This window comes from Manis javanica, chromosome 5, assembly GCF_040802235.1.
Source record: "Manis javanica isolate MJ-LG chromosome 5, MJ_LKY, whole genome shotgun sequence".
In the NCBI taxonomy this organism is placed as follows: domain Eukaryota; kingdom Metazoa; phylum Chordata; class Mammalia; order Pholidota; family Manidae; genus Manis; species Manis javanica.
The window spans coordinates 117,145,459-117,287,638 of record NC_133160.1 but is presented as its reverse complement, the minus strand read 5'-3'; the positions used below and the strand labels follow the sequence as shown (position 1 = coordinate 117,287,638).

General features: G+C 37.3%; 4 protein-coding genes across 24 annotated transcripts in view; 2 read left to right on the top strand and 2 right to left on the bottom strand.

The window, feature by feature from the left end:
- Nucleotides 1-12,199: 12,199 nt before the first annotated feature.
- JCHAIN (joining chain of multimeric IgA and IgM) lies at nucleotides 12,200-20,590 on the bottom strand. Its single transcript, XM_017655651.2, has 4 exons — nucleotides 20,419-20,590; nucleotides 17,308-17,434; nucleotides 13,834-13,914; nucleotides 12,200-13,158 (listed from the first exon to the last, which is right to left on the bottom strand). Exons 1-4 carry the CDS (start codon nucleotides 20,480-20,482, stop codon nucleotides 12,954-12,956), a joined length of 477 nt encoding a protein of 158 aa, XP_017511140.1. The 5' UTR covers nucleotides 20,483-20,590; the 3' UTR covers nucleotides 12,200-12,953.
- Nucleotides 20,591-40,337: 19,747 nt separating this feature from the next.
- Nucleotides 40,338-42,097, top strand: UTP3 (UTP3 small subunit processome component). Its single transcript, XM_017655650.3, has one exon. The coding sequence runs from the start codon at nucleotides 40,615-40,617 to the stop codon at nucleotides 42,031-42,033; it is 1,419 nt and encodes a 472-aa protein (XP_017511139.2). The 5' UTR covers nucleotides 40,338-40,614; the 3' UTR covers nucleotides 42,034-42,097.
- A 6,603-nt stretch (nucleotides 42,098-48,700) lies between these two features.
- RUFY3 (RUN and FYVE domain containing 3) lies at nucleotides 48,701-120,654 on the top strand. 19 transcript variants are annotated; one of them, XM_073237485.1, is made up of 21 exons: nucleotides 61,062-61,210; nucleotides 63,421-63,547; nucleotides 79,418-79,471; nucleotides 92,398-92,571; nucleotides 93,382-93,499; nucleotides 94,315-94,416; nucleotides 98,011-98,134; nucleotides 99,153-99,214; nucleotides 100,399-100,464; nucleotides 101,699-101,768; nucleotides 104,413-104,505; nucleotides 105,811-105,894; nucleotides 107,438-107,605; nucleotides 108,160-108,257; nucleotides 112,339-112,458; nucleotides 113,521-113,620; nucleotides 115,299-115,366; nucleotides 116,126-116,182; nucleotides 117,758-117,785; nucleotides 118,545-118,613; nucleotides 120,285-120,654. In XM_073237485.1, exons 1-21 carry the CDS (start codon nucleotides 61,154-61,156, stop codon nucleotides 120,426-120,428), a joined length of 1,983 nt encoding a protein of 660 aa, XP_073093586.1. In that variant the 5' UTR covers nucleotides 61,062-61,153; the 3' UTR covers nucleotides 120,429-120,654. The 19 variants fall into 19 exon arrangements, 18 of the variants coding, with proteins under 18 accessions (XP_036859271.1, XP_036859278.1, XP_036859267.1 ...); XM_037003372.2 differs by lacking the exons at nucleotides 61,062-61,210; nucleotides 63,421-63,547 and adding an exon at nucleotides 48,703-49,266; XM_073237487.1 differs by lacking the exon at nucleotides 79,418-79,471 and having other exon boundaries at nucleotides 61,065-61,210.
- Nucleotides 120,655-132,567: 11,913 nt separating this feature from the next.
- The window catches only part of GRSF1 (G-rich RNA sequence binding factor 1), a 63,388-nt gene continuing 53,775 nt past the window's right edge, over nucleotides 132,568-142,180 (bottom strand). For all 3 annotated transcript variants that reach the window (XM_073237492.1, XM_073237490.1, XM_073237491.1), the window contains exons 7-10: nucleotides 141,806-141,927; nucleotides 134,139-134,274; nucleotides 133,705-133,780; nucleotides 132,568-132,771 (exon numbers count right to left, since the gene is read on the bottom strand). In XM_073237492.1, the coding sequence (XP_073093593.1) occupies nucleotides 133,731-133,780; nucleotides 134,139-134,274; nucleotides 141,806-141,927 (308 nt within the window). In that variant the 3' untranslated portion in view covers nucleotides 132,568-132,771; nucleotides 133,705-133,730. The remainder of the gene's footprint in view (nucleotides 132,772-133,704; nucleotides 133,781-134,138; nucleotides 134,275-141,805; nucleotides 141,928-142,180) is intronic.

Genomic DNA, 142,180 nt, shown 5'->3' with positions numbered 1-142,180 from the left:
CAAACTCCACGCTGGCAGAGGAAAATGTTTCCCATACAAAAGGGGAAAGCTGAGCTGTGATTCAGCACAGACATAATCATGAAGTCACTGAGGCTGCCCTCCGTGCCCCATTGTCTCCTGGGTCAAATTATGTCCTTCCCTGGGTCAAGGTCATCTGCTGTCTTAGGGCCCTTCCATCTGCCTGAGCACCCAGCACCCGCCATATCTGTGCTTCATCAGGACAGTAATTTTCTCCGGGCTTATCAAATAGCCAGGCCTTGTTCCCTGCTACACTGCACAAAACAGGTATTTGCTGTGATTAATCTGGTAGAATGATTCTTTTTCAAGTGTTGGCTAATATGTAGTCCTCTCAAATTACCCATCACGCCCTTACAGAGTGAGTCTAATCATGGCATACTTACAGAAGGATAATGGTAGGGATTTGTTTCTGTAGAACCTTGTCAGTCCTTCAGCTGTTAAACCACACTGGCAGCTGCCTGCTTTACCTAGGATTCAGGCTGTTTGGGACAGTGGTGCATGCTACACAAGCATTTCTCAAGCTTTAATGTGTGCATGAATCTTGTTAAAACACAGATTTTGATTACATTATCTGGAAGGGGCCTGCAATCTGTATTATGAACATGCTTTCAGCTGACAATGAATCAGCTAGTTGGTAGACCAAAGTTGGAATGAAGTAGTAGCCTATCTCCTGTAAATGTGGAACAACTGCACACTCACCAGGGAAGGGACAGAAAGGTCTTGACCACTGAAAAACCTGAACATCACCAATACGAGGGGATGTGTATAAATGAAGCATGTAAGTAAAAGGTTCAATAGAGAACACAGAGAAAGAGAAGCAGGTCAATCCAGTCTTTATTCCTGCATTTATTTTATGCTTCTTCCTGTTTCTGCCTAGTTTATGTAGTTCTAGAAAGTTTTACCCAATCCATGAAGGCCCTATTCCATTAATTTCTCCTCCAAAATTACTCAAGCCCTATCATGCCCAGCTTCCCTAAAGACTCACAGCAAATTGTCTTTTTTATTTAATCACACATTTTCCTATATCACATGCTGTTATTTTCTCTTACGTTGGTTCTGCCTATACAAGAGGAGAGAAAACTCCTAAAAAGTAAGGCTCAGTCATATTTTTATTATAGTGTATCCCTCGTAGCAACTGGCACTGTGCTGGGCATAGAGTGAATGTTTAATAAACATCACTTTCTCTTTAAATACATTTTGTAAATGGGTGGAAATTTAGTATTTCCCAAAATTTAATAATTGATTACAAATAAAAATTAATGATTAATAGTATTTCTAATAATAAAATGCACACTTATTGTATAAAATTTGACAAATACTGAAAAGTAACAACAAATTAAATAAAACATAATCCCTAATATAAATCTAGTATTAATATTTGCCACCTATTTCCTATGTGTGTTTGGGTGGGGGTTCTTAAAGTAATTCCTTCATGAAATATCCTACATTTCCCTGTTCACATTATATAAGCAATTTCTGTAAAATTAAAAATAATTAAAATCTCATTTTTGTTGTCTGTTCAAATACTTGAAGTATACTGTAATATCAATCCCTTTAATGCTATACACAGTTTCTTATGAATTTTCAGTATCATAAATAATGTAATGATAAACATCTTTATGCCTCTTGGTCCATATTTCTGATTATTTCCTCAGAAGTGGAATTACTGAATCCTACAATAGCTATACTAAGTGATATATATATACATTACAGCAATATACATATATTACATACATTACAGTGATAGACACACATTATATTACATGTATCCTCATTTTTATAAAAATCTGTAAGATGTTTTTACTCCCATTTTCAACCTTGGATTGAATGAACTTGCCCTTAGTGACTGTCTGTATTCCAACCTAGGCCATGGATTTGGTCACTCTACTATACTGCCACCCAAACCAAGATCTGGAAAGTCCATTAGAGGGTAATTTTCCTATCCCACTACTTCCAGGCTAGAGAGTCTGTGCATGTCCGGTCATGAGAGCGTATACATCTGTGGGTTTGTGACTGCAGAAGTGTAATTACGGTTCACACTGAATATCAAGTTATATAAGACCATTAAAAATGACATTTGTCTTAAAGTGAAAATTGAACACTTGCTTGGGTCTACTGGTTTCTAAGGGACTGACACAAAGAAGTTTTACTCTTAGTGTTAGTTAATGTAATTTTTCTCTGCTAGTGCTGAATGTGCTCACATAAGTAAATGGATAATTTGTCAAGAACAATCCAGAAGAAAAACCTTCTCACCAATAAGACCCACTTCTACCTGTCTTTTCAAAATATCACACATTTAGTTCAAATTAAAAAGGGAGGACAAGAATTCAAGATGGTGGCATGAGAGGTGGACAGAGAAGTTCTCCCAAAACCATATATAATATGAAAATATAGTTAATACAACTAATCCCAAAAAAGGCAATGGGAAAGAAGGCTGTGCCAGACTGCATACACCAGGAGAACAGAGCGGACCTCATGAAACAGTGTAACCTACCAAAGTCTTGATCCAGCAGGACCCAAGCCCTTCCCCCACCCCAGCTCACTGGCTGGAGGAAGAGAAACAGAGCAGGGAGGGGGTGGAAGCCTAAGACTGCTGAACACACAGCCCTGGAGATCCGCTTTGGGAGCATAAACCTACATTGCATGGTGCTCTGGAGATCAGTGGGGTTGGAAAGCTAAAACAGGTGGAATACTTGGAGAGACTGACATTCCAGCCATTCGTGGAGGACAGGGATCCACATCAGCTGCTCTGAGACAAAGGAAAGGTGGGTGGTCTTTGAGGCTTCCTAGCAGCAAGATGGCTGCTGAAGGGGCAGGGTATGCATGGAGATTGCTACGTGGGAGAATGGATAGGCGGACAAGTTTCACTGGGTGCATTCTGCTCAGCAGGTTGGGAACTTTCAGGAGCTTAAGGTGCTCCATCCCGCTGGCTGGCTACCCAGCTCTGAGGCTCCCCACTGTTATACACAGCCTCCTGCACCTTCCTCCTGACCTGCCAGCACCAGCTCACAAACTGGCAGTCCCTGCCCTGCTGTCAGGCCAGCCAGAGGGAGGCAACACCTGTGGGAGCTACAGAAGCAAAGGACAGAGGCTTACATCTGTGTGTTGGCCCACTGGTTTTAACAATGGAGACAGGAACTGCAGCTGGGAAGCAGGAAACAGCTCTTTCCTCCCCACAGGCACCAGTGCCATTCCCCTGCAACTCCAAGACACTCCAGGGGCTGAGCAACTCCAGAGTTTCTGGGCATTACAGAGCTTCTGGGCATTACAGGGTGCTACACACAAACCTGGTTCAGACAAAAATCTCAGAAACACCAGATAAAGGGCCAAATGAAACAGAACTCACCAATCTTCCAGAAAGAGAGCTCAAAATAAAAATCATAAACATGCTCATGGAGGTGCAGAAAAATATTCAAGACCTCAGGGATGAATTTAGGAAGGGGATTCAATCATTAAGAAATTCCATATCTGAAATGAAACATACAATGGAGGGATTTAAAAGAAGATTAGATATAGTAGAAGAGATGGTAAATGGAATAGAAATTAGAGAAGAGGAATACAAAGAAGCTGAGGCACAGAGAAAAAAAGGATCTATAAGAATGAAAGAATATTGAGAGAAGTGTGTGACTTCCACTCCAATCCAAATGGAACAATATTCATATTGTAGGGGTACCAGAAGAAGAAGAGAGAGAAAAAGGGATGGGAAGTGTCTTTGAGAAAGTAATTGCTGAAAACTTTCCCAATATTGGGAAGGAGATAGTTTCTCAGGCCGTGGAGGTGCACAGATCTCCCAACACAAGGAACCAAAGGGAGACAACATCAGGACATATAATAATTAAAATGCAAAGATCAAGGATAAGGACAGACTTCTAAAAGCACCTAGAGAGAGATAAAAGATCACATACAAAGGAAAACCCATCAGGCTATCATCAGACTTCTCAACAGAAACCTTACAGGCCAGAAGAGAGTGGCATGATATATTTAGTGCAATGAAGCAGAAGGGCCTTAAACCAAGAATACTCTACCTGGAAGGATTATCATTTAAATTTGAAGGAGGGATTAAACAATTTTCAGAAAACAAAAGCTGAGAGAATTTACCTTCCATAAACTACCTCTACAGTGCATTTTGGAGGGACTGCTATAGATGGAAGTGTTTCTAAGGCTAAATAGCTGTCACTGGGGGAAATAAAACCACAGCAAAGAAAGTAGGACAATTAATTACTAAACAGATGCAAAATCAAATCACCTACCCACAAGAAAATCAAGGGATAGACAAAGAGGACAGAATATGATATATAATATATAAAGAATGGAGGAGGAAGAAAAAGGAGGGGAAAAAAAGAACCTTCAGGTTGTGTTTATAATAGCATAATAAGTGAGTTAAATTAAACTGTTAGATAGTAAGGGAATTACCCTTGGACCCTTGGTAACCATGAATCTAAAGCCTTCAATGGCAATAAGTACATACCTATCGATAATCACCCCAAATGTAAATAGTCTGAATGCATCAATCAAAGGAAATAGAGTCACTGAATGGATAAAAAAACAAGACCAGTCTGTATACTGCCTATAAGAGACTCACTTCAAACCCAAAAGCATATACAAACTGAAAGTAAAGAGATGGAAAAAGATACTTCATGCAACTAATAGGGAGAAAAAAGCAAGAGTTGCAGTACTTGTATAAGACAAAACAGACTTCAAAACAAAGAAAGTAACAGGAGACAAAGAAGAATATTACATAATGGTAAAGGGATCAGTCCAGCAGGAGGATATAACTATTATAAATATCTATGCACACAACACAGGATCACCTACATAGATGAAACAAATACTAACAGAATTAAAGGGAAAAATAAATTGCAATGCATTCATTTTAGGAGACTTCAACAATCCACTCACTCCAAAGGACAGATCAACCAGACAGAAAATAAGTAATGAGACAGAGGCACAGAACAATGTGTTAGAACAGATGGACTTAACGGACATCTACAGACACTCCATCCAGAAGCAACAGAATACATATTCTTCTCAAGTGTACATGGAACATTTTCAAGAATAGATGATATACTAGGTCACAAAAAAGAGCCTCAGTAAATTAAAAAAGATTGAAATTGTACCAACCAGGTTCTCAGACCACAAAGGTATGAAACTAGAAATAAATTACAAAAAGAAAACAAAAAAGTCCACAAACACACAGAGGCTTAATAACATGCTCATAAATAATCAATGGATCAATGACCAAATAACAGAGATCAAGCAATATACAGAGACAAATGACAACAATAATTCAACACTGCAAAATCTGTGGGACGCAGTGAAAGCCATGCTAAGAAGGAACTATATTGCAATACAGGCCTACCTTAGGAAAGAAGAACAATCCCACATGAAGAGTCTAAACTCACAATTAACAAAACTAGAAAAAAAAGAACAAATGAGGCACAAAGTCAGTAGAAGGAGGGACATACTAAAGATTAGAGCAGAAATAAATAAAATTGAGAAGAATAAAACAATAAAGAGAATCAATGAAAGCAGGAGCTGGTTCTCTGAGAAAATAAACAAAATAGATAAACCCCTAGCCAAACTTATCAAGGAAAAAAGATAGTCTACCCACATAAACAGAATCAGAAATGAGAAAGGAAAAATCACTACCGACACCACCAAAATACAAAGAATTATAAGAGAATACTATGAAAAATTGTATGCTAATAAACTGGAAAACCTAGAAGAAATAGACAACTTTCTAGACAAATACAACTTTCCAAGGCTGATCCAGGAAGAAACAGAAAATCTGAATAGACCAATTATCAGCAAGGAAATTGAAATGGTAATAAAAAAAACTACCTAAGAACAAAACTCCTGAACCAGATGGTTTCACTGATGAATTTCATCAAACATTTAGTGAAGACCTAATATACCCATCCTATTAAAGTTTTCCAAAAAGTAGAAGAGCAGGGAATACTCCCAAACTCATTCTACAAGGCAGCATCACCCTAATACCAAAGCCAGGCAGACACCACAAAAAAAGAAAATTACAGACCAATATCCCTGATGAACATAGATGCAAAAATACTCAACAAAATATTAGCAAACTGAATTCAAAAATACATCAAGAAGATCATCCATTATGATCAAGTAAGATCTATTTCAGGGATGGAAGGGTGGTACAACATTCAAAATTCCATCAACATCATCCACCTCATCAATAAAAAGAAGGACAAAAACCACATTATCATCTCCATTGATGCTGAAAAAGCATTCAACAAAATTCAACATCCATTCATGATAAAAACTCTCAACAAAATGGGTATAGAGGGCAAGTACCTCAACATAATAAAGGCCATATATGACAAACCCACAGCCAACATTATATTTAACAGTGAAAAGCTGAAAGCTTTTCCTTTAAGATTGGGAACAAGACAAAGATTCCCACTCTCCCCACTTTAATTCTGGAGGTCCCCATATAGTTCTGGAGGTCCTAGCCACAGAACTCAGACAACACAAAGAAATAAAGACATTCAGATTGGCAAGGAAGAACTTAAACTGTCCCTGTTTGCAGATGACATGTTATTGTACATAAAAATCCACTCCAAAACTACTAGATCTAATATCTGAATTCAGCAAAGTTGCAGGATACAAAATTAATATACAAATTAATATGCAGATATCTGTTGTATTCCTATACACTAATGATGACCTAACAGAGAAATCAGGAAAACAATTTCATTCACAACTGCATCAAAAAGAATAAAATACCTAGGAATAAACCTAACCAAGGAAGTAAAAGACCTATACCCTGAAAAATACAAGACACTCATGAGAGAAATTAAAGAAGATACCAATACATGGAAACACATCCCATGCTCATGGGTAGGAAGAATTAATAATGTCAAAATGGCCATCCTGCCAAAAGCAATCTACAGATTCAATGCAATTCCTATCAAAATACCAAAAGCATTCTTCAATGAACTAGAGCAAATAGTTCTAAAATTCATACGGAACCACCAAAGACCCTGAATAGCCAAAGCAATTCCAAGAAGGAAGAATAAAGTAGGGGGATCTGGCTCCTCAACTTCAAGCTCTACTACAAAGCCACCGTAATCAAGACAATTTGGTACTGGCAGAAGAACACACCTATAGACCAATGGAACAGACTAGAGAGCCCAGATATAAACCCAACCATATATGGTCAATTAATATATGATAAAGGAGCCATGGATATACAATGGGGAAATGACAGCCTTTTCAACAGCTGGTGTTGGCAAAACTGGACAGCTACATACAAGAGAATGAAACTAGATTATTGTTAACCCCATACACAAAAGTAAACTCAAATGGATCAAAGACCTGAATGTAAGTCATGAAACCATAAAACTCTTAGAATATAACACAGGCAAAAATCTCTTGGATATAAACATGAGCAACTTTTTCCTGAAGGCATCTCCTTGGGCAAGGAGAGCAAAATAAAAAATGAACAAAGGGGACTACATCATGCTAAAAAGCTTCTGTACAGCAAAGGAGACCATCAGCAGAACAAAAATGCATCCTACAGTATAGGAGAACAGATTTGTAAATGACATATCTGACAAGGGGTTAACATCCAAAATATATAAAGAACTCACATGCCTCAACACCCTAAAAGCAAATAACCCTATTAAAAAACGGGCAGACAATTTGAACAGATACTTCTGCAAAGAAGAAATTCAGATGGCCAACAGGCACATGAAAAGATGCTCCACATCACTAATTATCAGAGAAATGCAAATCAAAACCACAATGAGATATCACCTCACACCAGTTAGGATGGCCAACATAGAAAAAAGACTAGGGAAAACAAATGCTGGGGAGGATGTGGAGAAAGGGGAACCCTCCTACACTGTTGGTGGGAATGTAAACTAGTTCAACCATTGTAGAAAGCAGTATGGGTTCCTCAAAAAACTCAAAATGGAAATACCATTTGACCCAAGAATTCCACTCCCAGGAATTTATCCTAAGAATGTAGGATCCCAGTTTCAAAAAGACATATGCACCCCTATGTTTATCGCAGCACTATTTACAATAGTCAAGAAATGGAAGCAATCTAAGTGTCCATCAGTAAATGAATGGGTAAAGAAGATGAACATATACACAGTGGAATATTATTCAGACATAAGAAGAAAACAAATCCTATCATTTGCAGCAACATGGATGGAGCTAGAGGGTATTATGCTCAGTGAAATAAGCCGGGCAGAGAAAGACAAGTACCAATGATTTCACTCATCTGTGGAGCATAAGAACAAAGAAAAAACTGAAGGGACAAAACAGCAGCAGACTCACAGAACCCAAGAATGGACTAACAGTTACCAAAGGGAAACGGACTGGGGAGGGTGGATGGGAAGGGAAGGAGAAGGGGAGTGAGGGGCATTATGATTAGCACACATAACGTAGGTGGGGGCACAGGGAAGACAGTGTAACACTGAGAAGACAAGTAGTGATTCTATAGCACCTTACTAGGCTGATGGACAGTGACTGTAATGGGGTATGTGGTGGGGACTAGTAACCATAATGTTGCTCATGTAATTGTACATTAGTGGTACCAAAATAAAAAGATTGAAAAAAAAAGGGGAGGACAAAAAGTACAAAAAAAATTGACTTGTGACAAGTCAGTGAATTGGTCACATTAACCTTAAAATGCCACATGAACTGTTATGAAGTGTTATAGTGGGCATAAGTGATTGTCAAAGAGGCTCTATTAATTTTTAAGGCTATAGCAGTGATTCAGCCATTTACTAGATTAGTGAACCAGTCAAATTAATTACCCAGTAAGTGGGTTTTCTCATTTACAATGCAAAAGATATACCTACAAAGTCATTGTGATGATTAAATGAGATGACACAGGTGAGTCACTTGGCACGTGAAGAATGATCAATAACATCATTATCATCATCAAGTCAGATACCTCATAAGCCACTACTTTAATACTGCAGAAGCAGAATCCAAGCTGAGGTTAAAACTGCAAGAAATTTTTGGGGAAAAACCCCTATAAGAGAAATGGGGTGGGAGCCCAAGAAGGCTGGAAACGACATCAGACCCTGATGCAGGTCTGACCCACGTGGAGGAAAGGGGGTAGGAAGAAAGGTTGGGTGGGTAATACTAATGGTGGTGCAAGCTAAGAAATTTCCAGTAAAGCTGATGGGGAGTATTCAAGTCAGTCACCCGTCAGAGGAGTCCTGTGTCTCCTAGGAACTGACCTTCGTTTTGTTTTTGTTTTTATTTTCTCCCATTCATTTTTTTATTAAGGTATTATTGATTTACACTCTTATGAAGGTTTCACATGAAAAAACAATGTGGTTAATACATTCACCCATATTATCAAGTCCCCACCCACACCCCGGTCACTTCCCATCAGTGTAGTAAGATGCCACAGAGTCACTATTTGCCTTCTCTGTGCTACACTGTCTTCTCCTTGATCCCCCCCATACCATGTGTGCCAATCATAATACCCCTCAATTCCCTTCTGCCTCCCTCCCCAGCCAGCCTCCCCTTTGGTAACAGCTAGTCCCTTCTTGGAGTCTGTGAGTCTGCTGCTGTTTTGTTCCTTCAGTTTTGCTTAGTTGTTATACTCCACAAATGAGGGAAACCATTTGGTACTTCTCTGTCTCTGCCTGGCTTATTTCACTGAGCATAATATCCTCCAGCTCCATCCATGTTGTTGCAAATGGTAGGATTTGTTTCTTTCTTATTGGCCTGTCTTTGTATCCTTGCACACTCCATCATCATTGGCTGGGAGCAGCTCATGGACTTCACACAAACACAGTGATGGATACCAGAGTCCTAGGTCAAACAGAGTCCCAGAAAAAAAACAAGAGACTTCTTTTACAGCCACTTTGTCTACTTTGATTCTGTAGTGTTTCCCTGCTAAACCTCCCCCTAATCAAGCAAATTACAAATGAAACAACAGGAAGGTTTTAATCTTTCTTCAGTAACTAGTTTAAGAGCCACTCTAACTGAGTGAAAAAAATGGCATCTCTGCCTTAATATTGTGTCTGTCTCCTTTGCTGCCTTAGTCTTTGGATCAAAAAGCTTCTGTCAGCCCTGCAGCCCTGCATGTATACTTGTTAATTATCAAAAGGGATTTTGATTATGATGTAAGACTGATGCAACCCGTCCTTTACCCAAAACTCTCCTCCCCAGAGGAGATAAAAAATTTTGAACAAAAATGATAACTGCATTGTCAAGGACTTATAGGAACATCATGGCCAGACTCATATCAACTGACTGGAGTCAACTAACCAAGGACAAGGTGGCCACAATCCTCCTCAGACCCTTGCTGACTTCCAGATGTCTGAGGTTGTCAACTTGCGACCTCAATCCCCTCCCACTCACCCCTTCCCTAATAAAGAAGCTTGAAATCAACCCTGAGTTAAGATGGTTCTTTTGTACATGAGTCCACCATCTTCTCAGTCTGCTGGCTTTCTGAATAAGTCACTTTTCTTGCCCAACACCTTGTCTCTTCACTTATTGGTATATAGTGAGGTGAGTGGCATGAGCTTGAACTTGGTAACACCACCATCTATTCTGGATTTATATCAGGGAGTTAATGCTTAGTAAAGCACTTAGATTGGTGCTAAGTTGTTATTAAATGATGGTGTTAGAGCTTAACTGAACTTCTGAAAGAAGTGAGAGCTACAGGATGATAAGCTTGCAGCGCTCTTCTAGCTGGCATTTAATGAGGCAATAGTGCTAGAATTGGGGGTCTTTCCTGCAAGAATCTTCAAGGTGTAAATAAAACTTTTTCTATTGTATGTGCAGAAAAACTAAGGTAAAGATGGGGAGAGACTAGAGGAACCTCTTCAGAAACAGTATCCCCCTACACAAGACCGATGTTTACATATAAATTTTCTCTACACAGTGATACTTTTTTAAAAAAGAATAGTATGGAATGTGCAAAAGCTCTTGCTCTCCAGGCAAAGCCAAAAAAGAAAATGCAAAAACCCCATCACAAGGAAAAAAAATTTTTTTCACCATTTGAGGTGATGGATGTTATCTAAATTTAGTGCAGCAACTGTTTCCTAGTAGATATATATGTCAAGTCATGGTGCTGTACACGTTAAAGTTACACAGTGTTGTATGTCAAACTGGGGGGGGACGTCTCCCATAAATTCTCATAACACTTTGGACCCTATCTCTTTGCCTTTATAAGATTATAATGAATGATTTGTGATTATTTATGTATATGTCTTTTCTCCTCAACTGAACATAAGAGAATTCATGTTTTGCTGCTCAGCAAATATTTATTGAACACTTCAATGTGCCAGACACTATGCTGGGTGTTTGGGATATATCACCAAGCAAAATAAAAATATGCCTGCCTTTGCAGAGTTTACACTTTGTTGGGAGAGACAAACCATAAACATGATAAATAAGTAAAGTATATCTTCTGCTAAATAGTGTGAAAAGTATGCAGGAGAAAACAAACCAAAATAAGTAAATGGGCTGCAAATTTAAGAAAATGGTCAGGATGAGCCTCATGGAGAAGATGACACCAGAGGCGAGTTCTAGGAAGAGTGGTGGTGATCATCTTGAAGGCACTTAGTACAGTTTAATCTCCAAAACATCTACCTTGCATGTGATGAATAGTCAATAAATATTTACTGATCAAATAAAATTCAAACACTTGGTTAAAAATCACATGCTGGAGTGAAGATTAGCCAAGAATGACATCTTCAGCAGATTAAAACTATGATCCCTACTGCAGCACCAGAGACTTACCCCTTTAAAAACACTGCAGAAACAGTATGAACACAGCGAAAGTTAATAAAAATCACTATTACCATTTTTTAAAAAGGAGAACACAGAACAATGCCTCTTCAAAAAACTGATTTTACTAATCAGCTTCCCATTATTTGAAACCCAGTCATTACTTTCCACAGTACCTTAGAAACGTGTGTCATTTGGCCTTAGCTGTCTGCCATAAAGTGTTATGTGCCATGAAAAATACTGTTTGTTGGAAGGGACCTTGTCTTTTTATTTAATCTTATATTTAAATGACAAAGCTACCTTAAACATGTATATGTACAAATTCAGTGATTAATGCATAATTACATCATGCTTACAAACTGTTCATCAGTAATAAATTATATTTTAACTTACAACAAAGTTAACATAAGCAAACTTTTTTCCAATAAATTATCTCACACAGATATATGCTTATGAATCTATTTAATTGCTCAAAGTGTGCTAGAGAATACATTTTTTGGAATACATATTTCATTAAATTTGTTACAAAATAGATGATTTCGAATGGGGATTTCATACATTATCCTGATTATCAAAAAAATATCTGTATCATCTGCTACCAAACCTGTTATGTCAAAATACATTTTTTAATTATGCATCTAATTATGTCACTTCCAGGTCATTGGTTTTGTAAATTAGAGATCCCATCTTAAATTATTTTTTATAAATATTTCCACATTTTCCAATTTTTACTTTTCTAATGAAGAAATAATATAATTGACCGATGTTTACATATAAATTTTCTCTACACAGTGATACTTTTTTAAAAAAGAATAGTATGGAATGTGCAAAAGCTCTTGCTCTCCAGGCAAAGCCAAAAAAGAAAATGCAAAATTTAATCATGTCTCCTGATTTTTACTCTTTGAGTTTTATTTTCTTCCTTTGTCTGTTTTTTAAGAGCTAGAAATTATATTTGTAAGGATGTATATCCCTTCAGGCAAGGATGATAAGTGAGAAACTTCAATTCTTAGAGTGTGAACATACAATTAAGAAGTAATTACTTATTAAAAATAACATTGTTAGTATTTCAATTATTTGGGGTCTGGGTTAGTTTTACATTATCAAAAAAACCAAATTAATTGGTAGTAAATATATTACGTTTCTGGGTCAAAAAGGAGAGTCTTTCTAGATAAGGAGTTGTGCAGTCAGCAATGACTAAATTAGTCAGGATAGCAGGAATCTGGGGTCAAAGCTGTTTCCACAACTTTGGTCTTACCACCATAGGTAAGTGGGACCCTATTTGTGTAGCACTTGTTTCTGTCATAAGTGTAGCAGGTTTCACTGTCTTCATCACAGATGTTGCTCTGGGAGGCAATAACTATTTGATTATCCAGCTCCACTTCTATAGGATCACATTTTTTACAGCTGAAAAAAAAATACATATGCATTAGACAATCCCCATCAAACAGTGTCTCAGAATCTGAGTTACTATACATTTCTATCAAAAATTAGTTCTTGCAGCTCTGAGCTGACAGCTGATAAAGGGTGACTCCTTTCAGATCTCAGATGCTACAATATAGAATGGGTTTATGGGATTTTTCAATTTCTGATAATTAGTTCAAAGTAAGCAATACAGTTAATGCTATGATAATATGATTGTTTTGTCTACACCATACAGCAACTTCTATTCTGTTAGGTTTATTCCCAACTGTATGCTAGGATTAAAAAAGTTTTTTATAATGACAAGGAAGGAAGGATTTTTTAAAATAAATTGTTTGATATTGGATTCTATAGTTTCCAAAGAAGCACCTGCATGTCAACATGCCTGAAATCCACTCATTGAACTTGTAAGAAAAATTGGCCCTTCCTGTCCTAAGGGCAATAATTTCTTCTTTAAAATAAATGTATGGCCAACTTTTATCTGTGATAAGTTTTATAGATTTATGATATCTAGTAATTAACATAGGAATTAATGTAATCAAAAGTTCAAATTGGTGAATGCTTGTACTCCAACATAGTCTCAAAAGCATTCTTACTAATAAGTTTAATTAAAAGTTATTAACTTCTGTATCTGTGTTAGTATGAAGGAAAATCTCTTACAGGTCAGACAAATGGTACACAAAATTGGTTCTCAGTGGTGAAGTGGGATCCGAGATATTCTCCCTGTTGTTCAGAGGAACACTAAAAGAAGGAAAAAAACAAATCAAAATAATGAAACTAGCAGATTTTGTTATTTTTAGTAATTGGCATATTGGTAGGGCAGTATTTACTATTTCATCAGGAGATTTAATACCTTTAGCACTCGATGATTGCTCAACAGTAAACTCATGGTAATTTGCAGTATTTTAAGCATTTCCCATTCAAAATAAACCTCACTGCAACTCCTCTGTCATTGATCTTTGCTTACTTGGTAAATTCCTGCTTTCACATTAAAAATCAGCCCAAGTTTTATTCAATGATGATCCCATCTCCACCCCTCAATAAACTCCTTCCTCTGTAATCTCATTAAAGTTCTTATATCTTTAGTAAGCATAACAAATGCCATATCATAGCTGCTTGTCTACAATGTAGTTGCTTCCCTGGAGTACATAAGTTCCTTGAGGCAAAATCATTTATGTATTCCCAGTGCATCAATAGACATGTGGCATGTGGGAATGCTCAACACTTGTGGAATGAATGGACAGATTATTATCCACATTTTTGAGATGCAGAAATTATAAATCAGGGACATTAGTGACCTAGCAAGTTCACACAGCTACTACAGTAAAGGTGTAACTGCAATCCCAATCTCTTGATTTAGTGATGTTCCATGAAAAATTAGATAACACTTGTCAACTAGTTCAGGTAATTTCATTAACTTTCATGTTTTTTCATCTATGTCATTATTTTCCTTCATATGCATCCCTCCCTAACAAAAGATATAAATAAAGAAAAACTTGTATTTCCTAACTCAGTATTTAGCAATATTATCCACATAGATACACAGGCCAAAAACTTGGAAACCATCCCTGAGTCCTTCTTCTCCATAATGACCTATGTCTAATCCATCTCACAGCTAAATAATTCTAAGTATCTGCATCTATGAAATCTACCACTTGCTTCAAGAACACCACCATTTCTCGCCTACATTTAGCAATATCCTCCTTCAGTCTTGACCCCTCCAGTACCTTAGCCACATTATTGCCTAAACGGCCTAACATACAAGCCTAATTTCCTTCTCTCCTTAAACCTAGTGTCTCCCCACAGATAAGAGGATATCCTTAAGATGGCACAGAAGGCATTTCATGATATGCATCTAACTCTCCAGCCTCACCTCTCACCAGGCCATTCTGATGACTAAAATCCAGCTATAAACAATTGCTTGCAGTTCCACACATTTACCATGCTTTTCTCTTCTCTAAGTCTTTAGCAATAACATTTCTAGCATTTACTAAGTATTTATAGTGTGCCTGGTACTATACTAAACATGCTACCTAATGATTTCATATAATCCTCACAGTAACCCTGTTTCCTTTTCCTGGAATGATCTGCCACACCTATTAACCATGTCATTCCTCACACACATTTACCAGTTAGCTCCCAGCCAGCCAGCCAACAGCCATCATCCACTTCCACATCCTTTCCTGCTTCCTACTGTCCCAACCCCCAGGATAGGACTGGATGCCCCTCATTAGCTCTACTACAGTATGCTATATTTATCCCTGTTGTAGCATTTATAACACTGTATTATAATTGCCTTTTTGTTTAAAGTTCCCTACTAAACTGTAAATTCTTTGATGGCATGGACTGTGTTTTATATAAATCGTTGTATCCCTTGCTCCAATTCTCAGTGGCATTTAGTTGCATTCAATAAATGCTTGTCAAATGAATGAATGAATGAATGGACCCATTCTTCATAAGATTGTAAAGGCTCCCATAATATCAGAAAATGGCTTTAGATAATGAGAAAGGTAAGGGAATAAACATGTATGAATATCTACTCTGGGCCCCACACTGTTCTAGATGCTTTTCTACATTATTGTATTTAATCCTCACAACCCTATAAAGTATACATATATATATACATAAACATATAATCATCCCTGTTCCACAGTTTAGGAAACAGGCTCATATTAGTTAGGTAATTTTCCCAAAGTCACAGCATTAGTAAGTGATGGAGTTGGAAATAATGCCATAATGACACAGTAATGGTACAAAACTTACAGAAGTGAGATCAGGGAAGCACCGATAGATATCAGACTAAATATCAATGTCATGGATGCCGTTCTTCCAAGTTACATGCTTGCCAAATTGCTCTGTGCCTAACAGAGGCCTCTGTGGAATGGAGTCTGTGTGGTTAAAGAAAACTTGCAGAGGAAGTGATATCTAAGCTAAGACATGCAGGCCTTGAGGAGGAGTTAACCAGGCTAAGAGGGATGGGAGAAAGAGTTCCTTAAGCAAAGGAACTAGCATACACAAAAAAAGAAGGGGAAGAAAACACTGTGCATGTGAGGACAGGAAGGTGCTATGAAGGGGCTGGATTTTCAAACAAAAGATGATTTTTTAAAAGTGTCAGTGGAAGACCTTGAGCCTTGAAAGTTTTACTGAGTGTTGCAGGTTAGGCCAATGTATGTGTAATGCATCTGGGTCACCACGTAGGGGACACTACCAAAAAGCTTTCAAGAAGGATAGTGACATCATGATAACTGGCACATAGGTTAGGTGAATAAATAAGAGCAAATAATTTTTGAAAATGTGCTAGAAATTATATAGTCTCTAAAAGGAATAGATCTCAATTTATCTTTATAATAACTCTGTTAGATACATACTAACTCCCCCCATTAAAGATGAAAAAGTTGAAGTTTAGATTGGATAAGTAACTTGCATATAAGAGCACACAGCTATTCAGTGACCCAGCCAGAATTTGAAACAAATTCTTCTCCCATCGATGAATGACACTGAATGCTATATTCTATTTCAATAAGAGGTACTTGACTGGGGAGAAACTATTCAAGGTTCACAAGGAAGACTTACTACTTACTGGATCCAATAGGAGTCTCATTTCTTAAATATTACTTGCATTTTTGCAATTAAGTCTCTCATAGCTTGCAACTACGGACTGAAATCCAGTCTACAAGTGAAGACTGAATCAAAGTAGTCAATTTGATCAGTCTACTTCATCTTTATATAGATAGTTGAGAATAGTACAAAATACTCTGTAGTCCCTGTTTTGTACAAAATAAGGGCTTTTAGTGTCATCTCAAGCTTCAGTCTGAACTAATCAAAGAGCAACTGAAAGCTCTGATTCGAACCAAAATAACTCCATATAAATAAGGCATGTTGATGACTAGATTGGAACGTTCAGTTATAATTTGATCTAGCTGACTGGTTTTACATCACCTGGAAACCTTGGTTCTTGCTCCCAATTTCTACAGATTGGCTCAAGCCCATTAACTAGATACAACTTCATGAAGGTGTTACACATCAAAAAGAGGAGTAAAGATATAGGTATTCCATTCAAACAATAGTTACTATCATAAAGTATCCCTGCTTACAACATGGGGGGAAAAAAAGAAAATATGAAATGCTACATACATAATTCTGATGTTTCTCTCCACTATATCTTGACTAGGATCTTCGGGAGAAGGGATGATTCTGGACGTGATCCGGGCGCACTTACATTTGTTATCAACAAGAACAGTCATTTCATCTTCATCTTGGGCTTGGAAGATCAAACATATTAAGAAAGGGCAACAAAAGTCTATTTATTTACTTCTATTGGGTTCGTTTATTTTTCCTGCAGAAAAGTTTTATGGTTGATCAGTTTCAGTTATCTCCATTTGTTCTCTTTCCTAATGTAAAATAGCTAAGTGCAATCTCACAGCATAGTTAAGGAAATCCAGATGTACTCCAAAAGGAACTTTCTCTTTTTTCCTCAGACGAGTCTATTGGAAACTCAGCTGAAAGTTTTCACCTACTGCTTTTAATAGAAACACAGCTCTCTGAATAAGGTGGCCTTGTAAAAATCAGTGCCAAATGCAAAAATGAGAGAAAAAAACAAAAATCTAGACTGGATTTCTCTCAGATCAAAGCAGATCATTCAAAAGTGAACCAAAAATAACATTAGTCTTTATAAACCCAGTTTGAAGTTTCTTTCCTGAAGTACATTTACATACTTTATCTTTTTTGCTTAGATTGCATTAACACTAGGAACAAGTATGTTTTCCCCAAGATAATCTTATCTTGTAAGGCTTTTAAATATTCTCTACTACAATTTTCATAAATTTATTTATAGTCTTCTTTTTCATAATAACAATCAGGTTATCATGGTATAATGATTCAATCAAATAAAATAATAAGTGCTATATTTATTAACATTTCTTGTAAGGATTATTTTTAAAGATATACACAAATTTATAGACGAAGTGTTATAAATTTGCAAAAATAATTCAGAAAATATTATTAGTTGCAACCTCTCTTTAATATAACATACCTGTGTACAGAAAAAATTAATAAATGAATGAGTACAAGGTGACCATTAAAGCCTTAACCCTAAGTTTCAACATTTATCATCTAAGCTGAATATTAGGCAAAGAGCTCTGGTAAGTGTTGCAAAGAATAAACAAGAGAAATTTCTTAATATCTGGGCTTAGATCAGTTGAGTAAATAACAGCTTTAATGGTGCTAATTAAATCATAATAATGATGTAAAACATCTTTTCTGTTATTATAATTTTAGCTAAGTGACCTTTAATATTTCCTCCCATCAGGCCTCAACTAAAAAATAAACATTTTTGGCACATAAATTCAAGTTATAAAAGCTAAATGATCAGGATAGATATTACTGTAACTGGAAGTCAATTATTCCAGTGATGATCCCAGAGCAGAGGACATAATTGTAAGACCTAATTTCAGTCTTAGTGATAACAGTCATTACAAAAACATTTTAAGACCATTGTTATTGTACCTACAACTGTTAGAAATACTTTATAAGGTATTATTGTGCTATTATTCTTAACTTCTTAATAAATCTTCTGATAGAAGTCTGCACAGTATTAAAGAAGAAACATTATGAAGTCAACTCAAGATAATGATATAATGCTTCTTAGCATTTTGAAAAGAGTGAGATGACTCAGACAGTGTCCTCTTCCCTACTCCTGATTCATGATTCTTAAATAAAATACAAATGAGCATGATGACTGATCAAAAATATAGACTGAATCAAGTATGTGATTTGATTATTAAGTCTTAAACAGAATATATCTACATTTTATTTATGGCATATAATTAATTTTCTTACCAGAAACCTAGGAAAAATGTATTTTCACTGTTACATGAAAATATTAGGCAGCCTAATAATATATACCAGAAAATATACAAATACTTTCAATTTACCAAGACTTATAAGATTCTAACATTCTAACAGGCAGTATTTTTCCTAATAAACCTGTACAGATCTGTGCCTTACTTTATTCCAAGAGCACCTGAGACATAATAGGTGCTCAGTAAATATTTGCCAAATTTAATTCTGTTCAACAAATAAGAAAATAGACTTAACAACACATGTTAGATATGAACATAATGAGTTTATGAAAAGGTGATTTTCTTACACAGGCAGATAGGATAGTAGTAGGAATGTGGATTACAAGATCAGAGGGCCTGGGTTCTATTGATCTACTGATCTGTCATCATCTACTGACCATGCTTGCTGTGTGGCCTTAGGTAAGTTATCTCACCTCTTAAAATCTCAATGGGCTCAACTATATGTCGGAAATGATAGTACCCACCTTCAAATGGTTATGGTGAGAATTAATGGAGTTGTATATGTAAATCAATTAACATAATGCCTAGAACATAGTATGTATTCAATAAATGGTAGCTCTTTCATTTATATTTTTTAACATATATGTTTATGGGTATATAAACTTCATAACCATATATATTTTTATATGTAAAAACCATATAGTGTCCTTATATTTTAAATATTATTAGAAATTTGCTATTCTTAGTGCTAAATTAGTATAAAAACACATGTAAAATAAATATTCTTAATTACATCATACTCTATCTTGATATAATAATAATAAGCTTAGTGTTAAAAATAATCAAGTGAAATTATATCATTTCTAATTCATTTGCCCTTCTAGATGAAAATAATTAAATGTATTTTATACTGAAATTGTATTCTATTTTCTATTATAGTCTGAAAGATTAATAAACAAAATAACCAAAGTCCAGCCATCAACTTATAGGCAACCTGTATAATATTAAACATTGTTAAAAGGTGACAATAAACCTGTAGGCTAACATCCAAGGAAGTTATTATAACTAATACCTATCTCTCTCGAGAAATAAAATCCCAATTCAATCTATATTGTACTTAGAATAATTTTTACTTCATTTCTCCAGAATGTGAATTCAAGATTCAGTATGGATATTCATAAGTATAGCTATCATAGTTATCCAGAAATATATTTTTTCTTATTCTGTAGGTTACTGTAGGCAAACAAATAAGAGAAAAAGAATAAAAAGAATCACAGCAAGTCTTGACTACATAATAATCATTGTCATATAAAGATCAGGGCATGTTAGAAAAAAATAGCCAGCTAGCTGGCCAACCAAAGCACAAACATAATGTTAAATCTTAAGAACAGATCTGTGTTATCATTTTCCTTTTATCTGGGTTCATTTTCAAAATACCACATACCTGTCACAAGAACAGCCTTAACAAAAATGGCGAAGACTCCCCAGAAAAGCAAATGGTTCTTCATCTTGAACCTCACTTCTTTTGAAAAAACAGAGCTCAAAAGTCAGGGTTAAGGTGTGTGATCTATAAGAAGTGTGCAAATGACGGTGGTTCTGCTTTCTTAAAATAACGCCCCAGACAGCTAACAAACTAAAAACAATCACAACTGCGGTTGAAGTCTGAAATTTAAATGCTGCACTGGAAAGAAATGGACAACTCAAACTTAGGTATTTTCTTCCAAAGTATCCCCCAAAAGCCATGCTTTGATGTAATCACGTTTTATTTTACATTTAGTCTATATAACGAAACCAGAAGACTAATAATAATTTCAAGGCAGGAGTCCATTAACAATGTTATATATGGATAAATATAACTTAGGTAATAAAGTTTTCAAATCAAATATATGATGTTTGTTGTTGCCTGGAACAATAAATGAAGGGAAGAAGAGGAAGAATGAATTAAGGTCCTTTAAGGTTCCAATTGTATCTTATGTCAACTTTTCTTCTAGACCTCCATTAACGAAGCTACCAGATTTAAATATATATATTATATATCAAAGATATATAAGATTCTGATTACTTTCACTATTTTATAAGCTCAGACATGGAATTGGAATTAGAAGCAGGTGGATACTAGATGTATCAGTTGCCACCTTTTAATATGACAGCATTAAAGCAGACCTTGTGCTTGTTCATCTATCTAGTCACACCTTTCAGAACTGTAAACCCAGAAAATGATTTTCATTTGAGATACCTCAACAGGAAAATCCATCACTGCAATATTTTTTCTAAATTTTTTCCATTAATTAATGTAAAAAACCCCACAAAAACAAATCCCTGAGCTTTCGGACAGGGTATCCCTCTACTCCTTGCCCCAACATGCTAGAATTTCCTGTCCTGTAGGCAGAGCTGTTTCCAAGAACATGTTGGTTACATTTATATGCAACATCAATTCTACGTTACTTTTGGTTCTCAGTTCTCTAATTTTTTTAAGAGTCTCCTAGAATTTTGAGAGGTACTAAAGAAATACTTCAGGATCCTAAGTAGGCAAGCAGATTTCATAGATGGCAGCCAAATGAAGGCTGCTAAAGGCTAGCACATAATTGCTCCCTTCAGCCAATTATATTGAATGTCCTGCAAGAACAAGGTATCAAGCACTAGAACACACAACATTGCTGTACTGTCCAAATTTACTCTCACTTTAATTTCTATCATAGGACTTAGAAACTATTTAGGGTTAAGAAAACATACTGAATTAACACAATTCTATTATATCTATAATTCAAGAATTATATCTATTAGAAAAAGAAACAGATCTGAAAGCACATTATTTTAGTGTATGATCAGGATGTCAAAACAAGTACAAACCACTTAGGAGCTCCTCATCTCTAACTGTAGTTTCTAAACAACTGATTTATTCTATCACTCCAGAAAGAGTAATTAGAAATCAGCTCTTTTTTTTTTAAGTGATTATTTCCTTGAAAATAACTCAATGCTAGACTGCCTCCCCAAAGCAAGTTGCATAAATCCTTGGGGGCAAATTAAATCTTCCCCAAAAACTTGTTTTTTATAAAAGCAAAGATTATTTTATTCATAATTACCAAGCTAAAGAAAAGCTCTAGATTTGGTGTTTCTATTCTTTCAGTCCAATAGTTTTGTATTTCTATTATATAAAATATTCATCTAAAAGAAATTATTTTAATAAAAATGTGGTGTAGAGATCCAAGTGGCACTTTTGCCACCAGAAGCAAGTTACCTATACATACAGCACGGGGTCAGGACCAGTGTTGCACCAAGTGTGGTCCAGAAATCATCTTCCCTAGAATCATTTAGAGTACTAGTCAAAATATGGATTTCCCATACACCCTGATACACCCAGTCAGAATTTCTGGTGCTGTGACCTTTAAATATGCATTTTTAAAAAGTCTTTCAATTGATTCTGATATACACTAAAACTTGAAAATTTGTAGACTTGAAGCCTGTGGGAAATGGGGAGGAAATAACTAGCAGCATTAACTATTTATGGAAGAACAAGAGGTTAAAAAAGGTAAATTTTTTTAAACAAATTAAAACAACTTATAAAGGATTAGGGTTAGGGTTAGGGTTAGATTAATTGTTTCACAATCTTTTTTGGCACTAATCAAATATTTGTAAATAACAGGTCCTGGTTTAATTTTTAAACCATTTCATCTCCAGTTTTACTTGTTTTCTTCCCCCTAAAAATGTGAATAGTAGAACTTTTTCCACACAAATGAGTTAAGTAACTGGGAGTTTGGTCACATATTTGAAATTCTTCCCCAAAATGGTTTATTTTTCTACATTTATATGTAAGATTCTTACATAATAAGATGTTCAGTGATAGACTCATTTGGGTGAAAGAGATCTTAAATTACCTTCTCACCTTCTTTATTCCCACTTAAGTTTTGTTTCGATTTCCTGTACAGCAGACAGTCTGATCAGCATCCGTTTAAATACCATCTGAAATGGGCCAATGCTTCATTTACTATGGACAGAGCTTATTATATTTGGACACTCAAATCATGACAAAGACTTCATTCTCTTGGGACACAGAGAGTACACTCTCCTTGTTTTCCTCCTATCTCATTGGTGACTCCTTCTCAGTCTCTTGCTGAACTTTCCTCTGAATATCTAGGCTTGATCCACAGCTTTCTCTTTTCTCTTATCCTCTCCCTAATTAATTTTATCTGATCCATGGCTTTGAATGGAGGACATGCTGTGACTCTCATATGTATAACTCTGTATCTTCCCTTGCCCTCTGAGCTCCAAATTCCTATATCCAACTTTCTATTTGATATCCCCACTTGGCTACCTCACAGGTAGCTAAAACTTAACTAGGGAAAACAGTACTCTTGATGACCAAAGCACTCCTATTCTAATCTTCAGTCTTCCTCATCTCAGTAAATGGTACCCCTATCTACCTGGTTGCCAAGTCAAAACTCTCTTTTATTCCTCTCGTTTCTCCTGCCCCACATTCAATTTACCACCATGTCCTGTTGGTTTTATTTCGTGAATATATCCCAAATTTATCTGATTCTTTCCATTTCGTTGCCATCCTAATCCAATCCTCCATTCTCCTTCCTGGACTACTACAATAACCTCAGTAATAAAAAGTGATTTTTCCTTTGCCCCAGCATTTGTAACTAGGGCTCCCAGCTGACAAATGAGAATGGGAAAGTACCTCAAATTCTAAAGAGTCAGACATTTCTTCCAAAGCTTAACAAGAGGCAACAGAACTCAATTTACTGCCACCAACTACCACCTGACCAACTCCTGAGTTCCCTCCTCCAGTCTTTACGGGACTTTGGAGGGAAAAAGAGGAATGACATCATATGAACTACTGGCCTTGTGAAAATAGTAGTGTTTATGGTAAGAGACTTTGCCCCCTTTATTCTTAGGAGAGGGAATAAAGGGTGCCCTTCTCTCCCCAAAGCCAAGTGAAAGAGAGACCCAAGAAAATACCTCAAAGAGATCAGGGACCATACAAGAAGGGGAATTTTAGGAGCAATATAGAAAATAGTTAATAGAAAGGAGTCTGAGTATGACTGCTTGAGTTTATTTCCCATTCCACCACTTACAAGCTGTGTGACATTGGACAAACCATACATAAATCATTTAACCTCTAAGTTTCAATTCCTCTACCAGTAAAATGGAGATAATAACAATACATATTTCATAGGATCTTTGTGAGATTTAACATGTATTATTATATATAAGGAAGTTAGAACAGATCTTGGCAAATGGTCAGCTATAAAAATACTAGTGATTTTTATTATCATCATCATAACCATTATAATCATCACCTTTATGTTGGCCACTCCTTGCTGAGTTGCAGCAAATGCAAACCCAACCTGGGGCTATGAATTGCAATGAAATTTGAGGAAAACATTCTTGGGTAGGCTTAACATTTCCCTTTGGGTTGTGGGCATGTAGGAACATTGAAACTGATATGTGTTCATGCTATATGATCCTAAGAAGGTATGAGCGAAAATATCCGACAAAGCAATAGTAGTGAAAACAGTATGGTATTGGCATAAAAACAGACACATAGACCAAAGGAACAGATTAAGAGGTCAGAAATAAATATGCACATTTATGGTCAACTAATATTGGACAAAGGAAACCAGAATACTCAATGGAAAAAGGATAGTCTCTTCAATAAATGATGTTAGGAAAACTGGATTTGCACATGCAAAAGAATGAAATTAGACCCCTATGTTATACCACTCACAAAATTTAACTTCAAATGGATTAAGGACTTAAACATACAACTGAAAGCATACAACTCCTAGAAGAAAACAGGGAAAAAGCTCCTTAACATTGGTTTTGGCAATGATCTTTTTGGATATGATACCAAAAACACAAGCAACAAAAGCAAAAATTAACAATTGGGACTACATCAAACTAAAAGGCCTCTGCACAGCAAAAGAAACAATCAACAAAATGAAGATGGAATTTACAGAATAGGAGAAAATATTTGCAAGCCATATATCTGATGAGGTCAATATATAAAATACATAAGAAACTCCTACAACTAAATAGCAAAAAAAAAAAAGTCTGATTTATAAATGGGCAGAGGACTTTTTTCCAAAAAGACATTTTTCCAAAGAAGGCATACAAATGGCCAACATGTACATGAAAAGTTGCTAACATCACTAATCACCAGAAAAATGCAAATGAAAGCCACCAGATACCACCTCACACCTGTTAGGATGGCCTGTGTCAAAAAGACAAGAGATAACAAATGCTGATGAGAAGATGGAGAACAGGGAAGTGTGGTGCACTGTTGGTGGGAATGGAAATTGGTGCAGTCACTATGGAAAACACCATGAAAATTCTTCAAAATATTAAAAACAGAACTACCATATGATGCAGCAATCCCACTTCTGGGTAATAGCAAAAGGAATATCCAAAGGAAATTAAATCACTACCTCAGAGAGATATCTTCTCTCCCATGTTCACTGCTGCATTATTCATAGTTGCCAAGAGATGGAAACAACTAAAGTGTCCATCGGCAGAAGGATAATGAAAATGTGAAAAATCTATCTTCTATATATATATATATATATATATATATATATATATATATATATATATATATACACACAGTGGAATATTTTTCAACCACAAAAAAAAGGAAATCCTGCCATTTGTGACAACATAGACCTTGAGAGCATTGTGCTAAGTGAAATAATTCAGACAGATAAAGACAAATACTGTATCATGTCATCTATATGTGGAATCCAAAAACAATGAACTGATAGCAACAGAGAGTAAAATGGTGATTTCCAGGGACTAAGGGGTGGGGAAATGGGGAAATTGTTGGTCAAAGGGTACAAACTTCTAGTTATAAGATGAATACCTTCTGGGGATCTAAATTACAGCATGGTGACTTTAGTTAATAATATTGTTGAAAGTAGAGCTTTAATGCTCTTGCCATAACCACAACTAAATGGAAATTATGTGAGGTGAAGGCTGTGTTAACTAACCTTATTGTGGTAACCATTTCAGAATACATGTGTGTATCAAATTACTGCATTGTACATCTAAACTTACACAATGATATATGACAATTATTTGTGGAAAAAGAAAAAGCATATATCGAGAGTTTTTCTGACTTGGGGGTGGTGGGAGGCAGAGGAAACATGGAAGAAGCTTTATTTTTAATAGCTTAAAGATGGAAGCAACCTAAATGTCCATAAACAAACTGGATGAACAAATTGCAGTATATCCATTACTCAGCAACAAAAGTTAATTAACCGTTGATACACACAACATAGACAAATCTCAAAATAATTATAATTATTCTGAGTGAAAGAAGCAAAACAACATATTAAAAGAGAGTATATACTGTGTGATTCCATATTTTTATATATATAATATTTAAATATATACAATAAAAATACATAACCATGTACCTTAAAATATTATTTTAAAATATTTCAAGTGTGATTATTTTTATATTAAATTTGTATTAAATCAAATATAAAATATGTAACATTTTAATATAAATAATTCTAAAAAATGCAAGCAAATCTATAGTGACAGAAAGCAGATCAGTGATTGCCTGGGAAGGCAGGGACAGGGAGAGAAGAAAGGGAGGGAAAGATTACAAAGGTACATGAGTAAACTTTTAGGAAAGATGATCTGTTCATTATCTTGATGGTGGTTATGAATTCATGAATGTATAGAAATGTCAAAACTTATATTGTACCATTTAAATGTGTACAGTTCAATGTATATCAATTATATCTCAATAACATTGCTGAAAAATTCCCATCTTCAGAATTCAGGGTTTTTCTTTAAGTTTTTAAATATGATATTAGGTTTCCCTTAAATTTCCTTTATCAAATTGAGAAACTTCCCTTCTGTTCCTAGTTTGCTGAATATTTTTTTAGAAATTCATATTTCATTTTTTCAAATACTCTGTATCTACTGAAATGACCATATGATTTTCCTTTCTTGGTTTGTTAATATGGTAATTTTAAATGTTAAATTAACCTTGAATTCGCAGGATAAACCCCTTACTCAGGATGTAACATCCTTTTTACCAACTGATGGATTCAACTTACTAAAATTTTGCTTAGACCTTCTGCTTTTATGTTCATAACAGATATTGATCTGAGATGTTCTTATCTTGTAATACCTTTGCCTGGTCTTGTTATCAGGATTTGCTGGCCCAATAGAATGAATTTAGACATATTTCCTCTGGTCTGATTTTCTGGAGGAGTTTATAAAAATTAGTAAGATTTTTTTTCTTAAAATGTTTGGCAGACTTGTCTAGCTTGGATTAACACATAGTCTACAGGCACACACCTGATCATCTACATTTGCTCTCTTACAACACTAAACTATGTTTTCTACCTTTATCTTGCATCTACCTACCACTTCAGCATTTTATTAAAAATAATAATAATAATAATAATAATAAAGGGAGAAATGTGGTATCCACATATAAATCAAGTATAAAAATCAAACGAATATTCATATTTGAACTGATTGTTTATAGTTCATAATGCGTGATCAAAACCGAAAGTTTCTGTGATGACTGCCCTTGTACTGTTCACCATGTAAGAACTTATTCACTATGTAAGAACTTGTTCACCATGTAAGAACTTGTTCGTCATGCTTCAGAAGATTGGAGACTGACGAGAATTAGGCTTGGGGTGGATTAATGATTGTGCATTGAGCATTGACTCCCCTATACAGAATTTTATTGTTGTTAACAACCATTTGATCAATAAATATGAGAGATGCCCTCTCAAAAAAATAAATGTTTGGCAGATTTCCCCAGGGAAGCCATGGCCTGCAAACCCAAGGCAATGAGCTGGGGCAACTGCAGAGGTCTCTTCATTCATTTCCCATCACTGTCTTTCATGCCCAACATCCAATGTCTTAAAAATTATTGTTTCATTAATTTTGTCAGGGTTTTTTAGTTGTTCAGGTGGGAGGATATTTTTGGTCACTGTTATACCATCTTTGCTTCTAATGGGATGTTGAGATATGTTTTTAGACTGAACTAGACTTTTGTTTTAACAAACTATGTTTTTAGAGCAATTCTAGGTTCACAACAAATAAACCAGATACTTAATAATGGAAAATTATCAAAATTAGTGAACTTCATAAAACATTGTCAAGGGACAGCAAAGTAAAATGTAATCATGGTAACTTGGAAGTAATGATTAGGAGAAAAAATGGTTTCATATTTATAACTCATTCAACTATTCACTGCTCCAAACTCTTCTCTACATCCAGTCTTACCCCCATAACTCAAGGTCCCTGCAGAGATCATCAGCAGAGAGTAACCTTTTCAAAAGGTAAATCAGATGTTATCTGACTTAAAATACTCTACAGGCTTCTCATTACACTTAGAATAAATTCAAACTCATTATCTTGCTTGATTTCCCACTGCTCTCCCTTTCATTCCCCGTTCTCCAGCTACTTCTGCTCAGGGCCTTTGTACTTTCAGGTCCCGCTGCATGAAACACTCTCCAGATTTTTGCATGAATGGTCCCTCATGATCAGTCAAGCCTCAAGTCAAATGTCACTGCTTCAGAGAGAATTTCCCCGGGTGCTAATGATTCTAACCAAGCACCAGTCAGTGTCACATTACCCTATTCTATTTTTTTCACAGTGTTTATCATTTGAAATTCTTACCTTATTTACTATCTGTTTCTGCTCCTTGAGGATGACATTTTCTTATTGCTCACTTCCAAGATGCAAGCAAAAGAATGCCTAAAATACATTGAAGAATTAAGGCTGAATGCAGAACATTTTCACAAGGAGCTGAGAACTAACTCTAATTTTAGGTCTTCTAAAATATTAAGTCTCTTTTGGACAGGCTCCCTATTTTCAAGGTTGCTTTTTAAAGAGTAGTATACCAATATATACACAATAGTCCAAGCATTACCTGACCCAGTACAAAACAGCAGAACTGTAAAATTTTTCAATATATGCCATTTAAGATACTATATTTCTTTTAGCAGCTATGTTACACTATTGGCTTCTACTAAGTGTACAGTCAACTAAGATCCCCTTTTACAAAATAAGTGTTTCTATAAAGTAATAGCTTCCCCACATTTAATACTTAAACAGTGGGATTTAGAAATGAAATTTAGCCTGGTCCCTACGTTTTACCTTGCTAAACTCAGACCAACATACAACCATCAATTTTTTTTAGTCCAGATTCTGAAAACATAGCATGTTAGTTGTTTCTCCAGCCTTACAGCATCTACAAACTTGAAACACATGCCATCAGAATCTTTAAGTCATTTTTTAAAATGTTCAATAGGATAGTATTAAAGATAGACTTCAATGGCATACATCTAAAGTCCCACCTGTAAGCCAACACCAATCCATTAATAAGCACAGTTTGGGTATAGTTGTTCATTTTAAGTTAACTTATACTATTATAAAGGCTCCAATTCTCCATTGTATCCATAAGGATAGCATGAATACTTATCATAAATAATTGATTGCTCTTTAGCTTCTATCTTTAATATCATATGTTTTCTCCCCTTGAAAATTTTCCGTAATGTAAAAGGATCCTTGATATCCTGGCATCTCACCACTTAAACACTTAAAGGAGATGATGATATTTTTTAATAGCCATCTTGGTTTTAAATCCAAGATAAAGCTGAACTCTCCTGTTTTCCTTTTACTTTTAATGGATTAAATTCTGTATTTAGTGTAATACTTCATTGTTTACATTTGTCCTTGAACTTTTTATGAAAAATAAGTTTTGGTAATGAATGGCATTTTCCAAATAAGCTCCGAAAACACAGCTTCTAAAATATATTACAGGGTCAGGAACACAGCCTTCACACCTTCTCCATATATACTGTATCTCTACCTTCTATGCTTGTGAGACACTAAACAATACAAAGCAACTTTTGAATCAACCCAGAAAAATAAACTGAGGAAAGATACTATTAGCACTGGAAGAAAGATCTTGTACCAAGAGAAGCTAACAGCAAAAATGATCTCCAAGAGAAGTGAGGCATTCAAAAGTGGGTAATTCTTTTTTATGTACATATAAACACAATAAAACTAACATGTCATTGCTACCAGTTTAAACATCTGGAAGGTCCCTAAACACCCTATAGTCCTTCAAAGTTCCACAACTCCATTGTACATAAAGTTACTCACAAAGATTATTAAAGAGGGAGTTCTTCTATGATCAAAGTGAGCTAAAGCCCTTGATCTGATTTGCAATCTATTCCTCCCCACAAAAATCCTGGCTGTGTTGCTAGGTCTTCCTAAAACTCCTGTAGAACACTCCTCTCCAGTTCCACAAGAGCAGACATAACTTACCACAAATCATTATCAACAAAAGTTTAAAGATAGGCATAATAATGTTAAGGAGTATACAAGCAATTACAACTGCATTTGTAAAGCTTTATTTCTTAAACTGAGTAGTAGTATATGGATGTTTGTTGTATTATCCTTTACAACTTGTATATATTTCATAATAATTGAAAACAGTTAAGAGTTATTATTTTTTAAAAGACTAAGTATCACTCCAAACAATGCATGCCTTTCCTCTCTCTTTCAGAATGTTAACTCTGGATCTATTTTGCAGATTAAGAATAAATACTGGCCCACATTTTGCATATTATTATAAGTTAAGCAAATTCTTAGGACTGAGTGCAGATTTAAGAATATTAAACCTATTTCCAAAATTAACTTCTAATGTTTAAAAGTATATATAATTACATTTTACACGATACTTTTGGCAAATAATTTTGTCACTTACATATTTTAGATATCAATTTCTAAAAACCAATATAAAAACCAATATAAAACACATGTTAACCTTTGAAGTAGTTAGGTAATATTCCATAATGTTGATACATGATGGTTTGCCAAAAAGTCTCTACTACCCCATTTCGGGTTACGCCACTTACTGTTATATCAAAAACTACTTTTCAACAAATGTATGCTGCAGACCTAAAATATGTCTGACACGTTATGCTCTTGATACTAAGGTACAGATGACCATGACCCACGAGGCCCTGCCTCCCCGGAGACCTTATCTAGCGGGGAATACAGATAAGAAAAACAGAATAAATAAAAGTGTCACAGGGTGTGATAAATGCGATGAAGGAAATAAATAAGGTAATGTGATAGAAAGCATGGGGGGTAAGGTTGAGGTAGTCTATTTTAGGAGACAGCCTTGGGAAACAAATGAGAAGGAGCCTGTACTAGCTTTCTATGCTGCTATAATAAATTACTACAAATTGAGTGGCTCAAAACAGCACAGATGTATTATCTCACAGTTCTGTAAGTCCAAAGACTGGGTAGGGTCACCTAATTCCTCTGCTCCAGTTTCCAAAAGTAGAAACAAGTGTGAGCCAGCCTGGCTCTTATCTTGAGGCTCTGGCAGAAAATCTGTTTCCACGTTTATTCAAGTTGTTGGCAGAATTTGGTCCCTTGAGCTTTTAGGGCTAAGGTCCCCAGTTCCTTGCCGGCTGTCAGGTGGAGGTTGTTCTCGGCTTCTACATGCTGACAGCATTCCCTGGCTAGTGGCCCCTTTGATCTTCAAAGTTAGCAACAGTAGGTCAAATTTTTCCCATGCTTCAAATCTCTCTAACCTCTGCTTTTGCCTCATCTTCTTGCTTCCAGCTAGGGAAGTTTCTCTGCTTTTAGGGACTTATGTGATTACACTGGATCCATCCAGATAATTGAGGATAATCTCCCCATTTTAAGGCTTACACCTTAATCACATCTGCAAACCTTCCATTGCTATGCAACAGGTAACATATTCGCAGGTTCTAGGCATTAGGGGATGCACATTTGAGTTCGGGAAGGGATATTATTATGCATCCAACAGAGTCAGACAGACTATCTTCCAAGAAGAAAGGAAACAGCAAGTAAAAGACACAAGAAGGGAAAGAGTTTGGCCTGTGCAGGACAAAGCAGAGAGGAAGGCCCCGGAGCTGTAGCCAAGGGAAGGGAAAACCACAATACATGACACCACCGACTTCTGTCTGAGAGTTACTTTTTTCCTATTTGAATTATACAACTATAGAATCTAGTTTGAATTTTAGAAGCATTGTCCTCCTAACTTCTAGTCCATTTCACCTCCCACAAAATCAAAAAACATTAATATTACTGATTTCATATCTATGTAGAGAAACTGCTTCTAATTGACATTTTTAAGATCCTGAACATTTTGGTTCTTGCCTACAGAAGTTCTTCAAATACTGATCTATGTCCAATCCCAGTAAAATTTGTATTTAGATATCAGGAAGCAAAAACTAAATTTAAAAAAGAACTCAAAATATAATGAAGAAATTTCATGGCCAAATTCTTTTTAAACATGAAAAAATTAAGACAAACAAAAAAACTGAATTCTTTTTTCCAACGGCTTTCCACGTAGACTTTTAGGGTAGTGTTTTGTGGTTAAATGTTTATAAGGAGAACTGCACCTGTGCTGTGGTCTGTTTTTAAATAAGCTCGCACCTGCAGTGGCTTTTCATAGAATTGCTATTTGGGATATTACATGCCAGTCATTTGACCATCATGCAGAACTCTTTCCTCACCACACTACCTTCTGGGCAGGTCCTAATTTAAAACAGCCTATTTCCAAAAATTCATTTAAAAAACAACAGTTTAGATTTCACAGTAATTTCTCTAGAGACACAATCATAAAGAAGATTTCCAGAAAATCCCTCAAACAACATGCTCCTTTCAGTGTAACACCCCCAGTGGTCTGGTCCCTCGCTGCTTTGAGAAAATCCTGCTCTCATCACTATGTCTGCTTTCCTTTCCCTATATATTATTTGCTAATTCCTGTTTCAGAATCTTTTTTTACTTTGTCATTTTCCTCATCACAAATTTCTTTTTCCTTCCTGCCAATCCTTGTCAGAAATCCTAAAATCTTTAAAATTACTTTTAGTAAATCTTCCCTGCTTAATGTCATCCCAAATCTGTTCACTCCATTACTCTGTTTCTTCATTGCTGATAAATTCATCTTATACCTCTTTATGTCATTTCATAAGAATTGGCATAGTATCACTTTTATGACTTTTCTTCACATGTGTATAATTTATTTCTTATACTAAATTAAGGCTTTCTGGATGCAGAGAGAGGCTCATAAAGACAAATAGCAACTGGCATCCAGAAAGAATACAAGGAAATATCAAAAGGTAACTATAATGACTCAGTTAGGAAAATGAGTGAGAATATGACATTTTTCTTGTTTTAACTCCTCTATTCAGAATCATTATGTATAAGTGCCATACTAAGTCTGTTTTCCCTAATATAAGATGAAAGGATAAATCCATGGTGGGGAACATCCAGTCCATTATTTTAAATATATCTGATGAATACTTTCAAGACAGTCAGAGTAATTCCTTTGTATACCTCTCAGAGTTTCAAATAAGTTGCTTTGGCCCAAAAGGTGTGTAATAGTTGATGATTTTCCAACTAACTTTGCAACATTAGAGTTATAAATGTATCTTATATTCTAACAATTTACAATACTTAAAACAACATAATACTTAACACTGCAAAGACATGTCTAAAAGAACACACTGCCTCATCCTATCTTCCTACTAAATAAAGAGCAAAAGCTCTGGAATCTAATTCCCTGGGTTCAAATGGGATGTTGGTTGGCTATTTAACCTCTCTTTCCCTCAATTTCATCTATAAAATGAGCATGAGTGTAGCATACCTCATAAGACTGATGAGAACTATTAACTGTAAAGCACCTAGAACATGGCTTTAACATATAAACACTCAATTATTTTAGTATTTATTATCATTTCTTTATGTTGAGAAAAGACAGCATCTTCTCCCAGACTGACATAAATGCTAAACTATTATGGTAGCAGAATAGTGACCCATTAAAGATGTCCACATGCTAATTCTCAGAACCTACAAGTATGTTACATTCCATGGCAAGGCAGGATGTAGGTTGCAGATGGAATTAAGGTCGTTACTCAGATGACCTTCAGATGGGGAAATTATCCTGGATTAATCCGTTGGGTCCAACATAATCACAAGGGTTCTTATAAGAGAAAGAGGAAGGCAGGAGAGTCAGTGAAGAGGTGAAAGAGGTTTGAACTGTTGGCTTTGAAGGTGAAGGAAAAAGCCACGAGCCAGGGAAGGCAGACAGAGCCTACAAGCTGGAAAAGCAAGTTTAATTATCCCTAGAACCTCCAGAAGGAATGAAGCCCTGGTGACACTTTTTATCCCAAAGAGACCATGTCAGACTTCTAACCTACAGAGATGTATGAATAATACACTTGTATCATAAGCCACTAATTTTGTGGTAGTTTATTACAGCATCAACAGAAAATTAATACAGCTATATTTTGGGCTCATAATTTCCTTGTATAATTAGGATGGCCACATATTTTTATTTAAAAGAATTTCCCGTTCAACTGAAATAAAGTTACCATTGTAGCAAATATGCATAGATGGTCTGTAACACTAATGCTACTTGCCTGGCCCTTAAGTCAAACAGTTACTCATTCCTTTATCTGTTCTTTCAGCAAATATCTATTGGCATCTACTCTACGTGGCAGGGATACCAGTGGAAGAGACAGGCAAGCCTTTGATCAGAAGGGTTTGCAGTCTTTTGGGTAATGATAACACAGATTTCCATGATGACAAAGCCCTGCCTCAAGAGCGTAGGCAGGGTCAAAGAAATTCCCCCAGAAGAAGTAATGTTTATGCTGAGACTGAAAGATGCATAGAAGTCAGGCACAAAAGGGACAAATATGATCAAGAGAATATAAGGTACATAATTTAGAGCTGAGAGAAAACATTACTATGAGAGGAAATGAAAGTTCAATTTGGCAATATGAGTCCAGAGACCATGTTTTAGATGTTTCAATGCACCTACCCTTATGCACTTATTACAGTTCTGTGCAAAATTAAGACATTTTACATGGATTTAAATTTGGCATTATTATATGATATGGCAAGAGAGTCGTGATTTTGTACAGATAAAGATATACTTGATTATTAAGTCATTCAGTTCAGTTCCTGAGCAACATGAAACAAGTTTTCAAGTATAATATCAGAATATTATCAGTGAATTACATTTATATGAAAGGAAACACTTAAGTAATGTACTCACCGTGTTTTAAGTACTGTATAACAGAACATTAGTTGTGGCAGTGATCATAGTGTTAAGTAATACTCTAATATGGCAATCATTGTAGACAAAAATAAGTTGAAAAACAATAATTTGCAGTGAATAAATGATTGCACCAAAATCAGTGAAGAAAAAAAAACCTATAAATATGTCCATAATTAATCAACAAAGGACCAACAAACCAATCTCTGAATATCCTTTAATTACACTTTATGATTATTTGCCTATAGTCTGAACACACCTACTACATTCATGCTTTCCCAGGCCTCAAAACAAAACTAGAGAGATGCAAGATGGCTGATGCCTCCTGATTCTCCTATTTTTCTGCCATTATATTGGGTGAAATTGGTACCATATTTCTGAGTAATCTTGGTCTATAAATTTGAATGTCCAAGCTTTTTCAATATACACTGAAGCATAAATGCATATGTCTCTGGACCCTACAAGTTTTTCATTACTGATAAAATATAGACTAGGAAACAGTATAATGAGTGAGGCAAATTTGGGTTTAATTACCAGTTATTTAACCTTGGACAAATTACTTCACATTTCTGAGCCTCATCTGTGAAATGAGGAAAATAATGGCATCCTTCTCATAGATATATTGTGAGAATTAAATAAGAAAATGTACTTAAAATACCTAACACAGTGACTGATACATAATTAGTATCTCCCAAAATATCAATGTTATTGGCAATAGCAAGTGGAGAAATCCCAAACAGGTATTAAAATTTTGAGCACGATACAAATGTGGATCAATCACACATGGAGGCTCTATTCAGATGTATTTTTTTTTGTCATTAGCAATTTTTGATGGCTTAGTTTCACATAAGTTTAGAGGTCTTAACTTGAATAGGTTTAAATTACATACTTAATTGAATATAGCTCATTTATTAATACAAACCTTTTAAATTTGACACAAAATAACAGATAACTATCATCAAAGATAAATACAACTGCAATAATGGCAGATAGCACATGTACCCCTTCTGGTCTACTAGTTCATGTATACTAACTACTAAGGTAAAAATAATACAAAGCCTTATTTTGTTTGGCTTTAGTTAAATATCAGATACAGACCCATGTTCTAATTGAAAGTGGAAGACCCCCAAATATCTTTCTCTAGTTCAGATTTTCTTCCAAGTTTCAGACCCAAATATCCTCCTGCCTAGTAGACATTAGAACTTGAACTTTTTCACAGACATGTCACATGCAGCATGTCCAGTGCTTACCTTCCCATTTCCTGCCAACCTCAGCCTCTTTCCGCCTGAATTTCCTACCTTAGTGGAGAGTACCATTATTCACTGGGTTGCAAGAAAACTTTAGAATCACTGTGACTCCTCACCCCTCACACTTAAATAGACACTAAGTCCTATTATACTGTCTCCTAAATAGCTCTTAATTTGTCTACTTTATATATCATTATTTCCAAGGCCCAAGTTTAGACACTAAAATTTACCTCCTAGATGACTGTAACAGCTTCCACTAACTTCCTACCTGTAATTATATCTCTTTCCATCAACTCCCTAATTTTACCCTGTTTAGAACCCTCCAATAGCTCCCCTTTCCTCTTAGCATAGAGTCCCAAGTTATCTCTCAATACCAAAAATAGATACAGATCAATGTCCCATTTGCAGACTGCTTATTAAATTCTTAGGTTGTTTTTAATAACATCTAATAGTTAAAATAATTCAATTTAACTCAATATTTGATTCATTTTTTCTCAGTACTTACTATGTATAAGTAACTGTATTAGATACTGGAAGGGTTACAGAGATAAATGTTGATATATCTGGCATAAAATATAAGACAAGCATATTAACAGTATTCACACAATGGAAAAACATAGAAGTTAAAATCCTAACACAGGAGGAGTTAAAGGGCTAACAGATGCTAATGGAAGGAAGCATATCAGAAAAATGGCCTGGAGAAGATATGATTTTAGCTGGACCTTGAAGGCCACCTAAGAACTGAGATGTGGGGGCAGCATAAGCAAAGGTCAAGAGAAAGAAATCTCAAAAAGAGAAAAAATAAATAAATTGGGGCCAAATAGAGGCAGCTCCTGAATATCAGACTAAGAGCTAAGGCCTTTATTCTATAGAGAATGAGGGCTGATGAGAAAAAAAATTCTATGTGAACTGTATTTCAAAAGACCTTCATCAAAACTATAAATATCATTGAATTAATAGTTAATATGCAAATAATTATACCTGCAAGGCTCCTCATGATAAAGAAAAATAAAAAGGGATTACATAGTATAGAAAATAATTGCACAGCATTTAGTTGGGTTAGAGTTTAGAAGGGAAAGCAATGACACTATTTCAGTAAATTCTTCATTTTGCAATTAAAGCTACCAATCCAAGTAATTTTTAATTAAATGCTTATAAGAGTTCATATATTTATCCTATATTTCAGTAGTTCTATATTTTACTTCCAAATCACTTGTAGGATTCTTGTGTCTTTAAATAGATACAGACCTTAGTTGCAAAAATAATCTATAACCTACTAGTTTCAGAGTAAGTGGTTTCCAACAGAAATGAAAGCAGATGGTAACTATACTTCATCTCTTCCATTTTCTCTGTTACTACCTAAAAATAATCCCTTCTTTTTTGCACCCAAAAGTAGCTCAAGGAGTTGCTGTGATTATATTAAATTATCTAAACATGTTGATAACTATTAACAAGAATATATTTTCCCATTATTACTCTCATATCAAATTATTTTTGCCATTACAACTTCTCTGACCATTAAAAAAAACTTCTAGTATCACAACCTAGTTTGGGATGCTGGTATAAAAGTAAATACGTTTTTAACTATTAGCATAAGTTAACAAAAGCATAAGTGTGTCATCTTTTACGTGTTACTTTTAAATTTTAAAAAAAACCTATGTTTATGACTAGAGAAGCACGAAAGACTCTGTAATCATTGTTAGAAGCTCCGATTTTGATATGCTGACACCGAAATGTACTCTAGTACCAACCTAGATTTTAGGGATTTTAAAAAGGCCTACATGAATCCAGACTTAATGGGGACTCATAGTTGTAGGGAGGGAAAGCAGTTAAGTATAGAGGTAATACGTGAAACATTAAAGGAATGTGAAAGAGGAGATTCTTTACTCTGACTGAGAAGGTCAGAAAAAGGCTTTTAAGGTGACATTTAAAATTAGTCTTAAAGGATGAATAAGGGTTTTCTAGAAACTGTAGAAGAAACATATGCAAAAGAAAGGAGGAAAGAGCACAACCTACATTGTATATCTGCGTATGTGTGTCTGTGTGCACTGTGTGTGCACAAGGCTACCTCACACGTGGTGGCAGTGAATGTGTGGTAAGATGGAAGGTTTAAGATATATGGAAAAGTCAAGTCATAAGGAATATGAACTTGATCCTATAGATGTTGGGGAGCTTTTAAAGGACTTCCAGTTAGGGACAGATATGGTCATTTTTTTGTCTGCTTATTTGTTTTCTTAATTGAGCTTTAGATGCAAACAGTTAATTATCTCCTCAGTTCCTGGCTCCTTATCATTATTGGTCCACAGAAAGTTTCTCTCCTATTCATTCTAATCTCCAAGTCTCTTCCCATTCTTTGCCCCTTGAAAGCAATTATTCTTTTGTATTTAATGTATAATATTTTGTTTACATGTTCTCAAAAAATGTATTTTTATGCATGCACTTCCAATTTATGTGAATAGTACTGTATTACATATCTTGCTTTTTACTTTTTTCCCTAAGCACATTGCTTTTAAGATCAATTCATGTTGCTATGTGGATACATAACCCAGTTTCCCACTACTGTGTAGTTAAGATGACCATCTAATTTATCATCCAGATCATGAGAGTAAAAGGGGGTACTATTAATAATTACACTGGAATAACAGGTTAAGCAGAAATGTACTACTGGGTTAACCAAGATGTTTGGTCACCCTATGCTCCTAGATTCCATGATTCTTATCCATGATATTTTATTGATCTATTGCTCAAGGATGGGCATACAGGTTGTCTCCAACTCCTGACAATCAAATAATAGCTTTTCAAACAGCCTCATACAGATCCCCTGTGTGAGAATTTCTTTGTTAGTCAAAAATATATCTGTAATGACTTGTAAATTTATGACATAAGTAATTGTGAGAATACTGAAACTATGAGCAAAGACACAGAGGGGGAAATTGCAAAGCAAGGTTTGGAGAATAGAGTAGTAGAGCACTTAAGTAACAAGGCATGGCAGTTGTAGGGGAGTAATGAAAGGTATGGCTGGAAAGATTGCTTTAAGGCAAAACTGTGAGGCCATGTACGTTGTAATCATTAGCTTGATACCAACTGACAGTCATTGAGTTTTTGAAGAAGGGTGTGGAATGATGGAAGTTGTATTCCAAGAAGATGTATCTGATGATGCTGAGCAAATGTACAGTGGAGACTGGAAACGAACAGACCTATTGAGAGAATATTTGAAAGCCGGTATAATACAATAGTTAGCTATAGTAGTCTGTATTCTGAAGCCAGTCTGGGTTCAAATCTAGTTCTACCATTTACTAGTTTTATTACCTCATTTAAGTTCTATGTGCCTCATTTTCCTAAATTAGAATTTTAATAATACCTTCTTCATAGGTTTGAATGTCGAGAGCTTATCACAGTACTTTCACATAAAAGCTGCTCTCAATGTTAGCTGCTATTATTACTATCACTGCAATAGCCCAGAAGAAATTAAGATCAATTTAAGCTAACCTAGTGGTAGAACACCTTCAACACCCAAAACTCACGCCCTGGAGAGAGCATTCTAATACCACCTTCCACAGGAAGAAAATCGCCCCTAAACTCTCATAATGAGGCAACGAAGGTGTTCTTTAAAGAAACCTGTTGGCCCTCGTGGAGCTTGTTAACTCCTGAGTCAGGCATCGCAGTATCGCACTACTAAAGACTCAAAATGATAAGTTATAGTTGCCACGGATAGAATGGTTACATGTCAAATGTCATTTAACATTTGCTCGTTTTCTCTACACCTGTTGGATGCGCCCCATACGCGTACGGTCCAACTCACTGGAACGCCCAGGAGCCTCTCCCAGGCCTAGAGGGAAAGCGCCCTCTACTGGCCTCGTGACCTCGCCGAGAGTTTCGTCACGACCCCCCACCCCCCACCCCCCGCCCTCTTAGCCACGTCCAGGATCGCGAGAGTAAGAACGGAAGTTTCCCTAAAGGGCTCTACGGAACGGAACTTCCAACACACATTGTTCCTACACGGAAAGATTTTCAATTCACCGGAATCTGTTGGCGTTAGAGGGCAAAGAGAGAAGGGAGGTGCTCTTAACGTAACTAAGCTTGAGGGACCTAGCGGAAGTCCTGGTTCACGCGCCGCTAGGAGAGCATTCGGAGGACCGGAAGGAGGCGGAAACTCCGGCAGCCGACCGGAGCGCCCGCAGGCTGGAGTGGAGGGAGATCGCGTGGCTGTTTAAGGAGGCGAGTCGCAGCTGTGCGTGGCTGATGTGCGAAGGTCTTAGGTGACCGAAGCCGGACGCTGGTGTATAACCGTGGACCGCGAGTCATGGTGGGGAGATCCCGGAGGCGTGGAGCGGCCAAGTGGGCAGCTGTGCGAGCCAAGGCAGGTCGCGGCCTTGCGGACGAAAATGAAGATGATTTCGAATTACCGCCCTCACCAGGTGACTCCAGCTACTACCAAGATAGGGTAGATGATTTCCATGAGGCCCGATCGCGGGCCGCCTTGGCGAAGGGCTGGAACGAAGTAGAAAGTGGGGAGGAGGCAGATGGCGATGAGGAAGAGGAGGTGCTAGCCCTAGATACTGCCGGTGAGGACGAAGACGGAGAGAGTGCGGGCGATGAGGCGGAGGAGGAGGAGGAGGACGGTGGGAGCTCCGTGCAGGGGGAAGCTGAGGCCACCTTGGATCCCAGCTTGTCATGGGGTCAGAAGAAAAAACTTTACTATGACACGGACTATGGTTCCAAGTCCCGAGGTCGGGAGAACCAACAAGAAGTGGAGGAGGAGGAAAAAGAGGAGGAGGAGGAGGCACAGCTTATTCAGCGGCGCCTAGCCCAAGCCCTGCAAGAGGACGATTTTGGGGTCACCTGGGTGGAAGCCTTTGCAAAACCAGTGCCTCAGGTAGGTGAGGCAGAGACACGGGTCGTGAAGGATTTGGCAAAAGTTTCAGTGAAAGAGAAGCTGAAAATGCTGCGAAAGGAATCACCAGAGCTCTTGGAGCTGATAGAAGACTTGAAAGTTAAGTTGACAGAGGTGAAAGATGAGCTGGAGCCTTTGCTACAGTTGGTGGAGCAAGGGATCATTCCACCTGGAAAAGGAAGCCAATACCTGAAGAACAAGTACAACCTCTATTTGAACTACTGCTCCAACATCAGTTTTTATTTGATACTGAAAGCTAAGAGAGTCCCTGCTCATGGACATCCTGTCATAGAAAGGCTTGTTACCTATCGAAATTTGATCAACAAGCTGTCACTTGTGGATCAGAAGCTGTCCTCTGAGATTCGTCATCTACTTAAACTTAAGGATGATGCTGGAAAGAAAGGACTGAAGCTAACAGTGAAATCCACCAAGGCCAAGCCAAAATCTGTTGGAGAGACTGCTGCTTCAGCTGTTACAGATCTCTCTGATGATGATTTTGATGAAGAAGCTGCACTGAAATATTATAAAGAAATGGAAGCCAGGCAAAAGTTGAAGAGAAAGAAAGAAGAAATTAGTACTGAAGAACAGGCTTTTGAATATCGAAGTGCAAAGCGAGCCATTACCAAGCAGATTGCTAAAAATAGAGGACTAACACCTAGGAGAAAGAAGATTGATCGTAATCCCAGAGTGAAACACAGGGAAAAGTTCAGAAGAGCGAAAATTCGGAGAAGAGGCCAGGTTCGGGAAGTTCGTAGAGAAGAGCAACGTTACAGTGGTGAACTATCTGGTATTCGTGCAGGAGTTAAAAAGAGCATTAAGCTTAAATGAAGTTTTTGCTTAGCTGAAGTTTTTTGGCAATAATACAGATCAATAAATTTTTATTTTTAACTGGTGAAGTGATTGTATTTATTACACCTAGCCTTAAATTTTAATTGTTGTCAACAGGGAGATTTGTTTGAGTTATTGATCAATTTTTTTGTCCTTAAATTTATAATGTCACTAAAAACTGGGAGCAATATGAAGGTGCTTAGGAAAAGAGATGGTGTTGAAAGAAGATCTCCAATATTCTGTCAAATAGTAGTCTAGGAAAATTGCACAGCTAGTTGTGGAGCAACATTCAAACTTAGAAAACTTTAATAATTTTTCATATAAAGAATGTTCCTTTTGGCATTCTTATTTGTAAGTCTAAAAAATAGTTCTGACATACTTCATTTACCTATGTATAATTCTTTAAAAAGATACTTGTTAATAAATAGGCTTAACGTTAACTTAAGAATTTTGCATATGCTATGTGATAAAAGCATGGGAATGTAGAGGAACTTGGGTAAAAGCGGGAAGAGATATGCCTTAGTTGCATTAATCGTGAATATTTTCTGATGATCCTTAATGTAGTAAATAAGGTAAAGTTTCATTTGCCCTTTTGTACTGGTAACTTGCAGTTTGTATACTCCATTTGCTGAAAATTGGTATGATTACTACAGGTAAGTGACAACTTCAAATGTTAACAAAGTTACATTTTTCTGTAGCTATTCCAATCTTTACAGTAGGAGAGAGGTTGAGATGATGAAATTAAATTGTTAGGATGATGCCAGAACAAGTGAACTAGTGAAAGAAACAGCAATAATGTCTTAACTATGTCACTGTTCATTAAACATGGTGGTAAATGCTAGAGACGCAGAGATGATCAATGGTTAATATTAGTTATTATATATGTATATATAAAATATATATTTATTTGAATATTCATATTATATTTCTTAAGCTCCCATGTTCCAGTTGTGCTTCACCTCATATCTTTACAATAACTTTGTGAGGTGGTACTGTTGTCTCTTAATCACTAAAGAGGATACCAAAATTCCCTGAGGTTAACCTTCAAAAATAAAGGACACATGCTTGGGATTTAGACCCAAGCCAGATTAATTTGAGCCTTCATTCCCGTAACCTCTGGCTTACAGCTGCTTCCTCAGAATAGCACACATGTCAAATTAGTTTATCTTTTGTTGTCTTATAAATAAAAAAGGTAAGTTGGAAATAAAATTAATTTATTGAATGCTTAGGTACTTTCGTAAGCACTTTATTTGTACTTATTTCCTTATTCCTCAGAACTCTTGCATGGTAAATTTTATTATCCATATTTAAAAGATGAGGAACCTTTGACAGAGAAGTTAAGTACCTTCCTCAAGGTCAAATAGTTATTAAGTAGCAGAGATTTAAATTCAGCCTTTCTGGTTTCAGAGCCCTATCCTGTACTTCCTTTTCTGTTAAGTAATAAAAGTACAGGTTTTGGAGTTAACTTACTAGGGTGGATTTGAGTTAATTTCTTAACCTCTGACATTTTCTTCCTCTGTGTGGTACAATTATATCTACCTTAGAGAGGTGATGTGACAATGGCTAAGAGCTATGAGATAATAGAAAATACATATATGTTGGTCTGTGCTCTCAGAGCTTCTAAAACCCTTGTAAATTCCTCCCTAGAGTACTAAGACCATCGTTTGTTCTAATGAGGGGACTCAGCGTGGGTGCCTGGAGAGCTGCTGGATAAGCGCTGGTCACCAGAAAGAACAAACCATGATTAGAAGCTTGGAATTTTGGCTTCAATCCCCATTCTCTAGAGAGGAAAGGGGCTGGAAATAAAGTTAATGACTGACTTTGCCTGTGTTAGGAAGTCTCCCTAAGGTCCCATAATACAGGATTTGGAGAGCTTCCAGATTGGTAAACATGTCCACACTGGGAGGGTGATGCGCACCAACTCCACAGGGACAGAGCCTTCTGCACTGGGACCCTCTCAGACCTTGCCCTGTGTAATTATTCATCTGAAAGTTCATCTGTATCCTTTATCATATCCTTTAAAAAAATGGCAAACAAATGTGCCCATGCATTGCCTGAGTCGCTCTAGCAAATGACTCAAACCTGAGGAGGCGGTGATGGGAACCTAAGCATCACTGCCGATTGGTAAGATGTACAGGTGCCAATCTGGACTAACTACAGATAGTGTCAAATTGAGTTAAGTTCTAGAACACCTAGCTGGTGTGAACTACTTGGTGGGGAAAAAACCCACACACACCTGGTGTCAGCTATGCTGTAATGGTTTTTTTCCAATTCAAGGACAGACTAGACTACCCAAATTCCTAACCCAGCTCTATCACTGACATTGGGCAATTATTTGATCTCTCTGTAACTCAGTTTTTTCCTCTAAACTGGGGCATCAGTAGTAGTACCTATGTCGTAGAGTTATGAGGACTGAGTGAATGTTTCTAAGGCATTAGAAACAGTAATCACCTAGTAAAGTGGTTATGGGAACACCTGGCATATAAGTGCTCAATGAATTGTAGCTAATAGTATTGTAATTTCTGTTTGTTGCAGGAACATAAAGAATAAAGTGTAGTAATGTCAAATATATGTCCTAAGTTAGGAAGAAGAGGGGAGCATTGCGTGAGCAAATGAAGGGATATAGAAAATCTGGGACAGGACAAAAAGGAAGAAAACGAAGTTAGAGAGGCTTAAGTATTTTATGTTCTGTGTCAAATCCCTGCCAGATGTATAAAATTATGGTGAGAAAAAAAATTCTTAAGAAAAATTTTACATTTAGGAAAGTGGAGAAATTGAGCCTGTTATATATTTCTCTGAATATATCAAATATTCTTTCAGAGAGCTCACAAGACTTGATTAATTCATCCTGGAATAGCTAGGATATAGATGGTGCTATGCTATCTTACAAATGTAAAAACTGACCTTGTCAGATGAGAACAGCAAAAGAAGTAACAATTTGCTGGATTTAATATTTACATCATCCAAATTTTATATTTAAACATTTAAAGATCACTGAGATGTGCCAGGTACTGTCCTAACATGAATAATAAATTGTGAACTATTCAATGTGATCATTTTTCACTGAGATTCACATTGTGAACTCTGCAGAATCTCATGGATAAAAGTTCCAGTGGAATAGATTACTGCTATTAGGCATCAGTACAAAGCAACAACCTGTTAGTTTTGTCCGCTTATAAGCTATGGGCAACTATTGAAAATAAAAAGTATAAAAATTAAAGTAGAAGAAAGTCTCAAGTTAGTGATTTAATGACTTACTCTGCCACTACCCAGCTGACTCGCTTTGGGCTAGCCAAAAATGTCAGCTTTGGAAGTGGACACATTGGTACAAAGAACAGGCACATTACAGTTACAACAATTAACTGCTTAGGATAGTACAGGACCTCACAAGAGGCGTGTACCTCTCTACATAAGGAGGGCAGAGAAACTTGTTTGAGTAGAATCTGTGTGAGTGTGGCAATATGAGGAATGCCAAACATGTTATAGCTAATTGAAAGTCAGCAAGGGTGAGGAAGATAATAATAGAAAGGTGGGGATGGGTTAGATCATGAAAGACCTCTGATTATATCCCAGAATAGGGAGAAGGCAACCAAGGTTTTTAAGAATCAGTGTGACATAATCAGACCAACCTTAAGAAAAGTAAATTACTCATTCTAGCTGGTATGAAATAATTGGAATTGAAATACATTAAAAAGGGAGGAAAACCAGCTAGGATTTTTTGCAATAATAGACAAGATGAAGAAGGATTGGACAAATTAAGGGACAGATTTGAGGGAAATTTAGAAGACAATTTGAAGAAGACTGCACAAGAATTGGAACAAACGGGTCATAGAAGTTCAGCAAAAGTGAACAACTAAAAGTTCAGCAATACTATTGAGATATTAAAACTACAGACAAAATATGAGCTCCTCTAGGGTTGGCTTCTTGAATCCTGCACAATATACACAAGGAACACAACTTCGCTGTTAGTATATCTTCATAAAAAAGTTATCAAACTATTACTCAAAATACTCTCGCGACGTTTGATTTTCTGTTTATAAGGTAACATTCACTATATATTACTTGCAAATACAGAAAAGTAGAAAAATGGAAAATCACATCCATATTTCTACCACCAAAAAAAAAACCGAACTGCTGTTGTCTGACCTAGACTAAGTATATTGCTTAAGATAAATATATTTCTTGAAGAGTGCATTGTACTCACTCTTCAAATAACTTTCTCCAAGTACCACAGAATGACAAAAAGTTCAAGAAAGCCATTATTTTGGAATCATAATAAGACTACATACTATACTAACAAAGAACAGCAACCCTTCCCAAGAGGTACCTTTAAGATTCCACAGCTCTAAGTTTATGTTGAAAGTACAATCCATGACATTGGTTTCTAACAAGTTTTGTAATATATTCTGTGTCTATCCTTAAGATCACCGAACGGTTTCAAAAACCATACAGAGATAACTAAAAATAAAATGCAGAAAAAGTTGAAAAGCACCTCTTGATTTATTTCACATGAAAATTAACAGTTTGATTCTTACAGGGGCTTGGATTTTGTTTTGCTAAAGCAGTAGGAAGATGCTTTATGCATTTTCAACACAGGGCAACATGTTTAGGCTTGTTCTTATAAATTGGCTTCTTTAAATGTGTGTAGAAGCTGAATCAACCCTTTATGTCACTAAAGTTCATGCAGAGCTGTGATTATTTTTGCTGATCCAATAGCTAAAAGCATTAAGAAACTAGGAACCTGGAGTACCATCCAGCTTTTTAAAAAATGCTCATAAATAGCTTTGCCTGTAATTTTAAAGGCCTCATTTTTCAGCTGATTTTCTGTATTCATTATACTGCCACTTAATTAATGACATAAAGCATAAATACTTTTTTAAAAGTAGAGAGGCACAAAAAAAGAACCATACATTGCAATTCCACACCACGTCAGTGTTCCTAGTATCTACAGATAATCTTGGGTAACTAGAGAGGAAAAAGCTGGCAATTTAGACTAAAGAGCATTTTATATTTCTTAACCTGGTGACTCCCTTGGCTAATCACTGGCCTTTCTCAAGAGCAGTGTGTGAGGATGTGGCTCTCTTCTGCTACAGTGGGACAAGCTTATATTCTCATCAGGATAATTCTTTACTAAAACTTCAAAACATCTCTATGAAGGACTGACAAGAATATAATGATACTTAGAAATTTCTGCATGCAAAAACAAGGTAAGAGATCCGGTTAAGGACGGATGTTAAAACCATGTAACACACTTGGAATCCATATATACATCTGGAAACCATGCAATACATCTGAAATGCTGAAGATATGATAAAAAATCTTTACTCTCAAGTTTGTCGTATTGTTGTAAATTATATGCTGTTTTGCCAAATGATAAAATATAGCTAGTAATAATTACCCTATGCCAGACACTGTTTTAAAGGCTTTATTTATAGTTCTTATTTAACCTCACAGCATCTCTATGAGTAAGTAATATAATCATTTTTACAGAAGAGGAAGCCAAGCTCAGAACACAAATAATTTGCACAAGAAGGCAATAGTGCTGGCATTAACAGGTCAGAGACATGCCGGGAACTGAAAAGCTACTAAGAATTTTTTTGACTACATTAAGTTACCTTCTTGTAAGCATCTCCTTTAAAAATACTTTTTAAAATACTTGGTGAAATGCAGTATTAGAAATATCATGGTAATTTCTTGTGATAATTTCAAGAGTGACTTTCAGAGAATAGTAACAATAAAAAGGTCTACTTTTCCTATCAGAGAAGTATAACTTCTCTACAGAGGGACAGACCAGAGAAAGGGAAAGCAGGTGGGCAAAATGTTACACAACAGTAATTTTAAGTTATGAGTCAACATGGATTCTATGCCAGCATTTTGCAACCCAAACACAACTAATGAGCTTGAAATACGGGGGGTACGTTCGTGGAATCCAGCGTGACTGGAAAAAATGTCTTCATTAGACTAAAAAGTGTTTAGGGAAATTACTGGATCAGTAATCACTGATTCAGCTGAATAGTTGAATAAAAAAAAAAAAGTAACAGGGGCCAATTACTAACGAGAAGCAGGCACTACGAAAGTGAAAACTGTCGACCAGTAAGTAATAAGACGCTAGTCATATAAATTCTAAGCTGTTTGGCTTAAAAAGCACTCATGCGCACCCGGAACACCGGAAAACCGGGGAGTTAAGGTCAAAGCAAGTACAAGATTTCTATACACGGCACATGACAGGGAACAAAAGAGCTGGTAGAAGGAAGGCACCCACCTCTGACTTCACACAAAAAAAGCTGATGAATCAAAACCGCGAATCAACGGTTAAAGTAGTAGTGTGTGAAAGGCAAACGGTACAGTTTAATACCCGCGGGGAGGGAGGTTCCTTTTTTAAATCAGCTTTCGCCTCTTCAATCCAGATCTTTGTGCCTCCGTGCTACCGTAAAGTTAGGCGGTTACACACCAAACACGCCGCGAGAGATTTCGCCAGGCCCCCCACTTTCCAAGCACTAGGGGGGGCACACACACCCTACCGCTCAAGGCGGCCGCGCCGGGGGCGGCCAAAACCAGGAGCCGGGCACCGCCTCCCCCGCAAGGGCGGGAGGCGGAAGGTAGGCAGGGGAAGAGCAGGACTCTGCCCCCTAGGGGAGCCGCCGCAGGCTGGGGGCCGGGCCGCGCCGGGAGGGGCGTGGAGAGGAGCCGGCCGGGAGGAGGCCGCGCCGTCGGGAGGGGCCTTCCCCCCCAAGCTGGCTCGCGCCCCGGCGGGGCGGGCAGAGGCCCGGCGGCAGAGCCCGGACGCCCGCTCGCAGCCCAGGAGAGAGGTGGCGGCGGTGGCGCGGACGGGACGAGGCGGCGGCTCCCCGCCCTGACTCTCCTCTCCCCCGCCCAGGCCCGGGCGCGAGTCGGAGGCGGCGGCTCGGGAAGGAGGCAGTATGGCTGAGACCTCGCCGCCGCCCACCGCCGGCGCGGAAAGTTGCAGTGAGGACCAGGCGAGGGGCGGGGAGCAGCGGCCGGAGGACGAGGCGGGGCCGCCTCTGGCCTCCCCAGCCGAGCAGTCGGAGCCGGGCTCGCCGGTGGCCGCCCCCTTCTTCCTGCTCTATCCGGGCGATGGAGGCGCCGGCTTTGCAGCGCGCCCGCCGTCGCAGCAGCGCACTTGGAGGACCCCGCCGTCGCCGGGCTCCCCGCTGCCTTTCCTGCTGCTGAGCTACCCCAGCGGCGGCGGCGGCGGCGGCGGCAGCAAGCACCGTGAGTGGCGTTGGGAAGGGGGCACTCGGCCGGGAAGGGCCGGCCCGGCCCCGCGGAGCTCCGCCTCCCGCTGGGTCCCCGGAGCGGGGTGCCGGCCTGCGGGGGCGCTGAGGAAGCCCCTGTTCCGGGGAGTTGGGGGGCGGCCGCGGCCTGGGACCAGATTGTTTACCTCCAAGTGTCCCCAGGCTGCGGGCTCCCGCCTGGCCCGGCCTCCCCAACCCTCCCGGGCCGAGCGCGCATCCTCGCCAGCCTCCCACGTGCTCCCCGGGTCCCGGCCGCGGGTCCCCGCTGGGAGCCTTGCTCCGGGCAGTGTGGGACGGGGCGGGGCCCAGAGACCCGGCAGCCCCGCCGGCCTGCCTTCTGCGGGCTCTGGGCGCCGCGGCCCCGAAGTAGGTGTGGCTGCTGTGCCGCCGCTTCCCGGGCGGCTCAATTGTACCACCACCTTTTTTACCAGCGTTCACTCCACATTTGTAAATTTCACAGATCTGCTTCCCAAAATGTGTAGAGAAATCAGGAATGGTGTGTGAAATGACGGGAAGGGAATGTGTGGCTTTGGAAGGGCACCTCCCAGGATTATATCATTTGGCAGGAAGAAGCCTCCACCTTTTAAAACCACTGTCACGGGAGCTCTCTGAATGCAGCGGACCCCACTTTGTACTTTACCAGTCAACAAATGTTTATTGCTACTTGCAATGAGCGGGGCCCTACAGTAGGCAATGTGTATAAAAAGACTTATGGAGGAGTGTTAAATCTGGTTTAAAAAGACAAGATCTTACAGTATGAAAATGTGACAATGATGCCGGGGTTCTTGTTTGCGGAGCCGAAGAATGAGTTTCACAAACAGTCAAGGTAGGAGAGCAAGGTACAGGCTTTTATTTAGAGATACAATGAAAGGACAGAGCTCCCGGCTCATGCCAGGAGGGTACAAGAGAGTCCGTAGTGGTGCGTTGTCTAGGGGGTCTTATAGGCAGTTGAGGGTTTTTCTAGAACATGAAAAAACTTAGGGGTGTGGACTTGTTAAGTGGTCCCTGAATATTAAAAATTAACCTAACGTAAGGAATTTCCTGCCTTGATTTCTCTCTGGGACACCGGCGCCTTGATCCGGGAGCACATCAAAAGGCTGCCTGCCCAGCCCCCAAGGTGGGCCGAGGTATTGTCAAGAGGCAGAAAAGAATCCTGCCTCTTGAACTTCCTGGGTGTTAAAATGCAATCTTATCCTTAAGATGGAATTCTTCCTGCCTTTTACCATGCCGTCTACAGCTGGGTCTGCATGCTAAGTTAGTTGCTCAGTTTGCAGAATCACCTCGTCAGATTTGAAGGAGGAAAGGCAGCGCATAGGCCTGAGCCTTTTAGCTAAAGTGAATCTTACACATGGTTACAAATGATTAGCATAATAAAATCTGCTACTCTTCTTTATCTGGGGAACATTAACTGATTTCACTGAAGAATGATTCTAGAGCTCAATGTTTAACATAGAATTTTAGCAGGGGGGGTTTCCTTGCATGTAGTTACATTGCTCTGACTGCAAATATCCCACACTGCCCCCTCCAGAGGCCCTCACCCTACTCTGACTACATCCATGGGCCCTGTCTCATTAAGATACAAGAAAGGCATATGATATAAATTCCAAATAGTTTGCTGTTTGAGTTCTGGAAAGAGAGAGAAACTTGCCTAAGGTGATGAGGGAATCTGTTACAGAAATGGAGCTAGAGATTATTTTAGCAGCCAAAGCAAACCATTTAACTGCTCTGCAGTGCCAAGAAACCCTTACTTATTTTGTCTTTTCTTATCCCTGATCCATCCCTAGAAAAAGATTAACAGTTGAATATTTTCTATTAATAATACTATATACCATAGTCAATCCTCACCTCTGTGGGCCAAATATGATGCTACTTTTTCAGATGAGGAAGTTGAAGATCAGTGTGATTAACAGCCTAAGAGAAGGAATCAAGTTGACCCACATACCTTTCCTACTAAGCCCATGCTCTTTAAGCAAACCGAGACGTCCAAAACTGGTGGGATGGCTCCTTCTAGACGAGGGCCTGTTGGATTCAGTTGGAGGTAGTAATCCAGTGTTAGTTTTCTTTATCACCCAGAAAAGAGGGCCAACACTGACCATTGACTAAGAGTCTTAGTAAAACTAAAACCCTAGTTTGCGTTGGAGTGGTCTGCACTGATCTCCGGATGGGAGTGTCTAATCATGGCAGAAATGAGACCTTTTATAAGCAGAGGAAGGAAATACAAGAATATTCTCAATACTGCTTTTCATTTTTTAAGGAATCTGCTTTCTACTTTGTTGTTTAATCACATCCTCCTTTTTTCTCCTTAAATTTTTTATTTCCTGTGTAATGTGCTTGTTAGCCACACCACTATAGACTAAGAAGACACTCATCCGTTCTTTATAACTCTGTAACAGTTGTGGTGCAAGGTTGGATACAGAATTTTTCAACTGTTGGCTAGTATCAGTTGTGAGGATTATCTGGATTTCAGTTAATTCATTTGATTTATTCCTCCTGTTAAGGGTTGACTTTTTTTTTTTTTTAACTATCGTTTCAAAATTGGGGCCTAAGTATGACCAAGATCAGGAATGGAAGCCTTAAAGCTAAGGTTTCATAGGTGTGATCTCTTCATCTCTATCTTACAATGGTAGCAAATGGATGGCGTGATTTGTGAGCACATCAAGTTCTAATAGTTCCTCATGGTCTTTATTTCTGAAATAGTTCATTGGTGTGAAAGTGTTCTGAAAAATTACTGGGAAAATACTTGTATTCCACTTTTAAAGAACAGTCACTGAAAACATTTCATATTAGTAAAAAAATCACTAATACATATTTTATTCGAATATAAAATTGACTTAAAGTAGTTCTTATTTTGGACTTTGAGTTTTTATTTTTACCTGTTATTTTTATTTGTGCTTTAGAACCCAGGCATACTTGGGAAAAGGAATACCCTGGATACTAATAAAAATATTTCCTTGTCACTGATCTGCTGAGTTAGTACAATTTTGCTTTCTGTGTTGTACCTGGATATCAGAACTCTGGGTGTTTTACTGTTCATCAGCAACCCGAGACTGGTTTTAAAAGACTTATCATTTCAATTTCTAGGACAGTATTTGCACTCAACCGCAATACTCAGTAAATATTTGCCTCCCCCAATACCCAATTTTTAACTCTTGCTAGTGTATTTGCCAAAAATGCATAATATATAATAGCTTTGAGGTACCATATATTAAGGCAGCATCATCTTTTTATTTTAGAAATCTTGACTGTACTCAGATTTTAAAATAAACTTTACTTTTGTGTTCAGAATCTTCTTTGCATATGACATTGATGAAGGATAGCAAAAATGTATGCAGAGAAGATACACTAAACTTCTCAGGGTTCATCATATGCACTGTTTCAGTGTAAAATCCTGCAGATGTCATGTGCATACGATATTCAGCATGCTTAAATGCAATATGAAAAGGCTTCTGATGTGCCTCGGATGATGTCCCATTCTGAGTCTTTGAGTGCTTGTAATCTGCTAGAACTTTATGCTTCTAGCTTTTAAAGTTTCTAGCTCATAAAAGTTTCTACCATGCCTTTTTAAAAAATGGATTATAAAAGTTATAAGTAATATATAAATCTGTTCTCATTGTTTCTATGTTTTATAATACAAAATTACGTTGAGTACCATATGAACTTTTCCTCTTCGGGCTCCCAACCCCACAGCCCGTTTCTTACAGAGTTTGAGTTTGGTGACTTTTCTTCCAGAACTTTACTTGTCTTCCCAGACATGAATGTGTTTATATTTCACGGGGCCTTTTCCCCCTTGCTGTGTGACCTTCCCCACCAATTTCTCATCAGCTGTATTAGCAGGAGCTGCTTGCTTGCCATATGGTACAATACTTTCAATGCCTCCTTCCTCCAACCTAACTTTAGAAGTCAGCTTGTGGATGGACAGGATGGACAAGAGATTTCCCTTTTTGGTGTTGGAAGGAAGAGGCACTCCTGCCATCTGCTGGGTTACCAACCTCTATGGAGTTACTTCTTCCAACTCCCAGAGCTACAGCAATTTACGTTTAAGGCAATGCCATGCAAATAACGCACATCTCTGCCCTTGTCCTCTCTCCCAATTACAGCACTATACCCCCCCCCAAAAAAAAAACAGTCCCACTCACAAAGAAGCAGCTTTCTTTCTGTATCTACGTGTTATTTTGAGATGGGAGAAGGGCTGGGAGAGGACTAGAAAGAAGAAAATATCCCTTGGGAAGGGCTGGTGTCATTTCTTTGACTGCTCACTTCAAGGCTGAGTACACCTGTCAGTGAATGCCTCGGTTGAGCTCTGGGAAGGGCAAAGAATGAGGCGTCTGGAAGCAAGCATAGACATATTTTCTCACAGATGCACTTTAAGAGTCCATGGTGTGGGGAAGGACCTTTTCATTTACATATAAACCCAGGAATGAGTATTTAAAAGGAGAAAATCAATCAATTATGTTCAGTTTCATACACACAATATAAAGATATGTATGTATTATGTATCTATGCATGTATATATACATTGTGTGTATTGATTGGTTTTTATCATCCATGGACATTAATATTATGTGTCTCTCTCCTTTTTCATTGTCTAATAGTACTCTTGAAAACATACCTGGTCAATACACATTCATCCATTTATCTGCTGTATGCTTTTTAAATTTTGAAAAGACGAAAGTGCTTTCTTCTGATTTGTAAGTGATAGAGGTAAGGGGGAAAGCATTGAGCCATCAGAAAACGTTTTGAGCATTTACCTTCATACTAGTAGTTTTTTAAACAGCTGATTGTGTCTTTTTTAAAGACAGGTTTTTGGTATAGATAATGTAGAGCATTGTCCCATTTACAGTACTGTGATTCACAAATCTGTTAGCCTTCTGCTCATTTCCAAGTGTGTTAAAAATGCAAAGAGCCACTTTCCGATCCATTAAGTACTGTTTTGTCAAATGGCAGATATAAGCATCCATAAAAAAAAGAAAAAATCCTCAGATATGTAGCATTTTCAGACAGTGTAAAACTAGATTAGTGGTGACCAGAGAACTAGAGTTTAGCCCCTAAGATTATCTAAATGCAAGAGGGTCCTTTCCACACACAGTTGAAATGGTGACCTGGGACATCCTGAATTGCTGAGGTACAGGGAGCAGGGGCATGCCCCGTTTTGCTGCCTCTTGAGACTAAACCCGTTTTAGTCACAGTTGAAAAGAAAAAATGGGGAGGAGGAGTCCATATAGAATTCATGTAAGTAGATGGATGGAACATGTGTTCATTAAAGTATTTTATTCACTGTGACTTACCTAATTGTAAAATACAAAAATTGTGATGAGTAACCTTCAGTTTAGAAGATTACATCCTGGAGATACAGAATCTGTGGTTGTAGGAAAGTTCTTATCTCAAATTTTAGCATGCATCAGAATTACCTAACGGTCTTGTTGACACAGATTTCTGGCCCTATTCCCAAAGGTGTTCTTTTGTAGTTTTTTGTTTTTATTAAGGTGTAAGTTACATATAACAGTTTCAGGTGTACTATTCAGGTGTACAATTTTATTTTTAACTGAAAGAATAAATTCTTATTCCTGAATAGTCTGACTCCAAAGCTTAATCACCGTATGCTCCCTCACTAAGGCATCAAAGAAACTTGTTTGGGTAGAGCGTGCTGGGTGGAGAGAGGGCAGAAAAGAGGTGGCAAAAAAGCAACTTTTGGGGACTAAAAGACTGGTATTATACTATGGGCCTCAAAACATATTCACCTGAGTGTATTTGACCTTGCATCTTTTTTCTTTCTGCTTGTCTTTTAATAGAAATCTCTTAAAAGAATTTTATCAAGAAGCTAAGGGAAGTAATTTTTTTAGCATAGGTTGCACGTAGTAAAAAGTGTAGGTTGATGATGATGAAGGCGTTAACAGAATTAACTGGATGAAATGATATTTCCTTGTTGACTGGTACTTTTGAAAATTCCTTAAATAATTTAAAGAGTTGCCTACAAGATATGCTGCCTCTTTGTAAGATAGATAACCTGCAGCCATCATGAAGAGAAGTGGAACCCATTTTAATGATTTTTTGCAGGACATCACAACTGTTACATTTCTCCCCAAACCTTATTAACACTGAAAGTGCCTCCTGTAGTGCAAAGTGGCCCTAATATGAGCTTTAAAATTTATTTTGGGAGGTCAGTGCACCATAATCATTAAAGAATGGGCTGGAAATTATGTAACAGGAAATGCTTCTAGAATTACAGAGCAGTGGGTACATGAGTGGGTAAGTGTCAGTGTGGTCTTACCCTCTACAGTTGTGTTTGAATATGAAAAGTTCATAGTTCTCAAATACCATGATTTCACGTATTTGTGGAATACAGAGCAAAACAAGGAACAAAAGAGCAGTAGACTCATAGACACTGAGAAGGAACTAGTGGTTACCAAAGAGAAGGGGTTGTGGTGGTGGTGGGAGGCAGATAAAGGGGCCCAATTGTTCGCATTCACAGTACAAGTTGGTCATGGGGACAGTAGTACAGCATGGAGAATATAGTCAATGATTCCTTAACATCTTACTACTATTGACATCTTACTATGTTGATAGATAGTAACCACACCAGAGGGGGTGAGGATTTAATAATATAGGTAACTGTTGAACCACTGTGTTGTGTATTTGAAACCAGTAAGATTCTACATCAACAATACTTAAAAAGAAGTTCAGTCTCCCAAAAACATATTAAAAGAGTCCAGGGCTGCTGGCCAAGGTAGTATTTCTTTTCACAGAGCCCATGTTCATGATTTTATGTTCTAGACTTGCTCCAAACCAAACCAAATGGAATTAACACGTGTCATGTGTCAGAGGGAGTTTCATAGAGGGTGGAGTGGAAGCAAGAAAGTTTAAGCTTCATAATCCTCAGGAAAGGAGAGATTGGCTGACTGACACCAAGAGGCCTGTAAAAAGTAGCCAGCATTTCAGTACGTTGCCTTTTCAGAATAACGTTCCTCCAACTTTCGAAGCTGTTTAGGGACTTTCCATAGATATTTATCTGCTGCCCCTGCCTTTTTTATGAATGTAGGAAATCTGGTCACCTGATGTGAATGCTGAGTAAATTTCCAACCCATCTCTTTTCTTTCCACAGCCCGAGAGCTGTCCTGGCACAGCCTTTGCTCATGTCTCCTTTTCACTTCCTCCCACCTCAGTCCTAGGGATATTCTTCCTTACTGACTTCCATTCCATGTAATGATAGGGTTTTGGGATTTTAGTTTTTTTCCAGAACTCTCAAGGGCACAGGCAACTATTATGATGATAATGGCTGACTTTACTGCCTGCTTACTCTGCAGCACACCATACTAAGCATTTTACTCACATTACTTCATTTAGCTCTTAAGTAGTTAATGTTACTATCCCCTTTTTATCAGTGAAGAAGCAGGCACAGACACAAGTAATTTGCCAAGGTTTAAATGATGTTAGGGTTCTTGTTCACGGATCCGAAGTTGAACCTGGGAAACACTCAAGGTAGGAGAGCAAAGCTGAGAGAGAAAGTGAGAGGACAGAGCTCTGGCTCAGGCCAGGAGGGGACAAGAGAGCCCCAGGGTGGTATGTTGTCTAGGGGTTTTATAGGCTGCTGAGAGACAAAGGGCTAGGGATGTACACCTGTTAAGTGGTCCCAAAATGTTTATCTTTGAAGAGACATTAAGTTTCTAATTAGTCTTCCTGGTTATTTACAAGAATTTTACTGCTCTGATTTCCTCCTAGTATAGCAGCTTCCTGGTCTGGGAGCATATCACTCAAGACTGCCTGCTTTGCTCCCAAGGTGGGCTGAGTTATTGTCTGTTAATAAACTTACTTTTTAACTAATTGGGTTTTAAGATGCAATCTTATTTTCAAGATGGCATCCTTCCTGTTTTTTCTACATTGTTTTGGGCTTGCTTGCTATATTGCCTAGGTTGCAAATCATTTGTTTAGGGCTGGAGGAAGAAAAGCAGCACCTGCTGTAAAGTCAGAAAAACAAGCTGGGCCCCCCCAGCAGGCCAAAGCAAATCCCACAATGGATTATCTTGCTTTGTTTTTTACCAAAGGCTCTCACCCTACTGTCTAAGCCCATCATGGTCTCTGTCTCACTATCCCCTTTTTGTCAGTGAAAAAACAGGCACAAACACAAGTAATTTGCCAAGGTTTCTCAGCTTCTGAGTGGTGGATGGAAGTAGGATCACTCTGGGTATTCTGACTCCTGAGCCCACATGCTCTCTCAGCCTCTCCTAGCTGGAATCCACTGCCTCCCGCAACTGGAATTCCATCCTGACTTGGGAGACTCCTGTTCAGGCAGCAGCATTCTTCTAGTTCCTTGTTCTACTCAGTAAAGCCCATTTTGCTAAAAATGAATGAATGAATGTATGTGAAATTCACAAGTTACCAATTTTATAGAGAAAATAGTTGTGTGTGTAAGCAACACTGAATAGCCATCAGTGACAAGGATCTAAGAATTTCTTAAGCACGTGTAGTTTGGTGCCTATTGCCTTGTTCTTTTCATATCCCTAATGGCTAGCACATAGAGGTGCCCAGTATGTGTTAAATGAATGGATCTAAACATGCACAAATGAATAAAGCTGTGTAAGAATGACTTGTTCGTCGGGACATAAATATGGCTTGATTTTATAGAACTTGCAGGTTTTCTTGGTTGAAGTGAATCAGAGTGGAAATATACCACTACAGGAGTACAGACAGCAGAGTTACCTACCTATACCAACAATTATCTATTCAGAGTGTGGTGTTTGATAGGTACTCTTTTGAGCAGATGTATAATGGTGTGCAAAGTGGGAAGAGTTCTTAGGGGAGCCTATGATCTTTGTGAAGCTAGCTGTTTAAGTTTCATTTTATAGCTGAGTAGATTGAGCCAAAAGGAGGATAAATCTCCCAAGATCATCCGCTAAGTTGCTGGTAGCTTTACATCTGTAAATCATTGGCCATGAAATCAGTTTTAGTAAGATAGGAGTTAATTCTAGTCTTATGCTGGTTAGTTTTAACAAAAAGATAATGCATTGTAATATTTCTTTGTGTTTATTGCTAACAAAATAATGATAAATAGGCTTGTCAGGTACAATCAATTTATAGTATTTATTATTACCCTAGATTAATAACTACAAAGTAGTACTGAGCCAGCCAAGTGCATTAACTTAAAAATGGTAAAACTCTTAGGGTCAGAGGGGAGATAAAGTAGGTTTTTGTCTGAGAGAGGGAAGTAAGTAAGAAAGAAGGGAGATGGGGGGACTGGAGCATGTGAAAAATCATGATCATTCAATCGAATAATCTTAGAATTTAGCAAAAACATTTGGCTTTCTTCTACCAATGTTATCATGATGATAATTCATAAAGGAAACTCTTGTGCTTAAGAGCAGCTAGTGAAGTAGTGTGTATGTGTTGAGCAGGGAATGGTTTTTTTGTCTTAAATTGTGAAACCATGATCCAGGAAGCTTTGGGAGACAACTTGTAAGCTTTACAAACTGACAGAGTTGTACAAGTCAGCAAGTCTTAGGAAGCACTGTTATGTGCAGAATAGGAACTGGGTAATAGGAAGAGACAATTAACTCTGAAAGAAATACGTGAAATGATCTCTCTCTCAAACCTGTTAAGAAGAATTGGCATACCTGCCAGAAATCTATTTCTAAAAAACATCTAAATGTCATTTAAAAATGAAAAAATTCAAAATAACCCAAATGCTTATTAACATAAAATGGTTCCGAAAATTGTTTACATGCAATGGAATATTACCTTACAATACAGCAGCCAAAAGGATAAACTACAGCTACACAGTACAGTGTGGATGGAATCTTAGAAAATGCAGTACTGAATGAAAGGCTTAGAAGGCTATGTGCAGGATGAAACCCTCTCTATAACGTCTTTAAAAAGAGCTAAATAATATTGTTTAGGCATCTATATATTCATAATAATATTTTTAAAATAAGGTGACAATTTGCACAAAATTCAGAAGTGGTGGCCTCAAAAGGTGACATAAGAATTCAGGAGCATGTAAGTGTTCAATTGATCCATTTCTCCAGTTGGGCAGTCATTTCATGGTTATCAGGTATATTTGTTTAAGAATTACAGTCGTACATTGAAGTTTGCCATTTAAAGAAGTTCTGAAATGAGTCATTTTATAAAATGATTCCCCCCTTCATTTATCTTTCCACGGTTGCAAATGTGTCAAGTGTCTTCATGTCCCACTGAGTATGCGGAGGGACCTCAGGAAGATGATTTCTCAGCTCTTGGTGTGGGAATAAACAAGTGACATTGTTCTTCAGGATGGTCAGAAAGAATTTGGTTTACTCTTTACCCAGCACATAGCAGGGAAGATCCATGCTGGAATTTCGGTTTCTCAGAAAATTCCCATTTATTGAAAACCTGAACTTAATGTATGTGGGTAACTAAGTGGAATATATGGTTGGTGAAGCCTTAAGGTGTAAAGTGTGAACCTAGTTATTTCCCCTTCTGCAAATCTTTAATTTGTTGAAATTCCTTTTTAGGAGATTTCATGAGGACTTTGCCTGTGTTACTTTGTTTTTTGTTTTGTTTCTTTTTATTTTCTCTGAATAAAATTTAATCATTGGGATGGAGTACTGATGTTTGCAAAGTAAGAAGAAATCATGGACTTTGGGGGCATCTACACAGAAGCAGCTTTGAATCCGAGCTGCCACTTGCTAATTGTGTGATCTTGGGCCAGTTACTTGGCTCAACTTTGGTTTCCTTTTATGTAAAGAGAGGATATCAATATCTATTTTGCAGGATTCTTGTGAGCATTTGGTACAATATTTACGAAGCACCTACCAGAAAAGAGAAAGTCAGTAGATAATACCTACTTTATATAATAATTTTCCCATATTGTATGACAAGGACATTGGGCATGACAAATCAGCCTTTTTCTTTTAATAGTAGCTTGAGTAAATAATACTTTGAAAGGAATGTAACTTCTAATTTAGAAATGTGAATCTTGTTTGCGTTCAATCAGTCATAATGTGGAAAATTCAGTCTGTAAGCAGCTAGAACACAGTATTATTCAAGTCGTCATCTTGGATTTGAATTTCACATAGGTCCATTAATTCTGTTTCAGGGCCACAGACTGTACCTCAGCACTCCTCACAACTATCTTAACAAATGTGTGCCATTATTCACAAGTGGGCTCAAATGAAAAAAATAGTTCAAGAGAGTTTAGGATTAGTGTGTTTATGAGAAAAAAGTTCAAGCCTTGTATATCTTACTGGTGACAATATTACCTTTATATTCTGAGCCAATATGTTTAATTAGTATAAGACCCAAATGTAAAAGCAATACAAGCAATATTTAGAATTATTTTTATTAGTCTTCTACAAATAGTGCTTGTTTTCATAGTAAAGTCATTGTTTATGAACAATGAGTAGCTAACTGTACCCGCCAGAGACTCAAGTGTTTTCACCTGCAAACAGGTGACTTAGTGGAAGTACAGGTTTCCCTGCCTATGCATAGCTCTGATTTCTGAAAGGACTGCCAGTACCTCCTCAAGCTGATAGGTATGGGAAACTGAGAGATGACCAGTGCAGGCAGGTTTTTCTCTCCTTGGCAAAAGTTTAGCTGCTTTGGTCTGCCCTCCCTGTGCCCTCTATGTGGAGAGGACCTTTGGCCAGAACATAAACCAAGTTTCTCTGCTTAGAGACCTTAATGTTCTTGTTGTACTGGTATGTTGTAATCAGTCCAGACCTCCTCTTCAGGTTAGTAAGTGCTTATCGGTTGGTCGGTGGAAAGATTGTCTTGATCTGTGACAGGCTGAATTGGGAATTCGTGGACCCCAGGCAGTGAATCCCAGAGCATTCAGATTTACTCATGTGTTCACTGTTCTGTGTTTTGAGAATTTATCAGTGACCTAGAGTCCTGATATGGTGTATACAGATAGCCAGAGCTGTTTGGTGCTGTGGTTCCAGGAACTATTCCGTGTAAGTTTAATTTAAAGGTTTTAATGACTGCTTACTATGTTTTGAACTATTGCATGGCTTAAAGTAAAACTGTCAGCTGTCCCCTTTAAGTTTTAATGCATAAGATGGAAATGTGTCAGGCTAGAAAGGAATCAAACTAATTAAATGTGAATGTGTTAAATGAGGCTTGTGTTCAGTATTTGGATACATAAACTCTGCTTCCTTGAAAAAGTACCTTGTCTGACTCCTGCATGACCAGTGCCTGGATCACTGCCTGGCATGTGGAGTACTCTCAATAAATATTCCCTGAATGAGTAAATAGCTCTGGGTCCAGATGTAGGATAATCTTGGAAGAGATTTAAATAGAAATGAATAAACCTGAAATATTTTATTTTCCTTAATAATTTGCAGATTTTCTTCCTAATTATTAGTAAGCATATATGTATATGCATTTTTACATTGCACCAGTTTGCCTTCCCTCTAACAATATGAAAATGCCTGTTTACTCACAGAATCTGGTTCGTAGCATTTTTTTCTTTGAGCTCTATCTCAAATTAGAATGAAGCATTTCTGAAATCTTAATATTCAAGGAGTTTTTTTTTTTAGTTTTCTGAAATTAATAAATTAAGGTATCCCTCTGATAAGAAGTGTCTAGAATGGAATAGGTCATCTTGGGATATATTTCTTGAAGTTGTATGTTCCCCCCAAAACAGACCCTTAAATAGAAGAAATGCTTCAATTGTCCAAAACATTTTCAAAGCAAATCTTTATCACCTGTTACCTCCTTGTTATTTATGTAGCTCAGAAAGCACGTACCTAACTTTTTGCTACCAAGGTATGAGTGCCTCACTGATAATAGAGATTTATGTGTGTTGGTGGCAGGATGGGTGAGTTGGCTGGTTGGTATGAGAGGATATGATACTGTCCCCTTAGGATGTTCTAGGGTGGGAGAATTTTTAAAATACAACATAGTTTTATCTCCTCATTAGGAACCTAATGCATACTTAATGCAGAAGCTTGGTAAATACACCACATCAAAAGGTGGGGGGAATTGCCATTAATCTGGAAGGATTTTACCTTTTTAACATCGTTTTTTTTTTTGCTTGTCTCTCCAGTCTAAAAAGTCAGGTCTTTGTATCTTGGAGAAGGAAATTTTAAATGCCTGAGAGTATGATATTGAAATTGAAATCTGCTTTAGCTTTTCTTAAAACACAACCTTTAGCAGGGTAAAGAATTTTATTAGCTAGGTATATCAGAATGAAAAAAGCGAATCGTGCACTGGTTAAATTAATCCAACTGCCTCTTTACCATCTTTGCTGTGGAGTATTACCCAGTATGAACTGTCCTCCTGTTAGCCAGCCCTTTTATCCCAAAGTGAGGGGAATTGATGAAGATATGTGCATTGTGTTATGTCTGGTCATAGTTTGACTAGCACAGTCTGGAAGTGGGTTGTGCAGGATGAGAGCAAGCAGCCTAATTGCTCTCCCTGCATCAGCAGCATCTATAAAGCATCCTGGGAATTGCTCACCCTACGTTCAGAGCTGCTGGTCACATGAGCCTGAATTTTCAGATCAGTTCATTAGTCAGCCATTTTGGTCAACACCCTGCTTACTGCGCACAACCAATCCTATTAGAACTCAGCATCCCTGCTCATCTGAGCAGATCCTGGAAGTGATTTCTGCAGCTCACAATTTTTTTTAAGCTAAATTGGAAATAATACTGGTTTATTTCTTGTTCATTTTTTTTCTTTCGTATTTTTTTCCTGCACAAAGGAGGAGGATTTTTCACTTATTCATGCAGAGGCCAGTTTTTTGAAGCCAGTTAAGGTGGCATTAGCTGGGCAGGGTTTAAAGCCGATAGCTCAGCTGAAAAAGAAGGGCGTAGGGAAGGGAAGGAGAGAAGCTGGAAGAAGACAAGTAGCGTCTTATTTTGCTATGTGGTAGGAACCGTCAGTGAGAAGATATAGTATAGAATTGTTTATCTTGAACAGTTGGTTCTTAAACCATAAGGTATTTTTCCTTGTATTTTTCTTTAAGCCTCCCTCATCCCTTTTCTTAAGAGCTTTATTCCAGAGCTTTGGATTTGGCGATTTTGGGTGAGGAGGTTTTATTTATTTCTGTTGTGTGTGTGTGTGTGTGCGCGAGTGTGTTTGCGTGTGTTGTGGTCTCAGCTGAGTCATCATGTCTGCTCTGACGCCTCCAACCGATATGCCAACCCCGACCACTGACAAGATCACACAGGCTGCCATGGAGACTATCTACCTTTGCAAATTCCGAGTGTCTATGGATGGAGAGTGGCTCTGCCTGCGAGAGCTGGATGACATCTCACTCACACCTGACCCAGAGCCTACCCACGAAGGTATGGTCCGACCCGGTCCCCTAGTATCGCACCAGCATCCTCATTGTTAACGGCGCTGGGAGGGCGAGGGAGAGGTAGGAGGAACCCATCCTCTAAGCTGCTCACAACCCTGAAACCTGTCATCCTTGCCCACCACCCAGCTCCCCTTTTCTCCTTCACTGGAAAGAAATATTTTTCCCTGCCCCCTAAGGTATCCTTCCAAAAGATGCTGGTGCTTGTTTTGAGTTCTTTGTCTTTAAGTCTCTAAAGAGAACATTTGAGGTCACTTGTCATATCTGACCTTAATTGATAATGAAAAAGCTATTATTTTGATTATATATCAAAACAGAAATCACAGTGATTTTTAAGAGAGTAAGTTAAGACAGCCTGACTATAATTATAGGATTGTACATGATACAGTTGAAACACTTGAGGGGTATTTTATGGAGGGGGGTGGATATCAGTATATAATTTAAACAGGCTATGATATCTAGAAAATATTTGGTCAAACATCTTTTTTATAATAATATGGATTTTTAGGTTAGATGAAAAAGCAGTTTTACATTCCATGCTTTTTTAATGAATGTGGACTATTAGAAAAGCATAATGACTTGAAAAGGTTAAACATCATTAATAAAGTCATCCCTATCTGTGGTATCTATTGGCCATTTTTTTTTTAAGGTACACAAATATATTTGTTTTTAATATTACATGCAAGGGGTCATCAGTGGTTGGGGGGGAGAGGGAGTAAGTACCCCAAAAAGTTATGGGGCTTGAGAGTTTAAATACCATCTTTTTTTTTTTTTTTTTGACCATTGTTTTTTAATGGTAACTGTGATGACCCATTTGAAATTTCTACTGTCAGTACCTTTGAGACCTTCATGGTCTCTTGACTTACGACTTTCTTCCAGGACCTTTTCTAAGTTGCAAGAGGTTTTCCACTTCTACCCCTTCATTGTACCACAAAGAAGAGAATTACAGTCATAGCTGTAAATTGTTTTGTTTTTTATATAGCAGTCTCTTAGGTAGTGTTTATGCTCCACCCTTAAAATAATGAAGGCAGAAATACTCACATTTGAGTAGAATTTTTTCATACACATCTGCCCAATATTTAGGTGTATCTGCAGGACAGATGGCATAAGGTGAATCGCACATAGCAGATCAGGATGGGAAAAGTGGTTGCCCTTGACCTTGTGTTGTAATGTTATCATGACTCAGATTTTACCCTTTGTGTCTGAAAAGGATTTTATTTTCCTACTTAGACCTGGCCTTGAGAAAGTTTTAGAGAGGGTTAATATCACAGAACAAAGCATTCATTTAGGGTGTGTCCTTCAGAGTAATGTTTATATAGTTTTTCAGACCGTTTGCATTTTTTAGCAATTGGTTTGTCAGATAGACAGCTAGCTACAAGGGCTAGAAGACATCAACTGGAATTCCACACAATGCCCAGTACAGTGTAAAACAACCACTAGAGCCTTACGAATCTTTAGGGAAGAAAAATATACTTTTAGAAGGCTACCAAGAAATCTTTTGGCACATGTCCGAATTTGCACATTTTGTTTTAAAAAATATTGCCATCCATTTTGAAAGTCATGCAATATGAAATATTCCCTTAATTATAATATCCAGGGTGTCTGTGTCTCAAAAATAATTTTTAAAACAATTTTAGTACTTTGAAGACATACTTGGTTTTCGAGCAAGGTATCTATGAGTGAGCAAAAGTGAGCTGTTTGGTTCACGTAGGATTTGTAGTGGTGCTGTTTGAATTCTTCACGGAGAAACCTGTGATAGAAAGTGTGTGAGGGCTGCAAGCTAAGCTATGAGTAGTCCATCCTTTGACAAGGGAAAACTGACAAATAGGAAGTTCCCAGCACTATAGAGGATGTGGAGGAAAATAGAGAAATGCTGACACTGACTCTTGGAATTTTGCCTTGTGCAAGAGAAGCGATGATTTCACATGCTTAGAAATGGAAATAATAAAGCCCAGGCCCAGGCAAACATCTGGAGGTTTAGGGATGGAGGAGACCAGGTGGTGCTTTACAGGGCTTTTATTTCCTTGCTCCACTGGCTCACTCTGGATGTCCAAGCAGTCAGTTGGACCCAAGAAACATCTGCTTTAGTATTAAATTGTTAGGTTTGATTTAGCTATCAGCATTTAAATGGTGATCGCCTGGCTGGTGATAATGTGGATCTCACCTTGTTGACAAAATGGAGCCAACCTTTGCCTGGACACACAGGCATTTTCAGAGTTCTTCCTGGCTAATTCATAGAGGGAAAGACATCTGACAACACAAATCCTGCAGTGGGGCCTTCTGATGCCCACAGGAGAAAATAGGCAAAAAGCATAATGTGCCTTCTTAAGAGGATAATGTAGACTGTGTGTGACCTCAGCAGTAGAAGCCTTACGGCTTTCAACTTTTGTTTTCTGAAAACAGAGTGTCTGCCCTTCTCTGTGCAGACCACAGTGCAGGCCTGGACCTAGAGCTTCTGCCTGGCCTGACTCTTAAATACATGGAAATAAAGACATTTGTTTCATTATTTCAGTGCTGGTTGGTGGTCAAGGAGGTGATCTCTCTGTCCATTTTTTGTAATATACTTTTTTTTTTAAACCAGAAATGAATTTACAAGTCTTCCATTATAAATAGAATTTCCCTAAAGACAAGAGCCTAGGATTGATTCCATGGAGAAGAGAAGATTCAGGAAAGGCTTCATCCAGAAAGTGAGATGGACAGTTGGGCTGGACAGTGTATGATTACTGGGTGATCCCCAGGCAGGCATAGGTTCAGGGGTTATTTCAAACAGCATGTGTATGGTGAGCTGGCTGAGCCAGGGAATAGCAAGTAGTCAGGATTGGTACCTACCTGAGAGTAGGTTAGGAGGATTAAATGGGATAACTAATATAAAGCACCCTAGAAATGTTATTAGCTATCTGTGTAATAGTTATTCATGGAGCAGTAGTTTGAGCTGCATTAGTTGAAGCCACATTCTTAAATATAGTGCCATTTCACTGTATATTTCTGTTTTTACATCTAACCTTCTAGAGCAGTCTAAACTAGGTAGTTTTCCTGACAGACTAAGTAGGACATTTGTAGCTTAAATTCATGTTTTAGCCTTGTCCTTTCTTGTACCCGTATAAACAAGAAAATAATTGGTTACAAATAAAATTCAGTAATCAAGATAAACTTGTTTTCCTTCTTAACCTTTTAATGATAGAGAACCTAATATAAAGAGATGATATACAGATGGTGAGTTTAATATGATAAAATATATTGTATGGGTTACAAAGACAACTGTGAACTTTGAAATTACTTTTCTGACTTACAAAACTTCCTTCTCAAATACAGATAATAAGAGACAGACTCTAAAGAAATGATATGTGGGACAGTCATATTGAGAAGAGAACCTTTGCTTAAGCTTTGTTAGGATTTCTGTAGACAGTTGTATGTGCTGGTAGACTTCATACATGCTGTTACTGCCTGACTCTGGAGGTTTCCCCAGGTAGTTGCATTTTGCTTTAGTGTTCATTTAGAATATCTGGCATATATACTGTAATGTATAAAGAAAGCGGTTGGATGAGACATCTGTGAGTATAGTAATGATTCTGCACTACATGCAAGGAATGTATTTTGGTCTGTCACTTGGTCAGAAATATTTATTGGGCATCCATTGTTGCAAAGTCCAGTTCTAAGAACTAAGAAATAGATGGCCCTTGCCCTCATCAGTCAAAGTAAAGAGATGAAACAAAAATGTCAGAGGCCATTGTGAAACAAGTGTGAAGTACTAGTAGCTAAAGGACAGTGCTGTTCCTGAGGAACTGGGACATGGGATTCAAAGCCAGATAGCACTTAGAGTGACCACATTTCCCAAAGGACAGGATGCATTAAGACTTGGGATCAGATTTTACCATTCAATAGGGAATATTCTGCTGTAAAATACAATAAGCAGGAAAAATCCCTTGAAGATGAAATGGAAAATGTTTGTTATATGGGACTTGTTACCAGTGACTGTGGAAAGTGCTGAGATAATTCCATTGACATTTAGTAAGGTGCTTTTACTCAATAATATCACTGCAAGCTAGTTAAACCCACCCTGTCTGAATTAAAAAAATGGTACATGTCCCATTGTGCATTTTGGCAGGGGAAGCCAAATGGTTGTTTACTAAAAAAATTTAATAGCATGAATTTACTACAATCTAGTGCAGGGCTTCTAAACCCTCTAATCCATAATGCTAAAAATTATATAAAATTTCATATCTGTTTTTATTTTTTTCAGTAGGAAAAATCCTTAGTATCTATTAGAAACCCACAAAGAAAAAAAATAATGCTTAAAACACATGCAATTTTTATCATACGATCTGACCCTTGGCCCTTCATTCAATATACATTTTCCGAGGTTACTGACAAGTGGAGGGTAGTGGTGGGGTGATACTTCAAACAAGAAAAGACCAGCCAATGAGTGCAGCAGTACAGAGCCAGAGGTCTGGTCTTAGCTCCAGGGAGATTTCCAGTTGGCAGGATGTTTGAGCTGAGACCTAGAAGATGTTGCGAGAGTTACCTGGGCATAAACTGGAGGCGAGGGGTTTTGAGGAGAGTGGGAGAAACAGCACTTGCAGAGGCACAAATGCCAGAACCAGAAGATTTTTGGTATATATATTTTTTAGTCCGTTTCTAGATTTCCTTTCCAGTAAATTTTCACCTCTTTGATCAGAAGTATTGACAAAACCACATGCCCCACTAGGGACAAAATGTTAGGGGTAGTGATGAAATACTAGATTTTTTTTCTCTTCTGGTTGTACATGATGTTAGGTTTTTAACATTAAAATCTGGGGTGTTTTAACAGAGTGAGTTCATTGTGTATGTACATTTACTTCTATGCTTTAATAAAATAAGCATAAATTAAATCATGAATTTTAATAGCCCACTTGAATAAGACTTAACAAGAATCATTTTTCCTAACTAACAGAAAAACTATTTCTCTACATGCCAATAACATGCACATTTGTAATTAGATTTCCTATATCCACTTATTTATGTGTGACCCTTCCCTTATTATTATTAGCATGTTATTTTTTCTACTCAGAAAATTATAAGCCCATAATGTGCAGAGATTCTTAAATGAAATCATTTTAAAGTGCACAATTATTTTCATAAGTAAACATGTTAATAGTATCAAAAGTATCAACTGAACTGTATATAAATGCTCTTTCTGCATTAAATGCAATGCCTCTGTATACACATACTAGTGTGTGTGTGTGAAATTATATAAACTATATTTATGGCATCTACCTTACAGTTCTCATATGATTAAATAAGCAAACGATGCTACATGTGTTATGGCATAGAAGAGGAATACCTGCTGTGTTCCACAGGAAGCAATTCTCAGTCTTGTCTTTCATTTTCATTTCTGTAGCTACCAGGATCTAATTATATTGCATCCAGATTCCTGCTTTCAGCTTTTCTCCAAACCCATTTCTCCTCCTGTACTGATCCATTATTCATAACATTGCCAAATGACTCTTCATGAAAGTAAACTTTTTGTTCTAGTACAAGAACCCTGTTTCAAGCAAACTTCTATATTAAATGTAAATTCTATATTCCTGAAAAAGTGAAGGTGGTGGTATAGTAGGAGATACTCTCATTTATTGAGCAGTTACTTTGTGCTAGGAACTGTTTTCTCTAAGTAATGTATGTGTATTGTCTCATTTAATCCTTATCACAATGCTTTGAGCCTAGGTGCTATTATTATCCCCATTTTACAAACTAATTTTCAGGGATGTAGTAGGTGGTAGAGCCAGAATTCAAATTGGGCAGTCACAGTTCAACCATACCCAGGAATTCAGTGAGCAGAAGTCCAGCAATAGACCTGCATGCTGTAAGAGACATCCAGGGTCTGGTGGCATATTTCCAGCAATTTTGTTCACAACTGAACCAAGCATTGGCCAGCCTAAGTCCAGTGAGCATCCAAGTGAGGCCGAACGCACGCCATTTGGGGCATGCTTGGTGATTCCCATCAACTAAATCGGAGGCCTCAGTTTTTTATCCACTTGTTTTCTTTTTCCTCTTTTCCACTCACTGTTATAGAATATATGAAAATATTTGCATAGCTGAGCAGATACTGCCAAACAGCAAAAATGGCACACTACTAAAACTGACCTGGCTAACAGGCAACACATTTATATGCTAAATTTACAGTGTTTCTCAAGTGGATGTACCAAGTGATGTGAAAAGCTGTTTGCAGTAGCAGTAATGTTCATGACTATGGATTGTTTAAAATAGTAACTACATTGAATCTTTATTCTTTAGCCAAATATTCCTGTGCCCTTCTTTGAGTAATTTTATTTATCTAATTTTTTTTCAAACTCCTTTTCAGTACTTACTATTTCTGTACTTCACCAAAACCGCAATTATTCTTGTTTCTCTAGTCCCTCTTGAGATTGTTCATGCTGGCATTAAATCAGGAAAGGGAAAGACCCTGACTCCTTTCATACACAAGGCCTCTGCAGTAAATCCAACACCTGTCATCTCCTGAACCACTGGATACTGTCCTGCTTGAACACACTTGGAATCATTCTCCAGTGATTTATTTAATCTGTGTGATTCCTCATTTATGCAGTTACATAGAAAGTTCTTGGGAGCAAAACTTTTCCTTTGCATCCTTCAGAACGCCTCATGGTACCGTGTACTGTTTCTGGTAGATATCCAGCACACTTGAGGTGAACTCAGTAATGCCCCATAACCCCACAAAACAATCAGTTTTAAAATAAAAGATTCCTGAAATTCCTTCTCTCCATTACACACGACTTACTGTTTTCTGGGTTTTCTAAGTTTTCCCTTTTTTATTACTTATAGCTAGGCTCACTGTATCTTACTTAGAAAATAGAAGTTTAGTATAACAGTAACTTTTTGTTGTTGTTTTTAATATATCTGTGAATAACATCAGTGCTGAGGCAAGTCTGGGAAGGCTTGGACAGGAGTTGTGCTATCAGGAGTATACGTTGGCATAGTCTTCTTAGAAATCTCTTTATCAGTGTGAATTAAAAGCCTTAAAAAGTCAAGTCCCAGTAATTATACCAGAAATCCATCTCAAGGAAATAATCAGAGATACAGGCAAAAAGTTCATGTATGTGTATTTATCACATTGCAGTTGACCTTTGAATAACATGTTTACACTAGTCCACTTATATGCGAATTTTTTTCAATAAATACATTGGAAAAGTTTTTGGAGGTTTGCAACAATTGTAAAAATATTTTCTGTAGCTTATTTTATTGTAAGAACATGTTACATCAAACATATACAAGATATGTATTAACTATTATTAGAGAGGCTTCCAGTCAACATTATGCTACTAATAGTTTTGGGGGAATCAAAGGTTTTATTTGGATTTTTAACTTTGTGGGGGATCAGAGCCCCTAACCCCTGTGTTGTTCAAGGGACAATTGTACTGTGATTTATAGTAGGAGAACCTTGATAGCAACTTAAGTAGCCTCACAGAGAAACTTAAATAAATTGTAGAACATCCATACAACAAGCACTAAAAATGGTGTTGTGGAAAGATATTTAAAGGCATAGAGTATTGTTTAAAATATAGTAAGTTTTAAAAGCTACTCCCAAATCACATACATACTATGGTCACAATTTGTTTTAAATGTATATACACATACACCTGTATACCTACTACTAAAAGGAAATATACCAAAAATGGAAAAAAGTGATCATCTCTGGATAGTGGACCTACATGATTTTTATGATATTCTTTATACTTTTTCATGTCTTCCAAATATTCTATAAGGGATAGATTACTATAATTGGGGGGGGGCAGTGCTCTTTTTTTAAAAAAAAATAGCCCTATGAAAACTATAGGTGTGCAATCACCCATCCATCTGACCCATATTTATTAAGTACCTTCCATGAACAGGAGCAGTTGCCTGAAAGTAGAGCTACTGCTTTGATTTCAATTTTCAGACAGTTTTTTTATATTTCTGGTAGACATTTTGGGTTTTTCCACGTCACAGGCTTGTGTTTATTCACTGTTATGCTTTGTTTCCGAGGCTGTCTAAATGCTTTGCATGTGCAGTGTACAGGTGACTCACCTGTACAGTCTTAGATGCATTTAATATAGCATTTGGTTTATTCCTTTCATAAGAGTTCACAAATAAAATTTTGGAATTCTTTTTTCACAAAATCATGTTATTTGTTGCTTTTGATCTGACATGCTTCCTCTTGCAATCTGCCCTTGGTGAGATTACTGGCACATTTGTTGCCACCAGCTCAGTTAGCCTCAGATTTACATCGTCACGTTCTCCAAGTTGTGATTACATGTGCACAGGCAATCTTTGTAAACTTCTCAAAGTGAGAAGGTTGTAGCTTATAATAGCATCTCAGAAGCCTGCTGAGCAAAGCTCTTTGGGCAAGGTTCATCTCTTCTGTTTCTCTTCTCTGAAAATAGCCTGGCTAGTCACCCTTTCAAGGTAAGTTTTACTTACTTGCCTCTGGTATTTTATAAAATCCGTATTTTTTAAGACCCCAACTCATATTTAAAGAGAGCTACCTGTGATGCCTCTGAGCCAACTACGGTGTGCCCTCCCTGAGATCAGCTTTCTCCTTCCCATTTCATCCCCTCTTTCAGTTTCTTCCCAACTCCTTGACACTCCTATGCTGGTTTCCACTTGTGCACTGTCATTAATCACCATGCCTTACTGGTTCCTCTATTGGTGAGCATTTTCTGGATCTTACAATGGACCTTTTACTTTGGTCTTTAATTTGTACCTTAACAAAGTTCACATTTATTCTTTTTTGGGTTATCAGCTTCCAATGCCAGAAGGTCATTAGTCCTAAACTAATCACCCACATATTTGCCATTTTCTTGAGGTAAATGCTATACCAAATTAGATAAATTCCCAAACCTGGGTACCTTTGAGAAGCAGCTGGCAAAAGCAAGTGCTATCATTTGTGAGCATCCACAGTACTCTCTGCTCTTCAGTTCTGGGTCTATATTGCTATTGGCAGGGGGTCAGGGGGTTGTTTTCTTTCTTTATAGTGCCCCTTTTTGAAGGGAGGTAGAGAGTATAGCAGAGCATGATTTTTCCACTGTTGTTCCTCCATCCCCCATACCCCTGCTGTTACTACCACAAAGTGCTTTTGAGTATAGGGGAGTAAATACTAAAATCTGTTCTCTTGCAACTTTTCATATTAGAGCCTTGCCAGTGAACAAATAAAAGGATTTGAAGAGCTGAAAAGCACATGTGTAGAGGGACATTCAAACAGACCTGTTGGCAATAGTCTCTAAGTAATTATTTATTTTTCATCACCATTATATATTCCCAAAATAAAGTATATATGCCGTGTGTTGAAAATAATGTGGTTCTTTAGAAAATTTATTTAGTATTGTTTTGTATATATGTATTTCATGAAACTATTTTTCTAGTTACAGAAATGATGTAGTCACATTATAAGACTTACAGGATACAGAAAACTATAGAACACAAAAATAGTAGAATGCACCTAAAATTCTGGCACTTATGGATAACCACTAATAAGATTCAGTAACCAGATTCTCTTTTTTTAATATATACACAGAGTTCACTTTATACATGTAAAATCATACCATGCCTGTGTTAACTGACTTGCCTTTTTGCCTCTGCAGTATTTTTCCACATCAGTAAATAGAAATTTGTTATCACCTCCTTTAATGTCTTCAAGTGTTTGGAAGTGCCACAATCTCTTTGACTCCTTTGTTACAGACATTTAGGTTGTTTCTGCTACTGCAGACAGTTTTGGTACATCATTAGGTTTATAACTTGAACGCTCTACCACTTTTCATTTTTAAAAGTGACATTTCTGGGTCATACAATGTATCTTAATTTTTTATACACATTTTCAAGTTGCTATAAACATTAAAACAGTTTTTTAAAAGCTGGTGTAATGAGCTTCCGTCCTGGCTGCCTTGCTATGTTTGCATCTTGCTCGTGCAATTGGTTGTGGTGTCTCACACCTTTAAAATCTGAACTTTCTAAAGGAAACAATTGTCGTTTTTAGGACAGTTGGTTGAGCAGCTGTAGACTACATCACAATGTTTTAATCTGTTGTCTTTTTTTTAAGTTAGTGACAATGTCCTAAGCAGAAGAGAATGAGTTTTACTATTAATCATGTGATGAGAAGTTTCATGATTTTCTAAGATTGCTAGAGTTGCTTTCTGAGCCGAAAGGCTGCTGAGACTTCTTTTTTCTCCTGGAGCTGTAAAATTTAGGGTGTGTATGAGATGTACTGCATTTAATCTGAGAATCTCAATCCAGCTTCTCAGTTGAGGTTTATTAGAGACATATTTCTGCCATGCAGCCATTCAGGCAAGAGGGCAAAGGGTCTGCTGGTGGGGTGGGGACAGGGTTGGGGGAGGGGGGCTTTTCCTCATTCCCTCACTCCCCATCAGGCCCTGTCCTCCCTAGCTGTCCAGTCTCACCAAGCTACTCACCTGACTCAGGAATCTGTTTTATCTTTTCTTGTCTAAAACCAACTCCTTTTAAACTACATCAGTCACTGAGTTCTCCACAAAGGCAATGTCTATGGATATTCATCTTTGTAACTTCTGTACAAACTATATGTACTAACTGCCTTAGTAAAGTTCTTTGCTCACCTTACATGCTCAGTAAATTGATTACTGCTTTGGAAAAACCTACCGATCTCTTCCTGTGTCTTTCTCCTTTACTTTTACATGGAATGCTTAACCTTTGATGCTTCTGGTCACCAAATGTCTGGGGAGATTTCAAATACCAAGCAATTCTGAGACACCAGCTTGTTATCCTATAATTTAGATTTTAACACAATTTAAGTCATAATTTAATGCAATTCTGGCTCTGTCTACCTGGAGACAGCATCAGTTCTCACTGGTTAAGGACTCAACCCAAAGACTGCCCCCATTCAGATGCCAATCACAAGTACTAGGTCCTGAGGTTACCGACAGCTTCTGTCCAACTTGGCTGCCAATCAGAGGTTTCAGTGACCTTCAACCCCTTGGATTCAATTATTTGCTAGAACAGCTCACAAAGTTCAAGGAAACACTTAACTTATATTTTCCAGTTTATTAAAGGATATTATAAAGGATATAGATGAACAGTCAGATGAGGAAATACATAGGACAAGGTCTGGGAGTGTCTTGGGTTCAGAAGCTCTGTCCCCATGGAGATGTCCTCCTGAAGTGTTCACCAGGCTGCAAGTGTTCGAACCCCATACTGTTGGGATTCTGTGGGGACTTCCTAATGTAGGCACAATCAGCTATTAACTCATTCCCAGCCCCTCTCCCCTCCTGAGAGAAATGGGGGATCGGGTGGGGTTGACAGTTACAAAATTCTAATTATGGCTTGGGTTTTCTAGGGACCAGCCCCCTAGCCTACCCATAGTCACCTCATCAGAGCAAAAGGTGTTCCTAGTGCTTAGGGATTTACAAGGGTTTCAGAAGCCCTATGTCAGGCACTGGGGAAAAAGACCAATTATAAATATTTATTATAAATCACAGTAACAATAACAATATTACTTTTCCCAAGCACATTTGTATTCTTTACTGATATGTTTGTTTTTCCTATAATAGTAGGACAAGAGAGACCTTAGCTTAAATTACTGGTTTATTAGTATAGGACCTCTTAACATTTTTAAAAATTACCCTGGCTGTTCCTTCGCTAGTTTCCCATTAGGTTAGCAAGCTGATTATTGTTAGTTTAACAGCACTTCAGCTGCCTCAGCTGTTAAATTTGTCATGTGGTCCACTTATGTTGACTTACTTTTCTTCCCTGTGTTCAGTATTAAGTTGAGTTGTTTTTAATCCCTTCCCTCTATTTTCTTCGAATAATTATGGCATATATACTTAGAGAAATTCAGGTTGTAGGCAAATCAGAATACAGGGCACACATGGGTACCTGTGATGTGCTAAATATTTTAAATTCCTTTTATTTTTACAACAGTCCTTCAAAGCGTTAATGGTGATCAGTAGTTGGTGCTTCAGGAAGGTTTTCCCCAAGAAACTTTTTAAAAGTAACACTCAGTCAAAAACTCCTAGACAATTTAAGTTGGTTGTCTCTAAACTTGTCTGTAACTAGGTTGTCCATGGCAGTAATACTCCTGAAGAAAGGGTATATGGAGAGAAAGAGAGATTCGTAGCCGCACATATGGAAACAACAGAGAGGCACTTTGAGCCCATTCAAGCGCTTCTCAGGAGGAAAGGAGTCTCAGCTCCCCTCAACCAGAAAAAAAGGAAAATCTATTCAGGGCCCAATGCCTTGGTAAAGTAGTGGCCCCACCTCAGATCTGTCGCAATGCCAAAGCCAGGGCCCCTCTGCCAGACCACACTCATGTTGTCCTCACTGAGTACCTTGACCTGTAAGAGCAAATATTTTACAGTGCCACCTAAGTAAATATTTCCAGAGCTACATAACTTGGTCTGTCGATTTATTCATTCGTAGACCTGTAACAGAATGACAGCCAAGGAAATAATAGTTCAGTGAACCTCAAATAAGCTGTGCTTCCTATTCAGAACCCCTGTACAGTTCCAGCCTTGTCTCATATCTTTTACTTGAAAAAATATCTTTGTATTCATCTTTAAAATAATTATAGTCTGTTATTTGCAGTGTTTTTAACCATATTATCCAAGCATTTGGAGTGCAGTGGTGGTCCTGATATTTTGTTACCTGTCTCTTTGCAGTCACACAGTAACAGTCTGCTTGGCATTTCTGAACTACGCACTCCTTTCCTCGTGAGTCATGTTTTGCGTAGGAACTGAGGCTGATTGTTTAGCCAGAGTAACTTTGGGAACTCCCTTTACTCTTTGCTTTGTAACATGTATAGTGCATATCTGGCACAATTCTGATTGGCACAACTCTGAATTATGCATTGCCTACAGCAAACTTAATCCAGACCAATCTTCCTGTCAACCAGCAAGCCTTCAGATTACTCCTCTCTGTAATTTGCTTAAATGTAGTATATTACAAATTAAAGTTAATGTCCTTCTTTAGATGAGGCAAAACATGCTCAAGACAACAAAGTATTATCCCTAGAAAAATGAAATATTCTAGGAAAGAGGTGAGAGTTATCCATGCTACCATCCCTCTTTGATTTGTATATTAAATACATTTGTTGTTGCTGTTTTAATAATTCAAACATATTCCAGAAGGCACAATTTTAAAAAATGTTTTATAAATCCCTTGGGGGTTATAAAAGAATGGCACTCTTTATTACAATAAAATCTTGAGCATGCCAAAGTACAGAACAACTTTAAAAGGAGAAAACACACTTTTTGCCTTTAAAGAGAGGAGAGCTCTTTTAAATTCATTATATCACCCTGACATGTAAAACTTTAAGTTCTAAAAACAAAAAAAAAATATTTATGGTTGAAACAGAAATATAGATGGGATATTGCCAAGGGGGAAAGTCAGAGAAAATCCCTTGTACTCAGCACCCATTCTTCCCTAGAAATTCATTTTCCAAAGCTCTTCTCTGCACAGATCTTAGAAGATCTTTGTATTTTGCATTAATAATGTAGAATTTTATTAGGTGACATATGGTTTATAGTTAAAGAAAATAAAAAATCAATTACAAAATAGAATAAAAATAAGACAGAAAAAAATAAAAACATTCACCTTACTGACTTTCACAAGGTCATGTGGCCAGTCTGTAGAATGAATCAATGTGATAGTTAAGAGTGAATCTGTAATAATCCTACATAGTATAATCAGTAGTGTGTTGTCAGGATTATAGCTGAAAATAACATGCAAATTATCTATATACAATGTATTTTAACACTAGAACTATAAAAATAATAGTAGCTAACACCTATATTGCTTTCTCCCTATGAGACACTTTCAAAGGGCTTTATACATACAGGTCCACATTTGCAAAATACCAAAAAAGTTCTGAAAAACCAAAAGCATTTTTCATAAATTTGCTTGAACTCTTTTGGTGCTAAAACACTACCCAAATTTACTTCAGGCTATTTATACTCTTTACCCTACTTAATTTGAATATTCATTTATTTTCTGCAGAAATATTAATGCGCTTGATGGTGAAGTGCTGCTCCAGGCCCACTTGTTCTGCATGTTTCTTGGCCCCAGGATGTACCATTTTACCTTACTAATTTTTTTTTTTTAATTAGGAATTTCAAAATACATTCGGCCAAAAAATATTCAGAAAAAAGATTTTGGACCTGTGTTTACGCCTTTACTCCTCACAACAATGCTACAAGATATAAGTACTGTTCCTTTCCCTGTTTTATCAATGAGGAAACTGAGAAGACATGAAGTACCTGGACCAAGGTCATGCAGCCAGTAAAGGGCATGTGAGCCGGGGCGCTTGGCTCTCGAGTGTGTTCTCTGAGCTGTGCTCTCCTACCTCTGTTTATAAACCGATTTGGTCAGGTTGTTGATGACAGTTGGGAATTTATTCCTGATTCTCTATGCTGTACTCCTGAGATACTCTATTAAATGCTTAACTGCTAGATTTGAATTGGGAGACAATACAAATATAATAAGGTATAAGGTCCTTGCATTTTTTAAAAATATCTGTCCTTTTGTCTGACCTATTTTGTCAATAATTTATATATACCTAGTTTTCAAAAGAGTTTCACTCTAATCACATATCACATTACTATATTCCCATCTGCTCCCCGGTTTTCTGAATTTGAATTTTAACTTTTTATATATGGGTATCTTTCATACATCCTTGTAGGACAACTGACCATATATTTGGCATTGAATATACTCTTAAATAGCCCGCTTGAAAATCATTCTACTACATCAGGACTAAGACTTAATCAATTTAATTGCAGTGATAATTTAATAAACTCATGAGAGAGTAGGACAGATGATAAATTCTTTTCCTAGATGATGATTCCAAGTTATTACTTCAAACCCTATGCTGGCTTTTGCAATAAAACTTTCAAGAAAGAAGGCTTATCATGGACAAAGTATTCTTTGCCCATGTTCTCATTTCTGTTATGCTTCTTCCTCTGAGAAATACCTTTTATTTGCTGTGTATTTGGACATGAAAATCACATTATTTGAGTTTAAGTATGAATATTTAGAGTTGTATATGATAGTTTCGGTTACTGAAGGATATATCTAATCAATTTTTTAAAAATTTCTATAGGTTCTCAAAATTTACTTCAGAATAATGAACATACAGCTTCAAGACACAGAAGTATCTATTATTTTTGTAATCTTCACCCTTTCCTGTTTTTTACCTCACATGAAGTATTCTGTGTACAAGAATATTGAATTTGTAGAAAGAGGGGAGGGTACTACAGTTTTAATTGAATAAACCTCTGTCTTTATTAAATTATAAGTGATTTACTTGTCTGTCTTCAAAGCAGCATTTCCTTTATTTTGTTTTGGGGAAGTCTATGGAGGTGGAGGGCATTGGAAAAGGTATTTAGATTTTTCTTCAGTTATTTTAAGAAGTCACCGGTTCACCTCATATTTGTCCTGAGTCTAAAAAATACCCCACATGTTTTTCAGCTCCACTGAAGTGATCCAAGTAATGTTGAATGAAGTCAGTGTTGTATACAGCTAAACTACCAAGACCCTAATCTTGATTTTCAATGGGAATAAGAATGTCAACCTTTTTTATGAGATATACATCTTTGTTTCATTTCATAAGAAACATTGGAATTACTAATCTTAGCTTCGAAACATTTAATAGTCATAGTTGATATCCCTGCTTAGTTTAGTGTCATATTCCTCCGTGGGGTGCGTTCCCAGCCCTTTCACTGCTAATCTCAGGTTTAAGCAGAAAGATTTCTAGGAATCTCCCTTTCAGTTACCCCTTTTGAAAGCTTGTTTTTAATAGCACTTTTCTTTCTTGGCTTGCATGACATTTTATCTTTCTTTTCCTTTCTTTTTGCCGTTTGCAAAGACTCTTGGGAGGATTTGACAGATTTGGTGGAGCAAATGCGCGATGATACAGAAGGTGCGTGCCACACCAACATCTTTCAGCCTTTCTTTTCTCTTTCTTTTTGAAATCTTCTAACCACCTTTTGACTGTTTCCATGAGAGGGAGAGTCAGCTTTAGGTTGTATTTCCCATGGCAATAACTGGAGCAGTAAGCATATTTGACAGATTTCCCATAAAGGTACTTCATACTGGATTTAGGGTTTTCAGAGTCTTGCATTTGAAATCTTTATCCTTGTGGTTCAAACTGAAGTGGCATTAATATATGTTTATACTGTTACTTTAGGATATTTTTTAAATAACATGTACAAAAGAGACTTCCTTTCAAAATTATATCAAGTTTTTCTATGGTTGTTTTTTCATTCATGAAAATTATATATATTTATATATAATTTTAGATATATATATTATTATTTATTTTTGTAAATTCCATGGAAATAATAGTAGTAGTAAAAAAAAAAAAAACGTATCCCAGGAATGTAAAGTATTTGGTGTGGAATGTTGCCCTGATTTTTAGATTTCCATAACATTAAGTGCCTTTCCTTTGGTCATGTAATAGCATTCCTTTCTGGTGGACTTACTTTGAAAAGTAGCACATATTTTCTAATGTATGATGGTTTCCCAAACCAATAATTGTTCTGTAATTGGCCCCTAACTTTACGGAGCTCAAGGTGATTTACACATTTTATAGTAAAAGTAGAAAAATTAAGTTTGGTTACACTTTACTGTATCATTTTCCATTCCCCCACTCTGCCTGAGCAACTGAAGGTCCCCAGCTTTGGAGCACACTCGCTGAGCACACACACTGCTCTGCCCACACTGGCCGTCCTGCTGACAACTGCAAGCTGCAGTCAGCCTCCCCTCCTGCCTTGTTCCTGTGACCTCCCAGCCAGAGTGTTGACTCCCCGGTTCCCCTCCCTCTGCACCATCTGGGCCACCTTCAGTCTCCATGCCAGCCCCAAAAGTGCTCCCCAGAGCCCTGGCCCATGTTCATTTCTCCATTTGCTGCAGTCCTACAGAACTTGGAGCTTAAGGCTTTTTACTTGCCCTCTAATTCCTGTGTGTTTATCATGCTAATTAAAGCATAAAATCTTCAAGAGCAAAAATTATCTTAAACTTCTCAGTATCTTCATTGGACCTGGAATGATTTGGTAGTTTTGATCACACAAGGTGAAACTAAGGCAGTTCTTTCTCCAGTGATGCCCAATAGTGTCTTCTTCAGTACATTCCTTTGAATGAGTAAATCATCCTGTTTCCTCTCATTTCCTATAGTCAGTCTTAAATTTTTATTCCATCTTTGTTTCTACTTTTAATATAACTAGTTATATATAATTTGATGAAAAAAATCAGTATTGTATAGTTGATTGACAGTTCATAAATGAGAAAAAGAGGAGAGTGTTGATTCAGTGAGTAGTAGTTACTATTCTGTTAGCTGCTATTATTATTTACCAAGTACCATGCAGGTTTAAGGTTATGATCCCTTTAATAGACTAGGTATTAAAGAAAAAATGCTATGCAAAAGCCAGCAAAACTATGCCCTTCTTAAGGACTTCTTCCATATGACTCATCCCTGGCAAAATTCCATTTCTTTAATACAAAGTATTACTATAATAGTCAAGCCTACTCTGAGAGTCAGCCTCCTCTTTTTCATTTTGGTTTTGGTTAATAATAATGGTAGGCGAAATCAAAGAGGGAGTAAGGTGAATTGGAGCAGTATAGCACACACAAAAAACAGAAGATGCGAATTGCATCAATACTTTGATGATGTTAATAGATTACCAGTCAAGTGATGTATGGTAATGTTGGCCAAGAACCTATTTACAGGAAAGACTTTCTGGAATGTTGTTTAAAAAGAGAGAGAATCAGAATGGGGAAAGAGAAATGACTTGTTAACTTCTATTTTTGAGTCATTTCATCCTTGTCTTTTTTATATCATTTTCTACTTCTTCAGTCTCTCTTCAATTATGTGAAATGCTAGAATTTTACTGTATTACATAACTTAGAGTCTTGGTAAATGAGTACCTATAACACAAACAAATTTGAGTTGTGGAGTGTATTACCCACACCTAACATACATAAGCAGCTCAAGGTCTGGGGAGGATCCTGGGAAAGCTGATGATGTATGTTGACTCAGATCCTTTCAGGAGACCTTTACTACTGAGCTGTTTCAAGTTTATTTCTTATTGTTATTGGGAATGTGTCATGACAGTGGGCTTTTTTAATAGATGAAGTGTTAATGCTGGGTCCTCCCCTTCTGAAAAATTGCATTTTAAAATAACAAACTCTAGGAGGATGCAGATTTGAACTGTTAGCTTTTGAGTTTTGTTTCATTCTAATTTTGACAAGATTGCAGGTTTTTCTGGTGAACTGATTTCTTCCATAATGGGTGGTTTTACATTCAGTGTATCTGTAATTCCTGCCTAGTAGAATATGAAGTGTCTTGGGGAAGAGTCCTATTGCCCATATAACATTGATCAATTATTATGTCATGTCTCATCTCATTATAATGCTATTAATTTATGTCTGAAAGTTTTGAAGCTCACTAGAAAATTATGAAGATTAAGTGAAATAATAAAAAGCACATAGTTTGTTATTTTAGTTCTGCAATAAATATTGAAATCCTTTCTATACTCATTTGAACAGATTCTGTGAATCTGCACTTTTCCAAATTACCATACGTTATCTATGAGCTTTGAGATGATTGGGACAGTACTTGAATTAAGGAAATAACATACCTGTGTGAAATATTTATTACCTGATCAAGCTTGTTTACTTAGTCCCTTGTCACATTTTCTTTTGTGTTTAGACTTTATGTCCATCTTCTTGAAAAATGGAAGAAACATACCTAAAAGATTGTCTTACCATCTAGCACTATATCACATAGTCATTCAATAAAGGTTTATTTTAAATTATATAAAATTGTTGAATTTGTATTTATGGAGGACCATAATAATTTTATTAGCTACCAATTTTTTGTTCTTGGTATGTCCTAAGCATTTCTAAACACTTAACATAGATGAACTTGTTTATCTTCAAAACCCTACATCATTTTATAAATGAGGAAAGTAAAATCCTGCAGAGTTAAGGAAACTTTCCCCATGGAATACTACTCAGCAATTAAAAGAAACAAAATACTGATACACACACCACCTGGATGAATCTCTAAAGAATTACACTGAGTGGAAAAAAAACAGTTACATATTGTATGACTCCATTTATATAACATTCTTGAAATGACAGAACTATAAAAATGGAGAATAGATTAGTATTTGCCAAGGCTTAAGAGAGGGTAGGGGGCTGGAGGGAAGTGGATTTGGCAATAAAAGGGCAACCTGAGGGATCCTTGTGTTGATGGAAGCATTCTGTGTTTTTACTGTAATTCAGTGTCAGCATCCTGGTTATGATAATATACTCTAGTTTTGCAAGATGTTGCCTTTGGGGAAACTAGGTTAAAGGTACATGATATCTCACTTATTTTTACAACTGCATGTGATTCTACAATTATCTCAAAAAAAAAAAGTACAAAAAAGAAAAGGAAAGAAAATAAATTTTCCCAAAATCAAACAGCTAAGGAAGCATTCCAGTGGAGTTCAAACTTCAGCAGGCTCACTCCAGGGTTTGTGCTCTTAACCACCATACCAAAGTTCTTCAGACTTACTTGACTCAAGACTCACTGTAAAGATGTATTTTCATGAATACTCAGTACACACATCATTTATTTGTATATATCTAGGACAGAAGTTTCATAAAACAATACATGACCTTACTCTGTGGGAGATAACTAAATTGATTTTATACTCCACTGAAGGGTATGACCTTTAGTTTGAAAGACACTCCAGTATCCTATACTGCTTTTCTGGAATATACGCATTTCAGTTCTAGCTACCAAGTTATTTGCAAAAGAACCCTTTCGGAAGTGACTCTATTTTGGGTTCTGTTCCCTGTAACTGTTGGCACCCTTTGAAAGCTGGGCCCACAACCCTGAATCCTTCAGTTGCTCTTTAAAACATCTCCTCTGGTGAAATTATCTTTTCTAATAACTGCTAGTGCTATTATCCCTATGTTAGTGATTGACCAACCCCAAACTTATTTACAACTATGTGATAAAATGTATGTTGAGAATGCTTCCACATAAAGCCCTTTACTGTAATTAAAATCAAGATGATTTTACTCCTTACATCCAAAACTGTTACTCAGTTTTTCATTTCCATTTCCAGTCTCACAGGGCAAAAACCTTGGGTCATTCTTGACTCCTCTGTTTCCTTAAGAGGTACAGTTCTTCATGGCTGGCTGTTTTAATCCTCTTCCCCCAAATTCACTTTGTTTAATCCTCTCAGACTCATCATCTCCAAAGTTTTAATCATGCTGCTTCCCTGCTCAGAATTTACAGTGGCTCCTCCCATTGCCTGTTCCATGAATATACAAGTCTAGTCTTAGAGACCTCTGTCATCTTGACTCTCCCCTTTCTGTGTTTTCCACATCTCATTCCTATTTCCTTCACCTCACTTCACCCACCCATATCCACCTTTTGAAATACTTTCTTCCATGTCTTCTTGATTGCACAGTTAGGGTCTGCCTAAGTCCTGACAGTATACTGAAATTTATTGTGCTTCTATTCATACTACTTTTGGTATCGTCTCATGGAGCACAAGTATATAATATTTCCCAGGAGTTAAAACTAATAGAGATTATTCCTGGGTTTTTTTGTTTTTGTTTGTCAGGTCTGGGGTTTTTCACTACTTACCAGCTAAAAAATTAGCCCATTACTTTTTCTTGGATGCTGGCAAAAGACAAAGTCCTAGGTCAGCGACAAAGGACTTTATTGCACCAACACGTTTTAGTTCCTCCCGCACCAGAATCCCACCTGGGAGAAGCGTTGTGGTTCAGTGGGATGCTCTGCATGTGGTGTGGTTGGGTTTCTGATGCAGCTGAGGAACACTGAGTTTAGGGAATCCACTGTTTTTATAGGAAACAATAGGAAAGCTTCATCTCTAGTTAAACAGCCTAAGAAGTGGCCCAGGTGAAAGATTGGTCAGGGCCTTGCAGTTTTTATAATAGCCCAGTAAAGAAATGTAGTGGCATGGGAAATCCAAGGAGGGTTGTCTCTGAGCATTTTACAGGCGAGACACAAAGAAATGATCAATTTCCCCAATATTACTCGGACTTTGAGACAGGAGATCTAACTCTTCTGTATCAGAGATCTAGTTGTTCTAGGCCACACTATTTCCCCTAACATTTAAATTATTTCAATGGAATAAACAGCAAAGCAAGGAACTCTTGGATTTATATTTATCATCTAAGGATCTTATGTTACATCAAAACAAAGAAGCCTAACTGTTGTCCTAACTTCTTATGTCCCAGAAATCTAGATACTCTTCTGTGCTGTGGAATTCTTCATGTGAAGGCACCTGAAGAAGTTTGGGAAACTTTCCAATACTAAAAGTGATTTTGTTATGATATGGGAGCCCAATGAAGAAGAAATCAGTATGGGTTCATAGGAAACTTTTGACAGGCTTGTATTATAAATGCACATCTTTTAAAGATTAGACGAATGGACCCCGAAAAGAAAAACACTGTTTTTCTCCACTATTCACAAACACTTCTGACACAAAGTGTGTGGAGGATTCATTTCAATTTCACCACCAACCAATTCAATTCTGACATTATCCACAAGGTGTTCGCACAGACTCTACAGATTAAAAGCTCAATCCTACAAGACACCCCTCGCTTCAGACACAAACTCAAGTCCAGGTTGTCATCTCTGCTTTGACAGACCTGCTAAAAGTTAGAGGTCCCAAGAGCCCCTCCTCATGTTTTGTAATTTGGCAGAAAGATTCTCAGCACTCAGGAAGAGAATTTACTTAGGCAACTGCAGGTGTATTATAAAAGAACACAACTCAGGACTGCCAGGTGGGAGACACACGCAGGGCATACGCGGGGAGGAGGGTTTTCCGTGCCCTCTCCGGATGCGGTGCCTCCCCCGCACTCCGGTGTGTTCGCCGGCCCACGTGCTCTCTCACCCTTTTCAGCTAGGATTTTTATGGAGGCATGATTGACTAAATCACTGGTCGTTGATGTTGGACTCAATCTCCAGCCCCTTTTTGTTTCTGTAAGCTCAATAGTAACATCTCCTCTCCATCCCTGATTATAGTAATTTGAGTCTTCTTTTTCCCTCTTCGTCATTTTAGCTAAGTGTTTGTTAATATTGTTGATCATTTCCAAGAACTAACTTTGGAAAGTTAGTTTTGGAAAGTTTCCCAAACTTTGGGTTTCACTGATTTTCTCAGTAGTTTTAGTTACTATTTATTTCTGCTCTAATCTTTATTATTCCTTCTTCCTGGGGTTTTCTAATAATTTATGTATTGGTTGCCCTTGAAGAAGCCCTCTGTGAAGTAAGGAATTACAATATGCTAGTGCTAGGAGAGTCAGCTAGATCAGTTCTTCTCACATGTTAATGCACATACAGATTGCCTTGGGATCTGGTTAAAGTGCAAACCCTGGTGATTCAGTAGTCCACTGGAACCTGTTTTCCCATTTCTAAGAGCTTCTAGGTGATGCCAGTGTTGCTCCAGGACCACACTTAGAGCATCAAGGATCTAGTTCGTTGGTATCAGAATTGTGTGGGGGTTTTCCAAACCGTGTTCTTTCTCCCCATCCCAAGGATATTAATGTGTCCCTTTCTGGAGAGTTAGTGCTGCACTGAGTCATTATGATTGATATTGGGTGTGTGTTGTGTCCATCAGGTAAGAGAATTACTGCACAATTTTAACCCTCATTTTAAACATGAGGAAATTGAGGCCCGCCCAAAGAAAAGAGATTCCTTGCCTGGCATCATATAAGTTAATTGGCATAAATAAATAGGTGATTAATATCAGACATTTTAATAGTAATGGATAAATAGAATCTTTCTGTTGATGAGGCTTACGTTTAGTGAAGCACATCTTTGATTATGTTATTACCAAGGAAAGGTAGCAAGAAAAAATTAATTTGTGGCTAAATTTTCTTGACTAACTCCATTAACAGGTTTCAGTGGTACCAGAGAAAATATACTTAAGTGAATTTCTTCTTTATTCTTCATATAAACTTCTCAGAAGTTTATATGATGGCTGAAATGGCATTAAGGAAAATAGATGTGGATATAGTTACATAGATAATCTCTAAGGATCCTAAGACTCTTAATTATTTTTAAATGAGGATTGAGTAAAAGTTCATAATTACATGGTGTATTACAACAAGATAATTTTAGTAATTTTGGCAATTTCTTACACTATCAAGGACAACTCATTTTATGCTCAACTCTATACCCCAAGAATTATTACAGCAAAAGCTGAAATAGATTTATTTAGGAATTATTGGTCTTCAGTCATTATGACATAGCTTTCCTTCCTGTATCTTTCTGTTAGCTTGTCAGTTTTAATTTCATCCTAATGTAGATGTCATTGGAGAATCTCTGTATGACGACTGTTTTGTTTCTCATATAAGTTAAAAATTTTGATTCATTAAATAACCAGGAAATTCTGGAGAGTAACTGCTTATGCTACATATTAATTATTCCCACTTTACCAAGAATTGGATACAATATAGCATACTTAATGCAATGTTAAACATGACTTACTTTTCCTTGTTATCCATAAAACATTTCAAGATTGTGCTGTATGAATGTTAGTCATTGCATTAGGGGCTTGGTTGGATGATTGATTTGCAGAACAGTGTGACCCACTGTTATTCTGTATGGCTTTGAGTCCACGTGTGTTATCACTGTAAGCTAGATGAGCTACGTGACCCTTTACATTTTATTAAAATTTCCTGATGTGGAAATTAGCAATCTTGATGAGATAATAAAGATCCACATGCTTTTGAAAGAAAGAACTTTGATTTGAAAAGCAATTAATATAGTTTATTATTGTAATTATCATTATTTCTGCATGGTTTCTTCAGTCCACAGCTCCCGCTGCTTCCCACATTTGCATCACCAAGCATCTAATCACCAAAACTAGAAATGTGGAAGCTCTTCTCCATTCTTTCTCCCTCTCGCCTCACAGCCAAGTGGTGATCAAGTCTTGAAGTCCTGACACTGCCCGTAGAATGTCTCTTGGAGTGAACCCCTCCTCTCCACACAGCACGTACTGCTATAGTCCCATTCCTTATTTCTCTCCTCAGCTATTGCAGTAGACCCTTACTTCCAGCTCAGCTTTGAGTTCTTAAACCCTTGCAAACCATCTTCCACAAGGCTACTGCAATGGCTTCTCTAAAATTCATTTCTGTGACATCATGCCTCATATTAAAATCTTTACCAAGGTTAAAGTAAAATCTATACTCCTTAAAAAGGATCCTTAGCGATCTCTCCCTCACCGATTTCCCTTATCTTGCCTCACAGTGCTTACTCCTATGCCTCATAAACTTCTGGCATTTTTCAGTTTTATTTTTCATAGTTTGCCATGTTCTTTCGTGCCTCTGTGCCTTTACCCAAGCTGTTCCTGCCATCCCACTCCTTTCACAGCTCTACCCCTACCCCCTTCCTTGCCTGATTTCTTTTTGTCCTTTAAGATTGAATTCAACTCTCATCCTCTGTTATCAAAATATATGGCACCTGGTAATATCTATGTATTAATCTTGTACTCTGCTACCTTTCTGAATTTAAATTTTTATACAAATTGTAGTTTATTTTGATTTTCTGGCTGTAAAATCTGATTGTGTGAGAGCAGTAATATATAAGCCACTTTTCTAAAGTTTGTATGTCTCCAATTTCTTTGTCTTCTCTAATTGCATTGGTCTGCCACCCTCAATACAATGTTAAGTAATAGCTATGTTAATTTATATTTCTTAATCTCCTTAAAATGGTATAGAGTGAATAAACATAAGTTAAAAAATGAGCACTTACATACACATATCTGCCCTTTCCATTTAAAGGAAATGAAGGGGCCTTGTTAGGTATCTTCTATGCATATTCTGATACTATCCTATGTGTGATTCTGTTAGTGTTCTTATTGCACTATGCTTATAGTGCTTCTCAAACTTTTCCACAGTACATCCAATGGAAGAGGAGATTATATTGGACTTACAGCCTGTCTGAAACCTTACATTAATATCATATGTATTGTCTTAGCCTTAGAAAATACATAAAATCTGCATTCTATTCCATAGAATGGATTATTTGGTTTAATATAAAAACAATTTATTTGTACTGGAATAAGATTGATCTTTATGGAATAAGATTGATCTTTGTTAAAGATAATAGTGATTATTCTGAAATTTCAAGCGTTCATATGCTGCCCTGCTTTTTCCCCCGGACATCTGTATTACCCAAGTTTGATAAATAATAAGCACTTTGATGTCAGGGGCTAGGCCTTTTATCTCTGGATACCCAGCATTAACTATGGTATCTAACACCCAGTAGATGTTCAATATTTATTGAAAAAAATAAATAAGTGAATGAACAGAAAGTTTGGTTTTGGAATAATAGTGTTAAAGTTAGCGTGGTGAAAATTTAAATTTTTATTTTCCTCATTAAAAAAGTATGACTAACAACATTGCAAAAGTCATGTATTTTTTTTAATGATTTTCTGGACTATACAATATAACAAAATTCTTTTAGTTCAGAGTATAAAATAGTTAAAAGTATAAAATATCAGAAAAGATAACATATTGTAAGTATTCAACTCAATTTTCACACACTTAAGAATTTCACCTATCATCTATGTCAAAAAACAATTTAATTCTCAAAAGTTCCTGTGTGCTTATGACTTCCACAGAATTTTTTTATACTTTAGTATAATTCAAGACAAGTAACAAATTGATTGAATAGAGAATTTCTTATTCTATGAGAGATTAATGATTATTCATTATTAGAAGGCAGCATTGCAAAATGGAAAAAGAAATCATTTTAAGTACTAATTATGTTCAGTAGTTTTAACTTAGTACTAATTAGATAAGATAATTAAAGTTATTGTAGTAACCATACTCCTGTATACTAGTCAACACAAAGTGTGGATAATAATAATCACTAAAACATAATCATTTTGACTTACATGAATTAAACAGTTAATAATGAGCAGTAAGTTCTTTTGAGCTATTATCTAATTGTCAAATTACCATGATATTTGTTTAACGTTCATTTTTTAAAGTAGTAATTGTCAATGGGGAGAGCCTGATTTTGTCTCCCAGGGAACATTCGGCATTATCTGGAGGTGTTTTTGGTTGTTATAACTGGAGGGTGTTACATCTAGTGGGTTAAGACCTGGGTTGCTGCTAAACTTAACTCATATAACAGCCCCAAGGAAAAAGAATTTTATGGCCCAAAATATCAGTAGTTCCAGATTTGAGAGTACTATTTTATAAAAGAAACAGGCAGCTTGTTTGTGTTTGATGCAGGTTACCATACTAGTGGAGTCCGAGGTGTTAGGAATTTAACTTCCCAAGACACTAGTTCATCTTTCTGTGTAGTGTATGCACCCCAGATCCCAACCAGATGTCTTGAACATGTCTGCTACCGATTATAAGAAGAATGAGATGAGGCAGTGTAGAAGAGCCAGTGTAAACCCATCACCATTTCTGGGAAAGTGTCTCAAAGCATGGTGGGGCTTTTTTTATTGAAATATAGTTGATATCCAATATTATATTGGTTTCAGGTATACAACATAGTGATTCAAAAATTATATGCTCATCACAATAAGTGTAGTTACCATCTGTCAACATATAAAGAAATTACAACACTATTGACTATATTCCTTATGCTGTACCTTCATCCCCATGACTAATTTATTTTATAATTGGAAGTTCTTTCCTCCTAATCCCCGTCACTTACTTCTCCCACCCCTAGACCCCTCCTGCCCTGTGGCAGCCACCAGTCTGTTCTCTGTGTTTATGAGTCTGTTGCTGTTTTTGTGTTTTAGATTACATATAAGTGAATTGAGATATTTGTCTTTGTCTTATTTCACTTAGCATTAGCAAATGGCAAGATGTTCTTTTCATGGCTGAGTAATATTCCACTGTGTATATATATGTAGCACATCTTATTTATCCATTCATCTATCAATGGACACTTAGGTGGCTTCCATGTCTTAGCTGTTGCAAACAATGTCAAAGCATGATGTTTTGTCCATACTCCAAATTCAGCTCTTCTCACCTGATGAGTTCTTGGTAGATGGGAAATCAAGTTGTATACTTTGACTAGCAGCATTGTTTAATTTTGTTATTAGCTCCCTGAATAAGGGTCTACAGGCTTACAGGCTTGAGGCGGAGAGAATGGCACTTTGGAGCTGCCAGTTTCCATCTCCAGCCACATTTTCTTGCCATCTGTTGGGAGGTAAATGAAGAATCTAGTAGCTGTCCAAAACATCGCTGCATACCCACACATCCATGTCCTGGTCCTTTCTCCCAGTTAATGGAAGTCAGAAACAGAAGTGTGCACAAATGCTGGTAATAAGAGCTGGAAATTAATATCTTATAAAGGTGTTCTTCATGACTGTTTTTTAGGGATAGTTTTGGTATATTTCAGTGTCCCCTTGTAGCTTATTCTAATCTTAAGAAGTTGAGCTACTCTGAACAAAAAAAAGCCACACTTGAGGCATGGTCGTAAAACATTCGTTGGTGTTAAAGAAAAAATTAATGGCTATACATACCAATTCTGACTTTCATAATAAAGTATTTCTCCAAAAATATTACCTTAGAGAACACAATAACAAACCAAGATGAAGATTAGCTTAGAATTTGGCCATTTGACCTTGCTCATTTAACTGTAAAAACAGATAGAAATGAAAACATTGTGAGAAGAATATTACTTGGGATAATTTGGGTATAATCTCTGGTTTGTATGATAAGTTTGTTTGTATTATGAGAGCATGGATTTTATTAGTACTTTTGGTCTTTCTAAGAGGTACAATATTTCATGGGTCTCTAGGCCTTTTTATAGAAATTTGACATATCTGATATTTGGAAGTATGCACATGTTAAAGTGGAAAAAGCATTAGCTAGCAGATCTAAGTCCAAATTCTGCCATATATAAAACTTGGCCTTGGATCTGTACTCTTATGGGCCTGCTTTACCACCCAAAAAGAAAGGGCAATACTGAAATGAAAGTCACAAGAATTAAAATATATAATCTTGTAAAAGAATACAAGAGGGAAGGATAAATATTTGGAGTGGTAAATATATTTGTAAGCAGATTGCACTGGTCAAGAGCACAGGGTTTAGAGTCAGAGAACCATGGTCTAGACTCTGGCTTTATTGTCCATTAATGAGCTGTGCTCAGAGGCCAGCTCCTTTACTCTCTAAGCCTCATTTTTCTTCTTTGTAAGTTGATGCTATTGGTAACTGTCTCATAGTGTGTTGTAAGGAGGGATGGAAATCATAATGTAAGAAGCAGCCCACAGTACCTGATGCAGGGTATGCACCAATAAAAGAAGGTAGTGAGTACCTAGATTGTTCTAAGCTGTGTCAGGTAAAAGGTGGTACTTAGTCCCTTTCCTTATAAGTTTATGTCTCTGGTTGATGAGATCCACATGCTATACTAAGTCTTAAAAATTTGGGAGTTGAGTAAGTTCTGGTAATGCATTATACTAATGTTAATTATTTCTAGTTTCCTTAATGTTGCTTAGTTTAAATAATAATGCTAATTAGTATAAATACAAACATGCAAGTAGTATATTTGGAACAAAATGTCTTTTAAAGTACTTTATCCTTTTATTCTACTTTGGACGTTATTTTTTAGAGCACTTCACAAGCTGTGTAGAGAATGAGGGGGTGGGTAAGACCAGGCCCTGGCGGAGAATACAAAAACTAATAGTATCATTTGGTTCCACTGTCTTGATTCTTGCCACAACACCAGCAATCTCACCCATCATTGTTTTATACCATCAGTGCAGTTGTCAACAGTGTAATTATACTGAATTTGTAAACACCCTATTTCCAGTAACCAGGCTTTATCCTCTCCCACTTTGGCTGCAGACCCTAATTATCTCATGGCTAATGAACGCATGAACCTGATGAACATGGCCAAGCTGAGTATCAAGGGCCTGATTGAATCAGCTCTGAACTTGGGGAGGACTCTGGACTCTGACTATGCACCACTCCAGCAGTTCTTCGTGGTGATGGAGCACTGCCTAAAACATGGCTTGAAAGGTAGGCCATGGCTCCAAGTGCAAGTGTGCATGTGGCTGTTTCCTAGCAGTACCTGCTCAGGAAGAGCAGCATTCTCTGTGGAGCCAAAGAGTACAAAGCTTGAGTTAATAATACTCATCTATTGGAATGCTGCCTATGCTGGGCACAGGGATATGGTTGACTTACAGGACACATAGGACTGAAGAAACAGATCATTAAATTCTAGAATTGGAAGCGCCATTACAAATATCTAGTCCAATACATCTGTTCTTTTTGACAGGTGGGAATAGACCTCGCATGGGATATGACTTGCCCCAGGTCACACAGTGAGTGGGCGCAGAGCAAGTCCTAGAATGCAGATCTCCCCACTCTTGCTTCTGTGCTCTTCCCATTTAAGCTTTTGAGGGCAGCCCCTGGTCTTGTTCACCTTTGCTTCCTTTCCTCCTACCTGCTCAATATTTGATAGTCTGTTTCTGGACTACATTTTTTTTCACTGGAATCTTTTCTTCACTAATACTTTAAGTATTATATTGTTGAGATGTTTTATTATGGCACTAGTCTATAAATTATTCCTGAAAGAGGAAGGACTGAGCCTGGGGTAGTGGGGGATTTTTTATTTTTGCAAGGTGTTATCTATGCTGAAAGCATGAATAATTTTAGAACTGTCTGATAATCTAGGACTAGTTTCCTGAAAAGAGCAATGACTAAATGTGAGAGAGAGAGGGTGTGTGTGTGTGTGTGTGTGTGTGTGTGTGTGTGTGTGTGTGTGTGTTGAGGGCATGTTTATGCAGTAAAGAATATTAAAATGTTGCTTTGTTTTTATTGCCTTAGCAAAGAAGACTTTTCTTGGACAAAATAAATCCTTCTGGGGGCCCCTTGAACTGGTAGAAAAGCTTGTTCCAGAAGCTGCAGAGATAACAGCAAGTGTCAAAGATCTTCCAGGACTTAAGTAAGTTTAAGGTTGAATTCTGTTTGTCAAGAAAGACATTCTTATTAACTATCTCCTTGAAGAGTGATGGTGATAACCATAATCATTTATTTCACAGCAATCCAAAATGCATAATGCTTTTATGAGTAGTCACTATTACAAGAGAATTGGTAATATCGAATATTAAGGGAAGTGCTTGTGAGGGATGATTATTATTAATCTAACAGTGTTTGTCTTCATATTAAAATACCAAACATTTCCTTATTTTTTTAAAGCATTTGTGGGAATCTGTGAGTCTCAAGAAGTTAGATCTAGAGAGGTATCATTATGAACTTGAATTAAGGAAAAGAATGTGTTTGAAGGAGTTTAACAGCCAAGATTAAAACAGTTGTCAATTAAACATCAGGAACTGACACCTAGAACCTGCCTTAGAACTTAAGAAAGAAGAGTGATCACCTTCCCAAGTTAGATCAGTTTAATTTGAATCAGATAGAGGCCTCAATGGCCTGTGTTTGCATTATTAGTTATTAGTATGTGGGTATGTAAATGATACACACCAAATTTGTGAGGATTTAGCAAAAACTAATCTGATGGAAAATTTCCAGTTGGGCTTCCCAGAGGTCTTGTCTTCAAATTGTAATCTCATTCAATAATTAATTCTTCTCAAGACTATTTGTTCCAAACACACCCCCAGTTCCCACTAGCCCTCACTGACTTCCTTGCATAGGAATGTGGTGGGAGAGGTTGTGGGGGACCATAGCAAGAATAAGTGAATCTTCCCCACTGTGGTCCCTGTGTCTGCTACTTGTAGTTGTTTGGTTCCTGTGTTTTTGTAGGACACCAGTAGGCAGAGGAAGAGCCTGGCTGCGTCTGGCATTGATGCAAAAGAAACTTTCAGAATATATGAAAGCTTTGATCAACAAGAAAGAACTTCTCAGGTACGAATATCTTCTTGTTGAATTTTGTTCTTTTCTTGCCGTGTTCTACATCATATAGAGGTCAAATCATGTAAGTTTTTCATTTTTGAAGATCAGAAATTATTAATTTATGACAATTTCATGTATATCAGTACCTTGTCCCATTGCTCACATACACATACTCAAGAATAGGTTCTTTTATATTACATGACTTCAGTCTGTCACTATGGCTTATATATGGTCCTTTTTGCAGGACAGGCCAAACTTAACACCTTCAGAAAACAAGAAAGGCTTTTGACACCTTACTTAGTGTGTACCCAGTCTTGGTAAGATAGGAAGCTGACGTGTAGCAGTTGATTCAGACAGAGCACACACAAAAAAGTTCTAGATGAATCATGGATACAAATGGGAGCAAAAGATACAATAAAACTTTTAGAAGAATACAGAAGGTAGGTAAAAATTTCTTAAACAGGACACAGAAAGCTGTACCTATAAAAAAAAAATGGGCAAATTGGTTTACATTAAAATGACCTTTGTTCATCAAAAGATACCATTAAGATTAAAAGGGAACCCATAGAGTGAAAGGAGGTAACTGTAAGACATAATATGTATATATTCAACAAATGATGCATATTCAGGGTTTATCAAGCGCTCCTTCAGTCCAGTAAGAAAAAGGCAGACAAGCAAATATACTATGGGTAAAGAACATAAACAGGCATTCCATAAGAAAGACAATTGAATGCCTGGTAAACAGATAAAAAGATACCTAACTTCATTAGCCATCATATAAAAAGCAAATTAAAACAACAATGTGATGATGCTGCACACCCACCAAATGGCTGCAAGGAAGAAGATGGCTAATATCTGTGTTGTTAAGGATGTGAAGTAACTTCACTTTCTGCTGATGGGAGAGTTAATTGGTAACAGAAACTTAGGAAAACTGTCCTTGTCTGTGAAAGTCAGTCACAAGCATATTGTACAATTCGGTGATTCCCTTTCTAGTCATTATATCCAATAAAAATGCACAGTTAAATTCAACAAAAGACATGAACAAGAATGTTCGGAGATACTGCAATGTTTGTAATAGCTCGCAAGTGTCTGTTCACAGTAGAATAGATAAGTCAATTGTGGTATAATTCATACAATGAAATACCATACAGCAACTCCGTGCAGCAACATGGATTAATCTCACAAACGTAATGTTGGTCAAAAGAAACCACACATGAAAAATACATTGTGTATTGTTCATTGTGTATTGTAAGTTCAGAAACATCCAAAACTAATCTTCATGATGAAAGTCAGGAAAGAGGCTCCCATTGGCTGGGAGGGGTAGTAAATAGGGAGTAGAAAGGGGCACGAGGCTTTTGAGGTTCCAGTAATAATACTGTTTCCTAATCTGGGTTCTGGTTACATGAATGTGTTCTCTTTATGAAAATGTACCTAGCTGTACTGTATGATTTGTGTACTTTTCTGGTGACTCTATAGGTCATTAATGTTTGCCAAAAGAAATTCAAATGTAACAGATTGCCTCTAAGAAATATGAACAAATAACAGAGAATTTAAAGGCGTGTCTGGGTTTTTCAGGAATGCAGTTTTTACAAGAAATTGCATTGCAGACCCTAATATGGAGCATTGTTTTAATGTTGCTACAGCTATATATGCCATTAATTTCAGTTTTCTTGCCCAAGAAAATTAAATTAGGAGAAAGAGAATTAGGAGCCATGCTGGGGAATTTATTAATTTCTACAAAGGGAGAGCTTAACTTTCCAAGGGTCAGGCCTTGAAGTGGTGTAGGATCCAGTGTTCAAGCTGTAGGTGGCTGCAGGGAAGTGCCTTGGATCAAAATTGTGTGATTGAAATTGGGGTCTGAAGAATTAGCTCTTTATCCAACAGAGCACTAGAATAAATGGGTTCAGTCTTGTGAACTGGACAGATCACTTCTTCATGCGTAGCCACTCACTTTGACCCAGCAATTTCAAGCCTAGGTATCTAACAGAAACACGTATGTGTATATACCAAAAGTAATGTGCAGTAGTGTCCAGAGAAACCCTGTAGCAATGACAAAACAGTAAATGGAATGGATACGTTGTGGTATGTTCTTACCATGGAATACTGTCCAGCAATGAAAGTGAATGAACTACCATTACATACACTAAAATATGAATTTCTCAGGTAAAATATTGCATGAAGGAAGCCAGACACAGAAAAGTGTGTACTCTATGGCTTTTGAGAGCATGAACTTGTAACGAACCTTCCTTGTTCATTCTAATTCTACTTAGCTTCACAGGCTACCAAAGAAAAAAAATAGCAAATGAGCTTTATTGAGAGAAACCGTAAATTTGCAGATCATTCATGTACTGTTTTTGAACTGTTTTAGTATTTATTAATATTTTTTATAAAAATCAAAAATGAAAGGAAAAACTAATGTCAGTGAATTATACTGATTATTACCAGTGATTGAGGTGGACCATGAACATTCCCAAATGACTTTGTTGAAAACAGATGACAGTCATGTTTCAGATAGAATGCCGGATTGGTTGAAAATGAACATTTCAACTCACTGAGATTTTGTGTATTGATAATTTGGGTGCATCAGGAAGCAGTATGTAATCATCTGAGTCTACTAGAATATTTATCCATTCAGAATTATCCAAGTACTTTTTTTTTCTCATTTGCTTTTTTATTTCTAAGACATTTTCAGCCAGTTATCCCTGGCCTGTGGAATTTGTTATAATAAAAAGATAAAAACAGCCTAACCATTCATTAGAGAAGGGTTGACTAAGGAAAAAAAAAAGGTTTGGTATCCATACAGTACAATGTTATAAAAGCGGTATAAATGAAACTACAGAAAAGTATCTATTGAAATAGAAAGATATTTATAATATTGTTAAGCCAAAAAAGAAATTCAAGATAACTTTAATGATTCAACACCTTTTTAGTATCCCCCAAAGAAGGATATGTCTCCATATGTGAACTGAAAGTTTACTTATCAAAGTCATTGGTGGTAGAATTAAAGGTATCTTGTATGCTTCTTTTTGCTTGCTTCTATTTTTTTTCCTGTAATGAAAACTGACTTTATTAAACAAGAAAACATAATGATTCCTTAAACATTTCAGATCATTCTCAACCTATTATGCCTTGTTAGGCAACTTTTGCTAATTAGTCAAAAATGAATATATGTAATTTAACAGATCACATAATTTTTAAAAATTTATTTACTACATTGAAGGAATGTGGTACCTAAAATGAATTGCAGTAATGCAGATCAGAAAAAAGACAAAATTCTAAAAACAAACAAAATACTTTTTTTAAGATGCATGAAAGATTTAAAAATTATCCCATGGTGCATCACAAATACAAACGTGGAAAAAACATGAATACTCACTTCAGTGTAAATACCATTCTGATCACTTCTAGCCGAATTGTCTTTTACCTAGAGTTGTTCATTCACCTGTTATCTAAAATAAACTATCTAAGCCTTTTTTTTCTCACTTTTTCACTATTATCATAAATGACCATTCAAACTTGAGGCAAGTGTTTTTCTCCTTGTCTCATGATACATTTTTATTCTTGATGTGTTATTACAATAGAACATTCTGTGGGTTTCTCTTACAGTGAATTCTATGAACCCAATGCCCTCATGATGGAAGAAGAAGGAGCTATAATTGCTGGATTGTTGGTGGGTCTGAATGTCATTGATGCCAATTTCTGTATGAAAGGAGAAGATTTGGACTCTCAGGTATGAGAAAGCTACCCAGTTACCAAGTAGATCTCTTTGAGGTCTATTATCTCAGAATGTGGATTAATCATATTACACCAAATTAGGGGAAATTCTGTGAGTCATAAAAAAGATTTCCTTTAATTTTGACGTGAATATTAAAAATTTGTTTTTCCTTCTAGCTTGGCTTAATCTGTATTATGAATGTTTTTCAAATTCTTGTCTCAACTGTGTTATCTGTTTAAAATATTTTGCACAGACTTAAGTGTGTGTACATACACACACACACACACACACATATACACATGTAATCTAAAAGATATGTACAAGTTAAATATTAAAAGCCAGTATAGCATGGTAGTTAGGAGTGAAGACTCTGAAGCCAAACTGTTTAGGTTCAGATTTTGGCTTCTTCATTTTCTAACTGAATATATTTTGTAGTTAGTTTCTCAATGCTTCACATTCCTTATCTGTAAATGGGAATTAATTAAATGAGTATCTATACTACTTCATAGGGTTATTGTGAGGACTAAAAGAGTTAGTACATGAAGTACACCTAGAACAGGGCCTGGAACATATTAATTGCCCAATAAATAAAGCAGCTGCATCAGTGAAAGTTTGGAAGATTAGATACCAAAATATTACAGTGGGTGGTTGGGATTTTAAGTGTTTTGTATTCCTTTAGTTTATCCAGCTGTATTTTAAGTTAACGAGTCATGACATTTAGTAGAAATTTGTGATTAAAATTTAGTGTTTCACTTTTATCATAATCAAGAATTTGACAAGGGTTGTAAGTAAAGAATCAAGATTAAGTCAAGAGGACATGACCAGATCATGACTAAGAAAGTCAACAGAATACTTAAAATACAATACTTACAACCCTTGTCAAATTCTTGATTTGAAACACTAAATTTTAATCACAAATTTCTACTAAATGTTATGACTCTGTTACTGTTTTGAGTTCTTAGGAAGAGACATTATGTTATGCCTTGGAAAAAGTATCTAATTTTATATTAAATTCTGAAAATTCTCTCTGTAGGTTGGAGTTATAGATTTTTCAATGTATCTCAAGGATGGGAACAGCAGTAAAGGTAGTGAAGGGTATGTACGAAGAAAATTGTTTCTTTTTTCTTTAGTATTCTACGATAGTATTTTAAATATTCAACAATAGTGTTTTGACTTACTGAAAGAATTTCTGATGCTATAGCTGTAAATGAGTGGTGCCAAAAATATCTATTGTGCCTGCTAACCCATAAAAGGGGTTTTAGTGAAGTGATTTTCTGGCTGTGTGGTTCAGGGGCAGAAAAAAAGATTAATTTTATAAAAGGAATCCAGTGCTCCATCTCTGAAAGTAGTGTTTAAAAAATTGTCCTCTTGACCAGGATTTCATTCTCCATATGCTTAACATTTGAAATATTAAATTTGCATTGTGAGGGTATATAAATTGCTAACACTGGAGGAATTGAGTGAAGAGCATATGAGAACTGCGCTATTTTACAACTCTTATAAATCTAAAATGATTTCAAAATAAAAAGGTTCTAAAATAACATGTGGTGCTTAAAAATTAGACATCAGAAGTGTACCTTTCCCCTTTGTAAATGTAGCAGTTGAAAACATCAGTCTGAAGCTTTTAACCTTGGATACTGAGCTAAGATTATATCAGTTGTTATTTAAGTAGAGGTATGTGGCCTTTTTTTTGTCTTTGAGTTGAAAAGTCTGGCTGTCTAACTTTTGCCTCTTACACATTAATTGGTTCTAGATGTGAACCTCCAGTTTCATACTTTATTATCTTAGAAAATAAACACTTGATCTTTATGAGCTTTTTATGCCATTCACTTTGAAACATAAATAACATTTAAAGACAAATAACCTTTGAGAACAACTATTATTATACCAGAAAAGCTTAATTCAATTCCTATGACAAATGGAAAATTGTTATTATGAAAAATACTGGTGAAACTAAAAAAAAACTCTCTTTTGAGAAGAAAATATTTATTCCTTAAATGTCTCTGATAGATTGTAATGTCTAATTTATAACCTGAACTATTAAGGTGTGTAAGCTATAACAAGGGCTTTATGAATTATTTTGATTTTTTTTGTTTTCATTTTTAAACCTATGAGTCATTTTTGTTGATGTGTTCAGGGTATTATACATCAGGTCTCTTTTCTGATTCAGCGTATCCATGCCACAGTTTCCTTCCTGTGCTTTATGAAAAGATTTGAGTGGGCAGGAGATCTTATAAAATGTTGTTTATTTTCTATTTTCTGTGTTTTTACCCCTGCAGAGATGGCCAGATTACTGCAATTCTGGACCAGAAGAACTATGTTGAAGAACTCAACAGACATCTGAAGTAAACAATGAATAAACTTCATTACTTTACTTGGATTTGTTGCAGGGGAAAGGGAAGAGGATGGGCAGTGGGGATAAATTCAAACAATACTCAACAAATACACGTAGAATTCCTGCTTGCCATTGAATGAATGGCATTTAACTGTTTGGGTTATCTTTAATGAAAGGCACTATAAGAGTAGTATGTAATTATAACTCTAGTGATTAAATAAATACATTCAGTTAAGAATTCTTAAATATGTGACACATATAGTCAAAATTGGCAACCCTCTTAGTTCAGTAGATCCCACCGCATATTTCAAGCCTAATTTTAGGTAAACCACTCATTGCCCTAGTACCTGTACGTTACTTATATCTTGTTGGTCCCTTGCATTTTTCATTTATATTTTGAATTGATGGTATTGATTTACCATCCCTTTACTGTCACTACCATTAATGTACCGAGTGCTCACTAAGTATTTTTCAGAACTGTTTAGAACATGAAACAGTCTCCTCTTACCTGAGGAGAACTATCCAAATTCTATTGGTGTTATCAAGTATGTTGCTGTTGTTATTATGCTGAAGGCTGGTGAATAATTCAAAAGAATTAATGTATCCACTATTTGTTACCTTGGTTATAGTTCTCTTTAAAAATAGTTTTAAGTAAGACCTATAATCTGATTATACCAGTATTAATATAAACTTGGAGTAGTCTTAGTTCTAGCTAGAAAATTCAAGAACAATTTAAGTACATTTTCTCTGGGGACCAAGAACTAATAATGACTACAATGAACTGTGGAGATACAAGTCAACAAAGGTATGGTTACAGTTGACAACGAAATATAAACATGATACTATTATATACTCTTTTCATTCCTCAGTTTCCTTATCTATAATTAGGGATACTCCTTGTTGAAAGGAGTAAGTGAAATAATGCAAGTAAAAGAATTGAGAAGAGTATTGGGTATATGGCAAGCACTTAATTCATGTAACTTATTATAAACAAGCCTTAAAATTTACTGTGTAGTGCAAAGCTCTTACATTTCATTGAACAGGTGCTTATTAATTACAAACTTCAGTGCCAAGGACATAATAGTTAAGACACATAGCCCCTTGTAAGCTGTCCTGAGAGCCTGCAAGCCTGTCAAGAATTGTGGACATTAGACAATGAATGATTAGATGGGTGTTTAAATGGAAATTACATGATACTGTTTATTGTTCATAAGAAATCATAATGTTTTTTCTTCTCTTGATAGTGCTACTGTAAACAACCTTCAGGCAAAAGTGGATGCATTAGAAAAATCCAACACTAAACTGACAGAAGAGGTAAGCATTTTGGAAACTTTGGGATTCACATAGAGTTTAATAATGTGCATTAGAGGAACCAATATTTGCTATAGAACTTTGGAAATAAAGCACTGGACTTTTCAGATAGTTTTCAGTGGGACATACTGCTGTACTCACGGAGAATGGCTGGCTGGCTTATCTCAGGGGTCTCAGTTATCCAGTTGGACTACATATACCTGGGCTAATCGAATGTCTTGCCTTCTTTTGTGTGAATGTTTTGTCTGGGCTAGCCTAGAGTTAATGTTTAGCATATAGGATGGTATTCATCACTTATTCATTCAACAAACATCATGGGTACTATATCTGCTAGAACTAGACAGAGGTTTCTATGGACCAGGCATTGACTATTGTGTGCCAGGTTCACAAGCACCACACCCTCACAGGCCTTATTTTCTCCTTGGGGTGGTGGGGTAGATAACATAAAGAGCACTGGTCAGAAGACAAGTAATCCCTGTTTACATGTCATGTGCTCCTGAGCAAGTAAATCACTTGACCTCCAAGAGGCCCAGTTCCCTTCCTGGCAGATGAGGGGGTTTATACTTCCCCTTTCAGCCTTAGTGACTCTGAAGGTCAGAAAAGAATGTATGTGTGAAAACTCTTAGAAAAGTCCCTAAATTAAGAATAAAAGTTAACCTCGTGTTTTATTTCTGATCAATAAAGATAATTTTTTCCTAACTTGGCAAATGCTAAGCTATGTATTTTTTTCTTCAATAGCATTAGATGTTTCTATAAGGAATCTTAAAACTTTCCAGGCAGCAAAGACTTTATCTTCTCTGTTTTTAATTATAGCTAGCTATCCTGCTACATACAGTAGGATAAATTGGGCTTAAATAAAACCAAGTTAAGCACTCATCAGGAAGATGCTGTTTTAACCAGTGTTTCTTCAGAACAAACATTTTCACTTCTGTTAAAATAGCTTCCTTAATACTCAGCTCTGGGAGCTTCATTTTTGCATGTAGAGTCTCATATTTATGCTTTATTTATACTTTAATTATATTAAAAGTTCAATTTTTGGAAATGACTCTTAGAATTTTATTCTACAAGGCTTTTGAAATATTCTTCATGAAAGTTTTCTGCTGTGACTCTTCTGCTACTATACTGAGCAGTCTGGCTTAGCCATTCATCACGTGCTCAGAACCTAGACTTCTTGGGTCCGTGTCCCAGCTCTAGTGATCGCTAGCTTCTCATCCTATGCCAATAATTTAAGGCTTTGTTCCTTTATTTACTTACTGTAAAATGGAGATGATAAAAATAATAGTATGTTTTTGTGTGAATTAAATGATTTCATACATAAGACCTTGACCCAGTACCTGACATATTGTAAATACTCAATAAATACAGTTGTTGATTTTATTCCTTCCATCAGGACTTATACTCCTGACCTACATTTATTTTATGAACAATTTTAGTGTTTTCATAATTTATTTACTTATTTTACCAATAACATTTATTTTCTTGAAACTTTGAGTTTTGGGAGATAGGTAAGGACTTTGCATAGGCTTTCTCAAGTGCAGATAAGGCTAATGATTGGCTCTGTCTTTCCTCATTTCCATATATTTTGGATTTAAGAGGGCCAGAAAAACAATAGACTTCTTTTCCCCTCCTGAGTTCTGAACCAGTATGACAAAGTGAGACGAATGAAGCAGATGAAGATACACATATATCCACTTCATTATGGGTAAAGCAAAATTAGAAGGCCCACTTGGGTCTGCAGCCAAAGTTTCCTAATATACTTGAAGTCTTGGGAGAACCTGTCTGAGGGCAGCTTGAATCTACAGGGCAGACCCACTTGTCCGGTGTTACTATTTACACATTATTGAGCCCATGGAGCAGAAAGAGAAATGGGCTTCCAGACCTGCCTCTAGAAAGCATGCCTGAGCCCTAGGCCCTCTGTGCTTACACGTTAGAACAGGAACCTCATAGAATCTGTGCCTGCTCTTAGTGAAGGGGTAAAGGGAAGCCAGCCTGGCTGAGAGGAGCCGGCCCATTCCAGCACCTTCATGTTCTCTGTGGGTTCCGTAAGTACAGAGAAGGAATAAGTGTTTCCACTTTATTTTTCCCTCTTGTGGGATGAAGACATAAACATTTCCCCTAAGCAATATACTGCTAATAACATCACCTTACCTTTTTAGGCGCAGAAATGGAAAATCTTTTCAATGCTTAATGGCATATTTTCAAGTGAAAACTTTGGAGTTCATTTCTTTGCTGTTGTAAAAATCATCTATTAAAGGTCGTATGGAGGGCTTGTAAGATGGGTCCCAAGGCATGCAGTGACCTATTTTTTAAATATTTTAGAAGTAGGTATTGTAACTAAATATAACTCAAAGTTATCCATGAGGTAAACAATCAATGTCACCCTTGAGGTAAACAATTTTAACTTAACATTTTGGTGCTGAAAATTTTTTACACAAAAAGAACCAATAGGAGATTTTTTTGTTTTTATTTAACCTAGTTTGAACTTTATTTCTCCCATGTTCCCTGTAAGAACATTTTTATGGGGTGTAGATAGCTTTCTTTCCTTTTAAGAAAATCCAAACCTGAAAATTGTGTTCTAGCAGATCATGAATTATCTTATCCTGTGTTAATAAAGAAAGATAAAAGATTTTTGAAATTTTATCAATAGCTTGCAGTTGCAAACAACAGGATTATTACCTTGCAAGAAGAAATGGAACGAGTGAAAGAGGAAAGCTCCTATATATTGGAATCCAATCGGAAGGTAAATCTTACTGAATTTATAAAATATTCCTAAAATTCCCATAGCAGTTGGGGATCCTGTACTCTAGAGGACTGTTTAGAAGCAGCAAGCATTTGCATGTGTCAAGCTGAGACTCCATGCAATGTTGAGTGAAGGATGAAAGTTATGGGTGGGGATGTGATGTGCCTTCTCCTACAGATGCTCCTTGGCTTTACCACCTCCTACATCTGTTTAAAGCCTTTAAGAAATGGTCCAATTCACTTTCTTGTTTTTATGTACCAATAAATTATAACTTATTGAAGTGCTATATTATTATATTAAATATACTTTGTGTTTAGACCATGTTGGTGTTTTTTTAAGAAATGTTTATCTGATACCCTAGGGGTTACTATACAAATGAATTTTCTAGATAATCCCTTAAAATACAAAACTTTATATATGTGTCTAAAGAGATTTTTTGCAATCTTTTTATCTATTGCACAACTCTAAGCCTTCTTAAGTAGAGGACATAATGCATTTAGCCCTTTGTAATGACTGGAGATCATAATTATCAACATAGGCCTTCTGTTCTAAATTATAATAGTGCTGCTTCATGGGGCTGTTGAAACTGATAGAGTGCCTAGCCCCTACAGTTAAACATTCCCAGATTGCTGTGGGTGTTTTTTCTCTGCTTTTATGATTCCAGTGGCTTCTCTTGTTGCTGCTATTAGTATTACTCTCAGAAAGATCTCCCATTCCCTTATATCTTCATGCATCTAACCTGTGGCCTAGGTATCCAAATACCCAGTTATTAAAATAGCCCCTAAAGAGTAAATAAGTAGGTTCTGAGTGGGGACTGAAGTAACTTTCTGTGAGTAACATGTTTGACTTTAATGCATGAACTTTGTGAAAAAAACACCTGTAACTGCTCAGAAGAAATTTCTGGTCACCTACTTATTTTTAGCTGTGAACTCTCTGGATGATTGTAGACACCAGATGTGAGATCTCTGGAGAAGGAATGTATTACCATTTGAACCTTTGGCCCAATTCATATTTTGTAGTAAATAATATTTTTGTTTTTAGAGACTGATTTATAAGACCCCTACCACTTGACTTGGAAACCTATCTTAGGACTTTAAACAAAATGGCAAGAAATCCCTAGTTCTCCTTAAGAGTCATTTTATTTACCAAACTTCTTCAATTTCTTGGTTGTCTTCATTCATTGTTAAATCTGCTTAAGTATGAAATATGATCATTTCTCCATCCTATACAGCAGTGCTAGTAGCATCAGCTAACTCTGTATAAATTCTTAAATCCTGAAATATGTACTATTTTCACCTTTTCAAGGGTCCTAAGCAAGACAGAACTTCAGAAGGGCAAGCACTGAGTGAAGCAAGAAAGCATTTAAAGGAGGAGACACAATTACGACTGGTAAACTTCACTAATATTCTGATAGCCCCGGAGCACATGAAAACATGACAGCCCTCTGAGAGGTTCTGTCATCTCACAGACCAGGATCAGGAATATCTGTAGTGTTATAATGAGTTTTTATGGATCCCGTAAAACTGTTTCTCACTCTCTTTAACCTGTATTCCCTATAATGCTTCCTTAGTCCATTTTCTGAGTTTTCTCAACAGCCAACAGAATTTGGCCAATGTTTATTTTCTTACTTTTCTAGGTTGTGTTACAAAAACATTAGTTGTATGGAACTGACTCTTTTAAACTATGCAGTCCCTTCTTCCTACCCCAGTCTTCACCTTGCAAAGATTCTGATATATTTCCTTAGACGGGGTAGTTCCTCTTCTCCTCACTAAGAATCATTAATATAAAAGTATACTTTTTATTTGAGCTGCTATTTCTGAATTTATTCTTGTTCATATACATAAACAGAAAAATGTGTCATCAGTATTAGTCTTGATATTTTTAGAAAGTAAAATATATATATGCAAATTGTTTAATAAGGAATAATAATCCTATAATAGATCTTATCCAAGTATTAGTATACTAAATCTTGCTGCAATTTAGATAGTATCACAAACAAAAGGATCCTCACTCAGTAGTTTCTATAAGAATAGGGAGAATCCTAATAAAAAGGAGTGACCTGATTTGTAGTAAAAATTATCACAGTGTATAGAACAAGATTTCAGGTTCTGAACTCTGAAATTCCTTATCATTTCCCTCTGTGTTTCTGTGAGCCAGATCTCAAAATACCTTCCACAAGGAAGGTCTTAGAAATAATACATGCATTTTAAGAAGCAGTTTGATTCATTTTCTGTCATGCTAACTGTATAGAGGAGTGCCGCAGTTAAGAAGGACATGATAAAAATCTTACACAAAATTTGTAAAAAGAAAAGAAACCAAGCAAGCAAGCGAGGTCCTAGATGTGCCCTTTGCACGCATGGATGCTGAAGAAGCCCTAGTCTTTGTACCTTTGGTCATTCAAATAATGTTGGAGCCATCATGGTTGAAACAAAAAGGGATTTCCTGTTAAGTGGATATAGAAGTTCAGTTAGCCATGCTGATCATTCCCAGTGACTGAGATGTCACCCTGGGGATCCTTGTCTTTTGGTTTCCTTGAGCTCTTGAATATGTCAACAATATCCTAATTGAAGAGAATTGTAATTGTTCATTTTGTGCCAGCTACTGTAACATTTTCTGTATATTCAATAATAGGACATGACATCAATTGTCTTAATATCTAATGAAGTCCCTCAAGGATGTGTGTATTTTAGGTGTATTAAATAGCACTGTCTTTGGCCTACTAAGGTAATCCAATTTATAAATTATGAAGTGGTTGTTACTGTAACTATCGTAATTATTATTCTTATTAGTGTCTTAGCATTGAGCAATAGCTTAAACCTCTTTTGCCAAAATGTTCAGACCTGAGAGTTTTGGTCTGCTTTTTCCTCTGGAATTCTATGGTCTGTACTTAGCTGAGGAAAGAGAAAGAGCAATTTGTTTCCATTTGGGGCAGGATGTTGAAAAAGAACTGGAGCTCCAGATCAGCATGAGACAGGAGATGGAACTGGCCGTGAAGATGCTGGAGAAGGATGTCTGCGAGAAGCAGGATGCCCTGGTGTCTCTGCGGCAGCAGCTGGATGATCTCAGGGCTCTCAAGCATGAGCTTGCCTTTAAGCTGCAGGTAGGGCCCGTATGAGGAAAAGGCTCACTGGCTTTCTAAAATCCTGGGGCTTCTGTCTTTCCCTCATCTTCTGTAGAATTACATTTGAACTACAGGAGGGAAGAGTCATATCTCATTTTGAGGCTAGCCACCGTTAAACCACTTTAGGAGTCAGACCATATAGGATCCTGTATTGCTATCCTGGAAAGCCATGGCCACTTCTCAGAATGTAATGGGGAAGGAATCTTTTCCATCCTTTAAGATAATTTCTTCTCTCTAGCCTAACCTGCCAACTTAGTTATGCATCTCATTAGCTTTTATTCTGGAGTAAGATAAATCAATGGACCCTCTGATGTTGATTTTTGTGATAAACTGTATATAACAATACTAATTTTAAATGTGGCTTTTTGGTTTTTCTGCACTTGGGAATTAACATTTTCTGCACTTGGGATACACAAACATATGAGCATTTCTATTTCTCTATTTCCCACTTACCATTAGGCTCAAAGGCATGTATGGTTTATTTCAGGATTTTAGGTTATGTATACATCACTCATAATTCTTTTCCACAACAGAGTTCAGACTTAGGAGTAAAACAGAAAAGTGAACTAAACAGTCGCTTGGAAGAGAAGACTAATCAGATGGCTGCTACCATCAAACAACTGGAACAAAGGTAAGTGCGGTTCCTGTAGTAAAACACTTTGGGCTTCCAGTGTCAAAGTGAAGAAAAAAGAGCCCCTGCTTTGCACTTGGTAAACAGAAAGTATGTGAAATTCTCCCAACCTAACATCTGGCATGCTGCTAGAAAGAAAACCTCACATTTTGTGTTTTCTAATATGTCACTGAAAACATTTTTAGGAAATGCTGGCTTTCCATGACAGTTTTGAGTAGCAGAAACTCTAACCCTCTTACTTAACCCCATTTCAGTGTCATGGATTAGAAGAGGGCTATTTACAAGGGTGAAAGGACTTTAAGTATGTTTGTGACTCTGTTTTGTTGCTGTTCATCTCTCAAGTCCTTGAGACCTTTGGTGCTGGGTGACATAGAGGTGCTGAGACCCTTCCTAATAACTTTAGCCCCTTTCTCTCCTCCCTCCCATCTCCCCTTTCTGCTTTCTCCTGAACAGTTCTGTAGCATCTACTGTCATCTCCTGCCCACAGCCCTTAGCTCAGTCTATCTCCCGCTCAGTTCTCATCTGGAGACCATTCTTGTGTTTCTGTCCTCTGACCAGCTATTTCCCACCAGTACCCACAGTTCAGTCTGCCAAGTATGTCCTCTCCCTACTCTGCTCTCTTGTTCCTCTTTGTTTAAAACCACCATTTTCTTCCTGGCAACTCAGCTACCAAGAGGAATGGCTGAGACTTCAAAAGTGAATGAGCCACTACACCCACGGTCATTCGATGTTGCCACCCTTAACACTCACTGACCACCTTTCTTGCACTTGAGCAAAACTATTATTGGTCCCTGAATATACTTCCCATTTTTCCCATCCATTCCTTGCCTAATAGTTCCACCAATTAGAAATGTCCTTCTTCTTGTTCTTTGGATATATTTTTTTACATTCAGGCTCAAATGCCACCTCCCCAAAGCTTCCTCTGATACTTCTTCCCAACTAAAAATAATCTTCCCATTCATGCTTGTTGCAATTCCCAAAGCCTATCCATACTACAGATAGTACTTCCCACTTTCTGCTCTACTTTATGGCCCTTTAGAATGTATCTTCTGGTGAGGGTGTGCATTCCTTGAGTTGAGTTAACTAATCTGTTAGGTTCCCTCATTGGGTCTGTCAAAGTGCCTTGAACAAACAAGACATTCATTTACTAGAGTCATGAATGAATGGGTGAATGAATGGCTGCTTTATTCTGACTTTATTATGATGAATGGATGACTTCTTTATGACCAGAAAGAGCCCTGAATGGCATTGCTTATTAATATTAACTCAAGTTAATTGCAAATTAATAGTTTGAAGCCTTTGGTTTGGCTGATTTTAAATAAAAAGGTATCAATCTATCTAGGAAGTTAAGTGCTTGCTCATAAACAATTACATGTTCATGATTTAACAAACCAATTTTAGTGTTCCGAAATTATACTTGTCAAATATATCAAATTATTTTTCAATAGTTTATGATCTGGCATTTAAAGCAGACAGAAGTAAAATAATGACTTATCTCTGAGTATTAAGCTGACTTTTTCTCTTGCTATTTTTGTCTTTCCTGTTTATCCATTTTCTCATTCCCCTTTCACTCCATTTATATTTTTATTTTATTTATTTAGTGAAAAGGACTTGGTGAAACAGGCAAAGACCTTAAATAGTGCAGCAAATAAACTGATCCCCAAACATCTTTAGATACATTGCAGTCAGCCACCTCGAAAGTCTGATATCACAACTTAAATGTAAAAGGAAGAAATCTGAAAGTTATTACATTTAAGCTCTGATTCTATATACAAGTCACCAAAAATTGACTTTGAATTTGTTGGACATTTAAGAAAGACAGTTTAATATGTAGGCTGTGGTATTATTTTCTTGTTTATTTTCCCCCCCCGGGAGTTGGGAAATTTAGTTTTAAGTGCTTAATTACATGCCAAACAAACTTGAGAAATTACTTCTGAGTTGACCAATAAATAAACACACTATTATTTTTAAAAGCCTAGGGAATTGAAGTTCTATACATATGTTACAACCCAGTCCCTGACAGTATCGGATTCTAGGTTCATTGTCTGTACAGCGAGCCTGTTCTGCCGTTGCGATGTAATGAACTAGAGGTGACAACCATATGGACTTGGGCTTTTCTCAAGTAGTTCTGTCTCTTAGGCCATGGCCCCTTTTCACTTCTTTTATGTAGTTTTAATCCCCAAGCCAAGGATCAGTACTTCATATCTCACTACAGTTCTACTCTCAGTAACCAGATTGCTTGCGACTTTTTTGCCTTAGTGACTTTAGCGGGGGAGAAACAAACAGCATCCTTATGTTTCTTTAAAGTACATAGAGATAAAGTTAGTGATTAGGTAACTTAGGATAACATAATAATGTGGAAGCTTGGGAAAACCCTCCTAATATTTGTCATCTTCTACCTCTGCCATTTTCCTGCAATTCTACTTCCTATTTTGGTAGCTCTGAGAGAACAATTTTAATAAAAACACTCCTCTCCTTTAAAAAAAAATACACTACACATTTTTCCAAACCTATCCTGCTTTTCCTTTCCAAGTAAAGTGGACAAGGTGTAGACACGAGTTACAGTTGCCTGCCTCTTATTGCTTGACATTGAAACATTTACTTAAGTTTCTGTTACTTTTTATTCATATGGGGATTTGCTTAAGTTTCTGGAAAACTAACAGTCTATTAGAAAACTGTTTCATAGTAGGGAAGAAATGATAAACATATTCTTTATTATTATTTAGTCTAAGAATAAAGATTCCCAGTTAGATACTCACAAACAATAATTAGTAGGGCTTCTTTTTCTAAGTGACCACAGATCTAACCCTTTCTAGGCTTTATGTTGTAAATAATCCTATAAATACTTTGATTTTTTTAAAAAATAACTCTTGATTTGGGGGTCAGGCTTTATATAAGCCTTTATTCATTCAAAAATTTTGGCAAAATTTTTGTTATTTTTCTTCTCATTCTGGTATGATTTGCAGCATCTCAGCTGGTTAGGTGGGGACAGAGATAACCCCTTTGCTTCCAGCTATTGAAATTCTTAACCTTATTCTTGGAAAAAACAGAATTAAGGGAGTAAGATAGATTTCATATGTGCTTTTTATAGGTCCTTGAAGACTTGAGCCTAAGTCAAAAGAGCATATGATTAACCTCATGGAAAATCCTGTGCTCTTGAACTTATTTTAGTTCTTATAGTTTTGCACCCATTCTTAGCTTTGTCAACCTTTATGGTGTGAGTTGCCTTTTCTAAGAGTATTTGGAAGGAATGCTCATATACTAAGATAAAATATTTTGAAGACTACATGTGGCATGCTTCCAAATTCTGTATAGAGCCCTAGATGTTTCACCTTTTAAAAGTTGCTTCTTCATAGGTGCAAAGTTGAAAGAACTAAAGAAGAAAATATTAATCAGAATCTTCCAGAGAATATAGTCAGGGATCTTATGCAGGAGGCCCAATGCTGAGTTATTTGTCCACATAGTCACACACCACTATAGGAGTGAACAAGGAAAAGGTGGTCAGACTCTGACAAACAAAAGCTTTTCCTTATGTAATTGAAGCCTGGGTAAGGATTGATTGTATAATGTCCAGTGATTTAATATAATCAATGGTTAAGGGAAAGGACCAGGAAAATGTTATGATTCCATATGTAAGAAGGTAGTTGCCCGTTTGCAAGTTCCAGTTATGTGTGTAAAACAGAAAGATAAAGTACCAAACCTATTAGGAAATAAAAACAAACAAAAAAGTGGATTTAACTTTAATTACTGTGTGCTTGAGGTTGGCTTTGGATATGGATTTTCTAAAAAGTGACGTTTTATTGTTTATCATCTAATGGCTGTAAACTGTAGTACTAGAATAAAAAAAATGGAAAATCAGTGTTTCCTCTGCCTGGTTCACCTTCATCTTGCCTTTCTTTAGAATTTGTTTCCTCTCCATCTTTTTCCTCCTGTAATTTCTTTCCTGTGTCCTGAAAAGTTTTTTTTCCCTCTCTGTCACCCCACGCCTTCTGCCTTGGGTTTTATTTTGTGTTGTGAACTTGGTCTTCCTCCCCACCATGGCTTTTGTGTTTTATCACAAGTTCATGTGGCTCACATCCAGATTGTACCAGGCTGAGCGAGGCCGCCAGTCTGCGGAGTTGGACAACCGGCTCTTCAAGCAGGACTTTGGAGACAAGATCAACAGTCTGCAGCTAGAAGCGGAGGAGCTCACCAGGCAGCGGTGAAGAGAGAGCAGCCTGAGCTGATAGGGTGGTCATGGGTAACTAGGGCAAGGCAGCAAACAAAGGGGGTCGTCCGAGCACAGCTATGTTGTGCCTTTGCACTGTCCTGTCTCTGGAATTAGAATTCAGAAAGCTTCACGTCTGTTGTCATTCCCCAAATCTCGTCAACGTCCTTTGCAATGCAAGAATTGGGAAATTAGAACCCAAGTTCTGAGACAAATAGCAAGGGGAAAGAGAATTAATAGCCAACAAAACACTAATGATTAATTAATATTTCCTGACTTCTGTGTGCACCAGATACTTTACTAAGCACTGCACATTGTATTCTCTCTGACATCTCCCCATCAACCCTATTGGTAGGTGGTCTTACTCCCCCCACTTTCAGGTGAAATTAAAACTTAGAGGGTTAAATGTGTCCAAATTCACCCAGTTAAGCTAATAAGTAGCAATATTATAATTTAAAATCTTGTCTCTTTCTGGCTCCGTGGCTTTGACTACTCTTCTGTATTACCTCTCAAATGAGAATCGAGTTTGTGCTTAAGCCATTGACTTGAAACAAACAGAACTTTGTTGGATGTAAAAGTACATAGCTACTAAGGATACTAGGGGTTGAGGGGGCAACTGGGGATTGAATATATAGCTGTAAAAAGAGACCAGCTAATTAAAATGAAATGGGCCTATAATGTTGGTGCTTTCATACTGTATCTTGCTGAAAATTATAACTACTGACTTTCAGTTATAGCAAGACCTACTGTCATTCAGTTGACCACAACTCTTTATTAAGAGTTAATGATGTTCAGAGTGGTGATCCTCAGGCACTCGGGGATCCTAAACTGCATTCTTAGTCATCCAAAAAAGATTAAACATGTTGCATATATTTTAACGTTACTAGTTTTTTTGTATTTTAGTACTTCAAAATCTGGTTGTCCATATATAGTAACTTTTTATTAGTCAAGCATTAAAATAAAGTACTGAACATTGAGAAAAGGTTTGGCATATTGGTAGAGATTATTAGTACAGAAACCCAAACTTTCATCCTTTTCCTCTCCCACCTACCACAGGAACCAGCTTGAGTTAGAACTAAAACAGGAAAGAGAAAGAAGGTTACAAAACAACAGGAGCATCCCAGGAAAGGGGTCCCAGAAGCCAGAACCCAAAATGGTAATATTTGCTGTTCTCTTGTTCATGTTCTTAATTTTAGAGGCTACCTTGATGGGCCAGTTTTCTCTCATGGAATCTGTGCTCCATTGCTCTGGCCTTAGTGTATGGATAGCGGGCTAGAGCTGGAGCAACACACAAAAGCTTGATTCTGCTCTCCCTCTAGGGCACGCTCTCTAACTTGATTTCATTTGGAAAAGGGGATTAAAACCATGATTTCCAGTGATTCTTTATCCCTTTCAATTAGTTAATGACCTGGTACACTAATCCCTCCCAATCCTAAATTTTCCTTTAACAGATTGTCTTAAATCTGGGTTTGCTTCTCTACACCTTTTTCAAAACCATGAGGATTTCAGCTTTAGCATACTCAAGGTACTTCTTGGGAAAGTTAGAAAAAGAAGAAACTAAGCTTGGGATAGGGAAAGTAATGCAGAGTGTTGAAAGAGCAGGAGAGAATTTTCTACAGAACGATCTTATGACAGAGGTCACCAGCTCCTGTAGTGGTAAGGGGGCTAAAATTAGATCAGGTCCTCTCTAGGATCCAGATTACAGGAGCCAGCTTCTTCAAATAATAAAATCAGAAAAGTATGAAACACTTTCTGCCAAAGACAAACACAGAGAAAGTGTTGTCTTCTTTGTCCATGTTATATATAAATAACAAAGCAGGGCATATTTATAAATTTAAAACTTCTAGAGAATAAGCTGATAATTTGCTAAATAGCAGAAAATAATGGTAAATGAAAGTTTATTATCTATTAATATTTAGTATTAATCTAATCATACTATTACTACTAAGTATTGAAATGCACAAATAACCACTCTATGAGTAGCGTGCTAGCTTTATAATTTTAGTTTAGTGAAATCTACTAATGAGGTCTTACAGAGATTTATCTTGGCCTCTCTTATCCTGTTTTTCCAGCAAGCCTTAGGTGTCTCAACCTTGAACTGCCCTGCAGGAGGGTTTCCAGGAGGGTAAATAATGCACTGACCCCCCTTCCTTGATAGTTGAGCGGTCTAAGAATATGCATTATACTTCAGGAGGCTGATGGGCAGCAGTTCAAGGCAGGGAGCAGTGTGTGTGCATAGAAAGAATCTGTCCCTAAAAACCGCCCAGCCAGGGCTTTGAGAGCATTGGTAGAAATGCAGTTTGGAACTTCACATTAGTCCTTCAGAGTAGAAACCCCCTTGAGTTGTATAGGCTGTGTAAGTTGTTAAGACATTGATGCATCTGCCTGTGTGTCTAGAGGACTTCACAGTCTGCTGGCTATGGAGATGCTTGGTTTTACCAGTTTCCAGATCTCAAGTCTGGGTGTGGGTGGGTGGATGAGGGGATTTTATATATATATATATATATGTGTGTGTGTTTTTTTCTTAAGAAGTAACTGATACCTTGAACCCAATTTGCAAGTAAATTAGATACATCCTGAATTTCATTTGTAATTCAAGAATAAAAGAAAATATCTACTCAGAAAATCATTTATTGCAAATTCTATCAAAATAATTTGTTAAGAAACTACTTGGAACAGAATAAGAAAAAACATCTTGAAAGTTAAAATGCTATTTCCCTATTAAATGCTGCTTAGCTTTATACCCAAAAGACAGTACAGAAGAAAATGTCTGCAACTTCATCATTGTTTAGCATCTGGAATAATTAATAAATTGGGCTGTTTTCTTTTGGCAGGATGGGAAGCATCAGATTCAAGAGGAAATTCATGTTAAATTAGTAAAGCCCCTGGAAGAAAGCCACAGGTGTCTGTTAATAAAGTGCTAACTAAGATATGAGGTTATTTTGGTATGGTGGTGGGAAAGAGGGACGTTTTGGTAAGACATTGGCAATGACACAGACCAAACCCTGACTTATAATACTAACATTCCAGAAAGACCTTCGGAAGGAGGGGTAAATAATAAAGCAAATAAGGCATATTAATCCAGACCCTTTCAGCCCATTTCAGAAAAAAGAAGGGTGGTCAAGCTGTTCGTCTAATTCTTCCCTGATTAATCCCCAAACTCAAATTATCACTTAGCAGATTATTTCTGATCTACCCTGGACTGTATCACCAGAAAATGAAGCACAAGTCATAGCATTTCTCAGGCTCTTAAACGGACTCAAGTATAGCTTGATTCTACCTGTGAGCCAAGAGAAAGGCAGCTGTGTTTTCGGTAAACTCTCTAATTTCCCTTATTTCCTTTCTCTTCAGAGACTCAAACAGCCTAACGTTAGGCCTTTTTCTTAACTCTTCATCTGATTTGCTCACTGTGAAGAACACAGCATCATTTCAAGGAAGTTGACTTTTAACAATTATTTTAGCAGGTAGAAATGTAACAAACTATTATGTAATATTACATAGTGCCATTGCATTAGTAGATGAAGGAGGTTCAGCTATATGACATTCTAGGAAAGGCAAAACCATGGGGACAGTCATCCAGAGGTTAGCAGGGGTGGAGGGGTGAGTAGGCAGCACACAGGGCATTTTTAGAGTAGTGAGAACACTCTGTGTGGCATTATAGTGATGGATACATGCGACCAGACCCAGAGGCTCCGCAGCACCAAGAGGGAGCCCTCAGGTAGGTACAGGCTTCGTGTGGTGATGAAGTCAGTGCAGTTCCTCACTGTGATGTTGTGTACCACTCTGGAGGGGGTGCTGGCAATAGGGGTGGTGGGGCTATAGGAGAAATCTGTGTACTCTCTGCTCGATTTTGCAGTGAATTTAAAACTGCTCTAGAAAGTGAAGTACATTATAATAGCAACAAAAAAGGGTTAGTAATCAAGAAAAATACCTTAGAGGGGTTTTGAGAGAGCTGTACAGTACATATTTTTGGCAGCTGTCCCAGATTATGTAGGTACTTAAACTAAACAGCTCCTCCTCACCTTCAAGGCCAGAATGATTCCAAAGCCTCTAGGTTTGTTTCCAAAGAGAGCATGGTCTGGTACAGGACTAATCTTAAGCTACAGCCATCTACCAGATCAGCATAGACCATGGAAGGGAACTAGAAGGGCCATAAAATTAACCATGGCTCAACAGCCCCTTTAGAGTCAGCCTTGTTCCAGACTAAAGTCATTTACAACAATCAGGATTGTCTTACATTCTAAGTTCTGATCTAGGCCCTGGGAATATAAAACAATACTATCATGTATAAGTATATACATGTAGATAATATAGCATATGCATAATGCTATCATTTAAGTGCTCTGCAGCTTAAAAAATGTGTTTCATGATCATTATCTCTTTACAAATCTAATTCTCCTTACAAAATTGTGATTAACTCCTCTGACTTTATAAATGAGAATACTGAGGAGCACAGGGAGGCTCTGTGGCACACCCAAGTTGCCTCTATTTATCATGTCTTCTGTTTTTTTATAAGTCCTTTGTCTCTGCGCTACCTAGTAGCTGCTTCCAGGGCCTATTCCTGGGCCAGAACTGCAATCCTAAAATATATCCAGGCCTCCTGGGATTGTAGTCCGAGGAGCAGCTGAAAACCTGGCCACACTGGTGGTCACGCTGCCCCTCAACCAGAGAGTCGGAGCTGTTGTAGATCCGTGGGGCATTTTCCTCAGAACTGAAAGTAGGCTTTGCTTCTCCTCTTATGTAAGTTCTGTTCCAAGTTGGGAAGATCAGGGTTAGCTCAGCTGGTCTCAGAAAGGAATTATTTCAACCTGAATGGGTACCTGTGTCACAATCTTACTCATTTCCCTTTCCTGGATCTACTTGCTAAAGTTCCATTTTAAGACTATTTGGGAGAGGAGACAAATATATGAGATACGGTAATGGACAGATTTCCAGAATATTAAATAGAAAAAAAAGTTATTAAAATGTATGGCATTGGCCATTAGCATTTTACAGGTTAGGAAACAAATGCTGTTTTTCTTGGTAATAAAAAGGAAATGTAAAATTAATGTAATGTAAATGTAAAATAGATCCAAATCTGTTTTTAAACAGGAACCACAATGTAGGTCAAGGATCAGAGTCTAGTAATAGATTTAACAACCAAAATTTCCTCTCCTTGGAGGTCAAGAATAATAATTATGTTGGTCCAACCACGTAAAAGAACCACAGTATTGCTTTTTCTGTGCTTTTGAAATAATGCAAATAGAAATATGGTAAGCTGCTGCTTGTTACTGTTTTTACTTTTCCATTGCAGGCGGCAGTCACACCCTGTGGATGAACAGGTAACCGAGCCTCCTGTTCTAAAACATCCTGTATGAATTTTGTGGTTGGCTGTACCATGCCTCGCTGTAAACAAGGCAGCCTGGGCAATGGATGAGGGCATGCAGGCCTCTGTGTCCCATCCTTTCAACAGTGTCCCAAACAAACCGCATTTGCCAGAAACTCTCACAGGACATGGCACAGCTTTGAGCCATTTACTAAGGAAATAGTAGTTCTCACTTAAATTCTCTTTGACTTGCTGTGAGACGTAAGAGAGCTCACTGCACCTCCCTTTCCCTTAGTTTTCCTTTACACAAAATGGAGACAGGAAAAATCCTTATTTGCTTAGAAATAAGCCAACAAAAATGGTTGTAAAATATATTGCAAATATAATGGTACATGACAGCTGCATGAGAAAGATGATACATGCTGCTGTGTCCAAGTCACCCCGTCATTTATCAGGATACAAAACGAAGCCTACTCCTTTCCATTCTCCATGGTAGAGTAAGACAAAAAGGTGTTTGTTTTTTTTAACTTTTTACCTTATATACTTGAATTTTCTTTTGATAAATAAAAATTAAATTATAAAAATTAACAGAGCTCCAAGAATAACAATAGGATTATCAAAGTTGTATTAAAGTGACAGGAATATATGTGATTTGTTTCTTTAGTTTCCAGATAGTCTGTAATGTGGTTATATTATTTGTAACTAAAAAATGCATATTCTGAAAGTATTAATATTCCTGGGGCTAAAAAAACTAACAGGTCACTGTGTGGTTTAGGATCAGCTGCTGCTCTCTGAAAAGCCACAGGTCTGTCAGCTGTGCCAGGTGGATGGCAGCCTAACAAAGGTAATGGTGGAGAGAAATGAACAGGTTCTTCCCAGAATGGCCATTACAACTCTGTCCCTTTTGAATAATAGGGGTTTTGCTGTGTAGAGTGCAGTTAGGAAAGCAAAAGGAACAAGTATTTATTGCGTACCTTTTTTTTTTTTTCATTCATAGTAGGTCATATCAGTAAATCCCTCTTAAATCAAAATAACTTAAAACAAATAAACATAAATTTATAAATAAATATTGAATGCCCACTGGGTGGAATGTGCTATTCCATGTGCTGAAGAGAGCAATGAAGAGACCGAATCCTTGTTCTTGTGCAGCTTAGATCCTTTGTGCCATCATTTTACAGATGAAGAACCTTGGGAACCTCGGGCTTGGAGTTGTGGAGTACTTTACCTTCAAAGTCTATACTCCTTCCAGTACTCCATCTCGCTTAGAACAGGTCCAAGAGGTTTGGGGAGGAGGATTCCTTGAATTGTTTGGGGAAACAGTCTCTGAGAGGAAAATGAGCTCTCCATGAAACCACTTGCTTTCCCCTCAGATCTTCAAGGGTATCTGCCTGAGCACTTTCCTAGTTTGCAATGCTAGAGTAGGCAGAGGAAAGGAAGGATCCAGAAGGAGTAAGTGTCTTTGACAGCCGCTTCTGTGTCTTTCAGTAATATCCCCTTGCATCTAATGAGGTGCCCCACTCATAGTGCTCAGGAAATATGGAAAAATGAGTGTAAGAAACCAAGTGCCTTGGACGAGATAAGCAAACACCCAAATTCTGAATTACAACCAGCGTGCCTCCACTGGCGATCATGCTGAATTTTAACGGGCAAAATGATAGTGTGTCCTAGTCTTAATCTAGCAGAATCAGATAAAGATGAACTCCCTTTATTGGAAGGCAATTGGAAACTGATTACAGAAGAATGTACCAAAACAGAAGAAACTGCTGATTTAGTCTGGCTTTTCCAAGCCATGCAAAGCAACTGCAGTAGGTTACTGGAAAATTCCTCCCTGGCTTTCAAATGAAGTGACCCTGTCTCCATGGCACCCTCAGGAATATGAACTATTTGGAAGAAACCATTATATGTAGTGGAAATTATCCTTCGCAGACTTTATAGGGGCTCTTGGAGCAATGTGGGCACCACTCTTTCACAGTCTTAACTGTGCCACTGCCGTGATGACCCACATGCTGTCCCACTGCTTGGCCACCAAAGATCCAATATGCTTAATGAGGAGACTAATTTTCCTATAAATATGTGCAGGAAGCTGTGTTCCCGGTGCAGTGATATCCCAAAGGATGTGCTTGTAACGCATCCCGGGGAAGCATTAAGCATGCCAGTGTATTAGAAATTACTGCCTGCCTTATTTGGAGTATGCTTAGGTACTTGGAAACTAATTTTAGAATTAGCCCACCTAAAAGTGAATATGCTGAATGAAAACATGTATTCTAAAGGTAAATAACTTGTGTATTATCTGTCCTTTTGAATTCTGCAGCATTGCTTCTCTTCTTTGAGGTCTAAGGACTAGACTGTAAGCTTCCTTGTAGAGATGCTTTGGCCAGATACTACCTGGCTCATAGCAAACATTCTGTCAGTACTTGCTTAGGCATTGAGCATTTATCATATTTGGCCATTGATAGCTCACACATCCTTATGCCTTGCTCTTTTATTCCCACCTAACCTCCTCTTCTCCTCGTAGAACATGTGTAAGAACTGCAGAGGAACCCTCTGTAATGCCTGCTCAACAAACAAACTGCCTCTTCCTTCAAATATCAAGCCTGAGCGAGTTTGCAATCTCAGTTCCAAGCATTTGATGAAACAGTATTCCACCAGCCCATCGTGAGACTGGAGGCCAACACCTGTGCCAAAATGTCTCCACCTGTGTTATATGTCAGGCTTCCTTAGAGCCCCAACTTTAGAATCAACTCAAAAACTGCCCAGAATGATTCAGATGAACCAGGTCCAGGGAGAAGGCGCCGTGGTTGGAGGTGCTGGCCGTTCTGCTCATTTTCCCTAATGACTATGAATAAAAGTTACTCAGTTGAGCCTTTCTCTTCTAAATCAAACAACACCATTCTGAAGGGTTTATTTTATAGCATGTCTTTGGAAGGGCTGTTCGTTTTTATGAATAGTGATAATATGGGGGTAGATATAACAGGAGTGAGGATCTAAACATAAGAATAAAAAGGAACACGACCATCTCCCTCTATTCACAGATTTGAGGGGGGAAAATGTTAACTGAGGTTGGAATGACAGGTGTTAGGTATTTTCCCAGGTGCTGCTAGACATAGACACTGTTTCCTTCCCCCCCACTACCTACCTCTTCTAGAGTATTCCTACTAAACTGTGAACCCAAACTCAGGGAAAAGAAATGAGTAATATAAATTGTGAATGTACTTAAAACAATATTACAATAACATATTATGGTTTCAGGACCAGAGCTTTCTGGCCCCTACCTACAAGTGTTTCCAATATTAGAACAAGGAGGAGGAACATTTGCCATGTAAATACCTGCCCTTTTCAGAATCTACTTCAAAACAAGCCACCTCTGTTCCCCATTCCCTGCCTTCTCTCCAAGTATAATGGAAATTGTAAGGAGTTTTAAAGATAGGACTTAACTTTGTAAATAGAGAGTATTGAAAGCAAAGCTAAGTCAGATGTAAAAACAAATTTAATATCCATAGCTGAGACCAGTTAGCTCAGAATAGTTATTTCTTGAATAAGAAGTCCTTTATTCTGAGCCAGTTAGAACCAGTAGACAGGTTTCTTGGAATGTATGATGCTCAAACATCTCTTAGTAATAAACCCTTTTGAGGAAAAGAGGGAAGTGCATTCAGCAAGGGAAGGAAAATGGTGTATGCTATTTTGATTATGTTACATGCATCTAAATTACTTGATTCCATTTAAGTCCTAAGAAGATATGATTCTGCAACTGGTTTAGAATTGTGGGGTGGAAACATCCTGGGACCATGGAATTTGATAAATTCTGTCTCCTGAAAAGGGTTTACAGCCTGGGAAAGAGTTGTTATTCCATAAGTGTGGCCTGTTAGTGAAGCCGAGCTTACATAAAAGTACTAGGAAAAATAAAATTCAATAATTCTAGCCTAGTCTATTTATTGTCTTTTTTTCTATTTAAATATTTTTTATAATTTTTCATTGTCCTTGTTTGGCTACATATGTGTGTGGATAAAGTGAAGGTTCCTGTGGCCAGGATTCTCACCTGGTCCTGGTTGGCTACTCACAACACGTGTGGGCCATGCGTCATTATTGACTATATAGAGAGCTCCACCCAGTACTCTGGGCAACAGGGTGGCACAACTGCAAGGCTGCAGGAGAGCAGAACAAGCTGGAGTGGTGGCAGTGCCAAGGACAGACACTAGGACAGCTGTGCAGGAGAGGGGCCCAAAGGACAGCTGTATGGGTAGACAGACCCAGAGGCAGAGACTGGCTTGCTGAATACAGACTTGCTCTGAGTGGATGGGATTCTAGTGATTGATCTGCCACCGTGGAAATGAAGTTGGGTATAACCCTTTCACCCCAAGAATGTTCTACTGTCATTACTTTGGTCACACTGAATCCATAGTGAACTGTCCAGGGCTGAAACCCATTGGCAAGACAATGTGCCAGCCCTATTCTAGGTGATATAGGTAATATGGGGAATGATCCTAAGTTAGTAAAAGTTATTTCCTTATTAGTTTTGAATTAAATTGAAAAGATGTGACTCTGCACGTGGAATGTAAGGAAGAGTCATTTGCTGCTTAAGTTTTATTTGGAATTATGCATAAGCTTGTCTTGCCAATGGGTTTCAGCCCTAGGCAAGTTCACTATAGATTCAGTGTGACCAAAGAAAATGACAGCAAAACATTCTTGGGGTGAAAGGGTTATATCCAAATTTATTTCCAGGTGGCAGGTCAGTCACTAGAATCCCATTCACAGTGAGTCTGCAGGCAGCAAACCAGTCTCTGCCTCTGAGCCCCTCTGTCCACACAGCCATTCTCTGGGCCTCTATGCACGGTCGTTCCACACAGCTGTCCCACACAGCCATCCTCTGGGCCTCTGTCCTCAGCGCCACCACCACTCCAGCCTCTGCTTTGCTCTGCTCTCCTGCAGCCTTGCAGCCCTGCCACCGTGTCGCGCCCAGAGCACTGGGCATGGCTGTTGACTGTATAAAAAGACTGTATTGCCCACAGGTGTGCAGTGAGCCAGTCAGCCAGGGCCAGGTGAGAATCCCAGCCACAGCAACTCTCATTTTATCCACAAGCTATTTAGCCTTTTCAAAAAAATTAAATTGTCTTGCCAGTGGGTTTCAGCCCCTGGCAAGCTTGCTATGAATTCAATGTGACCAAAGAAATTGACAGCAAAACGTTCTTGGGGTGAAAAGGTTATACCCAACTTTATTTCCAGGTGGCAGGTCAGTCACTAAAATTCCATTCACAGTGAGTCTGCAGGCAGCAAGCCAGTCTCTGCCTCTGGGCCCCTCTGTCCACACAGCCATCCTCTGGGCCCCTCTGCCTGCACAGTCGTCCCACACAGCCATCCTCTGGGCCTCTGTCCTTGGTACTGCCACCACTCCAGCCTCTGCTCTCCTGCAGCCTTGCAGCTGTTCCACCGTGTCGTGCCCAGAGCACTGGACAGAGCTCTTTAATATATAGAGTCAACAGCCACGCATGTATTGCCCACAGGTGTGCAGTGAGCTAGTCAGCCAGGGCCAGGTGAGAATCCTGGCCACAGGAACTCTCATTTTATCCACAAAAATCTCCCTTAAAAATTGTGCTTTATATATTTACAATACCATCAATAAGAATCACATCCTTAGGAATAAACTTAACCAAAGCAACGAACTTAACCTGTGCAATGAAACCTACAAAACAATGACAAAAGAAAGACAACAAATGGAAAGATACTCCATGCTAACAAGTTGGAACACTTAATATTGGGAAGATGTTCAGTACTCCCCAAAGTGTCCATTCAAAAGTGTATGTGGAATTTCAAGGGATACCCAAATAGCCAAAGCAATCTTGGAAATAGGACAAAGTTGGAGGTCTTACACTTCCTGGTTTCAAAAGTTACTACAGCTTGGTAGGGTATTGGCATACAGACAGACATACAGACCAGTGGAATAGAATGGAGAGCCTAGAAATAAACCCTCACATATATAGTCAAGTGATTTTTGGCAAGCATGTCCAGATTATTCAATATGGAAAGGACAGTCTTTTAAACAAATAATATGGAAAGCTGGATATACACATGCAAAAAAAAATGAAGTTGGACCTTTATACCATATATAAAAATTAAAATAGATCAAATCTGAATGTAGGAGATGAACAATAAACATCTTAGAAGAAAACATAAGAGGAAAAGGGTCATAACATTGGATTTGGCAATGCTTTCTTGGGTAAGAAACCAAAGGACAGGCAACAAAAAATAGGTTGAACTTAATCAAAATTAACTGGTGAAATTTGAACCCCAATATACTGTTGGTGGCAATGTAAAATGTTGAAGCCACTGTGGAAAACAGTACGGTGGTTCCTAAATAAAACAAAATTACCATATAATACAGCAATTCCATTTCTGAGTATACTATAGTTTTCACAAAAGAGGTGAAAGCAGAGGGTCAGATATTTAAAACCCATGTTCACAGCAGTGTTATTCACAATAGCCAAAAAGTGAAGCAACCCAAGTGTCCATAGCCAATGACTGGATAAACAAAATGTAATAAGTACAATGGAATATTATTCAGCCTTTAAAAGGGAAGAAATTCTGATACAGACTGCAACATGCTGAACCTTGACATTGAAAGTGCAATGTCAGTCCCACAAAGTATAAATATGACTTCACCTGCATGAGGTACCTGGAACACTCAAATTCATAGAAAATATAAAGGTGGTTGCAAGGCTGGGGACTGGGGAAATGGGGAGAATTTCAGTTGGGGAAGATGAAGTTCTGGCAATGGATGGTGGTGTTTGCACAACACAAGTGTTCTTAATGCCATAGAAATAGTTAAAAATGGTAAAATTGGTTATCCCACTATTTAAAAAAACAGATACAGAAAATAATTAGATGTGTATGTACGTATGGATGGTACACAAAGAGAGCTGCCTGCCGAAAGGGCCTAGGAGACACCCTAGAAGCAATGGGCACACCCAATTCCCAGTCTCCCATTAGAAACCAAAGCTCAGTTTCTAATCCCATCCTCCAATAAAAAAAAGGACAGGACTCCTTTGAGAAATAGCCAATTCTAAGTCTGGGGGGCATAACTAAGGGATACAGGAGTCAACTGAAAGCTTCTGGCTAAAGCTGAAACAATGGGACAAAATAATGCCTGATAGGATAACCCAAAAGTATCAAATAAATATCCACTGAGTCCATACTGGTGATAGGGTTAAATAAATGGGAGAGAAGTGGCACGTCTCCTGTACAGAAAAACTCCAGTGTATGTAGATGCTCCTTCAAGGAGGTGGAACTTGAATGGGTTTAGTAAACTGCTTCAAGAAAGAATATGGGAAGGCTCAAGAAACTACAGTAACCTAGCAAACATGTTGGCTAGGTATCATCAGTTGCTAACATGTTACTAGGAAGCCTTGATAAGATGTAGTGAGAATGGCACCTTTCTCTTCTTTCCTCCCCAAAACCTATAACCCCAATCTGAGAAACCAGAAAAGCCCAGTTGAGGGGTATTCCACAAAATACTACTTAATTTTGTCAAGGTCATCAAAAATAAAGTGAGGTCAAGGAGACATGATGACTAAACAATGTGGGACAAAAAGGATTGGGTAAGTGCCGGGGAAATTCTCAGCACGCCCTTGAGAAACGTTTGGGGGGTACTCATCCCGGCGTCTGTGGCTGGTGGAGCTGGAAGTGGCCCGGGTGCCCTCCTGGGGGTAGTGGGCAGGAATATGTGGTGAGACGCACATTAGAGGTCTGAGCAAGCTCTCAGCACAAGATACGCAGGCGGCAGCAAACATGGATGGGTCTTTAAAGCACGCAATTTCAAGAAACTGATGCAGAACTATGGCATAATACCATTTATGTGAATTCAAAGTGCACTCAGTGGTTACATGAATCCATCTATGTACTGAAATGTACAGAGCTAACAAAAAAGTGTTACTGTATTTTTTACAAGATATTAGGGGGAAATATCAATAAAATCTGAACCAGAGGTGGAATTTATCAACAGTAGTTATGACAAACTGTAGCAATATGTAAACAACAGTGAAACTGGGTAAGGCACATAGAGGAATCCTACTTTTGCAAATTTTTTAATACCAAAAGTATTATGAAATAAAAAGTACTTCAATGAAAAATTTTGTGCTTGCATCCTCAAAAGTGTTAGGTTTAACCTAATAGAACTTGACTCAACTCCCTAAGTGCAGTTGGAGTTATTTCCAAATAGGATCTGAGGATTTTCCTCAGCATGACGATCTTAGATCAGAGTTACAGTTCAACATAAAGGCCTTGGTTCATTCATCGTTTATGGTCATTAACAAAAATGTATAATACTCTTAAAGATAATTTAAACATTCTGTGAAAGCAGTCTAGGCATGTACTAGAATTTTGAAACAGCTCTCAGGGCCCCTGTCTAGCACAGCCTCATTGTAGCTTTGCTCAGCATAAAACACAGGCTTTTTAAAAATTACATTTCAGAAGTAGGAGGCTATATTTTGATTTATAGTAAAATGTCTTTCAAGTAATAGCCTAACATGTGCCCCCAAATGTTCTCGCAGGTCAAATCTTAGTGATTCTTAGACATCTATTGGCTTGAAGATTGTCAGTTACTGAGGTCTTTTTTATTCTCAACATTCCTGAGGACAGTTGACTTTGATAACACATGACTTTTATGTTAAGAGGTTTTTGTCAGCATGTCAAACTACATCAAGTATACAACAAAAATCAGAAATCAATTACCTGACAAGCAGTTTCTGCACCTGGAATAACAAACTTTATTCAAAGACAGTGTATTATCTTGAAATGTAAAATCAGTTAAAAATAGAACCAGTGACATTGTGTTGCTGAGGATGTCAGATTCCTGACTTAATAACTAAGCTTGTTAAAGAGCAGTAAGTCAGGCCTCCAACGGACAGGTAGGGTGGAAAAGCTGTACAATTCTCCAGGCCACTGTACTGCCTTACCATTCTGGGATGCTACCTTTTGGCACAACAGTATCATTCATATTCAGTTATAGATATATCACAAACAATTCTTATAAATTAGAGGTTATGTAGCTGAATATTATCACATGTATTCCGTTTGCTTTCTTCAGGGGAGCAAGAAATGGGCGGAACTACAGCCAGACTATCAGCAATCAGCAATTATAACTGTTTCTCTTTAGTTCTTGGTGTTTGTTCCCAAATGTCACTGTCAAGGGTCAGAACTTCTTGACCTCAGTGAGAACCAGGTATATTTGGGGATCACAAGTCTGGATATATTTGTGAACTTCTACCTGTGGGCGCCAAAATTTAGCCTGGGTCACTTGAAAACCTTATTCGTAAATGCACCTTGGTGATCCTTTAGAGTTCCCCGAGTCCATCCACACTCCAGAATCTGCCTTACCTACACACCTTCATGCCTTATTATTAGGTGGTTTCAAAGTCATTTCACTGGGGTGTCCTAATTCTGACACAAAACCTAGAAGCTATAAAAGCAAAATTTAAGAATTCCACCACATAAAAATAACTTCTGCCATTATAAGCAAAGTGGCAAACTGGGGAGTGGGGGAGGTATTTAAAGCTAGCTCATTGCTAGGATGAAGGGCTCCTGCTAAACAGTTAAGACCAATCAATAAACAGCACAGAAAGGAATCAGCAAAATTCAGACTGTGAAAACCTTTACAAATTAATATTTTCTTCAATACGGGAAAAAGAAATGGAAGGAGAAACATATACACTAAAAAGAAACAAGAAACAGGAACTTCAACATCACTAAAGAGATTTGAATCGCAAATAAGCTTATGAATAATGTTCAACATCGACTGTCAGGGAAAGCAAATTAAACGACAGTGCCACCGCACACAGAATGGCTGAAACCACAGGCCGACACCACCAAATGAAGGAAGTAGACCTACTAGAACCCTCACGTTTGCAGGCATGTAAAATAAGATGACCACGTTGGAAAAAGGTTTGTCAAATTTCTGGTAAAATTAAAAATTATCAAGCTTACAACTCAGGACATTCTTCTAGGTACCTACACAGAAGAAATTAAAATGTAGGTCCACAAAAAGACTTGCACAGGATATTCACAGCAACTTTATTCATAAAAGCCAAAAACTGGAAACAGCCCCATTGTCCAACAGTTGTTCACTTACAGTAAAAGGTTAAATGTGGCATATTCATACAATATATTATTACTCAGCAATGAGAAGGAACAGAGCAAAAACACATTTGAACCTCAAAACATGCTGAGTCAAATTTACACAAGAATGCATACTGTATGATGCCATTTATGTGCCATTCTAGAACAGGCCAAACTAATCTATGGTGAAACAAAATCCTAACAAGGGATGAGAGTGGTGCGTGAGCCAACTGGGCTAAAAAATTTTAGGATGTGATGGAAATGTTCCACAGCCTGCTAGGGGTTTGGGTTACAGTTATGTAGGTAGGCAAGTATTAACTGACATTTTCATTTCTTTTAAAAATATAAATTATAGCAGATGATACATATTATTCTGTACATCAAAAGCCAAAACTACACTTAACACCTGTTCACCTCATTGTAAATTTTACCTCAAGAAAAAAACTCTAGTTAACAATATGTATTCCAAAAAGCTTAAAAATCAAGTATAGATGTCTACAACTTTGACACACAAGGAAAAAGAGATTGATGGAAGATAAAAGAAAACAGGGCAAAATGATACTTGCAGAATCTAGGTGGTAGGTATAGGCACATTCATAATTCAACTTTTCTGTATGCTTGAAATTTTTTATTAAAAACTGTTGCAGGGGTAAAAGCATAATAACCAATTGCAACATGTGGACCATTGTTAAGATCCTGATTCAAATGAAGTTTTTTTTAATGACACTGAAGATAATTTAGTGTTAAGAAATTAGTATTTTTAGGAAAGATGCTATTTTTCTAATGTCCTTTTAAAAAAGATTTATGTATATTGAAATGTATACAAATAAAACAATGCTGTCTTGGATCTTGGATTTGCCTTAAAATTCGTATGAGGATAAGCAGATGGTGATTATAAAAGGAAAACAGGGAGAGGACATGGAAGACGATTCACAAAAAAAGGAAATCCAAAAGCTCTTAAGCATGAAGAAATGCTTCCCCATTAAAGAATACCATTGTGGGTTTGTTTTAACCTGTCAGATTGGTAAAGAATAAATTGCTAACGCTTATATTAGGGAGGCCATGGGGAAATGGGCACTTGCATTGCTAAGAGCAAACAAGTAAGAAAATTACAGATACAAATTTAATTTTAGATGTAAACTGCAAGTGCACATACTCTGACCATTTATCCTACAGAGAAATTTACTTATGTACAAAATGATGTAAATTTATATAGGATAACTCATTTCAGTATTACAAGAGCAAAAAAATTGGTAACAATTTACATGTTCACCAGTAAGGGACAGGTTAGATTACAAATATCCATATCATACAATCATTTTTCTTAAAGGATTTTATATACTGATATAAAGTGATCTTTAGGATTTAGTAAATGGGAAAAAGGTGCAGAATAGTATGTATCATCTGAAATTTGTATTTTAAAAAGAAATGAAAATATCAATTAGTATTTGCCTACCTACATAATAAATGTCACTGGGAGCTTACACTAGAAACTGAAGACAGGGCTGCTTGAGAAGGTAAACTACGTGGTTGAAGCATAGGAAGGGAGGGACTGTTCACTGTAAACGCCTTCATATCTCTTTGAATTTTATTTCCTTCAAGAGATAAAATATAATTTTTAAGTTACCCAACTATTTATTTTTATACTATCAAGATTTAAGAACCAAACTAAGCCTTCCTTTATCCCCTTCCTAAAATTCAGGAGAAAACCACCCATTAAGAAGTGGGCAAAAGATCTGAACACAACCTCACCAAAGACAACATGCAGATGCAAATAAATATATAAAATGATGCTCAACGTCTATGTCATTATGGAATTGCAAGTCAAAAAGAGATACCACTACATTCCTATCAGAGTAGCTGAAATTCAAAATCACATCGTATGCTAGCAAAAGTGCTCGAGGAATTCTCATTCATTGCTGGGGGAATGCAAAATAGTAAAGCTACCTTCTAAGAGTTTGGCAGTTTCTTCCAAAACTAAACATAGCCTTACCATATGATTCAGCATCGTGCTTTTTCGTATTTACCCAAATGAGTTGAAATGTTATGCACACACAAAAACCTACACAAGAATGTTTATAGCAACTTTTATTCCCTTCCTACAAATTTCAGATATGATTTTCTAATCTACTGAGTTTGGTAGTGGGGAATGTATTCCTACTACATTAGAGCAGTTTTTTTTCAAATCCCCTGGAATTTAAGCCTGCCTCTACTTTACTGCTCAGACATACCATTCTACTCTGTCATACAGGTCCCACCGGTTGACTGTGATCCTTTCACATAATTTAGGGAAAACTCAAACTATGGAATATTTTAAGGTAAAAAATGAATAGGATATAACCCAAAAAAAAATCTCCAAAGGAGAATCTGCTAAGAAACTGATTAGGGCACAGAATGCCAACAGGGCATGTTGACTAATACCAAGTAGAGTCACTGCCTCAGAATGACACATAGATGGAAGTGGCTTTCTCCTGCTTCTTCCTCCCCACACTTCACAGGTAGTGAGGAGGCAGGTAGCTGAGTGGACTCAGGCTTCTTTCCCAACTGGCAGAAGCCTCATTTACCCAGGCATACAGACACTCTGCTTTGACTTCACTCTGTTATTAGTGAGTATATCAATTCCAATCACAATCTTTAAGCAATTCCCTCCTTGGTCTGTACATGCTACTTATGTTGAGTTGTCCCTCCAATTCCTTGAGAAGTAGCTAGCCAAAGCAGGATATGCGTAACCTGGCCATATCCCCTGCTATTTTTGATAGCTTTACCACAAAGGCAATTATAAAGACACAAAAGACCCATACAGAAGAGCAAAATTAACTGTCATTACTTCTTTCCATAGCAAACAAGGACAAACAGCCCAGTTTCATCAGATTTGGGGAGACAAAAATACATGTTTTGATTGGATAGAAATAAATTATTTACTTTTATTCTCTACTGGGTGTTTTTACTCTTCCAGTAACTACATTTGTTATTACATCTTGTCAGTAATCGTTATACTAGCCTAAATTATGAGCAATAACCTACTAAAAGGAGTATAGGAAGTATATGCCTTCATGTAAGATGATTTCCCAAGAATGGCCCACCTTTTGTACTGAGAACTCTGCTGCTAGTGTGGCAAGAAGATACAAAGCTTCATGCTTATCCAACCACAAAATATTTTAATGCTTTTGCTCTCATTCTTTTCCCAGAGATGTACAAGCGAAATGCATTAGCTTTAAAATAAACTATTTGTAAATGAATTAATTCCTCACAAATCCCAATCCCAATAGACCTTACAGACTTTTCCCACATCAAATTAGAAACCTACTGCTAAAGGATGAAAGACCACATTCTAATAAGTCATACAGCTACAGACACCCATTCTCATAGCTACATACATTCAAACATATATGAAAACACATTTCAATCTAATACTGAAAGTGTTAAGATGGTTGATTGTCATGTTATTCTTACACAACTGAACTTAGCCACTTCTTCTTATACCAAAATTTGATATACTAAAAATATATTGTTGATTCACACACTCCAAAATAAATACTCTTAAGTAATCTTCAGCCTGAAACAAGCCTTCATTTATTGACTACTTACAGTGACTTCGTATCTTAGCTGGTAATCAGAGATGGATATGTATTAAGTGGGAGAAGGCATAATTTCTCTTCCAGATATCACCTCTCAGAAATCTGGGCTAAATCAATTTTAAGAACTAGAATTTCATCTCCTGGTAACTATGTGGCAGTTGCCACCCTAAGAACAGGAACAAAGCAAAGAACATATACAGGACTTTGATTCTCCTACACAGGTGCACATAAAGTTAGTTTATTAATGACTACATTTTAAAGCCAGTCATTTTGATCCAATATTTAAATAACAAGCTGTTTCATATTAAAGCAGAAGGTACTGCCACAATGTGACAGAAGTACAGCTTTTTCCATAAACCCTTCACACAATTATACATTAAATGCTATTTTTATTTAAGCAAAGCACCCCTACTTATTCTAAAATATGGGATGTGCTACCCCACTGAAAAAGCAAATGAGGAGACAGTTTTGCTTTCTAGAGCTGGTTAAAATTCAAGTGAAGCCATTAATGTCCTTAGCAGTAGGGACTGTTTTGACATGTCACTTCACAGTTTGAGACAAACACCCTTAAGGTTTATGTAAATCCAAAAAAAAAAAGGGTTGGGAGGGGGGGGAGTTCAAACAACTTTTAAGTTAAGACTAGAATTCTCTCTCTAAGTATACAGGCACGAATGTTAATTGCCTTTAGCACAAGGCTTAGAAAGGCAAAACACTTCTAAAGACATAAAACTGTCAAATGGTTGCCATGTACACTCACTAACCTGTAGCATTTTTTTTTTAAAATTCCTACCCCTATCTAAGTAATCAAATCTACCCAGAATTAAAACTACTCTGCCCAACCATAATGATTCAAAGATACTTTCCTTGCTTTGGTGACTACTTGGTTAATAAATCAGTATTTTATTCCAAGAGAAGTTTTAAATCGGAGCTCTCAATTCATAGGCAAAAAACAAAATTTCAAACAGATCATTTTTTAAATAAGAAAAAGATTTTAAAGGACAGTGCTGAATAAAAATATGCAGTCTTTACCCTGGGTACATATCCTCCATGAAAACAAACTCTTTAATCATATAAAACAAAGACTGGATTTTTAAATCAGATCCTGGACAGTTTAAACAAAATTTAAATTTGTGGTTTATTTCTTAATTCCAAACTGAATCTTTTCTTTTTCTTTCTAAACAAACAGTCCACTACGAAATTTTTCTTATAAGTAATAAACCGAACCCTCGAATCCTTTCTCTAGCAGTTGCTGCTAAGAAACTGGAACTTTATGTCTCATGTCCAAGAAAGATGTGCAAATGAAATGCCTCTTGTTTCATTCTGAAATAAAACAAAAAATGTTGCATTTACTAAATGTGTTGTACATGTTTACATACTGTTTAAAATTATAAATTCAATACCTTGTTTACTTTCTGATTTAGTGCAAGTTATCTGACAATTCAATAAAGCTAAGGTGAAGAAAATGAGTTAGGCATTAGTGTTTGTAGTCTAGTATGAAGATAGCAGATTTTCAGAGTTGAGCACAGAAAGTATTTTTTAGCTAATATATTTATTTATATCATGAAATTGTAGAGCTTTATAACCAAAAATAGCTCATGGAAAGTACAATAAAGAAATGCCCCATGTGTTTTCAAGAAATCATTACAGTTAAGTGTCTTAAAGAAATATACAACTACATGTAGAAAAATGACTACAATGCATTAAAAGATTTTAGGGGGGAAAAAGACACCCCGTAACAGTCAAGGAAAGGAACATCAGGACATACTTAATAGAGTCATCACAGGTTAACTCTGAAATTGTGTACTTCCTAGTACAACGATTTTCTTAACACTATTTTAGGAAAAAATACAGTAGTATATTAAGTGTATGTATCAGTGATATATCCTGGTTTTAAATGAATCTCTTTAAAGATCATGAAAATATCTTAGAATTGAGAAAATGTGTTTAAATTTTATAGAAAGAAAGCACATTTTCAGTATATTATGATTTATGGCTACAAAAGGAGATAAATTATTTTTAGGCAAACAGCTTGATGAATGTTGCAAATAATGCAAAAAGATTCTATATAGGGAAAATACTCAAAGTCATTATACAATCAATGAATTCTCTACGAAGAAGCTCATTCCTTATATTGATGCTTCAGTACCATGATTAATTAAAAAGAGGATTGTTTTTACAATATTGCAAATTACTGAGTTAACGATTAATTTACAAATTGAAAGTAACTCACACAGTTGCCTTTCTTAAATTTACCTTATTATCTGGAGTCCCTGGAAATTTTATTTTCCTTTCGGACATGAATTCAGGAACAATTCAATATACCTATGGTCTGAGAATGACAAAAAAAAGATTCACTTTAAAAAGCTGAAAAGGCAAAAATAATACTATAGCCATGTTCCTTGTATTTCAGGCAGCAACTCAAACCCTACGCCTATTCCCTTCCCTAACTAAAAATGAAAAAAAAAAAATCTTTACCTAATTGTGGATAGAAATATGCAGGCTATTTAGCAGACAATAAATGTTTACCATTATAATAGTGTTTTGTCTGTTTTACACTTAATTTAGTAATATTAACAGGGTACAATTTTCCCAAGGAAAAATTCTAGGCAAAACTCAAAACAGAGAAAGGCTTTTGGAAGCAAAGACTGATATAAAAAATGACAATGAAAACCACAGGCAGCACTTACGAACATGGGACCGATCCTTGAGCATAGCTGCAACAGCATCCTCGTGGGAATTGAAGTGCACATCAGCTTCTCCAGTGGCCTTCCCACTGGAACTATATTCCATGGTGATTCTAACAGGCTTCAGTGGAGCAAAAAACTAAACGAAAAAGGAAGCCAAGGGAACATAATGGTACTAGGCCAATTTCTCTTAAGTCTTATGGCTTTGCATTTTGTTTAGACTTTGATTAATACACCTGATACATCTGTTTTTAGGACATTTCTTTAAGCAACACAGTGGTTACACATGTACCATCTCTTCTGACCTTTGTACTCAAGGTTACATTTCAAGTATCTGTTAATAAATAACAAACTATAAATCGAATATTTTACAAAAGGTTTTCAAACATTTTTTACCAACAAAAGCCACTTATATTATTCCTCCCACACACTAACTTCCGTTTCTAAAGACTCTCCACCAAATACATTTCATTTCTTCATTAATTCTTTTTTATCAGACATGTACCTGATAATCTAGTTTCTTATCAGCACTACAAAGCAGAGTTACCACATTTAATGGTTATCATTTCCAACCAGATCAACAGAAACTAATATATTAATGAGTCTGGGGCAAGCTTCATTTGGCTAAAGATAGGATTCCTATGATATAATGAAGATGACTTGAAGCCCCACTACTAACCAAAGACTCTAGGTTTAGATCTACTTTAAATGTATGTCCTCAACTTCATGAAGTCAATAAGGGCTTTGTTGTTTTATCTTTACATACACTGTTTATCATAACACACAAATACATTTTTTTGTTTGTTTTTGTCTTTTTTTTTTGGTATCACTAACCTACAATTACATGAGGAACATTATGTTTACTAGACTCCCCCCATCACCAAGTCACCCCCACAAACCCCATTACAGTCACTGGTCATCAGCGTAGTAAGATGCTGTAGAATCACCAGTTGTATTCTCTGTGTTGCACAGCCCTCCCCGTGCACCCACCCACATTATACAAGCTAATCATAAGGCCACCTTTCATTTTCGCACCCCCTTATCGCTCCCTTACCACCCATCCTCCCCAGTCCCTTTCCCTTCGGTAACTGTTAGTCCACTGTTGGGTTCTGTGATTCTGCTGCTGTTTTGTTCCTTCAGTTTTTCTTTGTTCTTATACTCCACAAATGAGTGAAATCATTCGGGACTTGTCTTTCTCCGCCTGGCTTATTTCACTGAGCATAGTACCCTCTAGCTCCATCCATGTTGTTGCAAATGGTAGGATTTGTTTTCTTCTTATGGCTGAATAAGATTCCACTGTGTATATGTACCACCTCTTCTTTATCCATTCAACTACTGATGGACACTTAGGTTGCTTCCGTTTCTTGGCTATTGTAAATAGTGCTGCAATAAACATAGGGGTGCATATGTCTTTTTCATACTGGGCTGCTGCGTTCTTAGGGTAAATTCCTAGGAGTGGAATTCCTGGGTCAAATGGTAGGTCTGTTTTGAGCATTTTGATGAACCTCCATACCGCTTTCCACAATGGTTGAACTAATTTGCATTCCCACCAGCAGTGTAGGAGGGTTCCCCTTTCTCCACAGCCTCGCCAACATTTGTTGTTGTTTGTCTTTTGGATGGCAGCCATCCTTACTGGTGTGAGGTGATATCTCATTGTAGTTTTAATTTGCATTTCTCTGATAATTAGCGATGTGGAGCATCTTTTCATGTGTCTGTTGGCCATCTGTATTTCTTTTTTGCAGAACTGTCTGTTCAGTTCTTCTGCCCATTTTTTAATTGGATTATTTGTTTTTTGTTTGTTGAGGTGTGTGAGCTCTTTATATATTTTGGATGTCAAGCCTTTATCGGATCTGTCATTTACAAATATATTCTCCCATACTGTAGGGTTCCTTTTTGTTCTATTGATGGTGTCTTTTGCTGTACAGAAGCTTTTCAGCTTGATATAGTCCCACTTGTTCATTTTTGCTTTTGTTTCCCTTGCCCGGGAGATACGTTCATGAAGAAGTCATTCATGTTTATGTCCAAGAGACTTTTGCCTATGTTTTTTTCTAAGAGTTTTATGGTTTCATGACTTACAGTCAGGTCTTTGATCCATTTCTAATCTATTTTTGTGTATGTGCTTAGACAGTGATCCAGTTTCATTCACTTACACATAGCTGTCCAGTTTTGCCAACACCAGCTGTTGAAGAGGCTGTCATTTCCCCATTGTATGTCCATGGCTCCTTTATCATATATTAATTGACCACATGTTTGGGTTAATATCTGGACTCTCTATTCTGTTCCACTGGTCTGTGGCTCTGTTCTTGTGCTAGTACCAAAGTGTCTTGATTACTGTGGCTTTGTAGTGGAGTTTGAAGATGGGAAGTGAGATGCCCCCTGCTTTATTCTTCCTTCTCAGGATTGCTTTGGCTATTTGGGTTCTTTTGTGGTTCCATATGAATTGTAAAACTATTTGGTCCAGTTCACTGAAGAATGTTGCTGGTATTCTCATAGGCATTGCATTGAATCTGTAGATTGCTTTAGGCAGGATGGCCATTTTGACGATATTAATTCTTCCTAGCCAAGGGCATGGAATGAGTTTCCATTTGTTAGTGTCCACTTTAATTTCTCTTAAGAGTGTCTTGTAGTTTTCAGGGTATAGGTTTTTCACTTCCTTGGTTAGGTTTATTCCTAGGTATTCTATACTTTTTGATGCAATTGTGAATGGAATTGTTTTCCTGATTTCTCTTTCTGTTAGTTCATCATTAGTGCATAGGAAAGCAACAGATTTCTGTGTATTAACTTTGTATCCTGCAACTTTGCTGAATTCAGGTATTAGTTCAAGTAGTTTGGAATGGAGTCTTTAGGGTTTCTTATGTACAATATCATGTCATCTGCAAACAGTGGCAGTTTGACTTCTTCCTAACCAATCTGGATGCCTCATATTTTTTTTGTTTTGCCTGATTGCTGTGGCTAGAACCTCCAGTACTATGTTGAATAACAGTGGGGAGAGTGGGAATCCCTGTCTTGTTTCCCATCTTAGAGGAAAAGTTTTCAGCTTCTCACTGTTAAGTATGATGTTGGCTGTGGGTTTGTCATATATGGCCTTAATTATGTTGAGGTACTTGCCCTCTATACCCATTTTGTTGAGAGTTTTTATCATGAATGGATGTTGAATTTTGCTGAATGCTTTTTCAGCGTCTATGGAAATAATCGTGGTTTTTGTTATTCTTTTTGTTGATGTGGTGGATGATGTTGACGGATTTTCGAATGTTGTACCATCCTTGCATCCCTGAGATGAATCCCACTTGATCATGGTGTATGATCCTCTTGATGTATTTTTGAATTCGGTTTGCTAATATTTTGTTGATTATTTTTGCATCTATTTTCATCAGGGATATTGGTCTGTAATTTTCTTATTTGGTGGGGTTGTTGCCTGGTTTTGGTATTAGAATGATGCTAGCTTCATAGATGAGTTTGGAAGTATTCTCTCCTCTTCTATTTTTTGGAAAACTTTAAGGAGAATGGGTATTATGTCCTCTCTATATGTCTGATAAAATTCAGTGGTAAATACATCAGGTCCAAGGGTTATGTTCTTGGGTAGTTTTTTGATTACCGATTCAATTTCTTTGCTGGGAATTGGTCTGTTTAGATTTTGTTTCTTCCTTGGTCAGTCTTGGAAGGTTGTATTTTTCTAGGAAGTTGTCCATTTCTTCTAGGTTTTTCAGCTTGTTAACATATAGATTTTCATAATATTCTCTAATAATTTTTTGTATTTCTGTGGGGCCCGTCATAATTTTTCCTTTCTCATTTCTGATTCTGTTCATGTATATAGATTCTCATTTTCTCTTAATAAGTCTGGCTAGGGGCTTACCTATTTTGTTTATTTTCTCAAAGAACAAGCTCTTGGTTTCTTCGATTTTTTCTATTGTTTTATTCTTCTCAATTTTGTTTATTTCTTTTCTGATCTTTCTCATGTCCCTCCTTCTGCTGACCTTAGGCCTCATTTGTTCTTCTTTTTCCAGTTTCAATAATTGTGACTTTACACTATTCATTTGGGATTGTTCTTCCTTCTTTAAGTAGGTAGGGCTGGATTGCTATATACTTTCCTCTTAGAACTGCCTTTGCTGCATCCCACAAAAGTCGCGGCTTTGTGCTGTTGTCATTTGTCTCCATATATTGCTTGATCTGTTTTAATTTGGTCATTCATCCATTATTTAGAAGCATGCTATTAAGCCTCCATGTGTTTGTGAGCCTTTTTGTTTTCTTTGTACAATTTATTGCTAGTTTTATGCCTTTGTGATCTGAGAAGTTGGTTAGTAGAATTTCAATCTTTTTTAATTTACTGAGGCTCTTTTTGTGGCCTGCTATGTGGTCTATTCTGGAAAATGTTCCATGTGCGCTTGAGAAGAATGTGTATCCTGCTGCTTTTGTGTGTAGAGTTCTATTGATGTCTGTTAAGACCATCTGTTCTAGTATGTTGTTCAGTGCCACTGTGTCCTTACCTATTTTCTGTCTTGTTAATCTGTCCTTTGGAATGAGGGGTGTGTTGAAGTCTCCTAGAACCAATGCATTGCATTCTATGTACTCCTTTAATTCTGTTAGTATTTGTTTCACATTATGTTGGTGCTCCTGTATTGGATGCATATATATTTATAATGGTTATATCCTCTTGTTGGACTGACCCCTTTATCATTATGTAATGTCCTTCTTTATCTCTTGTTACTTGAAGTCTACTTTTTGTCTGATACTAGTACTGCAACACCTGTTTTTTTCTCCCTATTGTTTGCATGAAATATCTTTTTCCATCCCTTGACTTTTAGTCTGTGTGTGTCTTTGGGTTTGAGGTGAGTCTATTGTAAGCCGCACATAGATGGGTCTTGCTTTTTTATCCATTATGTTACTCTGTGTCTTTTGATTGGTCCATTCAGTCCATTTACATTTAGGGTATTACTGAAAGATATGTACTTATTGCCATTGCAGGCTTTAGATTCGTGGTTACCAAAGGTTCAAGGGTAGCTTCTTTACTATCTAGCCATCTAACTTAACTCTCTTATTAAGCTATTATAAACACAGTCTGATGATTATTTCTCTCCCTTCTTATTCCTCCTCCTCCATTCTTTATATTTTAGATGTTCTATTCTGTACTCTTTTGTGTTTCCTTTGACTGCTTTTGTGAGTAGTTGATTTTAGTTTTTGCCTTTAGTTAGTATTTGGTTGGTCTGCATTCTTTGCTGTGATTTTATTTTCTCTGTTGACATCTATTTAGCCTTAGGAGTGCTTCCATCTAGAGCAGTCCCTTTAAAATACCCTGTAGAGGTGTTTTGTGGGAGGCAAATTCCCTCAACTTTTGTTTGTCTGGGAATTGTTTTATCCCTCCTTCATATTTAAATGATAGTCATGCTAGATACCGTATTCTTGGTTCAAGGCCCTTCTGTTTCATTGCATTAAATATATAATGCCATTCTCTTTGGCTGTAACGTTTCTGTTGAGATGTCTGATGATAGCCTGATGGGTTTTCTTTTGTAGGTGACCTGACCTTTTTTCTCTCTCTGGCTGCCTTTAATACTGTCTTTGTCTTTGATCTTTGCCATTTTAATCATTATATGTCTTCATATTGTCCTCCTTGGGTCCCTTGTGTTGGGAGTTCTGTGGGCCACCGTGGCCTAAAATACTGTTTCCTCCCCTAGTTTGGGGAAGTTTTCCGCAATTATTTCTTTAAAGACACTTTCTATCACTTTTTCTCTCCCTTCTTCTTCTGGTACTTCTAGAATGCAAATATTGTTGTTTGGATTGATCACACAGTTCTCTTAATATTCTTTCATTCTTGGAGATCCTTTAATCTCTCTGTGCCTCAGCTTCTCTGTATTCCTATTCTCTGATTTCTATTCCATTAACGGCCTCTTGCATCTCATCCAGTCTGCTCTTAAGTCCTTTCAGAGATTGTTTTATTTCTGTACTCTCCCGCCCTTCTTGCTCCTTCAGCTCTTGCATATTTCTCTGCAGGTCCATCAGCATGGTTATGGCCTTTATTTTTAATTCCTTTTCAGGAAGATTGGTTAAATCTATCTCCCCAGGCCCTTTCTCGGGGGTTGTCTGGGAAATTCTGGACTGGACCAGATTATTCTGCCTTTTCATGGCATAAAGGTAGCTGTAGGCAGGTAGCGCATGTGTCAGCTGGGAGAACAAATTCCTTTCTTGTTTGCTGGTTGCCTTGCCCTTCTCTGCTGCCTGTGTCGGTTACCGGCACTCCTGGAGCAATCTTCAGGTTAATCCACTAAACTACCATGGGCGGGGTCGCCATTAGGGTAGCACAGAGCCCTGTGGGGAGTGGCAGGTATGCTGGGTGTGCTCTCCTGTGAGAGTGGCACCCCTTCACGCCTTCCCCAGGTTTTCTCTGCTTGCGCCAGGCAGCTGCATGCTGGTGGCGGCCTTTGGGTCTGGCATGGGCAGCTGTGCACTGGGAGATTCTGGGCAGCTGCTGAGGGCATGGCCGCTCCCAGGCCACTCACCTCTGTCACCAACAGCTCGCGGACCTGCTCCTGGGCCACTTGGCCACCGCCACTGCTGGCTTGCGCGCCCGCTCCCAGGCCGCTTTGCCACCACCGCTCTCAGGCTACTGGGCTGCTCTGTCAGGGGCCACGCTGGCCGGGGGAATAACTGGCAGGCTGCTTATCGCCAGGAGGGGCTTCAGAACTGCACTGCCACCCAGGGGGTTAGGGTACCTGGAGTTCCCCAGAATTCCCAGCTGCTGGGCTGAGTGTGCCGGGACAATTCCATCCAGCTGTGAGGTCCCTGTCCATTTTAAGACTTTCAAAAAGCATTTGCTTTTCTTTTGTCCCAGAGGAGCCGGTTGTGGGCACCAGCTCGCAGATTTTGCTTTTCTGTTCCTCCAATATCCAGCACACCATGCACTTTGTGTCTGTGCTCCTGGTGCAGAGCTGGTTGTTTAGCAGACCTGGGCTTTCACTGCCTCCCTGCTCCGCCTCCTTTTCTTCCACCAGGGAGCTGGGTGGGGGGAACGCTTGGGTCCCACAGGTCCATGGCTTGTATCTTACCCCCTTCATGAGATGCTGAGTTCTCACAGATGTAGATGTAGCCTGGCTGTTGTACTGTATCCACTGGTCTCTTTTTTAGGAATAGTTTTATTTGTTGTATTTTCAAAAATATATATGGTTTTGGGAGGAGATTTCCACTGCCCTACTCACGTGGCCATCTTGGCTCCCCTCTAAAATACAAATACTTTCTAAAAAATTACTTTTCTCAGACATAGGGAATCCTGATGCAAGGTTACATGGTCTAAGGAAAGCTCTGGGCATGTGGAAGTACTGGATTCTGGTCTCGTGTGTAACTATTTTGTGACAAATTTCCTCTGACTATTGCCTGAATGACTAGCTAAAACAAATTTAGAGAAAAACTAATGTTCTTACTTTGATTGGTAAACCTACAACAAATTATTTTGCAGCTATAAAATCCTCTTATTGATAATACATTTGACCTTACAATGTAGTAAAACTCACACTTCTCAATTAAAGGAAAAAAGCCTCCACAATAATGGAGATACCATCTTACTGTCCAAAGATACTCCAGAAATACTGTATTTTCTTCTCCACCTTCCCTAACTTAATAGAAGTTCAACTTTAAAACCTCTGTTTAAGCCTCATGAGACTGGGTATCTTACTGCCACACACATTCACAATGTCCTGGGCGTTGGCCTGGAAGGGCAATCCTCTCATGTGGACAAAATGGAGCGAAGACGCGTTTCCGAAGTCTGCAGCCTCCGGGGGCTTCTCTGGCATCTCCTTAGGCAATTCTGAGAAGTAGGGGAAAAACAGGCAAGAACAAAAGCTTCAAGAGTTACTTAAGATTATAATTAGGTATGATCTTTACATGTCAAAATCCTCAATTCCTCTTGAATCAGTAAGGAGAAGGGCTTTAATTTAAAAAGCCAAACTGATCTGAAATATCTGACAAATATCACCTGAACATCCATAAGGACTCAGTGCCTCAAAACCATTACCAGGTAACAAAAGAACACATCTTTCTGAAACAACAGAAGAAGAATG

What these genes read in the sequence shown, in the direction of transcription:
- JCHAIN (XM_017655651.2), bottom strand. Translation starts at nt 20,482, where the DNA reads ATGAAGAACCATTTGCTTTTCTGGGGAGTCTTCGCCATTTTTGTTAAG. An exon ending in TAAGGCTGTTCTTGTGACAG is followed by an intron (nt 17,435 to 20,418) that starts GTATGTGGTATT and finishes TGATCTTCCAAG; the next exon opens with CCCAAGATGAAGATGAAATG. An exon ending in GTGTACCATTTGTCTGACCT is followed by an intron (nt 13,159 to 13,833) that starts GTAAGAGATTTT and finishes TTTTTTTTTCAG; the next exon opens with CTGTAAAAAATGTGATCCTA.
- UTP3 (XM_017655650.3), top strand. Translation starts at nt 40,615, where the DNA reads ATGGTGGGGAGATCCCGGAGGCGTGGAGCGGCCAAGTGGGCAGCTGTG.
- RUFY3 (XM_037003372.2), top strand. Translation starts at nt 48,954, where the DNA reads ATGGCTGAGACCTCGCCGCCGCCCACCGCCGGCGCGGAAAGTTGCAGT. An exon ending in TATTGGAATCCAATCGGAAG is followed by an intron (nt 104,506 to 105,810) that starts GTAAATCTTACT and finishes CACCTTTTCAAG; the next exon opens with GGTCCTAAGCAAGACAGAAC. An exon ending in AGAAGCCAGAACCCAAAATG is followed by an intron (nt 113,621 to 115,298) that starts GTAATATTTGCT and finishes TTCTTTTGGCAG; the next exon opens with GATGGGAAGCATCAGATTCA.